The following is a 142,731-nucleotide window of genomic DNA, read 5'->3' on the forward strand; positions in this document are numbered from 1 at the left end:
CCGCCCAGACCAAGCCCAGAGCCGGAACCGATGGAGATCGGTGGAGCGCGCGCGGGGGCTTTTCAAACCCCGGCGGCGCCAAGACGCAAGGAGGGAAGGGGCGGGAATTGCTTTCTCTGCAACTCCCCCCGGCATCGCGTCAGAGACTGCCCTCATCGCAGAGAGTGGCAAGGAAAGGCGGGAACGGTTGTACCTTCCCCCACTGAAGCAGCACCACAGCAGGGAAATGAGACAGCCTGGCTGCAGGAGACAAGGGGCAGCAGCCAGGCACAGTCAGCAGACAACAGCCCTGTACCTGCCCACCAAACAGCTGAGAGGTAAGGTCCTCAAGCAGATGCACGACAACCCAACGGCGGGTCATTTTGGAAGGGACAAAACCACTCACCTAGTTATGAGACACTTCTGGTGGCCAGGGGTGCGGGAGGATGTGCGGGATTATGTAAGGGGCTGTGACACCTGCCAGCGAGCAAAGGTGGTCAGAGCGCCACCAGCAGGTTTGCTGGAGCCCTTAGCCACACCGCACAGGCCGTGGGAAGTAGTGTCCATGGACTTCATCACAGACCTGCCGTCGTCCAGGGGCAAGACCGCAGTGTTGGTGGTGGTGGACCTCATGTCCAAAATGTGCCACTTTATACCGTGTGCCAGGGCGGTCTCGGCAGAAGAGACGGCCAAACTGTTTGTTGACCACGTATTCCGACTGCATGGATTGCCTTTAAGAGTTATTTCGGATCGTGGCCGCCAATTTGTTTCCAGGTTCTGGCGGCGGCTAATGAACCTCCTGCAGGTGGAGGTCAGTTTGTCTACGGCTCGGCACCCGCAGACCAATGGACAGGCGGAGCGGGTCAACGCCATTCTGCAGCAGTACCTGAGATGTTACGTCAGCCAGAGGCAAACGGACTGGGTGGATCGCCTGCCACTGGCAGAATTTGCCTACAACAATGCGGTGCACGTCTCCACAGGGGTGTTGCCCTTTAAGGCCAACTACGGGCGCGACCTCAGATCTTTCCCGGAGGGGGAGGGGGAGGAGGAGGAAGAGGGCCCACAGGCAGAGGATTGGGCAGAGGACCTGGAGACGGTGCACCAGCAGCTCAGAGAACACTTGGAGAGGGCCAAGGAAGCGTACAAGAAGGGGGCAGATCGCCACAGGCGACCGGGAGAGGTCATCAGGGTGGGGGACAAGGTTTGGTTATCCTCGGAAGGTCTTCCCACCAGGGGGCGATGCAAGAAGTTAGCACCCAGGAGGCTGGGCCCCTTCACGGTCACGCAACAGGTCAACCCGGTAGCCTTCAGGCTAGCACTGCCTGAGGACATGAGAGTGCACCCAGTGTTTCATAGATCGCTGCTGTCGCCGTACAGAGAAAGTACTAGGTTCAGGGACAGCGACCAGCCTCCAGAGGGAGGGGGGGAGACGGGAAACGCCCGTCAGCTCAATGAGGCAACTGAGATTTTAGACTCAAGGAGAGGGGTGAGAGGGCTGGAGTACCTGATAGCATGGGAGGACACTCCGCCGTCCCACAATGAGTGGATACCAGCCACGGAAGTACCTGAGGAATTTTTAGTAGAAGAGTTCCACGCCCTGTTCCCCCACAGGCCCAAGCCCTGGCACATGGAAAGGGAGGAAGAGGGGGAGGGGCGGGAGGAAGGGATCGCAGGCAGCAGCTCTCCATGGAGATGGGAAGCGGAATTTGAAGATACGGAAGAAGAGGTGTGGGTTTCACCGAGGTCGACGACGTCAGAGGCAGGAGAGGACTGGCAGAACATTTTTACTCCCACCAGCTCTGACGCCACTGACTTCTTGGGATTCCCGTCTTCTCAGGGGGAGGGGGAAAGATCGCCGGATTGGGGGGAAATTTTTACACCCACAGGCTCGGATGCCACAGACTTCTTGGGGTTTCAATCGTCCCCAGCAAGCAGAGAGCCCCTAGGGAGGGGGGGGAGGAGCCTGGGAGGGGGGTGGATGTGAGGGACAAGGGATACAGGGAAGTCCCTCCCATCTTAAGTTCCAGCCCATCCCCAAGCGCTGGAGAGAGTAAGGAGAGCTCTGCCTCCAGCGGAGAGTCAGGAAGTGGTGTCCGAGGCTCAGGCAAGGTTGTGGAGCCCATGCCTCAGGTGGGACAGGAAGTTGGACGCACGGGGGGGAGGCCAATCCCCCCAACTCCCGAATTGCGACGCAAACGTAGGGGGAAGAGGTTGGGTCTGCCAAAGCTTTGGTGCTGGAAGAAAACGCGCCAATCGCCATTCGGAGGTTCTGACACCTCACCTTAAGGATGCATTTTTACTGCTCTGAACACTGTAAATAATCAGCACTTAATAAAAGCCTTAAAAGACCATGCTGGAGTCGTTACTCTAGAGTAGCCATATCAGGCCCTCTGACACTACCCAAAGAAGTCTCAAAGGGGCTAACATTCTCCTTTCCCCTCCTCCCCCACAACAAACACCCTGTGAGGTGAGTGAGGCTGAGAGACTTCAGAGAAGTGTGACTAGCCCAAGGTCACCCAGCAGCTGCATGTGGAGGAGCGGAGACGCGAACCCGGATCCCCAGATTACGAGTCTACCGCTCTTAACCACTACACCACACTGGCTCCCTGAAGTGGCACACTGGCAGCCCTGAAGTGACCTTCCTGGGGCGCAAGCCTGGGCAGTATGTATGGAGGTCCTGGGCTGCCCAGATGATGTGGTCCAAAGGAAAGCAGAGCAAGTCCTTGCAGTTATATTATATATGAATTTTATTTATATTTATTATTATTTAGCATTACCTGACATTTTCATAAGGTAAAATTAAAAGTCCTTGGTTTTCCAAAAGCAGTTCATATGCTTCTTCATCAAACTTACCAGGCTAAATGTTGTCATAAAAAAGCAGATTTTAATTCCTCACAGCCAAGAATGTACTATTAAGACTGCTTGCGGAAGAAATTTGCAGAAATTAAGCTTTGCCCCTTAAAATGGCATGCCCTAAACTATGTAATGTTGATTCATTCTGATTCGTTTGAGGAGAAATTAGACCAGGCATCCCCAAACTTCGGCCCTCCAGATGTTTTGGACTACAATTCCCATCTTCCCCAACCACTGGTCCTGTTAGCTAGGGATCATGGGAGTTGTAGGGCAAAACATCTGGAGGGCCGCAGTTTGGGGATGCTTGAATTAGTCAGTGTTGCCTCGCAGCGGGTGTTACCTCGCTCTTTCCGGCGCAGTCGCTTTATTGCCAAAAGTCTGATCTTCTGAGGAAGCGGGGTTTGTTTCTCCAGGGCTCCGGATTGGCAGCCTGAGTTTGGTGGTTCTGCGATGGGATCCCACCCGTCTCGGGAAGCTCTTCAGCAACTCAGAGCTCCAGGTCCCACACAGAGAGTGGGTGGCTGCCCTGGGTGCTGAGGAAAGGAAGCAGCTCCTCGTGGAAGGACACTTGGAACGTGTAGAGGTGGCTCATGCTGCTGCTGTTGTAGAAAGAGAGCTGCCCCCCTTCAAAGTCCAGGTAGACCCCCACCTTATCCATCCTCCCGCAGACCGAGAGCAGAGTTCGCGGCTCGCTCAGGGCTTGGTACTCTCCGGCCCGCAACTCGATGGCCCACACGCCTTCCTTGGGCCGGAAGTTCAGGCGCTTCTTGCGTTTCACCGACTTCTTGGCCGCCCCGATCACCCAGCCTGCGCTGTCCCCGACACGCACCTCCCAGTAGTACCGGCCCGTGGTGAAGCCTTTCCGGCCCACCACGCAAGGGCTAGAGGTGAAGCGCTCGGGTTTCCGTCGCCAGAAGCGTCGCCCCGGGCTGAACTTGACCCCGGTGGCTTCCTCCACAAGGACCAGGCTGGGGTGAGCGGAATTGCAGTCCAAAGTGATGCACGCAGGGACTGGGGGAGAAAAGGACAAGAGTGGGGAATTATTTTAATATTTTTATTTAATAATAATAATAATAATAATAATAATAATAATAATAATAATAATATATTTATACCCTGCCCATCTGGCTGGGTTTCCCCAGCCACTCTGGGCGGCTCCCAACAGAATATTAAAAACACGATAAAACATCAAACATTAAAAAGGTCCCTAAACAGGGCTGCCTTCAGATGTCTTCTATAAGTCCTTGACATCTGATGTGAGAGCATTCCACAGGGCGGGTGCTACTACCAAGAAGGCCCTCTGCCTGGTTCCCTGTAACTTGGCTTCTCGCAGTGAGGGAACCTCCAGAAGGTCCTCGGAGCTGGACCTCAGTGTCCGGGCTGAACAATGGGGGTGGAGATGCTCTTTCAGGTATACTGGGCCAAGGCCATTTAGGGTTTTAAAGGTCAGCATCAACACTTTGAATTGTGGTTGAAAACGTACTGGGAGCCAATGCAGGTCTTTCAGGACTGGTGTTATATGGTCTTGGCGGATGCTCCCAGTCACCCAGTCTCACACCTGCCACATTCTGGATTAATTGTAGTTTCCAGGTCACCTTCGAAGGTAGCCCCATGTAGAGTGCATTGCACCACTCTGGTGAGACAGTCTGTGGGCCTGTAGGATCTCAGCCTGCGTACCAGATGGAGCTGGCAGACAGCCCTGGACACGGAATTGACCTGTATACCGCCCTATACTCGTAGATCTCAGGGCAGTTGTGAAATTAAAAGAAAGGGACATATTCCACATAGTTGGCCTGTGGAACTTCTTGCCACATGCCACAGAACAATTTGGAAGTCAGTAGTTCAAATGTGCTCTGAAAAGAATTAGAAGCAGATTACAAGACTGGGCATTGCATGCCCAAACAGCAGATCGCATTCATCTGTATCTGACGATGCCACCACTTTGTCATGATATCGTAGTCTAGACTTAGATCCAAAAGAACTTGGGGTTTTTTATTTGCTGGGTGGTAGGCGCTGTGATCTTATTCTAGAGCAAAATACCAATCCTACCTGCAGTTAGCTCCACCATTATTAGGCACACAGGAAGCTGTATTATATACTGAGTCAGACCACTGGGTCCATCTAGCTCAATATAGTCTGCACAGACTAGCAGCGGCTCTTCAGGGTTTCAGACAAGGGGTATTTTCAGCCCTACCAGGAGATGCTAGAGATAGAATTGGGGAACTTCTGCATGCAAAACAGAACCACTACCAATGATTCGATTAACATTCCCTCTCCTTCGCTCTGAATTATGAAGTGTGTCCATGTATTCCAGCTTCCTGGGCTCATCAACTTTTATTTATTTTTTTATTTTTTAAAAAATTATTCGTTTTGCAAACACATACATAAAAGAAAAAAACAACATGATAGCACATTGCAGAAAAACAAAAGAAAACATCTAAAACAATAAACACAAACATTGCAAATGCATAATTTTAATCATCTATTTTTCTATCATTATTTTGTGGACTTCCTCGACTCCCCCCCCCTTCCGATTTTCAATATTAAATCATCTTTAGCAGTTTTCATATATCAAATTTTCAGCCATTGTCACTAAACCACCCATTATTTTAAATATTCATATTTCCATACTTTCCTCTTTTTTCTTTTTCCCTTTTGCCCACTCCCTCCAGCCCTCCTCCCCCATCCCCAAGCCTCCCCCTGCCACTAGAAGGTCCCAGGGTGAAAGAGTCAGTCAGAGGTGGTCCTTTTTATAGTTAGGCTTCTCCCTACCTCTCACCTCCCCCCCGAAACCTCCCACTGCCACTAAGAGGTCCTGGGCTCATCAACGTTTTGACCATCATTACACAAGGGTCTGGCTTTATTTTAGACCAAGATCAGGGGTGGGAAGCCCCACACTATCAGAATATAGTGAACCCATGTGGCAGGAATGAGAGGGGAGAGATCGCAGCGGCATCCTTCATGTCCTAAGAGCATTGGGTTGGTCACACAAACAGGCCAAATTATACATAGACTTTCCGTGACCAAGGAAGCCTGGTTGTTGTTGTTGTTGTTGTTGTTGTTGTTTGCAGGTCCCCGAATCACACATTGGGGGTTGCTCAGGGATGAGGCCTATCAAAACCTATTCCTGCTCACTGTATCCTGACTAATGAGCCAGAACTTCCAGATAACAGGAAGTCAGAGCATAATATAGCTGCCTCTTTGGGATTTTCAAATACACTTGACCTGAAAGCCCCATTTCCCAGAATGCAGCAGGAAAAACTTTACCTGGATGCACGGCGCCCAAGAGCTCTTTCCAGGCGTAGAACTGCAGAGGGCCCTTGAACTCGCCCAGGTTCAAGTCCACAGGAACCACTCCATCTTCGTCTTCTTCCTCTGCGGCCATCTCTCGCTCTCGCTCTTCCTCCTCCTCTTCTTCCTCCTCCTCTTCTTCCTCCTCCTCTTCCTCCTCCTCCTCCTCTTCCTCTTCCTCATCCGCATCTCCCTCATCTCTCGCCAGCCCCTCATCGGTCTCATTCTCACACTCGTCTGTGTCTTCACTGCTGGCTCCCAAAACGTCTTCCGCCACCTCGGCTTCGATTTCCTCTTCCTCATCAACCTGGGCTCCTTGCTCTGTGCGGACCCTGTGGGAGGTAGTAACAACAACAACAACAACAACAACAACAACAACAACAACAACAACAACAACAACAACTTTGGGAAGGCCACCAGTTCTCCAGCCTTGATCTCTATGCTGGCAAAAGCTTTGTGTGATTTCTGTAGAGGGAGTTGTTCTTTAAAGAAGGCACAAGAGTAGCCCAGGCTGCTGCTTTTGTGGTCACTTCTCTATAAATCAGCACATGCACATTTTATGGAGATTTATTATCTGTGGACCCATGCCCCATATCTTTTAAGTCCAGTGCCGGATTTACGTATGAGCTAAACAAGCTATAGCTTAGGGCCCCCACTCTCTAGGGGGCCCCCAAAAAAATTAAAGGGGAAAAACCTGGATGTACATTTCCAAAATATGAGATAAAAAAGCAAATAAAATAAAATAAAACCTAGATACAGCAACAGTGTTTTGTGTTGTGTAGGCTCCTATGATGTAGTAATGGGCCCCACCTGCTAGCCTGCTCCCTAAAATATCACTGGTTTGCTCATTTCTATATATAGAATGTCTACATTCTGCATGTGGAAATGGCTTTAGATACCTATGAGGTCCATAAATTACCATATAGCATATATTCAACACAAAAAAGCAACAATTTGTTGTTGACAAAAGACAGCTAGACATATAAAGGGCCCCATTACCTTCAGTAGCTTAGGGTCTTATCGAACCTAAATCCAGACGTGTTTAAGTTCCTAGTGATACACACACACACCCCAACCCTGCAATTGCTTATTATAAACAAGAAAGGGCATGGCATAACTCACCTCTCCAGCAACTCTTTTGCCTCCTAAGTGGGGGGGGGGGGAATAGAAAGGAATGAGGTGAAAGAAACATCTGAAAAGTGCTCTTTCCTAAGGTGGTCCCTTTTTTTACTGACAGTGACCCCTGTGGTTTTAAGGGCTACATCAACCATGTTTTTTAATAGAAAAACTCAGCACACACACCCTGTGGGATAACCAGCCTCATATAACCAACATGCTTACATCTAATTAATGCATGAAGGTGTTAAGATCATAGAGTAAGCTGTCCTGCCAGGCTTCGTTTACTTTAGGAGGGACTAGGAAATCAAGCCTTCGTTCCCCTCCAGTCAACGAGAGGAGCTCAGCATGTGAGGAGTACTGAGTTGGTTGCTGCATCTCAGACCACATGGCTCTTACAAGCCACTGTTGAATTTCTTTACCAATAATCTAGGAACTTTCACCACTGTAAGTACACCAAATTTTACTGCCCGTGCAACTTTTTCTGAATGTTGTACAGAAAAGCCCATGGATTTGAGCTTTGGAGAGTTTGTAAGCAAACCATTTTAAACTTACCAAACATGTGGTCTTTTTTATGATAGGGGAAGAGGAAAACTTTGGGCATATTGTAAAGGTCTAACAACCTATTTTTCCACACTTTGCTTTGCTGCATGTTTTGTGATTTTAAATCTCTGCTGGGATTCTCTCACCCAAGAGGACTTGCCCCAAATCTGGATCTTGACATCCAGGAATTCTCATTTACACACACACACACACACAGCCCTGCAACCCCTCCACACTAATATTATGTGAGAGTCATCTGAACCCTCTGTGGACTTTCTGAATCCTCAAGCACACCACAACTCCAGGTCCCTCTCACCTTGAGGAAACTGATTTGGTCCTTGCATTCCAGTCCCGCCTGCACCCGGCAGAGGGTCTCCGACCAAGAGGCCACCTTCCAGTTCAGTTCCTTCAGCTTGGTTTCCATCTGGGCCAAGTTCTTCTCTCGCTGATTCTCCAGGGCCTCCTTTAAACCCAACTCTCTGTCGCTCAGCAGCTGGTGCATCTTCACAAATTCCCCAGAGACATGGTCAGACAAGGATTCAGAACAGGTCTGGAAAGGAAGAGGTGTGTCACTCGCACCCGAAGGCTTCTGCTCTGCTCAAATGGAATTGGTGAATGGGATTCTGCTCTCTCCCAGTAACAGATCCTACCAATCCACACTGGAAGGACAGATCGTGAAGCTGAGGCTCCAATACTTTGGCCACCTCATGAGAAGAGAAGAATCCTTGGGAAAGACCCTGATGTTGGGAAAGATTGAGGGCACTAGGAGAAGGGGACGACAGAAGACGAGAAGGTTGGACAGTGTTCTCGAAGCTACGAACATGAGTCTGACCAAACTGCGGGAGGCAGTGGAAGACAGGAGTGCCTGGCGTGCTCTGGTCCATGGGGTCACGAAGAGTCGGACACGACTAAACGACTAAACAACAACAACCAATCCTCTAGTCTAGAACAACAGGGGTGGAGAACTTCCTCTACCCAAAGGCCACATTCCCTTCTAGGAAACTTCCAGAATATAGTAGGATAGTTTCTTCACAGAGATCCCTCTTTATCCTCCAGCCAGGTGAAGTAAGAAGCAGGAGCAGAGTTCAATAGCATATTCCAGCCAGGCAAAAACACCCATTGGGCAAAGAAGGGCTAGTGCAGGGGGTGTGGCCTGGGAAAGAGTCCTGGGGGTGAGGGTGAGGTCACCCTAACCCTCCCCCAGGCCTGAGGTTCCCCATAGCCCTGCTCTAGAATCCACTTCTCCCTTAGACCCCCAACCTATTAATCAGATCTACGCACCCTCTGTGATAAATCATTCATCCAGGCAATCGACTGTTAGCCTCATAAATCCATAATAATGGTCATGCCAGGTCAAGATGAAGGAGTTCATCCTGGTTTCCAAGACTGGACATGAAGGACATGAAAACAAGCAGCCCTTTTCCTGCTGCAAGCATAACTAACGCCCTCCCAGCAGATGTCAAGGCAATAAGTAACTATTTTACTTTTAGAAGACAACTGAAGGCGGCCCTGTTTAGGGAAGTTTTTAATGCTTGATGCTGTACTGTTTTTAATATTCAGTTGGAAGCCACCCAGCCAGATGGGCAGGGTATAAATAATAATAATAATACTTATTATTATTATTATTATTATTATTATATTTGTTTTCTGCATATAAGTTAAATAAGCAGGGAGACAATATACAACCTTGTCGTACTCCTTTCCCAATTTTGAACCACTCAGTTGTTCCATATCCAGTTCTAACTGTAGCTTCTTGTCCCACATAGAGATTTCTCAGGAGACAGATGAGGTGATCAGGCACTCCCATTTCTTTAAGAACTTGCCATAGTTTGCTGTGGTCGACACTCCCTGCTTATTTAACTTATATGCAGAATTCATCATGCGAAAGGCTGGACTAGATGAATCCCAAGCCGGAATTAAGATTGCCGGAAGAAATATCAACAACCTCAGATATGCAGATGACACAACCTTGATGGCAGAAAGCGAGGAGGAATTAAAGAACCTTTTAATGAGGGTGAAAGAGGAGAGCGCAAAATATGGTCTGAAGCTCAACATCAAAAAAACCAAGATCATGGCCACTGGTCCCATCACCTCCTGGCAAATAGAAGGGGAAGAAATGGAGGCAGTGAGAGATTTTACTTTCTTGGGCTCCTTGATCACTGCAGATGGTGACAGCAGTCACGAAATTAAAAGACGCCTGCTTCTTGGGAGAAAAGCAATGACAAACCTAGACAGCATCTTAAAAAGCAGAGACATCACCTTGCCGACAAAGGTCCGTATAGTTAAAGCTATGGTTTTCCCAGTAGTGATGTATGGAAGTGAGAGCTGGACCATAAAGAAGGCTGATCGCCAAAGAATTGATGCTTTTGAATTATGGTGTTGGAGGAGACTCTTGAGAGTCCCATGGACTGCAAGAAGATCAAACCTATCCATTCTTAAGGAAATCAGCCCTGAGTGCTCCCTGGAAGGACAGATCGTGAAGCTCAGGCTCCAATACTTTGGCCACCTCATGAGAAGAGAAGAATCCTTGGAAAAGACCCTGATGTTGGGAAAGATTGAGGGCACTAGGAGAAGGGGACGTCAGAGGACAAGATGGTTGGACAGTGTTCTCGAAGCTACGAACATGAGTTTGACCAAACTGCGGGAGGCAGTGGAAGACAGGAGTGCCTGGCGTGCTCTGGTCCATGGGGTCACGAAGAGTCGGACACGACTAAATGACTAAACAACAAACAACAACAACAATTATATTTGTTTATACCCTGCTCATCTGGCAGGGCTTCTCCAGCCACTCTGGGAGGCTTCCAACAAAATAATAATAAAAATAATAATAATAATAATAATAAAGCGATAAAGCTTCAAACATTAAAAACTTCCCTAAACAGGGCTGCCTTCAGATGTCTTCTAAAAGTCAGATAGTGTTTATTTCCTTAACCATCTGACAGGAGGGCGTTCCACAGGGCAGGCTCCACTCCTGAGAAGGCCCTCTGCCTGGTTCCCTGGTTCCCTGTAACCTCACTTCTCACAGTGAGGGAACCACCAGAAGGCCCTCGGCGCTGGACCTCAGTGTCCGGGCAGAACGATGGGGGTGGAGATGCTCCTTCAGGTATACTGGACCAAGGCTGTTTAGGGCTTTAAAGGTCAGCACCAACACTTTGAATTGTGGCCGGAAATGTAGTGGGAGCCAATGTAGGTTTTTCAGGACCGGTGTGATACGATCTTGGCGGCCACTCCCAGTCACCAGTCTAGCTGCCACATTCTGGATTAGTTGTAGTTTCCGGAACGGATTAAATTCATAAGTTGAGGCACCCCTGTATCAGGTGTCTGTTAATCGTCATCACTAGCAACTACAAAGGCAGACCAGAAGCACTGGTGTAGCGTCAAGCTACGGCACGGGGGCGGAGAGCAGGCGGGGGTGGGACTGGTGCGCATTTTGGGGGGGGTGCATTGCCCGCTGGGGCGGGGCACACGTTTGGGAGGCGAGGCGTGTCGTTTTGGAGGCGGGGCGCATCGTTTTGGGGGTGGGGGGGCAGCTGCGATGGCACCCTCGGGATCGCGCTGCCCGGGGCGGAGCACCCCCTACGCACCCCTCTCCCTACGCCCCTGACCAGAAGATGACCAGGAAACGGGTAGGTTCAGTTTGGGCATTGCGTAGCCTGGAAAGCCCAACTGCCCCATCATCAAACCCAACAATGCTGCCTGCACCTTCAATTCTATAATGTTCTCCTGTTGGCGACACTGGCTCATCTTCAACCGCCTGAGACCTTCCTGCAGAGGCTCTAGAGATGCCTTCAGCTGGTCCTGGAGCAAAAGAGAGAAAACCCCAATGCCCTTTAAGATAGCATAGCATTCTTTCAAAGGGGACAGGGCTAAGTGGAGGAAATGCCATACAGACACATCACCCCTCTGAAGGTCCCGTCCCCCCCATATGAAGATGGTTTGTAGGAAAAGAATGCGTAGCCTTAGAGATGAACTAAAGAAGTGAAACCCTTATGCATATTCACATATTTGGGAGCACCACAGTTAGCAGCCGTGATTTTCCTAAAGGCGAGCTTCAAAAAATACCTGCCATTTAGAAATAAAGATGCGAAACGTTTCACTATGTGCAATAGCATTAGGAAAAACATGTAGGGGAGGCAGCTGAGGAAAGCTGGACAACCCTAAGTCCATTTCTTGAGGACCTCTTTTAAATTTCTAAAATGACAGGAGCATCGTGATAGATAGGTACAATTATTCTGTCCAAGTTGTTTCTTATAAAGCACTTCAGGACTGTTGCTATCTTGGGGTTGGATTTAATCACACACCAGCAAATTCAGTTTGCACAATTATAGTACCTTGGAAGCTCTTGCACAACAAGCCCACCTCCCCACAAAATTGGACTTTTTGCAGTAAGGAAAGTGACAGGGAAATGCCCTGGAAAGTGTGCAATGTTCCCAATTCGTGGCCCCTCCCCTCCTGTGCCTTGGCCATGCCCCTGAACGAGCATGGCTTGCCCCCCCCCCTAGGTTTGATCCTGGGTACGCCCCTGGTATGAATGCCTATTATAATTCAGGGGGGAGGGGACATTCAGCTGCTTTGGTTCAAGGGTGACTAATAATATGTCATCTTCCAGGTGTTTCTGGAACTCCTACTCCCATCATCCCTTAGAATTTGCCAGGCTGCCTGGGGGTAATGGGAACTGGAGTCCAGCAAGACCTGGAGGACTTGCTATAGAATGAGGCTGCACAGAGTGAATCAATGCTGGGGCGGAGGAAGGGGGTGCGGTGGGGCAGGCCACCCCGGGTGTCACTACTGAGGGGGGTGACAAAATGCCAGGCGTCACTCACTGCGGGGCCTGCAGCGCACCCGAGCCACGCGTCTCTCCTGCCCCAAACAGTCCGCCCGCTGCCTCCCCTTCAGCTGTAGGGCGGCTGAGTGGGAGGAGGCAGGCAGACTCCTTGGAGGCCCGGTAGAATGTCCTGCCCCGGCTCACCCCACCCCGCGGGCGGCGGACCCTGCCCCTGCGGGCGGCTGGCCCCACCCCTGGGCACAGGGCATGCGCGCCGCCCCAGGCACCCAATCGGCTTGCTTAACCAATGACTGAATGTCCACCCTAAATGCCAATTAAATTTTATGAATGGCACCTCCGGGGAAAGTCCTCTTGTTGAAAGCCCTCTGACTTAGAAGCTCTGGAAACAGATTCCTAATATGTGTATTGTTACTTAGCCTCCGGTCCATTGCTGAATAACAAACCGCCTCTCTCACCTGATAGGCCTGGACCGCGTTTTTGATGGGCAGGAAGTCATGCCCACGATGCTGAGGCAAGTCGCGGCAGATCACACAGACGGGCCCCTCGTCCTGGCTGCAGAAGAGTTTGAGCGGCTCCTCGTGCTCCTCGCAGAAGTACCAACCTCCGGTCCCGCCGAGCTGGGGGCCTTCGTCCAGCTTGAGAAGGCGGGCCTTTTCAGCCAGGCTGCAGAGGGCTCGGTTGATGGCCATGCGTCGCAAAGCAAATGGCCGCCGGCACTCGGGGCACAGCCCACGCCTCTGGCCCTTGGGGATGCAGGGCTCCAAGCACGGGGCACAGAAGCTGTGGCCGCACTCCAGCATGTGTGGGTCTCGGAAGATGGAGAGGCAGATGGGGCACAGCAGGTCCTCAGTGAAGCTGGATACCTCTTTCACGGATGCCATGTTGAAAAGAAAGAGGCCACCACACTTCTCCTTGGTATGGCCTGGCTTGTATCTATTGGCTTGGTGGACTTTGGTGGATTTTTCTCTCCGCTGAGCCAAAACGTATTTTTTCCACCACAAGGGGATCACAAAGCTTCTTTTACTTCCAGGCTTTCAGTCAAGCTTTTTTTTTTTGTGATGTTTCTTTGAACAGAACCATCAATGACCTTTTCCTGTTTATTAATGATGATGGTGATGGTGATGATTTAAAATAAAAGAAGATGCAGAAAACTGGGTTACAATGTGTAGTCTCCCTGTAAAGGTAAAGGGACCCCTGACCATTAGGTCCAGTCGTGACCGACTCTGGGGTTGCGCGCTCATCTCGCATTATTGGCCCAGGGAGCCGGCGTATAGCTTCCAGGTCATGTGGCCAGCATGACAAAGCCGCTTCTGGCAAACCAGAGCAGCACATGGAAACACCGTTTACCTTCCCTCTGTAGCGGTTCCTATTTATCTACTTGCATTTTGACGTGCTTTTGAACTGCTAGGTTGGCAGGAGCTGGGACCAAGCAACGGGAGCTCACCCCGTCACAGGGATTCGAACCGCCGACCTTCTGATCAGCAAGCCCTAGGCTCAGTGGTTTAACCACAGCGCCACCTGGGTCCCAGTCTCCCTGTATACACCCAGATATCCCCGTCTGTTCAGCCGTTCTTTATTTAGAGGGGAAAGCTGCCTTAAAGCACTTCAGGACTGTTGCTATCTTGGGGTTGGATTTAATCACATACCGACAAATTCAGTTTGCACAATTATAGCACATTGGAAGATCTTGCGCAACAAGTCCACCTCCCCACAAAATCAGACTTTTTGCGGTAAGGAAAGTGGCAAGGAAATGCACTGGAAAGTGTGGAATAGCACATGCTGCGAAGTAACATCGTCTAATCTCCCGACAAACCAACTGTGTGAATGCCTATTAAATAGCCAACATCATCTAATCTCCCTGCAAACAAACCCAGGACGAATGCTTAATAAACAGATTGTCTGGAAATGTTTCTAGTGAGCTAGAAACTTACACAAGATTTGACTTACAGAGTTGCTGTTCTACAGTACCCCAGACCATAATAATCTCACAAGACCTAAAAAGTCACACAATCCTGTTTGACTCCCGTTCTTTAGTTCACCTGCTAGTAAGGGTTTTTAAACCCTTTTTGATTTTAGTAGTGTATATTAGAACAAACAGCCAATGATTAACAAATCATAACACACTCTTTTGCTGATTCAAGGAACACACTTTTCTTCAGAGCTTAATATAAATATGTGAAGTTTTATGTTTGGTTTTTCAAAATCCAAGAGCTCTTCCATCCCAAAATGTCATACCTGGCCAGTGGTTTTCCTCTGTGAGTGTCACCTTTCAGGCTGGGTTCAAGTTTCTTTTCGAACCTTTCCTAAAACAATCCTTAGCAGGTTTAGTCAGAGAAGCCCCACAGACTTGCTTCCCAGTGTCTTCAGGGCTGCTAAAAACACCATACTTTTAAAGCACACCCCAAGATTACTGGGAACTGTGATTTAACACACACCCTGAGCTACAATTCCCAGCACCCTCAAAAAACTACCGTTCCCAGGATCTTGGAGTGTGTGTGCTTTAAATGAATGATGTGTAGGCAGCGTAGGACTACATCGAAGTCTTCTCAGGAGCTTTCAGACTCCCCTCCTCCTCTACAAACCAGACTGCCTGCTTGCAAGGAGCACAAAACTCTCTCTTACCCTTTTAGCTGAAATGTCCTTCCCTGCTGTTTCCCAGTCTTCTCCCAGGGCTATTTGCTGCTGGATTAAGATCAGGTTAGGACCTCTCCTCCTGAATTAGCCTAGGTTTTCCTTTATCCTCTGCCTGGGCTTGCCTTTGTCCTCCTTAACCCCTTTCCCCCCTCCCCATCCTGCCTTCCCCTTTGCATCCAAGTGCAGGGATGACGCAACAATTCTGGCCTCTGCAAAACTGCCAGCACTCCAGCAAAACTGAGTCAGCACTTTCCCCTTCCAGGTTGTTGGAGGAGGAGGAGGAGGAGGAGGAGGAGGAGGAGGAGGAGGAGGAGGAGGAGGAGAAGCATACTGCACCAGTGCCCTTTATTTACACCAGTGCACAGAGAATTGGGCGGTGGGGGTATTGGGAGATGTCCCAAGCATATGAAGATGGACTGGGATGCGGGAATTGGCATGCCGCATCAGCAGTAGAGAGAAGGTCCTTTTAAATGACAAGTGACACAGGAATGGGAGCAGGATCGTTTAAGGGCTTGGCAGCAGCAGCGTGCGGTGGTAACAGAGTTAATCCTCAGTCGGAGATTTGGCTGGTGCCTTTGGGGAGAGCTGCAGAGCATCTGCTTTGCAGACTCACTCTCCAGCATTTCCAGGTAGGGCTGGAAGAGCACCTGGACTCTCTGGAAATCCTGGACATGAAATGAGATGGACCAATGGTCCGGCTCTTCGATCCACTGTGAACCTTCAGTCACTAAAATATCTTTGCCAACCTTCTTCCTGTCAATAGTCCCTTTCCGTCTTCAGTGTGCACACTGACCTTTTGCAGAAGAAGCCGGGGGGGGGGGGGTAGGTCTCTCAGTGTTTACTGTGCTTAAAATGCAAATGCAAAAACAAAAACCCAATTGTACCGCAAAACAAAACATAACGTGTCTTGAGATTCTGAAAAGCATTCTTTTGCCGACAGCGTCACCCTACGTTGCAGTAATTCTAACAGGCAGCAACATTCTGTGACATCAGAGCAATTCACCCAATCTCAGGGAGCGGGTGTGTGTGTGGTCTTCCATGTCCACAGCAGGTAACACAGAGCTGTCACTTATGATGTAATAAAGTGGGGGGCATCATATAGGTCAGAAGAGGGGCTAGACTTAGACCCTGGAAGGTGGAGAAGATCACAACATGAAAACAGGACTAAATTAAAATTGGCAGTAGGGCAGTAACATAAAGGAGGGGACTTTGTGAGAATGATTTCTTCCTCATCCTGTGCATCAGCCAATAAGTCTCTTCCAGAGACTTTAAGAACGTCCTCCTTACAGCTACCGGTATCTGACCTCAACAATATTCTTGGGACAGTTTGCTGCAGTGTGTGCTGCTGGTATCAAACTGTAGGTGGTGCTATTGCTTTAGCCAACCCAAAATACTTTACCGAATTGTTAATCATACTCAAAATACACCCACTGAAATTAATGGGCATCACCTTAGCTCAAATTCCCACTCAGCCATGGCACTCACGTAGCCTAGTGTTCCATCAAAGAGATTTCTCTCTTTCCGCATAGTATTCCACAAAACTCCACAAAGCTTTCATACATAGATTTATTGAAGATAATCAAGGCACAATTAGAAATATTGCCCACATTCCAATAGGCTGTTCTATAGCTCTGATTCTAGATGGTTAGAAGCCTTTTATGGAGCTCTCTGTGGAGCCTTTTAAGGACGAATTGACGTCACCCTTCTTGGGTTTGCCATGACTAGACTGCCACTAGATTACAAAGGAGGAAGGGAGATATTTCTCCACTCTGGCCAGAGCCAATAGAAAGTAGTAGACTGCTGCTGTGCCTACATTTCCCAGCATGCCTTGGGGTCTACAAAATGGTGACAAAATGGTGGGTGGCCTGCAGCGTGCCCGAGCCACACTGCTCCACACTGCCCAAACGGTCCACTCACCGCCTCCCATACCTGCCAAGTTGCTGTCAGAGAAATAAGGGACCGGGCCGGAAATAGCAGACCGGAAGTAGCGCTGCCGCCATTTTGGAACTGGCCGGAGCATGCTCAGAAGTGACTTTTGATGCTGCTTTGTCCAGTTCCAAAATGGCCACCGCACCAGAAGTTGCACTGCAGCCATTTTGGAACTGGGCAGAGCAGCATCAAAAGTCGCTTCTGAGCATGCTCCACCCAGTTCCAAAATGGCCGTCGTGCCAGAATAAACCGGGGGGAAACAAAAAACATCCGTTTTTTCAGCTAGGAACAGCTGGAAAAAACGGAGATTTCCCGGGGAAAACAGGAGACTGGGCAGCTATGCCGCCTCCCCCTCCTATAGGATGCTTGCCCTGCCCATAGCCACACCACCCCAGATGCCCAAGCAGCTTCCTCCGCCACTGGGGAGGAGGAGGTAACAGTACTGCGTACCCTTGACTACCTCCAGAAAAAACCCCACTGAATATAGGTCAAACATGAGACCTTTAAAACATGCTTTTAAAAATGTTGCAAGTTGCTTTGAAACCTTTTTGCAAGAAGCCACTTAACTGATGAAGTTATTATAAGAATATGTATCATAGCTGCCAAGTTTTCCCTTTTCTCGCGAGGAAGCCTATTCAGCATAAGGGAAAATCCCTTAAAATAAGGGATAAGTTGGCAGCTATGATATGTATTAATATCAATAAAGGTTAATCCCTTCCTTCTTGATCATACTTGAATAATGTATGTGTTTATGTACTTTGTACTTTGTACCAATGTGGTATGAAGGAAGGAGAACCCCGAACAAGAGAAGTCACAGGTTTTTATACTTTCTCACAGTAGGTCACTGGAGGGGCGATTATGGGGATTAAAGGCGAGTAGTTGTGAGAAGTGTTTTGGTGAAGTACAGTTGTTATGATAGGGTAGTTAGTAACACTTTGATGTTTACATGCAAAGTTCTTAACTGGTGTTGACAAAAGAGGGGAAGGCTGCCAGCGACTGTTATCGGTATTTCTCAGCCCATCCCATTTGAAACCCATCTGGAGACTTGTAGGAGAGCTCTAAGAAGTTTGGGTTGAACTCTTTCAAGGGGGGGGGGGAGAAGCAGAGGAAGGCGGACCCAGAAAGGATCCATAGAGGAGCTGTGCCAACCTTTTGGCTTTGCATAATTTTAGGGCCACATTAAGAATACAGTTTGCTTTTTCCCCCCTGCAGAGCTCCCGATGGAGTTTATGTGAAGTTTGTTGGTTCCTGAAGCCTGTACCACCATTCCTAGGTACTTATAATTTGTGACTTGTTCTAATTTATAGCCTTGAAGTTCGCAGCTTCTAACCTTTGGTTCCACCCCCCACCCCCCCGAAAGTGAGAATCTTAGTTTTTTGATAATTAATTTTGAGACATTTCACAATGTATTGCGAGCTTTCTTAATGCTCTTTTGAGTCCAATAGGTGTTCGAGATAGGATTACCTAACAGAACCGAAATATGCCGATTTGCGAGCTTCGGGGGGTGGAATTCTAAGTCATTGAGTGCGGATACTAAGTTACTTAAATAAAAATTGAATAGTAGAGGGTCCGAAAGGCACCCTTTCCTGACTCCCTTGAAGGTTTTAGTGGGGTCTGTTAGGTGTCCTAGGTGGCTACACCTGACTCTGAGAGCCGTGTTTGCGTGCAGAGCCTGAATTAAGAACAGAAGCCTTCTATCTATAGTAGTACCCTGTAGTCTGTCCTAGAGTCTGGTTCTGGAATGACTCATTGAAATAAACAATTGCATTTGTAAAATTGGTGTCATATCACTGTAGACCCTGTAGGTAGAGCTGTGGCGCTTGAGCTGTCATTGTGCAGGATCAGGGAGTTACACGCAGCTTTTGATTTGTACAGATACAGTCATACCTCGGTTTTAAGTACGCTTCGGTTTGAGTACTTTCAGTTTAAGAACTCCGCGGACCCGTCTGGAACAGATTAATCCACTTTCCATTACTTTCAATGGGAAAGTTCGCTTCAGGTTAAGTACAGACTTCAGGAACCAATTGTGTACTTAAACCGAGGTACCACTGTATATATATTTTAAAAAACGTGTGGACCCATTTACGAAAGTGTTTAAAAGACTTAAGGAGAGCTACATTCTCAGAAAAGATGCAAGTTGGTAGAAAGTACAAGTACAGTGGTACCTCTACGAATTTAATGCGTTCCGAACACACATTCGTAAGTCGAAAAAAATTGTAAGTCGAATCCCATAGGAATGCATTGGGAGAAAAAATTCGTAAGTCGAAGCAACCCTATCTAAAAATTCGTAAGTAGAAAAAATCCTATCTAAACTGCATCCAAGATGGCGGACGGAGCTCCATTCGTAAGTAGAAACATTCATAAGTAGAGTTATTCGTAAGTAGAGGTACCACTGTACATAAACACATACATTATTCCAGTGAGTATGATAAAGAAGGAAGGGATTAACCTCTATTGATATGAATACATATTTTCTTATAACAAAGTTAAGGTGCTTATTTGTTGCTTTTTACAACTGAAGTGTTTCGAAGCGACTATAATAACATTGCGGGTGGGGTCCCCCTGCATAGAGCAACAGGCATTGAAGTCGTCACATAAAGAGGAACACAAAGAAAATCTCCAGGGAAGTTCCTGTTGCCTGGAGCATTAAAAAAAAGTGTGTGTGTGTGTGTGTGTTTGCAAGCAGGCTCGGGCCCTCCCCGCCTGCTTCCTCCGGCCCCAAGTCCTGCCCCAGCCAATAAGCTGGGATACATTTCTCAGACTGACTTGAGACGGGCAGCACCTCCTTCCGATCCCAGCGCGTGACGGCTTCCCAAAGCTGCTTTTGAGGCCTGGCTACTTGGGGCAGCTGAGCAGTGAGAGAGGGGAAACCTTGGCCCGTTGGCCTAGGCGCTCCACAACTCTCGTCCTCCGAGTAGGTATGTAGTGTTGCTGCTGCTGGCTAGCCTAGACTTTGCTTTTCTTGCTCCCTTTTAGGCTTTTTGGCACTGCAAAACGCCTCCCTCCCAGCACTTGGGGCACCCTTCCCTTTACCACCTTCTCCTGGGACTTGGCTGGAGGCAGCTCGGCTTTCTTCGCCCCCCTCCCACCCCCAGCCCCACCCAGCAGATGCCCGCTTTTTAATGCTTGGGTTGTGAGCCCAATCTCATGTTCCTGTTTCCCCTTTCTGTTTCCTATCTAGTTACAGGCAGGTAGCCGTGTTGGTCTGCCGTAGTCAAAACAAAATTTAGAAAATCCTTCCAGTAGCACCTTAAAGACCCAACTAATAATAATAATAAATTTTTATTTATACCCCGCCCTCCCCAGTCAAAACCAGGCTCAGGGCGGCTAACACCAATAAAATTACAATAAGACATAAAAGAAAAGAAAACAATTAATTAAAATACAGATTAAAATACAATATTAAAATTTAAAGTGCAGCCTCATTTTAAGTAGTCCATAAATCCAAACCATGAGGGAGGAAAACACAGGGGTCAGACTGAATCCAACCCAAAGGCCAGGCGGAATAGCTCTGTCTTGCAGGCCCTGCGAAAGATGACAAATCCCGCAGGGCCCTGGTCTCCTGTGAAAGAGCGTTTCACCAAGTTGGGGCCAATACTGAAAAGGCCCTAACCCTAGTAGAGGCCAATCTAGCCACCTTATGGCTCGGGATCTCCAGAATATTGTTGTTTGTGGACCTTAAGGTCCTCTGCGGGGCATACCAGGAGAGGCGGTCCTGTAGGTACGAGGGTCCCTAAGTTTGTCATTGGTATGAGCTTTCGTGTGCATGCACACTTCTTCAGATACACTGAAACAGAAGTCACCAGACCCTTATATATAGTGAGAGGGTGGGGAGGGGTATTACTCAGAAGGGTGGTGGGAATGGGTGATTGGCCAATAGGTGTGGTAAACCTGTTGACGACTCTTAATGACTGCAATTTATCTTACAGGGAAAAGCAAGGGGTGAGATGGCTAAAGATAGCTTTATCGTGTATAATGAGATAAGAATCCAATGTCTCTATTCAGACCAGGTCTCTCCATGGTTTTAAGTTTGGTAATAAGTTGCAATTCAGCAACTTCTCTTTCCAGTCTATTTCTGGAATAATCAGTAGGAATTTCTGGGATAACCAGTAGGAGAACACTTCAATCTCCCAGGACATTCTATACAAGATCTCAAAGTACCGGTAGCTGTCTTATTACAAAAGAATTTCAGAAAGAGACTGGAAAGAGAAGTTGCTGAGTTGCAACTTATTACCAAACTTGCAGTCGTTAACAGTCGTCCACAGGTTTACCACACCTATCAGCCAATCACCCATTCCCACCACCCTTCTTTTATGTGGTAGTGCAAAGTCTTGTTGCAGCAATAAAGAACAGGCCTACTGGCTGCTATTTTGCTTCAATCTCCTGGCTGAAGTCTCTTAGTTATGACCCCCGAGCTGAACCCATGGGAGCCAAGGTTAGGCGATTGTGAGACTCCTTTTTACAAGTTCAACCTGTGATTTCCCCCCTTACGTTCCTTAAACCTCCATGTCCTCTCCCTTAGGAAGCTAATCCTTTCCTGCAAGTAGCAACCGATCCCCGGAGGAGCAGCTGCTGCCATGACCTCGGTCCGCGAAGTCTCCAGCATTGCCGAAGACCTGCTGTGCCCTGTCTGCCTCTCCATCTTCCAGGACCCCCGCATGCTGGTCTGCGGGCACAACTTCTGCTTCTCCTGCTTGGAGAGCTGCATCGTCCCCAAGGGGCAGCACCAGGGAACGTGCCCCGAGTGCCGGGATCCCTTCGACCTGAAAGATGCCGCCCGCAACAGAGTCCTGGCCAACTTGTCCGAGAAGGCCCGGCTCCTCCGGCTGGACCAGGGGCCCCCAGCGGGTGGGACCGGGAGCTCGTACTTTTGCGAGGAGCACGAAGAGCCTCTCAAGCTCTTCTGCAGCCAGGATGAGGCCCCTGTCTGCGTGATCTGCCGGGACCTGCCTCAGCACCAGGACCATAGCTTTTTGCCTATCAAGAATGCTGTCACGGGTTATCAGGTAGGAGCCTGAGGATGCTTGAGTTTCTGTGGGCTGACAGGTTGTTGGGATCCACTTTGTTCTGTCTTAAAACACCCAAGTTTCACCAGCCGGAACCAGGTACAAAAGAGGGGCTGTGTTTTCTTTTTTTCTTTTTTTCAAAATTTATTTATTTGGTTTTTCAGGTTAAAACGTTACAGTCACGTGTTCAACATAAAACATAAAAACAAGATTCCAAGGGAACTCTTGGACTTCTCCTCCTCCCCTATTGCTAACCATTTCCTCCTGCATCTTTTATAATAATCCAAATCTTCTATCTCTCCATTGTCTCCAAAATTCACCATTAAACTACAAGTGATATTCCAATCCTACTAACAATTTTAACTAATTGGTAATTAATTGGTAATTAATTAATTGGTAATTAATTAATTAATTAATTGGTAATTAATTGGTAATTAATTGGTAATTAATTGGTAATTAATTGGTATCTGAAGAAGTGTGCATGCACACGAAAGCTCATACCAAAATATAAACTTAGTTGGTCTTTAAGGTGCTACTGAAGGAATTTTTTTAATTTTAACTAGTTTACAGTGGTCTTTTAAGATAAGTTATAAATTTTCCCCATGCCTTGTTAAAATTTTGGTCTTCCTGATCGTTCTGCTCGGACACTGAGGTCCAGTACCGAGGGCCTTCTGACGGTTCCCTCGTTACGAGAAGCCAAGTTGCAGGGAACCAGGCAGAGGGCCTTCTCGGTGGTGGCGCCTGTCCTGTGGAACGCCCTCCCATCAGATGTCAAAGAGAAAAACAGCTACCAGATTTTTAGAAAACATCTGAAGGCAGCCCTGTTTAGGGAGGCTTTTAATGTTTAATTATTTTATTTCATTTTTCTGTTGTAAGCCGCCCAGAGTGGCTGGGGAAACCCAGCCAGATGGGCGGGGTATAAATAATATATTATTATTATTATTATTATTATTATTATTATTATTATTATTATTATTATTATTCCGGTCATTTTAGCCATTTCAGCATATTCCATCAACTTGATCTGCCATTCTTCCCTGGTAGGGACTTTATCTTCTTTCCGTCCGTGCTTTCTTGGTGGGTGGGCAACCTGCTCATAGAATTAGGGAACTGGATTCCTCTGAGCACATACTCAGCTTGGGGATTTGTTTTCCCTTGGGGAAGGGTCGCCGCTCAGTGGTTAGAGCAGCGTTTCGTAGCCTAGTGTCCCCAGCTGTTGTTGGACTACAACTCCCATCATCCCTGACCACTGGTCCTGCTAGCTAGGTATGATGGGAGTTGTAGTCCCACAACGACTGGGGAGCCAAGGTTGAGAAACCCTGGGTTTGCCCACAGTAGGTCCCATGTTCAATCCCCAGCATCTCTAGGTAGGGCTGGGAGAGACTCCTGCCTGAACCCCCCCCCAAGAGCTTCTGCCAGTTAGTGCCGGCAGTGCCGAGCTAGCTGGACGAATGGTGTGACTCCGGATAAGGCAGCTTCCTAACTGAACCCGTGGTCCTGTCACACACGAAACCTGCTATTCTGCAGAAGCAGCTTGCTGGGATGGGATGGGAGTCACAATAAGTGAGTCAGTGTACTATGAGGCAGCCTTGGAAGTCAGTGCAGTGCGAATGCACCAGTGGAGTCACTCTGTGCTCCAGTTTGCACTGTGCCAACTTCTCCACTGCCTCGCCTGTCCATCCTGGAAAGCAGCAGCGACCCACCTACCAGGAAGCTAGTGTAGCAGCTGAGCCCCACTTCTGCCCTTCTCGGGTATACAGACCATGCCTTGCCCCTACCTAGCCATGGGGCAAATTATATTTCAGAAGTAAGTGTGCCTGGGAACACAAATGAACCATCCTGGGAGATTCTGGTCTTCTGCTCTTTAAAACATATTCAGGACCCTCCTCTAATTTTTGTTAGGGTTTCATTTCATTTGCTTTTGGTTGTTTTTAATGACATTTTTATTCTAATCGGCCATTAGCTGCTTAGAGAAGGCAAAATATATAACATCATAGATCAAAGAGGTTGGAGTCAGACAAATCCCTACTGTAGTTAGTAGGGATTTGACCATACCTGTACAGTCGTACCTTGGATCCTGAACGCCTTGATACTCGGACGTTTTGGCTCCCGAATGCCGCATACCCAGAAGTGAGTGTTCCGGTTTGTGAACGTTCTTTGGAACCCGAATGTCCGACAGGGCTTCCGCGGGTTCCGATTGGCTGTAGGAGCTTCCTGTAGCCAACCAGAAGCCGCACTTTGGTTTCGGAACCTTTTGGAAGTTGAACAGACTTCCAGAACAGATTGCGTTCGACTTCCAAAGTACGACTGTATTAAATTGTTCTACCGGAGGTTTGTTCACGCGTTGTTGTTGTTGTTGTTGTTGTTTTGTTGTTGTTGTTGTTGTTGTTTTGTTGTTCTTGTTTAGTCGTTTAGTCGTGTCTGACTCTTGATGACCCCATGGACCAGAGCACGCCAGGCACTCCTGTCTTGCACTGCCTCCCACAGTTTGGTCAAACTCATGTTCGTAGCTTCAAGAACACTGTCCAACCATCTCGTCCTCTGGCGTCCCCTTCTCCTAGTGCCCTCAATCTTTCCCAACATCAGGGTCTTTTCCAGGGAGTATTCTCTTCTCATGAGGTGGCCAAAGTATTGGAGCCTCAGCTTCAGGATCTGTCCTTCCAGTGAGCACTCAGGGCTGATTTCCTTCAGAATGGATAGATTTTATCTTCTTGCAGTCCATGGGACTCTCAAGAGTCTCCTCCAGCACGCGTTACAGGTGTTTATGTGAGAGAGTGTACACATGGCGATTTATACAGCTGCATTTCTATGTACACAGACTGTGCACAGGTAACTGTCAACAGGTGTACAGTTCAACTATTTGTGCACACAAATTGTGCACTGATTGAATGTAACATGTGAACATTCATACTAACCTGGGCATTCTAGACCCCACTGCTTCGTATTTTGCCAAGCATATGACACCAAACTAGGCATGGGATTTCCCACAGTTGCCACCACCAGACCTAATAGATGGAGACGGGCAATTTTAACTGAGGACACAACTCGGAAGGAAAAGGTCAAAACTCCCCTCCTCTTCAGTCCCCGAAAAATCTGTGAGGTCCTGTTTCTGCCACCGCTTACTTCATGAATATCCTGATGCAATCCTGTAATTGGAACTGCCAGGGGTTGACCTTGGAACTCGTTCTGCCTGCACAGCCTATGTTCTTATCGGAGAGCTAGCTACACACCCTCCCTCTGAGATAGCCATAAGTTTTATCTCTCTGGCAACAGAATAGTGCAGGGGCGTTGGCCCAGGGGGAGAGGGGTTTGCTGGATACTGGCTGGATACTGGCTGGATTTTAAGCTGCAGATCTCTAGCGCAGCCAAGTTTTAGGTGCGGCGCAACATGCAAGCCCCGAAGTGGCTTTTCCAAACCCCTTTCTATTTGTTCATTTGTTTATTAGTTTTGCATCTATATATATAAAAAATGTAAAAATCATGAAACTGCGGGCTCCACTTTTCTCCGTAACCGCTTGATCGATCGTCCTGAAATTTTGACACAACGATCCAGGCCACTCCCCGAGTGTTGTTAGGGGGGGGGGGGAAACCCCACACATCTCACACCTCCGTAGGTAAAAACCTGTTTTTCAACAAAGTAAAACAGCGCCCTCAAGTGGATTTCCTCCCACAGTACACCCCCTCCCTTCCTGTGAAATCTACACCACACCCACAAATCAAATAATGAGATCATCAACCAAGCAACTGAAACCACCAGGGCAGCCATTATCAGACCCCTAGGCCCCTGCCAGGCTGCTAGGCCCCCACTAGGCCCGGGGGGAGAGAGGGCGAGTGCCCGGATTGCAGGTCGCAGCACGGCCTTTGTTTTATGTAGGCCCCTGCCAGGCCCCCAGGCCCCCATTAGGCCCGGGGGGAGAGGGCAAGTGCATGGATCGCAGGCCACAGCACGGCCTTTGTTTTATGTAGGCCCCTGCCAGGCCCCCAGGCCCCCACAGCAACGCACTTGAGGGCACGGCAAGGGGTTTTTACTTTAAAATTTAGCGGTCGTTGTGTCACATGCAAGGCTCCAGCGGCCATTTTAAGTAAGGGCAGTCATGCCCCTTTTAACCTACGCTTTATGCTATGACTGATTGCAAGCCTCTGCATCTTTTAAAAAAAACAACCATGCACTTTCTCTCCCCAGTTTAAGTCCTCGGATATTTGCAGTGGCCAACTCCCCCCCCCCTTTCCTGGGTTTTTTACTCGCCTTCTGTTGCTACGGGGTTGTGGGTATTCACTATTTGATTCCCCCCGCCCGGTCAGGATTATTAAAGTAGTTCTCTAGGTTCTCTGGGTTACCTACTCCAAAATTAGAAAATCCAAATAACAAAACACACACACACACACACACACACACACACCAATACACACCAATACACACAACAACACCCAAATCATACAATACCCACCAAAATAAATGATGACTCCAAAAATAAAATTAAACAATAATAACTTCTGCTTCTCATGTTCTTATTTCCAAAAAAAAATTAATCTAAATATATAAAAATGTTCAAGATGCGTGCGCAGGGGCCAATGTATGGCGATACAGGGGGGAGGGGACAACACTCCCCGGGGAAAGCAGAGGGAAGGGTGTCCTACCGAAACACAGGGATGAGCCAGGGGGTAGGAGGGAGGAGGGGTGGGATACGTCATGGATCGGGACAGGGTGGGGGAAATCACAGGGATGACCTACAGCAACGCGTGGCCGGGCCAGCTAGTTTAATAATATATGTTCACATCGATATTGTCCACTTTACATCTCTGGCCCATCGACTCCCCCCTTGTAAAATACTTGATCGTGCTGGTTTTGAATTCTTCCTGTCAGCTTCGCCAGTTCCGCAAAGTCCATCTTTTTGATCTGCCACTCTTCTTTTGTTGGTACTTCTTGTTGTTTTTGGGCTAGGAGAATTCTTGCCGCAGTTGTTGCATTCATGAATAGTCTTTTATCTTCTCTTGGTAGCTCTTCCCCCACTATACCCAATAGAAAGGCTTTTGGTTTTCTAACAAAAGTATTTTTAATCATTTTCTTTTATAATATGTGGTGGACTTGCAAAGTGGTAAAGGCTTCCTGGGAAATGATATATAATGAGTTAAAGAAAATGTTCCAAACCCCTCTCTAACTTAGGAGCAACTGAGACCCGTGCTGTGTTGAAAAACCAATAAGAATCACAATTTTATTTTTGTAACATCTTTATTGAAAGTTCAAAAAGTATATAACTATATGTACGCAACTATATGTACGCAAACAAAAAAAGAGGAACAGAACCCATGCAGAAGTGAAAACAAAGGGGGGAGGTGGAAAAACCCCAAACTGTATATTTTACAAGGTTGTTATTGTACTTCATCAGCTCTTAATCTATTACAGTATTGGTAAGAATGGATTCCAAATATCATTGAATTTGTCCATGGCAAGTCTGCGTTTATATGCAAGTTGTTCATACGTTGAGAGTTTGTATACGTCTTCAGTCCAATCATAGAAGTGAGACACATTTTTATTTTTCCAAATCATCATTATCACAGTTTGAAATGTATGTGGCCCCTATGAACACCAGGACTAAGAGCCTACTTTATACAAGCACATCATTTGATTTCATATTGGGTGATTTCCATGCACTCGATAATCTTCCAGCTGAGGTGCCCAGCTCTGAGTGACGTGGAAAATCTGCCACTGGAACTCCCATCACATTCTTCTGTTCTAGGTGACGAGAAATTTCATGAAGGCGAGTGAGTGCACTGGCAAAGGAGCAAAAGAATCTGCCTTATACAGAGTCAGATAATTAGTCCATCTAAGTATTGGCAGTGGCTGCCAGGGTTTCATAGAACTGTAGTGTTGGAAGGGACCCAAGGATCATCTAGTCCAACCCCCTTTCAGGCAGGTGTTTGCTCTCGGCCCTACCTGGAGATGCCGGGGATCGAACCTGGGACTTGCTGTGTGCAAGACAGATACCCCGCTACCGCCCTTCCCAGCCCTCTGTCCTTCCTCTGCCCCCTAGGTGGAAACCAGCTGGGCTGCCATTGGTGGGAAGCCACTTTCTCTTCACCCAACAGAGAAATGCAGGAGGAACAGAGCTCTCCCTCCTCTGCCAGCCCCCAGCAGACTGAAAAAAACTTTTTTGCAGGCTGTTGCACTTGGTGGGGTTATTTGCAAGGCTGTTTCAAAGAAGGGGAGTTGGGGTGTTGCTTACAGCATCATGGGTGGTGCAACAAAGCAATATGGGTATCCGTCTCCCCCTCTCCCTCAGAGCAGCTTGGAGGGAGGGGTGATTTTGGTTTTTGGGGGGGGGGTAGCTTCTGTGGATGGGGAAGTCAATAATTTCTCTCCAGCACCAATTACCCTGGGCATTTCCAAACAAATTGTTGATTGAGCATTCATCCAGATTTGTTTTCTGGGAGGCGAGATAATCTTGGCCGTTTAAGTATGTATTCATCCTGTTTCTTATGGCCTTCTTTAAGAAACAGGATGAATACATACTTAAACGGCCAAGATTATCTCGCCTCGACCATAAAGAAGGCTGATCGCCGAAGAATTGATGCTTTTGAATTATGGTGCTGGAGGAGACTCTTGAGAGTCCCATGGACTGCAAGAAGATCAAACCTATCCATTCTGAAGGAAATCAGCCCTGAGTGCTCACTGGAAGGACAGATCATGAAGCTGAGGCTCCAATACTTTGGCCACCTCATGAGAAGAGAAGAATCCTTGGAAAAGACCCTGATGTTGGGAAAGATTGAGGGCACTAGGAGAAGGGAACGACAGAGGATGAGATGGTTGGACAGCGTTCTCGAAGCTACGAACAGGAGTTTGACCAAACTGCGGGAGGCAGTGCAAGACAGGAGTGCCTGGCGTGCTCTGGTCCATAGGGTCACGAAGAGTCGGACACGACTAAACAACAACAACATCCTGTTTCGTTTGTGGGAAGGTTAGACTTCATTGCATCCAGCAAGTATTACCCCACACTTCTTAGGGCATCTTCCTGTCACTTCCGTTTTGCCAAAAAGTCCAGTCTCTAGGGGAAGTGGGTTTTGTTGCACTAAACTACACAGCCAGCTGCAACCGTGCAAGCTAAATTTGCCAATATATAATGGAATCCCATTCGAAAATAGCAACAGTCTGGGGGAGGGGGACCTCTCTCTCCCTCTCCCTCTCCCTCTCCCTCCCCTCCCATTTCTCTCTCACACAGCTCCCCTGCATTACAACAACAACAACAACAACAATTTATTATTTATACCCCGCCCATCTGGCTGGGTTTTCCCAGCCATTCTGGGCAGCTTCCATCAAAATATTAAAATACAATAATTCATCAAATAGTAAAAGCTTTCCTAAATAGAGCTGCCTTCAGATGTCTTCTAAAAGTCAGATAGTTGTTTATTTCTTTGACATCTGGCCACTACCGAGAAGGCCCTCTGCCTGGTTCCTTGTAACTTGGCTTCTCGCAACGAGGGAACCGCCAGAAGGCCCTCGGCGCTGGACCTCAGTGTCCGGGCAGAACGATGGGGGTAGAGATGCTCCTTCAGGTATACTGGACCGAGGCCATTTACCTGTTGTTTAACCCTGAATGTGTGTATAGACTCTAAAGATAAATATTTTCTGAGATACAATCTGTGGCATTCAGTCTGTGATGGTTCATTCATGCATGCGGTTCATGATTTGGTACTGTTGTTTCTACCAAAATAAATCCCACTGAATCCAAGGTGCTGTGTCGTAAGGTTGCTTGGAGTTGTTGTTGTTGTTTAGTCGTTTAGTCGTGTCCGACTCTTCGTGACCCCATGGACCAGAGCACGCCAGGCACTCCTGTCTTCCACTGCCTCCCGTAGTTTGGTCAAACTCATGTTCGTAGCTTCGAGAACACTGTCCAACCATCTTGTCCTCTGTCGTCCCCTTCTCCTAGTGCCCTCAATCTTTCCCAACATCAGGGTCTTTTCCAAGGATTCTTCTCTTCTCATGAGGTGGCCAAAGTATTGGAGCCTCAGCTTCACGATCTGTCCTTCCAGGGAGCACTCAGGGCTGATTTCCTTAAGAATGGATAGGTTTGATCTTCTAGCAGTCCATGGGACTCTCAAGAGTCTCCTCCAGCACCATAATTCAAAAGCATCAATTCTTCGGCGATCAGCCTTCTTTATGGTCCAGCTCTCACTTCCATACATCACTACTGGGAAAACCATAGCTTTAACTATACGGACCTTTGTCGGCAAGGTGATGTCTCTGCTTTTTAAGATGCTGTCTAGGTTTGTCATTGCTTTTCTCCCAAGAAGCAGGCGTCTTTTAATTTCGTGACTGCTGTCACCATCTGCAGTGATCAAGGAGCCCAAGAAAGTAAAATCTCTCACTGCCTCCATTTCTTCCCCTTCTATTTGCCAGGAGGTGATGGGACCAGTGGCCATGATCTTGGTTTTTTTGATGTTGAGCTTCAGACCATATTTTGCGCTCTCCTCTTTCACCCTCATTAAAAGGTTCTTTAATTCCTCCTCACTTTCTGCCATCAAGGTTGTGTCATCTGCATATCTGAGGTTGTTGATATTTCTTCCGGCAATCTTAATTCCTGCTTGGGATTCATCTAGTCCAGCCTTTCGCATGATGAATTCTGCATATAAGTTAAATAAGCAGGGAGACAATATACAACCTTGTCGTACTCCTTTCCCAATTTTGAACCAATCCGTTGTTCCATATCCAGTTCTAACTGTAGCTTCTTGTCCCACATAGAGATTTCTCAGGAGACAGATGAGGTGATCAGGCACTCCCATTTCTTTAAGAACTTGCCATAGTTTGCTGTGGTCGACACAGTCAAAGGCTTTTGCATAGTCAATGAAGCAGAAGTAGACGTTTTTCTGGAACTCTCTAGCTTTCTCCATAATCCAGCGCATGTTTGCTATTTGGTCTCTGGTTCCTCTGCCCTTTCGAAATCCAGCTTGCACTTCTGGGAGTTCTCGGTCCACATACTGCCTAAGCCTGCCTTGTAGAATTTTAAGCATAACCTTGCTAGCGTGTGAAATGAGGGCAATTGTGCGGTAGTTGGAGCATTCTTTGGCACTGCCCTTCTTTGGAATTGGGATGTAGACTGATCTTCTCCAATCCTCTGGCCATTGCTGAGTTTTCCAAACTTGCTGGCATATTGGGTGTAGCACCTTAACAGCATCATCTTTTAAAATTTTAAATAGTTCAGCTGGAATATCATCACTTCCACTGGCCTTGTTATTAGCAGTGCTTTCTAAGGCCCATTTGACTTCACTCTCCAAGATGTCTGGCTCAAGGTCAGCAACCACACTACCTGGGGTGTACGAGACCTCCATATCTTTCTGGTATAATTCCTCTGTGTATTCTTGCCACCTCTTCTTGATGTCTTCTGCTTCTGTTAGGTCCTTACCACTTTTGTCCTTGATTATGGTAATCTTTGTACGAAATGTTCCTTTCATATCTCCAATTTTCTTGAACAGATCTCTGGTTTTCCCCATTCTATTGTTTTCCTCTATTTCTTTGCATTGCTCATTTAAGAAGACCCTCTTGTCTCTCCTTGCTGTTTTTTGGAAATCTGCATTCAGTTTCCTGTATCTTTCCCTATCTCCCTTGCATTTTGCTTGCCTCCTCTCCTCCGCTATTTGTAAGGCCTCGTTGGACAGCCATTTTGCTTTCTTGCATTTCCTTTTCCTTGGGATGGTTTTCGTTGCTGCCTCCTGTATAATGTTACGAGCCTCCATCCATAGTTCTTCAGGCACTCTGTCCACCAAATCTAAATCCTTAAACCTGTTCCTCACTTCCACTGTGTATTCATAAGGGATTTGATTCAGATTGTATCTTACTGGCCCAGTGGTTTTTCCTACTTTCTTCAGTTTAAGCTGGAATTTTGCTATAAGAAGCTGATGATCTGAGTTACAGTCAGCTCCAGGTCTTGTTTTTGCTGACTGTATAGAGCTTCTCCATCTTTGGCTGCAGAGAATATAATCAATCTGATTTCGATGCTGCCCATTTGGTGATATCCATGTGTAGAGTCGTCTCTTGTGTTGTTGGAAGAGAGTGTTTGTGATGACCAGCTTGTTCTCTTGACAGAACTCTATTAGCCTTTGCCCTGCTTCATTTTGAACTCCAAGGCCAAACTTGCCAGTTGTTCCTTTTATCTCTTGATTCCCTACTTTAGCATTCCAATCCCCTGTAATGAGAAGAACATCCTTCTTTGGTGTCATTTCTAGAAGGTGTTGTAGGTCTTCATAGAATTGGTCAATTTCACTTTCTTCAGCACCGGTAGTTGGTGCATAAACTTGGATTACTGTGATGTTAAAAGGTCTGCCTTGGATTCGTATCGAGATCATTCTGTCATTTTTGAGATTGCATCCCATCACAGCTTTTGCCACTCTTTTGTTGACTATGAGGGCCACTCCATTTCTTCCACAGGATTCTTGCCCACAGTAGTAGATATGATAGTCACCCGAACTGAATTCACCCATTCCCTTCCATTTTAGTTCACTGATGCCCAGCATGTCGATATTTATTCTTGTCATCTCATTTTTGACCACATCCAGCTTACCTCTATTCATGGTTCTTACATTCCAGGTTCCTATGCAATATTTTTCTTTACAGCATCGGACTTTCCTTTCGCTTCCAGGCATATCCGCAACTGAGCGTCCTTTCGGCTTTGGCCCAGCCACTTCATCAGCTCTGAATCTACTTGTACTTGTCCTCCGCTCTTCCTCAGTAGCATGTTGGACGCCTTCCGACCTGAGGGGCTCATCTTCCAGCGTCATAACTTTTATATGCCTGTTGTCTTTGTCCATGGAGTTTTCTTGGCAGGGATACTGGAGTGGCTTGCCAGTTCCTTCTCCAGGTGGATCACGTTTAGTCAAAACTCTCCACTATGACCTGTCCATCTTGGGTGGCCCTGCATGGCATAGCTCATAGCTTCTCTGAGTTATTCAAGCCCCTTCGCCACGACAAGGCATTGATCCATGAAGGGGTGCTTGGAGTTACAACCTTTGAATACTTCCCGGAAAGAGAGAGGGGATTCCAGCAGGTTAGAACAGGGAGGTGGGAGGGGAAGAGACCAGTAACCTTTTGCTTGGGTCTATTCATTTTTCTCTCCAGATCTTTTGCATGGTTGTTTGTGTATTCCCAATTTTATTTGTGTATTTATTCAGGATAAACTGAAAGCATCTTTGGAACCCCTGGAGAATGGGGTGAAGTGGGCCATAAATAATCAGTCTCAACAACAGGAGGCCATGGAAGACCTGGAGGTAAATTTTTAAAAGGAAACAAGAATATAATGGGCTTGTGTGAGTGTGAGAGAGGAAATAGTAGAACGCTGTAGCTTGAAGAAACAGGCTCCTAGGCAGGAAGAAAGCAGACTACAGAAAAGTCTCAGGCGTTGTTTATACGTGATTTTATGGCTTAGTAAACTATGGCTTAGTGTTATGTGTGAACTCTGCCCAGCAACATAATTATGGCTTGTTTACTGCCAACAAACCACAATCTGAAGCCATGGTTCTTGGCTTATAAATCTTGGCTTGTTTTAACTATGGCTTGGTGTTACGTGTGAACCCAGCTAGCACTCTTCCTTAACTATGGTTTGTTTAACTCGGTGCTGGTGTTTAGGAATGCAGGAAACTGCCATATACTGAGTCAGACCATTGGTCCCATCTATCTTGCTAATGTCAACATTGACCGGCAGTAGCTCTCTGGGATTTTGGAAAGGGCTCTGTCTTCCTTGTCCCTGGAGATGCTGGGGCTGAGGTTAGGACCTTCTCTGTGCCACAAATTGGGCAACTGATTCAGACAGCTGAACGAAAGGCCTGTCAGCCGTAAGCGTAATTTCAGCTCTCTGTGATTCGCTGTAGAATCTCCATCAACACCTGTGTGGCTGCATCTTCATTGCGTTCGAGGAACTGCGTGAAATCCTCAACGAAAGAGAGCAGAGCATGATGGAAACGGTTAGGCAGATGAAGGAGGAGAACCAGGCAGAAATGGAGAGGAGACTGGAATATCTGAAAGCGTTCAGCTCAGCTCACACAGAGACCATATCCGGGATCGAAGCTGCCTTGGAGGAAACCAACGAATTCGCCTTCTTGAAGGTGAGTGAGTCTTGGTGCTTCCCAGTCCCTTTTCTTTTTAAGGATTGAATAACAGATGTGCAGTTGCCAGTGTCTTGCCCCTGTTCCAGATGTTTTCATTTAAGGAAACTGCTTGCATTTAGGGCTGTGGTAGGGAACTGGACCCAGCTACCTCCCCCACTCACCCCTAGGCCATTTTTGACATGGCTGCCTTTCGATATGGATTAGCTACCAAACCAGGTTCAGAGTTATCGTGTCAATTCACAAATCCCTAAAAACAGCATGGGGCTAGTATACCTTAAGGGCCACCTGGTTCCTTACGCTCCACTTTGATCACTGAGATCTCTGAGATCTTCTAATGGGGCACTCCCCTGAAATTTGGCCAGCCTTTACCCAGCACAGAAGCTTCTGTGTGGAACTCCTTGCCTATAGAAGTTCCTCAGATTCCATCCCTGCTCTCTTTGAGACGTCGTTTAAAAATGAAACTGTTCAGAAGGCCCTTTGGAACCCGAAATTTTCCGCAACCAGTTTTTTATTGACATAGGTGTATTATGTTTTTACTGTTATATTTTCTATGGAAGTGTGGTTTATAAATATTTAAGTCTATCTATATCTATCTATCTATCTATCTATCTATCTATCTATCTATCTATCTATCTATCTATCATTGTTAGGCAATTCGTCACAGAGTTACAGAGCCCAGCACCTTTAACAAACTAGTTCCCAAGATTCTTTGGGGAAAGCCATGGCTGCCAAAGTGGTTTAGGAGTGCTCTAAATGTTTGGTGCGATGTGACTCCTTGCAGTTAACTTGACATGAATGAATGAATGAATGAATGAATGAATGAATGATTTATTACGGTCAGAGACAGCTTTTAGAACACATTTGAGGGAACGCTCCCAAAGGACAAAACATACATATAAAACTTTATACAATGATAAAAAATAGTGTTTAAAAATACAGTGAACGTAAAGGTACTAAAACTTTAAAATAAACTGCCGCAGAGATCTGGCCCTGGGTCACTCGGTAACTTGACATTATTAACCTGGGGTTAGCACCTTCTGACAGTTCATTGTGCCCTAATCTTCCCTGCCACCAGATTGATGAATTCGGGATAGATAGATAGATAGATAGATAGATAGATAGATAGATAGATAGAGATCAGGGACCCCAAACTAAGGCCCGGGGGCCGGATGTGGCCCAATCACCTTTTAAATCTGGCCCGTGGACAGTCTGGGAATCCGCATGTTTTTACATGAGTAGAATGTGTCCTTTTATTTAAAATGCATCTCTGGGTTATTTGTGCAGCCTGCCTGGTGTTTTTACATGAGTAGAATGTGTCCTTTTATTTAAAATGCATCTCTGGGGCATAGGAATTCATTCATTATTATTTTTTCAAAATATAGTCCGGCCCCCCACAAGGTCTGAGGGACAGTGGACTGGCCCCCTGCTGAAAAAGTTTGCTGACCCCTGATATAGATGATACTTTATTGTCATTGTACATAGTACAACAAAATTGAATGCCATCCCATAAAAAACAAAACAAAAACACAATTACAGCCACACACACACACACACACACACACACACACACACACACACACATCACAACTCCCCAAGATCATATTATTTAAGATGGTTATAGCTCTTGGATAGAAACTGTTTTTTAATCTATTCGTTCTGGATTTAATTGTTCTGTATCTCTTGCCCGAAGGCAACAGTGCAAAAAGACTATATCCAGGATGAGATGAATCTTGTAAAATATTATTTGCTTTTTTAAGGCAACGGGAACTGTATACAGGTAGGTAGCCGTGTTGGTCTGAGTCGAAGCAAAATAAAAAAATTCCTTCAGTAGCACCTTAAAGACCAACTAAGTTTATATTTTGGTATGAGCTTTCGTGTGCATGCACACTTCTTCAGATACAAAACTGTATAGTTTTGACTGTATAGTTTTGTATACAAAACTGTATAGTTCTTCCAGAGATGGGAGAGGATGACCCATAATCTTTTGAGCTGTGGTTATGACCTCCTGGAGCACTTTCCTATCCATGACTGTGCAGCTGGAAAACCAAGCACAGATGCCGTATGTGAGAATGCTCTCTATGGAGCCTCGGTAGAAGGACACCAGCAATCTCTCACTCAGCTTGTTGTTGTTTTTAAAAAAGACTGAGGAAATATTTGCGCTCCAGGTCATACCCTGCTCAATGGTAACACCCAAGAACTTAAATACAGCCACCCTGACTGTTCTGTACAGAGGGTTTGAAGGTCGGCTGAAGCTGTGCAAACTTGCTTTGGCAGGCAGTTCCAACCTTCTTTGTTTCTTTTTCCCTCCAGGGAGTCAAGGAATTGACAGGAAGGTGAGTATTAGCATTGCTCTGTATATAGACATTGGCTCTGATCCCACTGCCTCCAAGTTTTATGGATTCCAGTGGGACTCCACCAACAGCTATGTAGGCTGGTCAGACTCTGACAATTTTAACAATTGTTCCTGTTGATCAGCAGTCCCATGCCCCGCCCCCAACTCTTTCTTCCGCAGTGTTTTTAGCAGAGTAAAGATAAAGTAGGCCGTGCTCATGACAAATACCATTCCACTTTGAAATTTGCTGCTTTGGGGCATAATCCAGAGACAGTTACATATAGCCTTATAACCTGTTGATTGTGCCACTAAACCCATCGATTTCTTTGGTTCATCTGCATGCCTGGCTTTCTTGGGAATCTACCCTGAACAACGGTGTAGAGATTCCGTGTATGGTACTTGTATCATATTTGTCTCTGTGTTAAATGAGGAAACATTTAGTCAAAATTAAGCTCTCTTTTAAAACCCTTTGCAGTCAGTGGGAAAGAGTAGCAGACGAACCCTATGAATGTGTGTGAGGGCTGATTAATATTCTACAGCCTTGTAAATAGGTTTGTGGGAGGGGGTTATTGTTTATTGTCATTTCTGTTTATTTGTGCTTTTATCTTGTGAACGCAGGTGGCGCTGTGGGTTAAACCACAGAGCCTAGAGCTTGCCGATCAGAAGGTCGGCAGTTTGAATCCCTGTGACGGGGTGAGCTCCCGTTGCTTGGTCCCAGCTCTTGCCAACCTAGCAGTTCGAAAGCACGTCAAAGTGCAAGTAGATAAATAGGGACCTCTGCGACGGGAAGGTAAATGGCGTTTCCGTGTGCTGCTCTGGTTTGCCAGAAAGCGGCTTTGTCATGCTGGCCACATGACCTGGAAGCTATACGCTGGCTCCCTCGGCCAATAATGCGAGATGAGCGCCGCAACCCCAGAGTCGGTCACGACTGGACCTAATGGTCAGGGGTCCCTTTACCTTTACCTTTTATCTTGTGAACCGCCCTGAGATCTGCTGATGAAGAGCAGTATATAAACCTAATAAACAAAATAAATAAAATAAAAATCTGCATATGCTTTTGAATGCAGATTACATTCTGCATTTGTAGGCCGTATAATTGGAAGGGACCTTGGGCATCATCTGGTCCAGCCACCCATGCTCAGTGCAGGATCTGCAATGCAGGATACAACCAAGGTATCCCTGACAAGTGGCTTGTCCAGCCTCTCCTCAATACCTCCAATAAAGGAGAGTTCATTCCCTCCCAAGGTGACAGGGCTGCACAATTTATTCCATCTATTTAGCCAATTAGGAATACAGTCGCACCTTGGAAGTCAAAAAGAATCCATTCCGGAAGTCAATTCAACTTCCAAGACGTTTGGAAACCAAGGCGCAGCTTCTGATTGGCTGCAGGAAGCTCCCGCAGCCAATCGGAAGCCCCGTCAGACGTTCGGCTTCCAACAGAACATTCGAAAACTGGAACACTCACTTCCCGGTTTGCAGCGTTTGGGAGCCGATTTGTTCGGGAGCCAAGGCGTTCAAGATCAGTAATCACACAGTTCAAAGATGGAGTTAATTCTTTATTAGCAAAAGCACAACCTCCACAGACTTGGTTGAGTTTCAGACCTAACAAGAAGAGCAGCTCCCTTCTGATGGTCTGTCACTGAGTGGTCATTCTCACCTCTGTCCTTCTCGTTCCTCCAAGTGAATTAACTTGGCTCCCTGTGTTCCTAATGACTGCTGAATTGGGTTGGTCCTCTGCAAAAAAAAAAAAAATCCTCCTCCATCTTCACCTGTTTTTGTCTGTGCACTTGGGAACTGCAGAGCAGCAGTTGGGCACCTTGCCATTCCCACATGCCTCATGTTATAGATCTGATCCCTGTAGGAAGGTGTAGGAAAAGGCCTTGTGGCTCTTCTCTTCAACCAGTGGCTCAGGTGGTGGCAGAATCTCAGAGGTTGTTTCCTGACCTGCTCCGCTAAGCCTTTTTTAGTTGAACTTTCTGGGGAGCTGAAACCTCAGCTTTTTGTACGTTTCCGAGCACAATTCAAGTGTTGGTGCTAAATGGCCTCGGCCAGTATACCTGAAGGAGTGTCTCCACCCCCATCGTTCAGCTCCTAGGGCCTTCTGGCGGTTCCCTCCCTGTGAGAAGTGAAGGTACAGGGAACCAGGCAGAGGGCCTTCCCAGTAGTGGCACCCGCCCTGTGGAACGCCCTCCCATCAGATGTCAAGGAGATAAACAACTATCTAACTTTTAGAAGACATCTGAAGGCAGCCCTGTTTAGGGAAGCTTTTAAGGTTTGATGTTTTATTCTGTTTTTAATATTATGTTGGGAGCTGCCCAGTGTGGCTGGGGAAACCCAGCCAGATGGGCGGGGTAGAAATAATATTTATTTATGACATGCAGATACATGGAACTGTGGTCTCTTCTGTCTGCAGAGTCCAGGAACGACTTAAAGAACAGGTTGACGAAATAGCCAAAGAAGCCTGCAAGGGTGGAGAAGGGGAAGAGGAAATCAAGGAGGGAGGCAACCAAGATGAGGATGCTGGTGAAAATCTGGGCGAAGGCAAGGCCGGTGGAGATGTCATTGATGAAGAAACAACTTACGAAGGAGCCGAAGCCCAGGGAGCAGAAGGAGAAGACGAGGAGGGGGCCATTGTGCCTGTAGATCCAGCTCTTGAAGAGCTGGAAGTGTTGCTGAATTTTGATTCCTGGAAGGAGATGCTGAGAAGCATCGGTATCGGGGAGACCTTTGCCCCAGACTCGCCTTGCCGCTCTCCAACTCCAGAGAAAGACATGCCCCAGCTGGAAGACAGTGATTCCTTACCCAAAGAAGCACCTTGGCGAAGCACTGGCCCCCCCACTGAGGCTCCCATCGTGGCTGAAGCCCCGTGCCAACCACCGCGCAGCTCGTACTTTCGCAGCTTCCAACAGATGCCCCTTTTCGGGTCTTTTCCGTCCTTTCCTTTCGGAGGGCAGTTTGGGCCTGCACACGGGTGGACATCTCATCCCAGGCTGGGCCGCGGCACGTTTCAAGGCAGGAAAGGGCCACGTAGCCAGCCTTTTGGCCCTTGGAGGGGACAAGGCAGAGGATATTATCCGAACACACAGGCATCCCAAGCCGGCGAAGGCAGCGCTTTGCCTCAGATTCGCTGGATGTCCCTGAGGATCGAGCCCCCCAAGCCCAGAGGAGCCCAAGTCCTGGGGCAGGGAGGGCAGTGCAAGCCGGAACAAGCGGGTGGCAGGTCCTCAATGACAGAGCCTCCCAAACCAAGGGAGGCTCACGGTTTGGGGCGAAGAGGAAGAGGAGGTTGGTCCAATAATCAGAAGACGCAATCCAGTGCAGATCAAAGCGGAGGTGGATCTGCAAAGAACGAGGCTCGTGCCTCAGGGCAGGCAGGGTCAGGGCAAGGGCAAGGATCTGCAAAGAGGCCCCCAACCCCCAGCAAAGGGGGCGAAGCCTCAGGAAACAAGGGCTCTCAGAATAAGCATCACGGAGGGCGAGGGCGTGGTAGGGGCCGGGGTTCAGCCAAGGGCCCCCAGAACAAATAGTTCTTTCCATCAGAGGTGGCTGCCATTGGACGCCGAAAGGAGGCTGTATTCAGAGAAGTGACCTTGTTTGGGGGTTTCATTCATTGCCCTTCTCTCAGAGTCGGTCCATACCTCGGAGAGGCTGGAGTTCATGTGCAGGAGAGTGCTCTTGCAAAAGCCGCTGTGGGAAGGAGGACACGGGACTTGAGGGAGGCCTTCGCTCTGGTCCAGTGGCCTGCTCTGGTGCGCCCAAGCAGCATAGGTTTAGCTGGTCGGTGTAGGTGAGACAATTTCAAAACCTTTGGACTTTAGAATGTGCCTCTGATTAATTGGGCAGTCACTTTCATTTGTTTGTTTTGAATGCAATTGTGTGCATTTCAAATACTAGGCAACAACGAAAGCCTGGCAGTTTCGTTACTTTCCAGAAGATGCATTTTCCCTGCTCTCTCTATTCATGGAAATAAATGCTTCTCCTAAAAATAGGAATCTTTTTTTTTCCAGCTCAGGGGCCGCAGCGTCTTTTGGGTGCAGCCTTCTGGGGGCCAGAGGCAGAAAAGTGGGCAGATCAATGGGTGCAACTCCACCACCCCCCTCTCTACAGCAGGCTACATTCCAGCCTTGCGAAACTCAGGTTTTTCCCCTCTGCGCTCCATTCCATCTCTCCATCCTCCCATCAGGCCAGCAAGATGTCTTATCACAGTTCAAGGAGGCATTCAAAGCTGACAAAACCAGAATGGGCATGGAGCAAGGCAGGAGTGTGGCCTCAGAAAAGTCATAGAATCATATCATTGAAGAGTTGGAAGGGACCCCCGATGGTCATCTAGCCCAACCCCCTGCAATGCAGGGATCTCAGCTAAAGCATCCATGACAGATGGCCATCCAACCTCTGCTTAAAAACCTCCAAGGAAAGAGAGTCCACAGCCCCCAGAGGTTGTCTGTTCCACTGCCGAACAGCTCTTAACTGTCAGAAAGTTCTTCATGATATTTAGTCACAATCTCCTTTCTTGTAATCTGAAGCCATTGGTTTGAGTCCTACCCTCCAGAGCAGGAGAAAACAAGCTGGCCCCCTCTCCTAGGTGACAGCCCTTGAGATATTCGAAGATGGCTATATCTCCTCTCAGTCTCCTCTTTTCCAGGCTAAACATACCTTCAACCAGCTCCTTCAACCATTCCTAAACAGCTCCTTCAACCATCCCTCATAAGTCCAACAGGCAAGATTCATGTTCTGGATTCCAGCCCCAGCGTGAAGTCCAAAAAACCCTGTAGCATCCCAGGTTTGCAAAAAGACGGTTTGTATGTGACAAACTTGAGTTGGGAGAGTGTCTGGCTCATTGGGAATGCTGTGTGTCTTCCATTTTTCCCCTTAAAAGGAAAGAAAGAAAAAAGAGAAAGAAAGAAAGAAAGAAAGAAAGAAAGAAAGAAAGAAAGAAAGAAAGAAAGAAAGAAAGAAAGAAAGAAAGAAAGAAAGAAAGAAAGAAAGAAAGAAAGAAAGAAAGAAGAGTTTGGATTTGATATCCCGCTTTATCACTACCCTAAGGAATCTCAAAGCGGCTAACATTCTCCTTTCCCTTCCTCCCCCACTACAAACACTCTGTGAGGTGAGTGGGGCTGAGAGACTTCAAAGAAGTGTGACTAGCACAAGGTCACCCAGCAGCTGCTTGTGGAGGAGCGGAGATGCGAACCCAGTTCCCCAGATTACAAATCTACCGCTCTTAACCACTACACCACACTGGCTCTCGCCAGTGAAAGTGATGATTATCAGCCTGAGTACCTAAGGCAGATTATACAGTAGAGTTAACATGCTTCCCCCTGCAAAATACTATATTCTTGTATTGGAATATCAAGCTTTAGAACTCACTTTCAGTACACCATGCTGGGAAAAGTGTAGCTGTGCAGAGTTGGTCCCCAATTCAGACTTCTAGTAACCAGCACAAAGGTGCCTTGAGTTTGCAGCTCCACGCCTGAAATTATATAGCTAAATTCAAATGGATGTTAATGGCTCTTGTCTTCTGTGTTGGAATGTATTCCCCCCCCTCCCCCACCACTTAAATAAATGCTTTCCTTCTTTAAAAAAGAAAAACATTCCTGAGACTTTCCTTGTGAAGCTGAAAGTGAATGGTTCGGACTACCAGCATGTTCATAAAAGAACACGGAAATATACCGGTATAGCTCAGGGCTGTTGATTAAGCATTTATGCTTCTTTGCTGCACAAAGCTATTATAGTCTTTATTGAGCATTTCTTCTGATACATTTATGTGGAGGCTGTTCAACAATGAGCACTCATCCCGATTTGCTTGTGGGGCATTTTTAAGTTTTCCCAGTAATCATTTCCCGCTTTTCAATGCCTCCCCTCCCATCACTCTCTTAATGGCAAAAAAAAACCTTTACCATTTGTGCTAGGAAGAAAGAGCTCTTAAAGGTAAAGGGACCCCTGACCATTAGGTCCAGTCGCTGACAGCTCTGGGCTTGCGGCGCTCATCTCGCTTTATTGGCCGAGGGAGCCGGCGTATAGCTTCCAGGTCATGTGGCCAGCATGACTAAGCTGCTTCTGGAGAACCAGAGCAGTGCATGGAAACACCGTTTACCTTCCCGCCAGAGCGGGACCTATTTATCTGCTTGCACTTTGATGTGCTTTCGAACTGCTAGGTTGGCAGGAGCTGGGACCAAGCAACGGGAGCTCACCCCGTCACAGGGATTCGAACCGCCGACCTTCTGATCAGCAAGTCCTAGGCTCAGTGGTTTAACCACAGCGCCACCTGGGTCCCAAAGAGCTCTTAAATACCCTTAAATTGGGCCAAGTTCCTGGTATCCCTCCCACAAAACAATGACCATCTGGAGGAACTCTTGAGAGTGTATTTGTAACCCAAGCTAGAAAATAACCCCTTCCTCTGTTGTGCACCCATTTACTCAGCTGCTGCACAAAGGAAGACCGCTGCTTCTCCCCCTTCTTGGCACTTGAAATGCGGCCTTCGCGGCATTGAAGGCTCCAGGGAGGCCAGAAAACATGGTCTTTCCAGGGCACATTTCTTCGCATCCACGCTACATGGAACATTGCTGTAGCAATGTCTCAAAAGAGTCCTGGATGGAGGAGGTGTAGCTGCTCCCTTCTCTGGCAAACCAGCACCAGAAACCATTGGCACCAGCACAGCAGCCATTTAAAAATATTGGGGGCTGGGGTCATGATTGCAAGGGAGATGGATTCCTATCCCATCGGGCTCCTGGTGCCACGGGGAATGTGTCAAGGCTCCGGTTGTATTTAGAATCCAGAGAGAGCTTTCTCCAGATTAAGAAATACCAGTTAACCTCCAAGCCCAATAAGGCTGATTTAGAGAAACTGTTCATTCATCTTTTAAGAGGACCATCTTCAATCAAGCACAGGCACCGCTGAAGCTTAAATGATGAGGATGGGATGTTCTGGGTTCGAAATAAAAGGAAAGGAGGGCCTAACCTTCACCTCCCTCCTGTGAGTTAACTAGGTATCTTCCTACTTAGATCTAGCCACATGGTAAAGTAATGGCTAATAAGTGTTGACGTGGTTGGTCTACCAGATACTGCATTTCAATTCATTCACCACTTCGTCCTTCACCCCGCCTTGCTCCTGTGACACTGGACATAATAATGGTGCCTTTGAGATGGCACTAGGAAGCTGCCTTCCTTGGCACTGACTAGCAGCTCTCCAGAGGTTCAGATAGCAGCCCTTCCCAGCTTTCCCTGGAACTGCTAAGAATTGAACCATGCAAGGTGGATATTCTGCTACTGAGCGATGGCCCATCATAAGTGAGAGGGCACAGTGGCCAAAGTACTGCCACTCTTCACTGCCTCATGATGAGCCATGCTTGCGCCATTCTTCCCAATTCGACCACATTCCCCTCCCTCAGCCCCACCCTGATTCAAAGACAAACTCTGACAAAAGGACTGTACAAAATGCAAAGCGCTTTATTCACCACATAAATGGAAAGGACTAAAAAAAAAACAACCACCCCCAAACATCTATATATTAGTGTAAAAATTCTGTCTTTTTCTCCTGCTTTTCAAATATATACACATCCTGATGCACAGTACAAACAAGACGCAAACAGCTACAAGTATTCCCCAGGGAAACGCACACAAAAAAGGCATTCGACAAGATTGCGTAGAGGCAACAAATCAGAGAAGTAACGCTGGGCATAACGTGCCCCTGAAATTTCTTGAAAGAGAAATATACATCTAGTTATGATGAGTCATTTCACACCATTGAAAATATGTAATTAAAAAAATTAGTTTGCCCTTGTTAAGCAGAAGCAAATCGTGACTAAGGCTACAATCCTATGTGCACTCACTTGAAAGAAAACCCCCTTCAACTTACTGGGACTTCCTTCCTGATTGAACATTATAGGATTGTGGTGTATATCCCATTGAAAACAATGGGATGGGGCTCATGCTACAAACCCCCTGCAAATGGACCTGGGTGCTTGCCCCAGTGAACTAAGTGGAACGTTGAGTGAACAGGCATTGGCTTGCACTGCCCCGGCATCGTTTCTGAAGGACGGTGCTTGGTAGATTTAATTGCCATCTTTGTATTCTCTTGGTTACTGCTCTAATAATCTCCCACCCCCTAACTTAAATGCTCTCTGCAACTATCTATTCCAAAACGAGCTTTAAATTTTGAAAAATGCTTGATGAAACGGAACCACTCCTAGTCGACGGAAAATGCTACTTTTAACTTTAATTAGGAAACCCAACAACACTTGGGAGGAAGAAAAACCATTATTTCCCTCTCCCTCCCACTAAATGGGGCATTGGCATCGGCAAAGCTTATTGCATGGGTTACCTGTTAAGAGGAACTTCCTGTGTAGAGACACCCCCTGATCTAGCACAGATCGAAGCACAGGCTTCTATGCGGACAGATCCGTTGAGCACGACCGTGGTGATGATTTTCAGGCTACGTTCTCAGGGGAGTCTCCACAATGGAATCGCAGAGAGAAGGGGGGTAAATCGATCGGTTCCCCCAGCACCTCTGCTTGCTTTGAAAAAGTGCATCCCTTCGCCACTGCTTCGTGCAGTACAGTATCTACAATCATGTCACCTCAAGTCTCCAGGAAAGAAAGGGGAAATGAATTCATGAGAGAGGAGAGCCGGGCATGGCACTGATATGTGGCTAAGGGAGAACAGAAAACCAGCCCTTTTGGAAACCCTGGGTCAATTCCCTTTTTTGAGGTCAGGCCATGACTGCACCCAGCCCAAAGCCTCACCAGATCTTGCCAGCCTGGTCTCCTGCCTCTTTTGCTCAACGAAGTGGGCAAGACCAAGAGGTATTCCCCCCTCCCACCCCACTTACCCCTACAGAGCAGCTAGTAGTGGGTTCTCCCAGCTACAATGGATTAGTCAAGTACCCTCGAATTCATTTCTTCCAGCATTGCCAAACATCCAGTGCTCAGTTAATCCCAGTGTGCTCAGAACAAAGGGTCCTTATTGGTTCAGCCAGTGTCAGTCCAGTTGTGAATGAAACTCAAAGGCAGAAATGTAGTCCCCCCAAGTGTGGAGTCACCCAGCCCCAACTTTCTGAGGAAGAGATGGCAGGTAAGAGAGTCACACTCCCTGGGGAAAGAGTATGAATGGGGGGCGGGGAAGAGAACAGAGACAAAGTTCTCAAAGGGTAAAATACTGAGCCACCATAAAGCAAGGTTGTGGTGATGGGGAAAACTTTTTGTTTCCCCTCCAGGCTCCCCCTAACTAGCACTGACCATTTGCTCCCAAGATAGCTGGAATATGCAGTTAGCAGAGCATGAGACTCTCTTAATCTCAGGGTCGTGGGTTTGAGCCCCAAGCTCAAAGATTCCCGCATTGCAGCGGAAAAGATGACCCCCCCCTTCCAACTCATAATTCCATGATTCTAAGAGACCCTTGCATGTGGTTATCTGTCTGCTGCTATGTGCAAATGTCTGAGGATGGAAGCACAATGAAGCTTCTGCATGAAAAACGGGATTTTGGACAGGGCTTCTCCAGCCCCTCCTGAAATAACACACATACAGACACACAGAGGAGAACGTATTAGAATCGTAAACTTCACTCTGTGACCTTGGACAGCGGGATCCTGGTGTTTCGTGGTCCTCAGGGGAAGAGGTGCTGCTCCACCGAAAATCCGCCATAATCACAGCACTGTCACATTGGCCCAACAGAATGAAGTTCAGAATGGAATTCATTCTTAGTTTTTGGGGCTGTTCAGAAGTGTCCTACATAGCTTTATTTCGATAATCGTTACAGGAACCCTGTAAAGTAGGCCTCCGAGGGGCCATAGCTGAGGGAACAGGGTTAATTAAGGCCACCTAGTGAATATATGGCTGCGGTAAGATCTGAATCCAGGTCTTTGAAGTTCATACACTTAGCCATCTGTCGTAGCTGTGGGGACACTGTGCCTAGCATGGAACTGCCCAGATGGAAGTGAGTGGATGAGCATTCTGTCTCCTTGGCCAATCAGAAGACTTCTTGTGACCTGGCGTGGCGTTGATAAAATGAGGTTAGGGAGGGCCATCTAGCAGACCCCAGCAACAACAACAGCCCCTGCTGCCTTAGTGGGAGGTTCAACTCACACCTTGAAAACATGGATATACAGGGGAATAACAGAAAAGGTCTGCAGATGAAACGAATGCAGTGGAAACACAGTCACGTGTGGGTACTGGTGAAGTTTGTTCAGATTAAGGCAGATCGATTGAATCAAAGTAGAATTGCACTGACAGAAAGAGAGACCAGGACGAGAAGAGAATTGGGTACGTATGTGAATAGGTGGGCCAGAAAACAGAGAAGGGGGAATGTGTTGGAAATGTATGGCAGTGCTGAATCATGGGACGTCCGAGAGACGGTTAAAAATTAGCAGAAGAGACTGATGGAGCGGGGGGGAGGGGGGGAGGGAGGGAGGGAGAATGTCATGTTGAGGAGTGGATGGAGAGCAATGGGTGGGCCAACCAGGGCTGAGTCAAGGATGGGCAGACAAGATGCCCCCCCCCGCAGGCACCCCAGAGCGTGACGCCCTCTTGAGCTACATCCTGCCTCCTCCCTCAGCAGTCTCTGTGGCGCAACCCGAGTCCTTAAACATAATCTCCGCTGGCCGGCACCAATCCCGTTCACACCATATTGAGGGCATCTTCAGCCAGGAAGCGGTGCAGATGTTGGAAAGAGGGGCGGTCCTTGGCCTCTCGCGCCCAGCACCTCAGCATCATCTCATAGACAGCCAGCGGGCAGGCGGGAGGACGAGAGAGATAGACCTGTGGGGGGGAGGGCAAAAGGGAGGATTACAAGGCAAGTCATGTGACCAGGAGGAATGGGAGGAGCTCGGAGAATTGGAGGGGCAGGTTGGGGGGTGAGAAATTGGGCCCATGGGAGGAGTCCAATTCGGGGGAGGGTCCCAGTGGATTGAGAGGAGCTCTGGATTAAAGGGAAGGGCTAGTGCCTGGGGGGGGGGAGGTTTACAGCATTAAGGGACAGGAGCTTCTAAGCACATACTCAGGAGCATGTAAATAAACAGGACCTGAGCTGGGCATGTGACTAACATGAAGAAATCCCCACATCCTGTCACACACAAAAGGAATTTCAGAAAGCTTTTGCTGGTGTCGTTGTGGTTGCTATGGCTAAACAACCGGGAGTCAGAAGTCCTTGGTGACCCACTGCAGGAGAAACCCAAACCCTTTGGAAATCTAATAAACCACTGTGGCAAAAGAAAATAACCCGTTTTACTGAAAGAAAACTGGCAATGCTCAGATTGCACTCTCTCTCTCTCTCAAAAATAAAGTAACACAAAAGAATACAGGGAACCCAAAAGTGGTCACGTAACCTCCCAATCAAACAATGAAAACACCCAAACCCATCAAGTTAAAAAAATAATAATAGTGGAGGGGCAGGTGCCAAGGGTTGTGTGTCCGAGAGTGCTATTGTGCTCATAAGTGCCGTGTTGAGGGACCCAGTTCTTATTGCACATCACCCAGAAATCTTCTCACAGCTCCTGATCTGCCTTCCACCCACCCCAGCGGCACAGATTCCTGGAGAAGTCATTGCCTCTGCCCATGCTCCCCGGCTGTTGTTACCTGCTTGCCCTGGTGCCGGAAGAACTCTCCGGCGTTCTCAATGACGGCTTCGTCGGTGAGCTGGCTGTAGGGCTGCTCCTGGCACAGCATAAGCACTTCCCAAAGCGTGACACCAAACGCCCAGACGTCGCTGGCTGTGGTGAACTTGCCCTGAGGGAAACAGAGCAGGAGGGTGAATAGCAGAGGCCACATATACTCCTTGGTGGTCCTGGCACTCCCCACCCTGTTCATCCCTCACTTTCTGCCTTCGTCATCAAGCACTTGGAAGACACAGTCACAGCAGTGTCACGCCACTTTAAAAACAGTGGCGGCTCCCTGCAAAGGATCCTGGGAACTGTAGTTTGTTAAAGGTGCTGAGGGGTTGTTTCCCTTGCAGAGTTACAGTTCCCAGAGTTCCCTGGGAAGGGGCACTGGCTGTTAAACCACTGTTATGTTGGATTGCAGGGGAATGGTGGGAGGAACCAGCTGGGGAACCCCCAAGGAAAGAAGACTCAGAGCCCGGGAATTGGTGGTGGGAGGACGATAAGCGGCCAGAGGGAGGAGGAGTTTGTGGAAGTTGAAGAGGTAACAGGGAATAGTGAGCTGGGAGGACTCAAAAGTCCCTTTTGTTGGGCATAATTCAGAGGGAAATTCCCAGGCGTCAAAAAAGACTATTTATGTATGCCACTACTGCGGCCTGTGTTTTGTTAGCCCAATGGAAAACGAGCGAGGTCCCAACCAAAGAATAGTGGCAACTTAAAACTGATGGAATATGCGCAGCTTGCAGATTTAACATACGGTATAAGACAGGCACCCCCAAACTCGGCCCTCCAGATGTTTTGGGACTACAACTCCCATCATTCCTAGCTAACCAGTGGTCAGGGATGATGGGAACTGTAGTCCCAAAACACCTGGAGGGCCGAGTTTGGGGGTGCCTGGTATAAGAGAACAAGAAGAATGTACATTTAAAGAAGACTGGAAAATGTTTATTGGATATATATGGGTGAAAACTGTGTTCATTTAAAAACGCTGGCAGCATCAGGATAAATTCAACAGTGTAAATAAGTTTTGATGGATGTAACAATGGATTACTGAATGGTTTGGTGCATGTAAAATATGCAGGGATGTATGGTATGCAAAATGAACCATGGAAAGAGAAGAAGGGAAGTCACTTGATTTAATGTTGTTTAAATGAATATTTTGAAATGTAAATTAGAAAACTTAATAAAAATTATACAAATAAACAAATAAACAGTGAGCTGGGAGATTCATTGGCAGAATCACAGAGGCAGAAGCTGGAGCAGGAGGGTGGGAAGAGTAGGGGGAAGAGGAGTCAGGCTTCCAACAGAATTAAGTGTTAACTCCAACTTGTGCAGTATGGTATACTACAGGCTCACTCCTGACAACCACTCTGAGATCTGAAGTTATTTGAGAGAAATAGGAGCCCCACCACAACTCTCAGCACCCTTAACAAACAGCACTTTGACGAACAGGGTACTTTGAGAGAAGCTGTGCCTTTTTAAAAAGGGGTGTGGTATCGCTTCAAATGCACAGTGCAGTCTTTAACATATCAAACTCTCGGTTGTTTTTGCTGGCCACCAAAAGCGACTCCCTTTTGAATGGGGAAACGGCACCTAACAGAGGCGAGGCAAACGAGAAGGGAGGAGGCAAAGCCTACAAGACGACCCTCGAAGCAGGCATGGGGAAAACCTTTGGCTCTCTCCGGATCTTGTTGGGGTAGCCCAGCAACATCCAGCAGGCCACAGGCTCCCTTTCCCTCACTTTATAAAGTGGTGCTCTCACCATGAGGATGCACTCCCAAGCCATCCAGCGGATTGGCAGCACTGCACGGCCCTGGATGCGGTAATAGTCCCCGGCGTAGAGGTTCCGGCTCATGCCGAAGTCGGCAATCTTGATGGTGAAGCCTTCGCCCACCAAGCAGTTCCGCGTCGCCAGATCCCGGTGCACGAAGTTGAGGGAGGCAAGGAACGCCATTCCTGAGGCAATCTGGGCCCCCACATGGACCAGAGTAGGATAGCTAAGTAGCAGAGAGAGAGAGAGAGAGAGAGGCACATCAGGAACACTCCCCTAAGACCGAAGAGATGCAAGTGATATTCCCATCAGGCACTGGGGTAGCTCAGTAAAGTGCTGGCCTCCAGGGAAGGCAACTAATCAAGTTGGGATGCAATTGAATGGGGTGGATTTTTTTCCCTTCAGGATTTTAGTGAATTATGAATCCAGAGTAACACCACAAGCTCACTCTTTGCTGGCTGGCCCAGGACTTTGTACTTTGGTAGGTCTTGGCCCGGGAGCAGTTGGGAGAACAAGATGCCACATGAATTTTGAAGCATGTACAGGAAGTTCGAAATTGAAATTCAACCTTTGAAATTAAGACTCGGGAGCTGCTTTTAAAATGCTCGACAACAAAGCCTTGTTCATGGATCCTCAAGCTACACAATACTTTTCTGCCACTTAAAAACAGTAACGGCCCTCTTAAATGCAGAAGCAAGTGCTGGAAAAAAATTCTGAAAGGGTAGTCTCTGTTAATCTCTTGCCTCGGAAACATCCAAAAAATAGCTGCTGCACCTGAAATGCACACCTGATGACCAACGCCATCAGGGCAGGACTTCCAAGGCAAAACGGGCTGGATTCTGCTGCCATGGAATCACAGAGTTGGAAGGGACCACGAGGGTCATCTAGTCCAACCCCCTGCAATGCAGGAATCTTTTTTGCCCAACGTGGGGCTCGAACCCACAACCCTGAGATTGTGCATCTCATGCTCTACTGACTAAGCTATCCCAGCTTGGAGTCGGTACCCGATTGTCGGCTTCCCGCTGGGGCTCCCGCCCAGCTTGTCCTCCATCTCATGTCCGCTGAGGAACTGGTTGAGGTCTCCGTTCTCCATGTACTCCGTGATCATGCACAGGGGGTCGTCTCTCACGCAAACGCCCAGGAGCCGGACGATGTTGAGGTCCTTCAGGCGAGACATGATCTTCACCTCCTTCAGGAAATCGTTCCTTGACAGGCAAGAAGAAGAGGTTGTAAGGGATAAGCAAATCAAAGGGGTCTGCATCGATCTGCAGATCGAAAGATGGAAGGTGCCAAACAAAAAAAGGATGGTTGACGAAACCTGACATTTGACAATCATGAAGCCTAAATTCTGCAAACTGGTACAAATTAGGCAACTGACAAAATCCAGAAACGTTTGGGAAGTGCTGCCTCAGTGCTGCCACTTGTGACAAGCACTCATAGCATCTTCCAGGCTGGTTTCAAGCAGAGGAGGTGAGATAATGGCGATCACATGAATGGGGCTGACTAGCTGTTAGGTCCCTGCCTAACTCAGGGCTTGCAGCCCAGCCAGGGACAATCACATCCCTTAAATCACATCAGCCCCTCCTCAAAGGCAGGTCAGAACAAAACTGGAAGCAGGAGAATAAAGATATAGAGAATAGAGGGGAATACTCAAGTGATAGGACCCAGGACTGCAGAGATTCCATTAGTAGATGTTTTGAACGTGAAGTTAGATAAATCTCTTCCAGAAGAGAGACTGCCATTCAGTTAAACCAGGCATAGGCAAACTTAACCCTCCAGATGTTTTGGGACTACAATTCCCATCATCCCCAACCACTGGTCCTGTTAGCTAGGGATCATGGAAGTTGTTGTCCCAAAACATCTGGAGGGCCAAGTTTGCCTATTATGCCTGAGTGGAACTCAACCCCACAGGAGGCAGGTGGTGGCCACCAACTTGGATGGTTTTATTGTCACATTTTTGAATTGCATTAGATTGTTATAAGATGTACTGTACATTTTTTGTTCCTTCAGCTTGTAAACCGCCTTGAGTATTGTAAGATGGAGAGAAGGTATACAACTAAAAAATGATGATGATGATGATGAGGCCTGTGCAAATTTTATGGAGGATCAGGCTACCAAACTACACACACACACACACACACACACACACACACACACACACACACACACACGAAGCAGAGAGGTTTGTACACTTACCTGGCATTCTTAGTGGCGTCAGAGCGTAGAATCTTCACAGCCACCAGCAGAGGGCGCCCCTTGCGCACATTGAAGGGGAACTCCAGGCTTGGAAGGTCCTGAGGGTTTTCCACTTCACACAAGTGGACCTTTTTAAGGAAAAAAACAAACCTGGTGACTCTGGGGGGGAGGAAGAGAACAAGAAACCAGCCTCATCTCCCCTTACCTCCCCTTTCTCCATCACTTGGTCGCTCCATCACAAAGCAAGGAGGGTCGGTTGTGACATTCCCACGCTTCACGTGAAAATGCACTTGCCAACTGTTGGGCGTTTTACCTGCCCATTCGGTATTTTAGCTCAGGTTCAGTAATCAGGTAAGTTTGTGAAAACTGCACATGTTTGTGAGGGGTTCCCCCCCCCTCCATTGACCCCATTCCCTTCATCAGTTAAGCTCCACCCCCTTGTGGCCTAAACTCACCAAGCTCCACACCTGACTCCAAAATGGGTACTGATGGCCCCACCTACTGACCTGTGGCTCCACCTAAACTAAAGGTAAAGGGACCCCTAGCCATTAGGTCCAGTCGTGACCAACTCTGGGGTTGCGGCGCTCATCTCGCATTATTAGCCGAGGGAGCCGGCGTACAGCTTCCAGGTCATGTGGCCAGCGTGACAAAGCTGCTTCTGGTGAACCAGAGCAGCACAGGGAAACACTGATTACCTTCCCACTGGAGCGGTACCTATTTATCTACTTGCACTTTAATGTGCTTTCGAACTGCTAGGTTGGCAGGAGGTGAGACTGAGCAACGGGAGCTCACCCCACTGCGGGGATTCAAACCACCGACCTTCTGATCGGCAAGCCCTAGGCTCTGTGGTTTAACCCACAGCGCCACCCGCGTCCAGATATTTTTACCTTACTGACCAGATATTTTGTATCTTAAGCAAAAACAAAAACAAAACCCACTCTGGGCTTCACAGCACCCACCATCCTTTCCAAATAAAAAATAACAAAAAGGGGTCAGAATCCAAAGACTTCTGGAAATCTGCCACAAGTGTAGGGAACTTGTGGCTCTCAAGATCAGCCCCAGTCAGCATCACCAATGCTCAGGTATGATGGGGTTTGTAATCCAGCCACACCTGGAGAGCACACCTGGAGAGCACAGGCCCTCTTGGAAGGCCCAGTTTCCCAGGCTCTCAACTGTGATGTCTTTCCTGGCCTTGTTTTTCCCTAGGCCCTCAGCTTATTATTTACTCTTGCTTCAGCACGTGGCGCAAGTTATAAACAGAGGAGCTTTGCGAAACAGATTTGTCCTGAGCAGATGGGAAGTCTTCCAAGTGCAAAACCTCAGCATCACTTAGCATGTTCTCGTCTGACAAGTCCTATGAAAGTACGTGTAAACTAAGAAGCAGAGTTACAGGTAGGTAGCCGTGTTGGGCTGCCGTAGTTGGAACAAAATAAAAAAAATCCTTCCAGTAGCACCTTAAAAGGTAAAGGTAAAGGGACCCCTGACCATTAGGTCCAGTCGTGACCGACTCTGGGGTTGCACGCTCATCTCGCATTATTGGCCGAGGGAGCCGGCGTACAGCTTCCAGGTCATGTGGCCAGCATGACAATGCTGCTTCTGGCAAACCAGAGCAGCACATGGAAACGCCGTTTACCTTCCCGCTATAGCAGTTCCTATTTATCTACTTGCACTTTGATGTGCTTTCGAACTGCTGGGTTGGCAGGAGCTGGGACCAAGCAACGGGAGCTCACCCCGTCACAGGGATTCGAACTGCCGACCTTCTGATCAGCAAGCCCTAGGCTCAGTGGTTTAGCCCACAGCGCTACCTGGGTCATAGACCAACTAAGTTTGTCATTGGCATTGGTATGAGCTTTCGTGTACATGCACACTTCTTTGGATACACTGAAACAATCTAATCTACTGTTTTGTTTCTTCAAACGTCAATCCCGCCTTCCCTCCGAAACAATCCTCCACAGCAGCCTTCATCATCTTAAAAAAAACAACCTTCTACACCTACAGATAGACTCACCTCTCCAAACTGCCCTTCGCCCAGTTTCTCCTTGAAGACAAGCCTCTCCCGGGGGAACTCGCCCAGCGTCATGTCCTTGCCGGCGAGGGCGTCCACTGCAATAGCCGGGACTGCGTAGGTGTTCCCGCCGGTCACCCCTTGCAAGTTGATGATGTCAGCTTCGGCGTAATGCGGCACGTTGTTCTGGAAGCCCGGCTGACTTCCTGCGGTTTCCGGTTCCATGTAGTCAGCGCCACACGCTGTGGGAAGGAAAGACAGGGGTAAGGAAACACGGAGCCAGTCCACTTTGGCCAGCTAACGCGGTGAGATTATTTGCCTCGCCCTGAGGATGGCTGCTTTTTGCAGGGACGCGGCAGCCGTGTCAAACTCAAGAGCCAGTTGGATCTCGGCTCTGGGCAGAAGGAACCCTGCACAAATCCTTGCCCCCCCCCTCCAGCCACCCCAGAAGCTGCTGCGTCGCAGAACCTGCAAAGCGGAAAGTTGCAACGTTGTCTGAGCCAGAGAGAGAGAGAGGGAGGTTAGCCATGCACAGGATAGACAAGAAGGAAATGAACTGGGGACAGACATGGTGTGTGGGGACGGGGTGGGTGGGAAGAGAGATGGAGACAGACAGCGCCCCCTGGCAGGAGAGGGGGAGAAACGGCAGTAGGCAGAAGGTTCTCAGCTTGGAATGTGGCCACCCAGGTTTTCCCCCTTCGCGCCACACGAGGCTTGGCCGCCCTCCTTACCATTGGTGTTGATTGGCTTAACCCGGTTGGGTGGCGGGAAAGCAGGCCTTCCCATTGGCTGGGCATAAGTGGCCAGGAAGAGGTGGTAAGCCGGGTTGCTGAGCAGCAGAGCTGTCGGGAGAACGGGGAGGGCGGGCGGAGAAAACAAACGGGACGGATGAGGAACGGACAGACGGATGGAAAGACGCACACAGAAGGGAAGGCGTGACACAGAGAAGAGGCAGCGCTTTAGGGATCCCTGTCCCTTACCTGGGCGCTCTCGTCCCAAACACAACAGCCAGAGACACAGACACCAAATGACGTGTAATATAATAATGGGGACGCGCCATCATTAGCGCTTCGGAGGGAAGGAAGGAAGAGTCTTGTCCAGCCCTCCTGCACTAACTCACTCTGTGTGTTCAACACATACACACTCCACCCTGCAGAGGATCCCCACATTTCTGCCAACTACCCAGAGATTAGTTATGGTTGCAGCCCGAGGTCTAGTTTACAGAAACAAGAGCCAAGTGGGCGAAGCTCTTCTTGGACTACACCACTTCAGATTGCCGGAGGGGAGGGGAGGATCACTTGGCGAAAGTGCTCTCCCGGAGTGTGACATAAAACCCCTGACCCTGAAGGATGGTTAGTCCAGAACCCTTCTCCTTGACATTTGGTTTCTTCCACCTCTCATATCAGACGGGGGATATTTCCCAGCCCAACCGGGAGATGACAGGATTAGAACCTGGGACCTTCTGTATGGAAAGCAGATGTTCTGCCGCTGAGTTTAAAGCCCTCTGGTTCATGATTCAAAAAACAGGAACCAGGAAACTCCTGGCTTCCTTGCAAGGACTTAAGAGTGAAGGGGATGGGGGCACAGAACAAAATGCAGTAATGGTAGAACAAAATGCAGTAATGGTGGGAAGGGGCGGCCACGGTTGCAAATGAATGGAGAACAGGCAGGATCCTCATTCTAACCTCCCTCTTCACATTTTTCATTTGTTTAAATGTTCCTTTTGCTTCCTTTCCCAGTTAAACGGGAAAGCACTGAGCAAAGCTAAACGCCCGTCAAAATGACGTAGCCCTTCCTAGACTGCGCCATTCATAACCACAGGCAATGCCACGTTATCAAATGCTCATTCATGCAAAAGGTTCTTCCTTGCAGGTAGACAACGAGCACCTAAGGAGAGAAACCTAGCCTTCTTCTTAGTGTGCTAGTTCTCTACTTGCAAGGGGCTCCTTTTATGCTATGAAGCGTTATAAAAGCTAGCGCCCACCGTTCTGCTATAGCCCAGGAAGGCCCTTGTGATGTTTTTGCTGGACATATAGATTGGCCCATTGATTCCTAGCTCCTTTTAAAACCACTCTGCTACCTTCTTTCCTTCCTTGAATGTCATCCAGACATTCACAGCTTGCTATCAGTTCACAGCAAACACCCAGCAATATATACAGTATTGTATTGACACATGCAAGCGAATCACACACACCTCAAAAAAAAAACCCATAAAAGTTTGTGGTGACGTTGGGCTCGTCTACTTAGCCCTTCCCACATCCCTCTCTCCCTCTGTCCAGCCTTCCAGACATCCTAAGAAACCCCATACAATTATAAGAGTTAATCACAGGGGCTGCACAATCTGAGCCAATGCCCGCCAGAATTGCTGAACTGAACTCCAAGAGACCCTTTCGTAAGATTAGCAGTGTGTTCCACTAGTAAAAGAGGTGTCTAAATACATTACAGAATTATAGTGGCTGGCAGTAATGAGGATATTTCACAATAAAGCTGCACACTTCAGTTGGGAAACTGAAAGCTCTCATTTAATGATGTGGTGAAATTTAATCCATGTTTAAAAGGCCTGCTTTGTCGTTGCTTATTAAATGCATTTTGTCTCTGGTTTGTTATTCTAATGGGAAATAAAAATAAAATATTAATGGCCCCCTTTCCTTTTAACCACAAAGTGGTAGTTTTGGCTTGTTCCCAACATAAATCTCTCTTCACAGTATTATAAAGTGCCTCCATCTTTATTAACTTTCAGGAGGAATTTGAAAACATTCCTGTTTCCCCAAGTGATGGCTGAAGATTACTGTTACTGAAATGCCCTGAAACTGCTGGGTGGAAGAACCCTGCAAGTGGTTTCAAAGGGTTTTTAACGGTAACTGCTTTTCAATGTTTTTAACTGTAATTGTTTTAAGACTGTTTTAGAATGTTTTCGTTTTTCAAATTGTGTAACTGTTTGCAATCCTGGGTAAGATATAAATTCAATAAATCAAGATATGAGCACCTAAAATGATAACTCGGAAAAACAGAAATACATTACAACCCTCCTAGATTGTTTTTTTAAAAAAACCGTTTGGGTCACAAGTACTGTGAGGACTCACTTTTCCCAGGTGAGCTTATGTGTACATTAAGAGATGCCTCGAAGGCCCTTCCCTGGGGTCCCACCACCCATCAGACTAGCAAAGAAAGAGAGAGCCTTTTTGGTGGTGACACCCATGCTGTGGAATTTAATACCTTCTAGGTGCCAAGTAAAAAACACTATTAATTTTTTTCAGGCCCTTTTATTGAGTACTCTACATTGTTAAATAAGTAGTTTCACTGAGCTAGGTCAGTTCAAATCAGGCATCCCCAAACTGTGTCCCTCCAGATGTTTTGGCCTACAACTCCCATGATCCCTAGCTAAGAGGACCAGTGGTCAGGGATGATGGGAATTGTAGTCCAAAACATCTGGAGGGCCGAAGTTTGGGGATTCCTGGTTTAAATCCACCTTCATTTTTCTCTCATTCCTTCCACTTGGAGGCTAATTGCACACACACACACACCCAAAAAATGCTGCTTTAACAACACTCTTTGCACAGAAGGAGCAAGCAGGTAGGCAGGGCTGAAACATCACAGAATAATCAACCTCTTTACTGAGAAAAGAGGCAGAAATTGAGGGGGGGGGAGTTTTAGTTTTTGTTGTTGTTTTTACCCTCCTCTGCGATTGGTTATGACCCCCCACGAGTGGAAAGGATCGAAGCCAACCACTCTACTAATTAAACGGTTATTCGTCAATATGAATTCTTTCACCTGGTTTGCATGTTTTCCCAAGGTGTTCGTAGGAGCCAGATTTACACCGGTTATATATGACTCAGTATTGTCTAAGCCAGGGGTACCCAAACTAAGGCCCCGGGGCCGGATGCGGCCCAATCGCCTTCTAAATCCAGCCCGCGGATGGTCCGGGAATCAGCATGTTTTTACATGAGTAGAATATGTCATTTTATTTAAAATACATCTCTGGGTTATTTGTGGGGCCTGCCGGGTGTTTTTACATGAGTAGAATGTGTCCTTTTATTTAAAATGCATCTCTGGGTTATTTGTGGGGCATAGGAATTCGTTCATATTTTTTTTCAAAATATAGTCTGGCCCACCACATGGTCTGAGGGACAGTGGACCGGCCCCCTGCTGAAAAAGTTTGCTGACCCCTGGTCTAAGCTGATGGGAAACAGCCCCCCCCCAAGGTTTCAGACATGGGGTCTCTCACCGCCCTATCTGGAGACGCCAGAGACCTTCTAAACTGTGGGGCACGCACTCTGCCCCTCAGGTGTGGCCCTTCCCCTTCTTACTGAGACTTTGGTGCTTTGACAGAAGCTCCAAGATTCTCCCTAAGCAACCGTGGTCCCTTTCAGCACTAAGCGAGGCGAGCAGTCCCCCAAACCTCCCAACGGCTGGGTCAAGTCTGCTCTGAGCTTTCCGCAAACATGCCGCAGAAGTGTGGAATTTGGTGCTGGACTGAGGATTCAACATCCCGAGAACAAGAATGTTCACTTAAACAAGCGGAAAGAAAAGAGGCAGGGAAGAAACGCCTTATGATCTGGGCACAGGGCCACAGCTCAGTGGCAGGACACCTGCACTGCATGCAGAAGGTCGCTTCTGCTCAATCCCTGGGAGAGAAACGTTATCAGAAACCCCAGGCAACCACTTCCAGTCAAGGTAGACAATGCTGGTCTAGGCAGGCTAAGATCCTGTGGAAGATCTTAGATTTTCTATGTGCTCCCTAGTTACCCAGGTGTCCATGAGACATTTGGGTTGTTCTGACCTTCCCGTCTACCGCCACCCCTACAAAAGCCTCTCCCAATGGTTCAACCATCCGCTCCCTGCTCCCCTCAACAGCTCCGGCCTTCTCTTCCGCCAAACCACCACGTCCCCCTGTTTTAGTTCAGCTCCGCCCTCCCCAGAATCCCACAAAAGGCCCCTCACCGGAGTTCTCGGCGCTGTGGGGCAGATCTGGCAGTTTCATGCGGGCCCTGTTGGGCTCCTGGTACTCCGTCTCCCCCGAGTGGATGCGCTCGTAGCGGTTCGAGTGCCGGTGGGAGCCCATCGTGTTGTTGTTGATGACGATGGTGTCGCTTGGCGCCGAGAGGTGGACAGTGAGGTCGTCGTCTGAGATGCGGCGCTGCGCCTATGGGGCAAGGGAGCGTCAGTCGCTCGAGAGGCCGTGATGGACAGCGAGCCTCACATTTGCTCAGGCCCTCAAGGCATTCATTCGCCCAGTTCTACTTCTCCTTCAAGAAACTGAGGGGAGTCTTGGCCCACAGCTTTTTATTTATACCTTGGCTTCCTGTCATGGCGTTGTCCAGGTGACCGCTCAACAGGCACTGACCCAAACCCAACTTGTTTGGCTTCCGCAAGGTGCTGGCTTTCAGTGTCTTCGGACCCTACGGTGGGACTTTAACCCCACAGATTCTCCTGCCACCCCCCACCCCCCGCCCCGACCTCAGATCATTCCAGAACTATTGGCGCTCTCTCGTTCTCTCTAGTGCTGGATCCCAAGCTGGGTCCCTCAGAAATTTATCAGGTTACTTTATGAGGAGATTGTTAATGGCAGACAAGCTGCCCCAAAAGACATATCCCCCCCCACAGTCATACATTCAATAAATAATGACAATCATGTTCATTTGGTCAGTCCTAAGTGCCCTCCATGGTCAACGTTCATTTGCTCTCCGTAACCAATCTTCCTCTGCACGTTGTAGGGGAGTTGCTGGCCACATTCTGAAGCTGTTTCCCATACAGGTAGGCTGTTAGCTGGGCCCAAGAGGCCTAGTGCCCCTTGTAGCCTTTTAAGGGTGCCCTACAAGTGCACCCCAGAATCCCAGCAGACCTAAGAAAGCCAGTGTCATTCCGGACAAGGGTCCGGCATACAAAGCCCCATGGCCATGAAGCCCTCCCAGCAGATGTCAAGGCAACAAGCAACTATTTTACTGTTAAAAGACAACTGAAGGCCTCAGGCAGAGAAAATTCTAGCTGATATCTTTTTAACTGGAGGTGCCCTACTGCATCCAAAGCCACCTTTTCCCACCGAGTGAGAGGCCCTACCCTGATCAGTGAGTCATGCAGAGACGCAGCGGGTGGGCTCCCTTAATTCTACATGCTTTAAAAACAAACCTTTACAGCAGTAGATCTAAAAGTAAGATTCTATTTCCAATCAATGCAATGGGATGTGTCTTAGCCAGCAGAAGTTGGGCTGAGTTAACAAAGTCTTAAATGCACTTAAGTAGATGCAGATTTTTAAGCTGCCCACTCCGAAGCGGTAAGACCACCTTCATTTGGGGCCATCGAAACCATGGCCACCCATTGCATCATCCTTCCCATGATGCAGCCCAACTTACCTTCCCCAAGATCTTCTGCCAATATTGCCGCCAGAGGATGAGGAAGATGACAACCAATAGGAGAAGGATGATGGCCACCAGGCACCCAATCAAGATGGAGGTGTTGCTGTTGTCGTCCTTTGCAATGGGCTGCCCTGATTTCGGTTCCCCTTGACTTTCCAGATCTTAAAAAAAAACAGAGAAAAATAATAACAAAGTTCATTTGTGGCCTCCAAGCGCCGCCATTTTGAAACAGGTGGAATTTTGCGCTCAGGGTGGGCTCAGAGGCAGCTTTGTTCTCTGGTTTGAGTGCTACTCACCTTGGAGCGTGAGGTTTGAGCCAATGTTGGCTTTCTCGCTCTGCGCAGAACCCAGAGCTGGGGAGATGGGAGCGTCGTGGCCCGAGGGGTGAGGCAGAGCGATCACTGGGGGTGGGCGGCTTGAGGCAGAGAAGGAGGGGTCGTCCACAACTTCTGGAAGGAAAAGGAAATGCAAAGGATAACTGTCGCGGTCACTCTGACCTGCACATCACCCCCGGACGTTTTACGGTCTATTGATGATGTGCCAACGACAAAATAAAATATCGGCTGTTACTTAAAATCACTTCAGACCAGGATAAGGTTAAAGAAAAACGAAGTTGCTTTATTGTGCGTTCATAAGCTTAATGGTTGCAGTACAAATCTTAGATTGTTCCAAATTACAGATGTTCCTATACCGGCCTATTACCTCTAATTACAAATTACCGGCCTATTACCGCTAAAGTCAACTAAATAAATATTTGTAAATAAGCTCAGTATCCCGTCTGACTAAAATCCACCATCTATTCTCCACCTCAATATTTTAAACCAGCTCTCTCTGCAAATAACCAACCAACTACCTCACAAGCTCCCACTAACTGACCAACCTCAACTAACCAACTTCCACCACCAACTTCAACTGCCTCATTGACTCCAGGGATGGGGTTTTTATACTCAGCCAGAGCCCTCCCCCTTGGGTTCTAACAGTTCTATTTTATTTAACCCTTAGTAACCTGGCTTAACTTTAGGCTGATCGCCACAATAACCAAGTGACGAAAGGAGTGGATACGAGAAGTAACTGGGACAACAATTGTGGCGTAGCAATTAGAGCGCTGGGCCAGGACCTGGGAGACCAGGGTTCAAACCCTGTCTCAGCCTCTTCTGCTCTCCACCTGCATGGCTCTGCGCCCAGCCAACCAACCCCAACCCCAACTCACCAGAGAGAAAGCCAACTTCGCTGAAAAGCATCCACTCGCCGGCAAAGTGGAAGTGGCACTGGACGAACTTGCCGAGCCGCCCTCCCAGGTCCACCGTGAGGGACCGGGCGCTGGGATCCCTCACGTCCACGGCGAGTTGCTGCGAGACAGGGGTGGGCTCCCAGGCCGTGGCCAGGCTGCGCTTGAAGAGGCAGTCCACCTGCCGGAAGACGCTCACCCCGTGCGTGTGCATGTTGTTGCAGTGGACCTGGAGTTGAGCAGGGAGGTTAGATTGGGGCAGCGAGAGGAAAAGAAGAGGGTTAGAGGCGCGGTGACAAATAAGAGGCCATTTTGAAGCCAGCTTATTCCCCTGCCACCCCCATCATCATCTATAGGTTGGTCGCAAGTGAACGCTCATGAGATCACAAGTTTACACGGACCGCGAATAAATAAATAGAAAGGGAGACCCTTAACCTATCAGGCTTTGGGGGCTCTTGAGAGATTTTGTGGGGCGTTCCACAGGGTTTTCCCTGCACAAAAAAAACCCACTTCTAAGCCTTTTGCCTTGCTTACAGGGTTCTGGGTCATGCAAGGCCGCTAGGAGGCTCCCATGAGATCTCACAGGGCCATGAGTCTCAGAGGCCTTCCACAACCCTCCACAAACCCTGTGAGCAGGTGGACCAACTCTATGGGGCTGAGGCCTCTACAGCCACACACCCATGTCTGTTAGGATGGAGCTCAGCCACCACAAGGGGGCAGAGGAAGCATGGCAGGAAGCTGCCCCGGGCCATGCAGTGTGGGAAGATGCCGTGCAGACCAGCGCGTGAATGTCGCATCAGAAAGAGGCCTGGTTGGCCTCTCCTGATGTGAAAGTCATCACGCAAGCAGCGCACAATGCCCATGATGTCACGCACACTACGCGCGTGACATCAGCGCCCCCGCAATGTTGGGCACAACTCAGCGCCTGTGCCTGTAAGGAAGGAGCAGAGCTTCAAAACTGCTTCTGTTACAAGTTTTCCTTATTTGTCACAAGAGGAAAGTGTTTTTTTCGATTACACAGTTCTCAAGCGTTGAAGTCCAGGTTGGAAAGTGCATCTATCGGAAAACTACAGGAGCAGGACAGTGGGATGATGGTGAGTGGTTAGAGGGAGAAGAGGGAGCAGACTGGAAGGAGGAGGTGTCAGCAGCAGGAGAGGCGACAGGGTTTAGTGAACAGGAAGAGGCTGCAGCAGAGAGCAGTTCAGACTCCAACTCTGAGGTCTAAGCAGAGGCTGGAGGAGGGGAGAGTAGCCAGGAGGCAGAGTGGAGACAGGTTGCTGAAGAATATAGGGTGTCTCCCCCTACTGCTGCAACCAGCTCCCCTCTCCTTCAGTCCTGGCAACTGCTTCACTGAGGCAAGACCTCCTGGAAAGAGTTGCTGAGACCACTAGGCCTGAGCTGAGTTTTGCTTCCTCAAATCAAGAATTAACTGCACTGGTCTCAGGTGACTTAATGTTTTTGTTGCTGACCCGCGCCTGACTCCAACTGTGCCACTCGCTTACCTTCATGTAAGTGAAGGCTCTGAGCTGGTCAAACTCAAACTCCATCTCGACGAAGCCCTTGGGGAAAGAGCTGTTCCTCCAGCCTACGTAGTCGTACCCTGGCCAGACGCGCAGCTCTTTGTTGTGGGTGAAATCGTCCAGGCCAACCACCCCATCGGTCAGCTGGCCAAGGCCCCCAAAATGCAAGCTGTGGTTAGAATGGAACAGAATAGAGTTGCAAGGGAGTCACTAAGGAAAAAAAGAAAACACTGGGCACTTGGGTCGAACCAAGGCACCCCTTAAACGTCGCACTAGTGTGAAGGAGAATGCATTTCTATGTGTCCGTTCTAAATATTGACACAGAATTTAAAGACCTGCAACTGTATGGCCAATGCCGTGATCAGCAACACAGGGATCCAGCAGGTGGAGAAATAATATACAAACAAGATTCAGCCTGTTTCCTGGGTGCAGGGAAGGAGCTGTCAGTGCTTAATTATCTGGAGCCCACCTGGCTGGCCGGAAGACACAGCAGCGCTTCCACCATCCTCTGATCAGAGAACGAGTGCCCTGGGTGCCTCCAGCTTCCCAGCCTTGCAGAAGTCAAAGACTGCAAAATAAGCAAGGGCTCTTTAACCGCCCAGTTGGTTCCTCCAGAGCTGAATGTGCTCCAAGTCTTGGCAGCCTACATGAGGCTTTGGTTGGCTCTAGCTCCCTGGGACACGGGTGGCGCTGTGGGTTAAACCACAGAGCCTAGGGCTTGCCGATCAAAAGGTTGCCGGTTCGAATCCCGAATGACGAGGTGAGCTCCCGTTGCTCGGTCCCAGCTCCTGCCCAACTAGCAGTTCGAAAGCACATCAAAGTGCAAGTAGATAAATAGGTACCGCTCCAGCGGGAAGGTAAACGCCGTTTCCGTGTGCTGCTCTGGTTCACCAGAAGCTGCTTTCTCATGCTGGCCACATGACCCGGAAGCTGTACGCCGGCTCCCTTGGCCAATAATGCGAGATGAGCGCCGCAACCCCAGAGTCGGTCACGACTGGACCTAATGGTCAGGGGTCCCTTTACCTTTACCTTTTGCTCCCTGCTGAGACAACATCTTCTGTGGCAGCTTGAGGCTCACAGGGAAAGCAGGTGGTGTCCAACGAAGGCAAGTCAAAAGATAAAGCAGATGAGAACAGTACCTTGGACAGCTCCAAGGGGGACCCTGCTGGCCAAAGTATAATCCTAAAGCAGATACCAAGAGGAGGATGCTTCAGCCAGAAGGGTTTACCCAGAGCTGCCCAAGGTCCTTATCTATGTTCTCACTCTCCTCTGATGTGTTTTTGACTTGTTGCCTGCTTTCCCTGTGAGACTCAAGCTCCTCCAGAAGCGGACAGGTGAGGCTGGCTGTGCAGGACAGAAAAGGCCCCATGCCATGGGGAAGACCCACACAGTTGTGCCTTCCTCGTGGCTGCAGGTCTTTCAATGCTACAGCTACACTACAGGATCAAGAACACAGAAAACTTGGCTGCCACAGCACGGCTATAGTGTTTAGAAGGTTCCTCAATATTTTCAGAAGTTGGCTGGTGTGGCAAAAGGTGTAATAAGGCAGGTGGCCAATATGAAGCTAATAATTTTTAGACACCGTTATTTAGTTTTCTTCTCTCACTCAGCCCCAATCTTCTCTTCTTTCCTTCTTCTCATGCAGTTATCTATCACTATGGGTTACCCACCTAACGCTGGGCCCTCCTTCTGTTAATGTTCTTGTTGCTCATGTCTGCATTTTTTTTCCAGCACAAATCCTGTCATAGTCCTATCTCACTTCCGTTTTGTAAAAAAGGCAACCCAGGCTGAGAAAGTGATTTGCCCCAGATGACACCCTGAGCTTCCGGCTATTTGAACTCCACAACTATTACACAATGAGAAACTCTCTTTGGGTGGAGTCACACAATCGGCTTGCATCCCCATTCACAAGCTGAGCAAACAGAAGTTACCTTCCTGTTTTCTCAGGAGATGAACAAAACGTCTGAACACATTTTGAACTGCAAGTCCATAATCCCTGGCCATTGGCCACACTAGTAAGGGCTGATGGGAGTTGTATTCATAAACATCTGAAGACCACCAGGTTGAGGGAAGGCTGGTTGATCTAACATAACCCAGTGAATTGAAAGGTGATGAAATCTTCAAATAACCAGACGCACCATCATGTGGTGTCTGCAGCTGTCATGTGACTAACCTGTTCATCTGAACCCACCCTTCGAAGCTGAAGTTTCAGGTTGGGATTACCGTGCTTTTAGGGCCACCCAAGCACAGAATTCAACAACAGGGGGGCAGGGATGTTCACTCACTCACTTGCTGACGCTGTGCCCATCGTAAGTGGAGTCATTCAGGTAGACTGGTTCTGGAACTAGAGGCATGACCTGGCCGAGAGGAGCCGTGTACGACTGAAGGCCATCTGTGGAAGGAAACAAACATATTCAGAAGAAGACCTCAAGCTAATGAAAGGCCTCAGGACGATCAAGCTTCATGTGCAGCAAAGGCTTTTGGGTATGTGGAGCAAACCCCAAGGGCATGCGTACAGAGAAGGGGGTGAGGAAAACAAGAACATACGAAGGAGCCTTCTGTTGAGTCAGATGGTTGGTCTACTAAATACCTGATGCCGGCCAGGTATTTCCCTTGAACTACAACTCCCATCAGCCTCAGCAAGCCTGGCCAAAGGGGTGGGATGATGGGAGTTGTAGTCTGAAAACATCTAGGGGACTCAAGGTTGGGGAAGGCTGCTCTAAGCACCACATTGCACCGGCTCTGCATATGCATGTGAGTGCAGGAAAAGAGCTGGACTGTGTTGTTGCATCAAGGACAAAAAAAACAAACAGCCAGCTCACCTTTCCAGATGCAGCCATAGAGCTCCACGCGCAGGCAGACACTCATGACTCGGTCCGCACGTGGGTAGAAGCGGACGTAACGGGCAATAACCGGGGGGCCCAAGTCCTTCAGCACCACATCTTCTGTATTTTCATTCCCCGAAATCACCTAAGGGGCAGGAAGTTACTTTTCGGTCATTGCTCGGGAACCTGCACAGGCAATGGCAATTCTGAGTTTTGCCATTTGAGTAAAGACATTGGTGGAGTTTTTAAAGCCAGAGATGGGCAGCCTGTGGCCTTCCGGGTGCTGCTGAATTCAGGCTTCCATCAGTGCAATCCATCAGGGATGACAAAAGCTATAGTCTAGAAACAACTGGAGGGAGTCACACTAGCCGTCTCTGGTTTAGGCAGCGTATGGTGCATTGTCAGGACTATACCTGGGAAGTAGCGCATAAGCAAAGAGATCGGCCTGCCATGCTAGCAAAGGTCCTCTCTATTTGTTAGACACAGAGCCAGTCCTCAAAGAGATGCAAACCTTTTTCAGGGCTCTCCCACACCAGAGAGCAAAAAAACACCATCCAAACAGAAAACTACAGGTCATCAGGAAGGGTTCTAGCCCAGCCTTCTCCCTGACATACTGTTTCCCCATGTGCAGGATTCCCTTTTTGTGGAGAGGCTGGCTGCGAAACCGGTTTCTGGTCCTGTCCCCCTTCAGAATGCAGGCGGAGAGGGGGTTCCCATTATGAAACATGCCTTTCTCAGTAGCGGGCAGCGTAGGTGAAACATTGCTGCTCAACTGACCAGTTGCATCACTTCTCCTTACCAGGAGGCAGAGGAATAGGGGCAAGGCAGAGGTGAGGTTGGTGCAGTGCGAACTTACCAGCAGGAGTGCCAGATTGGCTCTGCAGGTGTGTTTGCACAGTGATGACTGTGCACCACTGTCTCACCTCACCCCCTCAACTTCCAGAGATGCAACTGGGGGGGGGGGTCAAGTAAGCAGCAACACCACACCCATGCCATCTGCTACTGAGAAAAGGCACATTCCACCTGCAGCCTGAAGCAGGGCAGAACAGAAACAGGTTCTCCACCTGAGTAAGAACAAGACTTTGTTGGTGCTACAGATTTCCGGTGGGCTCTGTAAGCCTCGGAAGCAAGCCCTTTGACACACCAAGCACCTAGAACCTCCCTTCCCATGGCAACTACTTTAAGTGCTTCTCTAAATGCTTCTCTAAATGTTTCAGCCTCTGCCCTAAAACAACGTTAAGGTTGCCTGGCAATTAAGATTATTTTATGAAAATCCATCTAATTTCAATCATTTTTTTATTACATCATAATAAAGCCTCTGCAATTCACCAAACTTACGGCATCATACAAATTTACCCCATATATGCGATTCCACATTTTGTAGCCGAGGGCAGATATTTCTTTAAGCAATGACATCGCAACTTAGCCTAACATTTGATCTCACGAGCGGCACTGCTGTGGAATCTGTGGGTGCCACACATTCCGCTAGCCCCACCTCCCTGCCTCCCATTGGCTGCCTTCACCTGCGCTCACTTCAGCTCCGCCCCTCGCTTACCTCGTTGCCCCACCGGTCACGCCAAGGCATCCAGCGGTGCCCGTCCCGGCTGTAGTGTAGCCGGTACGAGCGGGCAAACTCTTTGCCGTGACCGCTAGCATGGCGGCCCTGCGTGCCCACCAAGGTTAAGAAGTGCAGCCGCCGCAGGTCTATCTCCAGGTACTCCGCGTCGTTAGGGTAGACGGGTCCTGCAGGGCACCAGGCTCCATCCCCCTCGCTCAACGCCAACCTGGAGAGCAAGAAAAGGGAGAGGACAGATTGGTGGGTATATTAACGAACCTGTATTTGGGCAGGGGCAGATTTTACAAATCACATTTAAGTCCCCTTAGCACCTCTTGCATGCTATCTTTCTCGCACACCAGGTTGAGCAGGACCCCCCCCCCAATCCCTCCTTGGGTGGATGTCCACAACGTTGAGCTGAAGGAATAAGAGGGGAACAGGAAGACTACGCCAAAGAGAGTTGGGGTAAGAACACAGCCCTATTTCACACTGCTCTTTATAGGGAAGGCGTCCAAGAATGATGTTCGTACTAGATGGTGCCGGGCATGTTCTCGTGGAAGGACACAATCATTTTGTGGAGCTTGGGGCAGGCATCCTATCTTATTGAACAGTCATTTCCAGTCCTTCCCAGCCAGTGTGGTGTAGTGGTTAAGACCGGTAGACTTGTAATCTGGGGAACCGGGTTTGCGTCTCCGCTCCGCCACATGCAGCTGCTGGGTGACCTTGGGCTAGTCACATTTCTCTGAAGTCTCTCGACCCCACTCACCTCACAGAGTGTTTGTTGTGGGGGAGGAAGGGAAAGGAGATTGTAAGCCGCTTTGAGACACTTTCGGGTAGTGATAAAGCGGATATCAAATCCAAACTCTTCTTCTTCTTTCCAGCTGACCAGGTCAAAAGGCCTTCGTCTGTGTGCAACTGTGCAACTGTGATGTATTATACAACTGCAGGGGGAGGGGACAAGTTACAACTTTACATTTCAAAGGCCATCATCACCTGCTGTGTTTGGCGGCTGTCGATTCGGACCATGAGCTGGAGGCTGAGAGGGCCTCATCCGGGATGGTGCGGTCCTGCATGCCCAATGCATAGCGACACTTAGCTGCAAAGGGGGAAGGAAGCGAGAGAATGAAGAGCAAAGATAACCCCTTTGCATTCCCCAGTTATACACACCCCTCTGCAAAAACTATGAGCTATTAATAACTGCCCTGATCCGCATAACATCAATTATAGTATGTCACATTGAAACCAATGGGTTGCAAGTTAACCTAGGATGGAATGCTTTTAATGAGACGTGAGAACGTAAGAACTCTGCCAGATCAGGACAAAGGGACCCATCTATACCAGAATCCTTCCCACCCCCCACCCACCGGGCAACCAGATGACTATGAAGTGAACGATCAGCACCAACGCAGCAGAGCCTCCAAGCTGGTGCCCATCGCTGCTTCTTGTGGGAGTGAATTCCATAGCTTAACCCTGTTCTATGTGGTGTGAAGAAACACTTCCTTGAAACTTCCAACATTCAGCTCATTGTATAGCCCCAAGCGCTAGTATTATGAGACAAGAGAGAGGAAAACAACCTCTTCCTATCCACTTTCCCTACACCATGCACAATCATATTCCCTTTTTAACATGTCCCCTCTTATAACCAGGCTTGACACCACCCAAAGGCAGGCTTGGGTAGATACTGATGCACAACACTGAAGAACGTAGGCCTTGGGACTGCGTTTCGAAAATTGTAAGAAAAATGTTGTATCTCGGGGGGGGGGGAGGGAAAAGATGGCCGCCACCATAAAAAACATAGCAGCCACATGGTTCTAGCTAGCACCATCCTGTGTTGAATTAAGCTGTTCTCTCCATCTATATTCTCAGTTTATCCTGTGTATCCTGGGAATATGCCCCACTGAAAAAAGGCAAGACTTACATCTGAGTCAACTTTCACAGGGTTGAGCCCTGTATATCGAAACTCATTTTGTCTATCTGTTTGCTACCAGGCCTGTTTCAAGGTGCTTGTGTTAATCCACAAAGCCCTAAACAACTTGGGCTTAAAGTACCTTAAGGACTGCCTGTTTCCATATGCTCCATCTCAGTCACTGAGATCCTCTGAGGTGTCAAGCCTCCTGAGGTTCAGTTGGCCTTCGCTAGGGATCAAGCCTTTAGTGTGGCAGGCCCTGCACTGTGCAATTCCTTTTTCAAGAATCAGATTAACATAAGGCTACTGTCCTACCTGGGACACAGGTGGCGCTGTGGTCTAAACCACTGAGCCTCTTGGGCTTGCCGATCAGAAGGTCGGCGGTTTGAATCCCCGCAATGGAGTGAGCTCCCGTTGCTCGGTCCCAGCTCCTGCCAACATAGCAGTTCGAAAGCACACCAGTGCAAGTAGATAAATAGGTACTGCTGTGGCAGGAAGGTAAACAGCGTTTCCGTGCGCCCTGCTTTCTGTCACGGTGTCCCGTTGCGCTAGAAGCTGTTTAGTCCTGCTGGCCACATGACCTGGAAAGCTGTCTATGGAAAAACACCGGCTCCCTCGGCCTGAAAGCGAGATGAGCGCCGCAACCCCACAGTCGCCTTTGACTGGACTTAAGCATCCAGTGGTCCTTTACCTTTTTTACTGTCCTACCTACAAAAAGCAGAACACTTAGTACTGGATGTCAACGACTTCCACCAGAGGGTGCTCTAATTTCACACACAAGAGACGGACGCTTAAAAAAACACCCAAGGATGTCCTTTTCCAGAGACACACTAAGATTTAACATTCTGTTAATGTTCTGCAAGCTTTCAGCTCAATGTTCTGTTGTCTGGAACACTCTGTGATACTCTGGAATATAGCCAAAAGTGCAAATTCCATGCTAGGGGTGATTAGGGAAGACAGAGAGGATAAAACTCCCAGCATCATAATGCTGCCCTTCATATATTGTGTATGATGTAGTCCCTTTTTGGAATCCTATATGCTGTGCTGACGCTCCATTTCAAAGGGGAAATCACAGGGTTGGTGAAAGGGGCAGAAAAGGGTAAGCTAACCAAAATAATAAGGCTGGACTGAAGTACAATCCCTTTGAGGAAAGGGCTAAAAGAACTTGGGATTTTTTACAAAATAAAAAAATTCCTTCAGTAGCACCTTAAAGACCAACTAAGTTTTTATTTTGGTATGAGCTTTCGTGTGCATGCACACTTCTTCAGATACACTGAAACAGAAGTAACCAGACCCTTATGTATATTCAGAGGGTGGGGGGTGGGAGTGATGGGAATGGGTGATGGGCTGATAGGAGTGGTAAACCTGTTGATGACTGTTAACGACTGTTAATGACTGCAATTTGTCTTGCGGGGAAAAAGCAAGGGCTGAGGTGCTAAGGGAAGCTTGATCATGTATAAGACATAAGAATCCTATGTCTCTGTTCATACCAGGTGTCTCCATGGTTTTAAGCTTGCTAATGAGTTGCAATTCAGCAACTTCTCTTTCCAGTCTGTTTCTGAAATTTTTCTGTAATAAAACAGCTGCTTTGAGATCTTGTATAGAATGTCCTGGGAGATTGAAATGTTCTCCTACTGGTTTCTCTGTCTTGTGATTCCTGATGTCAGATTTATGTCCATTTATCCTTTGGCGTAGGGTTTGGCTTGTTTGTCCAATATAGAGAGCTGAAGGGCACTGTTGGCATTTGATGGCATACACAATGTTAGAAGATGAGCAATTAAATAGTCCTGAGATGGGATGTTGGATGTTGTTGGGGCCAGTAATGGTGTTGTCCGGGTGTATGTGGCAGCAAAGTTGGCATCTGGGTTTATTGCAGGCTCTGGTACCAGTGTCCATGTTAAGTCTGGTGGTTGTATTATTGTGGGTAAAGGGGTTTTTAGTTTACCAAAAAAATAATAAAATAAAATATGATATGTTAGAAGTTGATAATATTATGAATGGTGTGGAGAAAATGGCTAGAGATTTTTTTCTTAAATCTCCTCTGATGATGCTAGAATTTTGGGGTACAAAAGGAAACAGCTAATTCAGCCAGACAACAACAGCAAGGAGGACTTCCTTACACAATGTAGAATCCACTGCTGCAAGATGTGAAGATGAAGCTTATTTCCAGGCTTTTAGAGGACATCTGAAGGCAGCCCTGTTTAGGGAAGTTTTTAATGTTTAATAGATTATTGTATTTTAATACTTCTGTTTGAAGCTGCCCCGAGTGGCTGGGGAAACTCGGCCAGATGGGCGGGGTATAAATTATTATTATTATTATTATTATTATTATTATTATTATTATTATTATTTGGAGGGCCACAGGTTCCTTACTCCTGACCTGCAGGAAACAGATAGATGATAGATAGATAGATAGATAGATAGATAGATAGATAGATAGATAGATAGATAGATAGAAGAGAGAGAGAGATTATCCTTACGAGTGGAACCTGCAACAAAATGTTGCAGTGTTCCTATTCACTGTTCCATTCGGTCAGCCGTGCCCTTCTCTGAGATACTCCATTTTGTCTCCCACAAACACACATTCCATGGCCACAGAGGGTGCTCATTCCCCATTAGGCTGCTTCCAGAGCTTTCTCCTCCCTCTTGTGTGCAAAGATGGCACCATTTTGGTTTCATGAGCAACCAACGGCTCTCACGTTTGTGCTTCGGAAATAAGATAGAAGCATCGGACAAAACTATGTTGGGGGTTAACCAACATAGAAGAAAGGACCACCAGATGACAGTTTGGCAGCAGCCCCCTAAAAACCTTGCCCTAAGTTCCTTTTTCTTTGCTTCGCTCTCCACCTTATACTTGGCCTTGCCCTCTCGCCCGTCCTTCGTATCTCCATCACTTCTGCCCAATAAAATCCCGTAAGCTCGGTGCTCCTTCCGCACCACATTTCAGCTCCTCACCAAGGAACCCTCCAGTTTCCCGCTCCTCAACCAACAGGTCACAGCCTTTCTCACCTGGATCCAACTCACCTGGATCAAAGTGCTCTTCCAACTCCGAGGTGCCGAGAGACGCCGAGAGCAGCAAGCAAAGCGCTGCGAGTCCCACCATGCTCTCTGGGCTCTGCGATTATTACACCGACAGCTGAGTCTTCATGCCCTGTTTGTAAAAAAAGTAGATAACAGCAGTTAACCACATGCGGGTCTCGTACAGATAGCAGAGTACAACAGCAAGATGACTCAACATGAATGGGCAACCCGCCTCTTCCTAGGGTCAGACACTTTCTCTGTGCTAGTGAATAGCACACATTCCATGCTCAGGAGTCACCAGCATCCTGCCATTGTCCTGGCTTCCCTATTCGGGCCAGAAGGGACAGGCACTGACACACTGACAGCAGCAAAACACGTGATTATCGCAGGCAGAAAGGCCAGATGCCAAATTTGTGGTTGAGCGAACTCGGTGCATTTGGGAGACCCCAAGGCTGATTTACAGGAATGAGTGTTTAACCAGACTAAAAAAAAAATACTGTAACTCATTTGGTGACTAGGTCAGCTATTGAGGAGATATGTTCCAGTGGGGTTGAACAATGCCACTATTTATTAGAACTGGGGCTGCTGGCTGTTCACTGGGAATGAGCTGTATGCGATCGCTCCTGTTTCACTCTGCAAGAGAAACAAACCGAGAAGCCACAATTAAGCTTGGCTTTGTGTGATGTCCGAATCCAGACTCATCGGGTGGCATTCAACTGAGTTTCCCTTAGAAGAGACCCACTGAAATCAATGAACCTAACTTGGCTGTAACCATTAATTTCAATGAGCCTGCTCTAAGTAAAGGTAAAGGACCTCTGGATGGTTAAGTCCAGTCAAAGGCAACTATGGGGTTGCGGCGCTCATCTCGCTTTCAGGCCGAGGGAGCCGGTGTTTGTCCATAGACAGCTTTCCAGGTCATGTGGCCAGCATGAATAAACCGCTTTTGGTGCAACGAGACACCATGACGGAAACCAGAGCGCACGAAAATGCTGTTTACCTTCCTGCCACAGCAGTACCTATTTATCTACTTGCACTGGCATGCTTTCAAACTGCTAGGTTGGCATGAGCTGGGACAGAGCAACAGGAGCTCACCCCGTCACAGTGATTCAAACCGCCGATCTTCTGATCAGCAAGCCCAAGAGACTCAGTGAGTTAGACCACAGCGCCGCCCGCGTAAAACTTAGCTGAATGTACCTAGCAAGCCATGATTTGTAAGCCAATGACAAACCATGGTTTAAGGCAGCGGTGGCTGGCGCCCGTTGGGACAGGTAAGGTGGTTAGAGGACAATCAGGAGCCAATTAATTCTAGATGTGTCCCACCCTCGGCCCTGTTGAGTTGGACAAATTCAACACTGAGACTACAGAGGAGGAAGCTGGCAGCTAGCACCACCCCCTGCAGGGATTGTAAGTAAAAAGGCAAGCAAGCAGGGGACTGGCTGAGGTCAGTGTGATATCAGTTACAGTGGTGCCTCGCTAGACGAAATTAATTCGTTCCACGGGTCTTTTCTTATAGCGAAAAATTTGTCTAGCAAATCCCATAGGAATGCATTGAATTTTTTTTAAAAAAAAATTGCCCATAGGAACGCATTAATTGAATTTCAATGCATTCCTATGGGAAACCACAATTCGCTAAAAACGTATTCGTCTAGCGAGGCAAGCTCCGCTCGAAAAATCCTTTCGTTAAGCGGAAATTTCGTTAAGCAGGGCATTCGTTAAGTGAGGCACCACTGTATTATCCTTGGAGCTTCCAGGTCAGACCAAGGAGGCACATTTTGCAAAAAATGTATAATTACAGAAATGAAACGTGCAAAATAGCAGCTATAAAATGGCAAAGGGCCAAAGCAGGTATTCCATGCAAACCAATACTTTCAAGTCCCAATTGTTGCTTTGATTGTGAAAAGCAATTCTGGGGAGCAGTTTTTTTTTTTTTTAGAAAAAAGCCTTTATTGTATATTAAAATTTCAAAAGAAAATACACAAAGAAAAATACATATAACAAACAACAGGTATACGCTTTACACTAATTCAAAGAAAAGATTATGGCATCAATAAATTTCGAAATCTAGGTACTCAGACCTTAGATATAATAAGAATCAAAAAAGGAAACGGAAAAGGAAAAGAAAAGGGGAAGAAAGAGGAAGGAAATGGACAAACAAAGAAGATCTCTAAGGTAAGTCATTACGAGGTGGGAAATAAGGGGAGGGGGTGGGATAGGGTGGGAGGGGAGGGGGAAGGGAAAGGGAAAGGAAAGGAAAAAATGAAGTAGATAAATAATAAAGAGGGTTAAAAGGTACAGTTGTAATAGACAGAATAAAATTTCGACTTCCCAACACTTATAATCGGTTACATTTCATAATTAAGTTCTACTAGGCTTCTCCTTATCTTATAACATAAACCATTTTCCTCACTCTCCCGTTTCATTATTTCTTATCATCTCGTGCTTCTTAATCTAAACATATCACCATCTTTGTGCTTATCTTTTGTTTACAGAAGTACTCTTCCACATATTTCCACTCTTTCTTCACCTTTTGTTTGGGTATCTTTCTAATCAGGGCGGTTAATTTCGCTAGGGTCATATATTCGGCTAATTTTATATACCACTCCTGTATAGTTGGAATCCTATCTCCTTTCCAGTTTTGGGCGATCAGCGCTCTAGCTGCCGCGCAGGCGTAGAGGAGTATATTTTTCCTATCCAATGGTATATCCTCAGGGATCATGCTTAATAGCATGATCTCTGGCTTTTTTTCGAATGTAAATCTAAGCATTTTTTTCAGCTCATCATATATTTCTGACCAGTACTTGTTAATCCTATCACACCTCCACCAGCAATGATAAAAATCCCCCAAAATCTCCTTACATTTCCAGCATTTATTTTGGTCGTTTCTATAAATTTTAGCCAATTTAGCTGGGGTCAGATGCCATCTGTGTGCCATCTTCCATATATTTTCTCTTATCGCCATACAGGCTGAGAAATCTATGTCCTCCCTCCATAGCTTTTCCCATTGCTCAACATAAATTGACCTCCCAATATCTTGGGCCCATTTTATCATTGCGTGTTTGACTAACTCATCTTTCATTTCCCATTCAAGTAAAAATTTGTACAATTTCGCTAATGATTTCCCCTGATTTTCCAATAGATATTCCTGCAACTTCGATCTCTTATCATCAAATCCTATCGCCTTGTGTTCCTTAAATATCGACTGCAGTTGGAGGTAGTGTAACCAACTTTGACAGTATTGCTTGATCTGGTTATATGGTTTGAGCTCGTACTGATTATTACTTTTCCTAATCAAATCTTTATATGTTGGCCAATTACCCCCTTTCGGGAGGGGAGCAGTTTAGAATGGGTGGGGAGAAAACAGCACTTAGCTCTGTCCCCACCTGCCATTTCCCCCACTCCGCATTTGCAAGGGTACGTATATACCTGGAACCCAAGATTAGAGGAAGTGTTTTGTGAAGAAATTGGGGGGGGGGAGGTAATTGCATTTATAGACTGCCAATTTCTCCCATTGCCCAAGTCAGCCTTGCGCTCCCAGCCAACACTCCCTCCCCAGACCACAAATCCCACTGTCTCCCTACTCTCCATGCTCAACTCTGCTCTAAACGGGTCCTTCCCCCACCCAGACCACAAACCCCACTGTCTCCCCACTCTCCATGCTCATCTCTGCTCTAAACGGGTCCTTCCAACCCAACCACCACCAGCAACAAAGCACTGGTATTCAGAAACACACATTTTTGCTAGTAACATCTAGTTTTGTGCTAATAGTGCAGAGTAAGAGGAACCTGCAGGAAACTGGGGAGGAAAGAGCCCACCTCCACCCCAGCAAGTGCTGTCAGATGCAATTAAGCAATGAAATCAAAATGCTGGAGCAGAATCTACCCAACGGCAGCCTCAGATTATTTGATAATAGTTGACTGTGGTCATTAAAAGAGAATCAATTGACAACATTTGATTCATCAACTGGTGGGCACCCCAACCCTATTGATTTACGTCATGAGCCGTTTAAAGGCTCTTGAGTAACACAACTGGACCTTTGCCAGAGGCCCTGATCAAGCCGTTTCAACGTCAAAGTGATGACAAGCAAAACAAAATGAGGCAATGCGGGGCACTCCAGTTCAGGGTACCAGTCAGTCAGCTATGCCCTATTCCAGGATACTTCATTCCATTCCCATTCTACTGGGTTATTCATCTTTTTTTTCTTCTTTGCAATGACTTTCTGTGGACACTTAGCATGCTCAATCTTCAATCGTCTTTCTTCTGAGGGTCCCATCCTGAGGTAGCTTCTTTTTCCCTAAATATTTCTTGTACTTCTTGGGGTCTGTTTCTACACCTCCCCACCCCATGTTTGCCTATGTGGTGCTGTTTTTGGCTATAGAAGTCACTGCACTGTATAATCTATCTATCTATCTATCTATCTATCTATCTATCTATCTATCTATCTATCATCTATCTATCTATCTATCTATCTATCTATCTATCATCTGTCTATCTATCTATCTATATCTATCTATCTATCTATCTATCTATCTATCTATCTATCTATCTATCTATCTATCTATCTATCATCTACAATCTATCTATCTATCTATCTGAATCAAAATTCAAATATATCTGAGTAGGCATTTCTGGGCTCCGTGCACCCCAACCCCCAGATGGCAGTTCAAAACACTTGCTTCAGAACCAATATTTCTACACAATTTGTATGACGTGTTCATCTGACTATCCTAGTCATGCAGTTGGGTGCAGGCCAGGTAACTCCCGCAAAATTAGGAACTTTCCTCCTCAGGAAAAGAATCACCTCTGCAGGGAGAAGGATCCAGATTGTGAAAGCTTTGCTGCAAAGAATCAACACACACACACACACACACACACACACACACACACACACACACACATGGATTTTACCACTGCTGGTCATTATAGTGGTAGCTCGCAAGACGAATGCCTCGCGCAACGAAAAACTCGCAAGACAGAATGCTTTGCAAGATGAATTTTTTTGCGGGGTTTTTTTTTTTTGCCACGGCAAACCGTGCTTCGCAAGACGAAATTATCGCAAGACGAAGCAACTCGTGGAACGAATTAATTTCATCTTGTGAGGCACCACTGCATTTTTAAAAGTTATCAGCCCCTCAATTTTAAGTCCTCAGTGCTGTGGCATCCAGACAGGCCTGAGGCTGTCATTGTTTTGAATTACAGACAGCAGATTCAGGTTGTGCAATTATGGCTGACTGGGAGGTCTCACGCAACAAACCCACCCACCCAAAATTCAGACTTTTCGCAAAAAGGGGAAGGGGAAAGGCAGTGAGACACCCGGCCCGTTGACATTTGCTTTGATGCAACATCATCTAACCTCCCCACACAGAAAAAAAAATCAGAATGAATGTTCGTTAAATAGCGAACGGTCGTCTAATCTCTTCCTGCAAATGAATCAGGATGAACGCTCAATAAACAAACCACCGTGAAGCACCTCCAGTGCTGTTTTCTGGAAATGCATTATTCCCAAACATGTGGGCAACTGGCTCAAAGGCAGAGGCCAAAACATTTCCAGTGAACGAGTGACTTAAACTGCTTAATAATCAGAGTATGCACTAGACCGTACAAGATATGGGACATTTCTTGTCCTCCCAGTGAGAGAGGGAGGGCAGGATCCATACTGGGGCCAGAACTTAAAGGGGGGGGGATTGAGATAGGGCTGGAAAGTGGAAATATAACTGGATGGCTTTGTCCTACAGCAGGGGTGGCCAACTCCCAAGAGACTGCGATCTATTCACAGAGTTAAAAACTGGCAGTGATCTACACCCTTTCTGGGAGTTCAGGTCAAAGTTGTTGAGCTTCTTTTAGGGAGGAGGAAAGCCACCTTTTTGGGGGGTGCAGGGCAAAAATGTTGAGCTTTTTTTAAGGGAGACAAAGTTGTTGAGCTTCTTTGGGGGGAGCCAGTGATCTACCACAGACGTCCAGTGATCTACCGGTAGATCACGATCTACCTGTTCGACGTGCCTGTACTACAGTATTTAGAGAATTGGGGAGGCAGCAGGGGATGATCAGGGAAGAATGGGGCGTAGGCTGGGACAGGGTGGGAGTGGGGTGAGGGGTAATAATGGATGTAAATTTTTGATTGATTTAGATGGCCCGAAACTGGAATGACTTACGGAACTCACTGAAGTATCTGGGAGACCCTGAGTCCAGGGGAAGGGGGGTTGAATTAGTTTAAAGTGTTTAAATGTTAGCATGATAGAAGAATTAATATTTAAATTTATGGAAAATTCTTCATAATAAATTTTAGGCTAAGGGGAGAAATAGAAGATAGAAGGACGGGAAAATAAATTTTGACTTGGATAAATTGATTAATTGATGACAAATAGATGATGCTTTTAAAATAGCATACTTGAGTGATAATGATAAAATGTGTTAGAATGATTTAAGATATAAAATGGAAATTGCTTAATTGGAAATTTTAAATGGACCCAGTGAGGGGGGAATTGAGGAAGTCAACAATGTTAAGTAAAAAAATTGATGTGTGTTTTTTGGTTTAATGTTTTGTTTTTGCTTTTTGTTTTTGTGATTTTGTAATATTGGAAAATGAATAAAAATTATTTGAAAAGGGGGGGGGGAGAGATATGGGACATTTCAAAGAATGTTCCCCCATAAGACGTTCTCCTATGTTCCAAATAAACACTCCACTAACTCGGTGCAACATCCCTAAGAAACAGTCGCAGGAATCCAAATCTGTTTCCTAGGAACGCAGGCCGCGCTCCCCCCCCCGCTGTTTGTTTCTTGACCAGTAAGTTGGGGGTGGTGGGTGAAGTGGGGGTGGGTGGAGGTGAAAGGGCTGTAGGCCAGCTGCTCCCACAATCCTTTGCTGGAATGTCCCAACAGCTGCCTTGATCTAAGGCTAGTAAACAGCAGCTGACAGGCTGTGGGGCGAAGGGGTGCCAAAGGGAAAGGGAAAAGGGGGGTGAATCAAGGCATTGATCGGGGACACCCCCCTTCGGATTCAATGGGGAGGAAGAATCCCATATCTAGCAGAAGAGTCAGAGAAACTGCCACACTCCAGGGCCGGGGAATTTTCAGACCTTCAACAACGACCGCCCCCTCTAAAAGATGGACCTATTATAGCACACAGAAGGGCAGATGTTTGCGGGCAGAAGGTCTCAGACCTGGGGGGAAAGATCCTGCCTCAAACCCTGGAGAGCAAATACCAGTCAATATAGACAAATCTGGGTTAGTAAGGCAAATAGTTTGAACTGGATGGGACCAGGTGAGCCTCAGGGATCCTTCCAGCTCTACAACTTTACGATTCTATGCAACGTCTCCCATGGGTACGGATCAGGAGGGGGTTGAGGGGATATGGGAAACTTCTGGGTGCCACCCCAGCCAAGAAGCCACCCACACCTTCTGTTTCCCTCGGGTTAAACTGACACCTGCCATTCTTGTTTTTAATGCAGACCTGTGTTTTTTTCAGTTGGACGCCACCTTGTGGTGTTTTATATGGAATTGTGGTTTATAAACAAAATAAAAAAAATCCTTCCAGTAGCACCTTAGAGACCAACTAAGTTTGTCATTGGTATGAGCTTTCGTGTGTATGCACATTTCTTCAGATACTACTTGTTGGTATCTGAAGAAGTGTGCATGCACACAAAAGCTCATACCAATGACAGACTTACGGTAGTTGGTCTCTAAGGTGCTACTGGAAGGAATTTTTTTTTATTTTGTTTCGACTACGGCAGACCAACATGGGGTTCCCATATTTCAAACAGTGAAAATCCGGACACAAAAGTTGTTGAGCTTTATTTCTTTTTGCCCATAGTTGTTAAGCTTCTCATTTTTAATTTTAATTTTGCAAAAATTTAAAAATAATAAAGTTTTTGAGCTATTTTAAAGGAACTTCGGCAAAATCTAGACTTCTGACATGGGTTGCCTTATGTCCAGATTTCCCCCAGACATTTCAGCAATTTCCGCTTGGACACTGCTTCCGACTGCCGTACTCCAACTATGCCCAGGAAATTCTGGGCATATGGCAACCCCAATAAGCATGCAAACAAATAACAAACGATCCTGGGTATGCAATGGTATCAAGAAGTGAGGGAGATGCACTCATCCCATGCACAAAAAATGCTTTCCTTTAGTGTTGTTTCACTAGGCCCTAGGGCTGGAATGGAATGGGTCTGTTTAAAGCAGGGGTGTATTGCTGGATTTCAACTTCCATTGTCCTTTACTATGTTGGCTGGAGCTGATGGGAGTTGGAAGTAAACATCTGGGAGCCACAGGTTCTCCATTCCAGATTTCAGAGGAAGCAGGAGGCAGAACACTGTCCTTAATGTGATTCTTCTCTTGAGAACCTATAACACTGAAAACTGGAAGGCAGCAACCTCAACAAACACCCAACAAAAATCCTGAGTCATCTCTGAAGTTCATTGCTTGAAGTTTGGGCTAGCAGCTATCACTGTGCCCAACCTAACCTACGACTGTTAATAATACAGTCGTACCTTGATTTTCAAATTTAATCCGTTCCAGTACTCCGTTCGACTCCCGGAACAGCTCAAAAACCAAGGCACGGCTTCTGATTGGTTGAAGGAGCGTCCTGCAGCCAATTGGAAGCCGCGGCGGACGTTCGGCTTCCAAAAATTGTTCGGAAACCCGAACAATTACTTCCAGGTTTCAATTGCTTGGGAGCCGAAACATTCGAGTTCAAAGGCGTTTGGCTTCTGAGGTTCCACTGCAGTAATAATAATAATGTTATTAAAACAGTGTAAAAGCTGTGAATATGTCCAAGAGCAGGTTGGAGGAGAGGTAGAATGTTGTTGTTGATCGTGATGATGATGATGATGATTCTATTATATCACCATCATTATTATTACTGATAAGGAGGGGGAAATTGAACCATGCAGAGAAACCACAAATATATGCCCAAGAGCAGGCCACTGAACTTTGCTATGAGTCTCCCACCAACCCACCACTGAAATCTACTTAAACCTGAAATGGTGGCCTTGGGCTGAACTCTAAACATTAAAAACATGTTAGGGGGCTAAACTCTGGCTCACATTAAGCCTCGGCGGGATTAAAGGGGATCCCCTGCAGGGACATCCGTCAGATAACAAATTGGGGTGCTGCTGCTGCTGCTGCCCCTTGCCCACCCCCAGCTCCTGCCACCAGATGAGGGTATCCTCATCGCCCAGCTGGTTTTTAACCCCCTGCAACCCAGAGATCTCCCAGGGCCTCCTGGAGAAAGAAAGAAAAAAACCCGCAAAATGCGCCGAAGGGGTAAGGAAGGCAAGGAATCCCAACTATGTAGGCAAGAATGCCTGGCAGCTGGGATCCCAGTGCCAGCCCAGCTTAACTGGCCTGCTGTGGAAAGCTGCAAAGCTCTGTGGATGCCCTACAGTCCTGACTCCCTGCCGGCAGAGAATTAACCATTATATTAAACAGGCTACGGGACCCAGGTGGCGCTGTGGGTTAAACCACAGAGTCTAGGGCTCGCTGATCAGAAGGTCGGCGGTTCGAATCCCTGCGACGGTGTGAGTCTGTAACCCGAAGAGTTTGTAACCCGAGGGGTTGTAACCCAAGGTACCACTGTGCTTTAAAGTTGGCACTTCCCTGAATTACCCTGAATTATTATTATTATTCTTTTATTTATACCCCGCCCATCTGGCTGCGTTGCCCCACCAAGTACAGTCTCCAGCTGCATTAACATGTAGAAAAATGCATATACTGTACTATTTGTTTGTTTGTTCACTCGTTTTCAGAAGGCCTTTAAAGAAAGAATTTCGCAAAAACCGGTGTGGAATTTTCACAAGGCCTTAAAAAAATATATTGCAAACCGATGTGGAAGTGCGGTAAGCTAAACATTGGAAAGATGAGAAGCTGAGAAGAACCAAAATTGACAGAATCACCCATCCCTCCTCCTCCTCCTCCTTCCTCCAGAGGACCAACTTTCCAAATCGTCTCAGAGTCACAGGTGCTCTGGGTGAGGGTGAGCGAAACTGGCTCCAGACCCCAGCTTGGGCAGAATATGACTTGCATTCCAAGGAAGTTTTAAATGCAGACCAACTGAATGGCCCATTAGGCAAGCCCTTATTGTTCCAAATCCACAGCCAGGCTATTAAAAAGTGTGGTTGGGGAGTGGGGGCATCCTTTCACTTTGAACAACGGAGTGGTCAGCTGTATCAACAGGAGGGGGGTAATCAGCTTTCCCTACCATTTTTCCAGTCTGGGCTGATTACAGCGGTAATCTTGGGTTCTCAAACTTAATCCGTTCCGGAAGTCCGTTCCGAAACCAAAGCGTTCCAAAACCAAGGCACGCTTTCCCATAGAAAGTAATGCAAAATGGATTAATCCGTTCCAGACTTTTAAAAACAACCCTTAAAACAGCAATTTAACATGCATTTTACTATCTAACGAGACCATTGATCCATAAAATGAAAGCAATAAACAGTGTACTGCAGTCACACAATCAATCAATCAGTAGCTGAACTGGGTTCCATGCAGCCATCAAAACAAAACAAAAAGGAGCCACAAAAGCAAAAACGCAAAATAAATAGCAAAATCAGACAGACCTCAGCATAACACTCAAAACGGAAGTGTGGCACTCAAAATGGAGCACATTCGGCTTCTGAAAATAGTTCGCAAACTAGAACACTTCCGAGTTTGCAGTGTTTGGGTTCCAAGTTGTCTGAGAACCAAGGTGTTTGAGAACCAAGGTACCACTGTATGTCCATTTTGGAGACTGCTGGTCCAAGAAAAAAGGCTGTTTCACACTCTTCCAAACCCAACTCTTTGCATTTATTTTATTTTTGCCAAGTTCTTAGATATGCTGAACTTGCTGAGAGAATGAAAATGCTTGTCCCCTCTCCAATATTCACACACAAAAACCTCCACTTAACATAACTAACCACTCCCTTTCTAGACTTTTGCCCTTCAGCTTTCACACATACAGAGAGAAGCCAATCTCTAGCAACAGGCTTAACTGCATAAGCAAACAACATTCCCCAGAAGGAAAACAAGGATGGATGAAAGAATTAAGCAAGGCTACGAAAATATCCCTTATACTGTATAGCAAAAAGGTCAGATCATTTTCTAGCTAAAATGAACCAGGAAAGGGTGCATTCAGAAGGACAGAGGCAAGCCACACATTTCAGAAGCTCGCAACTGTTGGAATGTCAAGTCATGCACAATTCCCAGCTGCAAAACTTCAGATTCCATTGTGGGATTCCGCATTTCACCATGAAACACAAAGTCAGGTATTGTGAACAGCTCAGATTTCCGTTCCTAAAACCACAGATTTGCACCCAGAAACTTGAAGCACACAGGACTCACGGCAATTCACCTACACTTCAATTTTTAATTCACCCATTTATTTGAAGGCGGGAAAAGCTGTTCCTTTCAAATTTCAAAATCTGCTAGCTTTGATATCATCAGCAAATGCAACCAGCTTATGGCTCGCAGGTAACAAATGTGATGCTCTGCAGATGTTTCCAGACTCCAGCTATCATCTCAAACAACATAGCTAATGTTCAGAAATTATGAGAGTTGTAGTCCACACCAGCAAAGGATACCGTGTCTCTTATCCCCAACCTCCACCATTTATGAACATACAAAAAAGCATTAGTTCCAATAAAGATACTCTGGGGACACCCTCCCCTCATCATTCTATTGTGAAACTGGTAAGAATGATAAATAATAATAATATACAGGTTAGTGTTAAAGTCACAGGAGACGGGCCTGTAAGAAAGCTGCCGATTTTAACTGCTATATGTACCTCAAGGCCATCGCTATCTTCCAGTGAGAGTCAGCCACATCCTGGCAAATTCAGATTGCAAAATTATAATTGATGGGAAGGTCTCACACAACAAACCCGCTTCCCCAAAAGACTGGACTTTTTGCAATAACGAAAGTGGCAGTGGAAAGTGGCAGTGGAAAGTGTGAGATAACACCTGCTTTGATGCAACATCATCTAACCTCCCTGCAAGCAAATCAAAATAAATGTTCATTCAGGTAATCTGGAAGTGCTCTTCGATGCTAACCCCGCAAGCCTGTCCCAGGACACTTTTTGGTGGTCTCCTTCTGTTCCTTCTAGTGTAGCAAGGTCAACCAGGATTCAGCCAGTGAATACTTTAAAAAAAAACAGAGCTGGAAGTGAATTGGAAATTATGACATGGTATCTCATGATCCGGCCTCATGAAAGCATCCGCCAATCAGCATTTAGATGCTCATATGTATCATCTGTTTAATTAGATCGTCCTTTCCATCCAATTCTTTCATCTTCTCTTCATTTGGTTTGATAAATGCTCCTAAGATCTTGGCTCGCGACGCAAATTGTAAAACCCAGAGGAGAGGCAATCCATTTCATTCCAATATATGGGGTCTGAGCCAGCTACACTTGAGCAGTACAAATTATACTGCAGTGCAGTAAGTCCCATTTGCTGTTTGAAATGTTCTTGACGTAAAAATGTACTTGTGTTGGTGGCTCTTTCTGCTTTATTAGTAGGGACGCAGGTGGCACTGTGGTCTAAATCACTGAGCCTCTTGGGCTTGCCGATCGGAAGGTTGGCGGTTCGATTCCCCACAACGGAGTGAGCTCCCATGGCTCTGTCCCAGCTCCTGCCCACCTAGCAGTTCAAAAGCATGCCAGGGCAAGTAGATAAATAGGTACCACTGTGGAGGGAAGGTAAACAGTGTTTCTGTGCGCTCTGGCTTCCGTCACGGTGTCTCGTTGTGCCAGAAGCGGTTTAGTCATGCTGGCCACATGACCCGGAAAGCTGTCTGCAGACAAACGCCGGGCTCGACCTGAAAGTAAGATGAGTGCCGCAACCCCATAGCCGCCTTTGACTGGACTTAACCGCCCTGGGGCCCTTCATCCTTTTTTTAATCTTTATCTTTATTAGTCGCCCTCCAGTGCTTGCCCAGTGCTACCACACTATTGCTGTCCAGAGAAGCTACATCACAATAAAAGCAGGACAACTAAAATGAAACCCATAGCATTTGTGGTAAAAATAGTGGCAGGATTTCAGCAGGAAGCTACGCCTGCTTCTTGGGAGAAAAGCATTGAGAAACCTAGACAGCATCTTAAAAAGCAGAGACATCACCTTGCTGACAAAAGACCGTACAGTGGTGCCTCGACTTACAAATTTAATCCGTTCTGAAGGCACCTTCATAGGTCGAAAAATTCGCAAGTCGAAAAGCGCCAATGGGAACGTGATTTCCCATAGGAATGCATTGGAAATGGAAAAATTAGTAAGTCAAAACAACCCCATCTAAAAATTCGTAAGTCGAAAAACCCTATCAAAAACCGCCGTGGTTTCCGTTCGGATGTCAATAAATTCGTAAGCGTGCGGCCATTTGCCCCATTCGTAAGTCGAAAAATTCGGTTGTAGAGTCGTTCGTAAGTAAGGGTACCACTGTATAGTTAAAGCTATGGTTTTCCCGGTAGTGATGTATGGAAGTGAGAGCTGGACCATAAAGAAGGCTGATCGCCGAATAATTGATGCTTTTGAATTATGGTGCTGGAGGAGACTCTTGAGAGTCCCATGGACTGCAAGAAGATCAAACCTATCCATTCTGAAGGAAATCTGCCCTGAGTGCTCACTGGAAGGACAGAGCCTGAAGCTGAGGCTCCAATACTTTGGCCACCTCATGAGAAGAGAGGACCCCTTGGAAAAGACCCTGATGTTGGGAAAGATGGAGGGCACAAGGAGAAGGGGACGGCAGAGGACAAGATGGTTGGACAGTGTTCTCGAAGTTACCAACATGAGTCTGACCAAACTGTGGAAGGCAGTGGAAGACAGGAATGCCTGGCGTGCTCTGGTCCATGGGATTACGAAGAGTCGTACACAACTTTTCTATTCCATCGGTCTTATACAGGCAATTAAGAACACATCCACCGTAGCTACAGTATGTGATTTATCTGATTTTAACTTACTGATATGGTTTTGTATTGTATGGTTTCATGTACAGTCGTTGTGAACCGCTTTGACAGCTTCTTTGTGAATTAGCGGTGTGAAAATGTTTTTTTTTAAGAATAAAAAACAAAACGTTTGCAGGCGCAAATAATACTGAAAGAGGGATCATGTATAACCACCCCGAAAGCATCAAGTGCAGAGATCATAATAAAAAGGAGGAGCTCAAATCTAGAATTACTGAGTTAAATGGGCCAATAATCTAACTCTGTATCAGATAGTTCCCCTGTGGTCAGTTTCCATTCTCGATCATATGCCTTTGTTATTAACAGTAGCACATCATGCATATAAGCAGGGAGGACTGACTGCTAAGGATCTGAAGGGCCCTGCCCTTGCCTCTTTCCGCCTGGCCTGCAGCTGCTTTTAAATTGTTTTTACATTTTTCTCTGTCGTTTTAAATGAGACCATCTTGGCTGTGAGCCCTGTAAGACCTGCACCCTGCCTTGCTGGCCCTTTCCTATCTGGCCTGGGACAGTGGAGTGCTGACTGACTCCAGCTACAAAAGCTGAAGCTGTTGAACAGATTCTCGGGCTGGAGTATTGTTTACGGGGGTTGAGAGAGGTTGTTGCTGTTATTGATATTATAGTCCAAAGGCTATACATCAGGAAATAAGGATTTAGGTTTTCATGTGTGCTAAAACTCAGTCTATGGTTTTGTTTTGTTTTAAGTTTAACCACCTCACTTAACAAACATGGATACATATGCTATGTTATTGCTTTAGTTAAATCAATTGTTATTAAGGAAATGATTATTTTTCTCCTTCCAATAAAGTACAGCAGAAAAGTTGTCGAAATGTTGTTGTTGTTTAGTCGTTTAGTTGTGTCCGACTCTTCGTGACCCCATGGACCATAGCACGCCAGGCACTCCTGTCTTGCACTGCCTCCCTCAGTTTGGTCAAACTCATGTTCGTAGCTTCGAGAACACTGTCCAACCATCTCGTCCTCTGTCGTCCCCTTCTCCTAGTGCCCTCAATCTTTCCCAACATCAGGGTCTTTTCCAAGGATTCTTCTCTTCTCATGAGGTGGCCAAAGTATTGGAGCCTCAGCTTCACGATCTGTCCTTCCAGTGAGCACTCAGGGCTGATTTCCTTAAGAATGGATAGGTTTGATCTTCTTGCAGTCCATGGGACTCTCAAGAGTCTCCTCCAGCACCATAATTCAAAAGCATCAATTCTTCGGCGATCAGCCTTCTTTATGGTCCAGCTCTCACTTCCATACATCACTACTGGGAAAACCATAGCTTTAACTATACGGACCTTTGTAGGCAAGGTGATGCCTCTGCTTTTTAAGATGCTGTCTAGGTTTGTCATTGTCAAAATATAAACAGTTAACTTATTAAACCTCACAATAATTTCATAATTATCTGTCTATGTATTTCTAATGGTATCACCAGATCAGTAATTTTTGATATAACTGTAAAAACTACGGTACTCTGAAAAATTATTATTCTAAAAATGAAACTTCCATCTGGTTGTACATATTAAGTTTATACCAGCAAGAATGAGTCTTTCTGTTAAAAAAAGTAAGAAGGATTTAAATCAAGTCTTACTGACTAGTGATTTAAATCGTGATTTTAATTGATTTGAATCAAATCCACCCTGGTTAGACCCACTGCAATTAATGGGCCTACGTTTGTTGTGTTCCTTACTTTCAACAGGTCTACTCTTGAGTATGACTAACACCACTGCTGTTCCCTGGAGATCAGTTTTAGAAAAGAAAAGCAATTCGGAATAAGGGGATCCATGTGGGATTACGTGACTTCTGCGTCTCCGCCAAGCAATGCTCCCTTCTAATTATAGGGTGGCCTTTGCTGCCCTATAGCGAAGGTAGCCCCAGCATCCTGTTTATTAGTAACTCCATTTTTGGACTGTCCAGAATTTCACACTGTGACGCTGTCTAGCTTCAGAGATAAAGCCCACAGGAAACAATTCTCTCCCCCCCCCCTCCACAATGGATCTCTCCACCTGTTCGCCTTGACGCTCATATCCCTGTCGAGAATTTGAAACGTAATTCATGCAACGACAGAAAGCAAAAGGCCCCCACTAGCCCTGGACAAAATACCCACATTTTGCAGCTGAATGTTAATAGCGAGTGAGGATAATAGTACAATTATTTAGGATTGCTCAAAGCACTTCACATATCTCAGGGCTAGGCTAGACACAATGGCGGGAACCATATTTGCTGGCTCACTTGACAGCCCTGCTCATGTTTTCAAAGCAGGTGGGGGTTATCTAATTTTAGCATCCATAAGGGCACGCAAGAGAGAGGAACTAAACCCTCCCTGCCTCGCTTTACCTCACCAAAATCTGCCAGTCTGCCTCTCGTACTGGAAGTGAGCTGCAAAGGGAAGTTAAGGCTGCGGGAGGGAAGTTTAGCACCCCCTTTACCCGTTCATCCCTTTCAATGCTAAAATCCGACCCTCGCAACTCTGCCTTTTACGTATGAATGGAGCAGGCAAGCAAATGGAAACTGCCATCCTGTCCGGTGGCCTTCCCTAAGCCCTGCAACAGCCACTGTGGGGTAGTGGTTAAAGCAGGGGTCAGCAAACTTTTTCAGCAGGGGGCTGGTCCATTGTCCCTCAGACCTTGTGGGGGGCCAGACTATATTTTGAAAAGAAAAAAAAATGAATGAACTCATATGCCCCATAAACACAGAGGTGAATCTATATACATAAAAATGTAAAAATCGTGAAAGTGCGGGATCCACTTTTCTCTGTAACCGCTTGACCGATCGTCCTGAATTTTTGACACAATGATCCAGGCCACTCCCCGAGTGTTGTTAGAAAAAAAATCACACCTGGGCAGGTAGAAACCTGTTTTTCCACAAAGTAAAACAGCGCCCTCAAGTGGATTTCCTCCCACAGTACACCCCCTCCCTTCCTGTGAAATCTACACCACACCCACAAACCCCGCCTCCACCACGAGATCCACCACTCACATCCATCCATCCGGCAGAGGTGTTGAAGACCAAACCAACTGAAAACAGGCCTTTTCCAGCAACAAGGCCCAACATTGCCAAGTGGAGGTAGGGACCTGCCGGGGGGTGGGGGGCCGAATAGGAGGCAGGGATACGTAATGGGTCAGAACAGGGTGGGGGGAGACACAGGGATGAAACCTGCCCTCTCCACAGTATCTCGCCTCGACTCAGGGGGACTCTGAGGCTCAGGGGGATCTGAAGGGGGGCTATTACCCTCATTTCACAGACTAACACACAGCAACGCGTGCAGAGCCAGCTAGTTTTAAATAAAAGCACACATTCTACTCATGAAAAACACGCTGATTCCCGGACCGTCCGCGAGCCAGATTTAGAAGGCAATTGGGCCAGATCCGGCCCCCAGGCCTTAGTTTGCCTACCCATGGGTTAGAGTGTTGGACTAGGGCCTGGGTTCAAATCTCCCACCCAGTCATGAAGCTCACTGGGCGGGACCAGTCCCCATCTCTCAGCCTAACCTACCTCATAAGACAAAGACTCTTGTACACCAACTTCAGCTGTTTGGGGGAAAGATACGTGTAAATAAATGCTACTACGGTGGTACCTCGGAAGTAAAACGGAATCCGTTCCGGAAGTCCGTTCGACTTCCAAAACTTTCAGAAACCAAGGCACCGTTTCTGATTGGCTGCAGGAAGCTCCTGTCAGACACTCGGGTTCCAAAAAAACTTTCGCAAACCAGAACACTCACTTCCGGGTTTGCGCCGTTCGGGAGCCAAAACTTTCCACTCGCAAGGTACGGGATCCAAGGTACTGTACGACTATACTACTACTGCAAATGTTTTTACTGCAGCAGCAACAACAACGGTAAGAGTTTTTACTCCCATGTAGCATTATGCAGTGTAGCAGCTGCGGCAGCACTTTGCCTAAAACCACCCAGTGAGTTTGGAAGGGATACATTTACCGGTAACACAGAAGGAAATTCTCTGGAATGCACATAAGGCAGGGATGTTTGGTGTGCATACCTACAAGCGGAAGTCACGAGAATCATGGATTTCCCAATCATTTGCTCCTCTCCGAAGTGCAAAATTGAAAGTAGGGGTGATGGGGCAGAGCGGGGGGGGGGGTTCCTCTGCACTGGTAATCATGTGTCAGATAATGTTTGTTGCTCACCTGAAAAGAATCAATCCCTTAGTATGGCAGAAGCATCCCTGGAACTCCCTGCCCATTGATATCAGGCCTTTGCTGTTCGGCCGGCACCTATTCAAAAATTTTTTGTTTAAGCAAGCCTACGCAGTCATGTGATTTTATTACATATGTTAGCTTCAAAAGCTCCCGATTTATCTAAATTTTGGTAGATTTTACGTCTATTTGATTTCAAAGTCTGATTTTATATTTTTCTCACGTGTATTTCATACTGTTTTTTGTAAACCACTTTAAGGTATTTTTGTCCATGCAAAATCTGCTTATACAAGGTTTATACAAATCTTGTTAAATTAAATGAACTTTAAAAGTAGTCTTGTTCATTTATAAAAATAATAATTTGCGTACCGTGATTTCATTTAAAAAAACAACAACAACCAAAGCGGTTAACAACAATTGTAACACAGTAAAAGCCACATGAAAATTAAAACAGATTACTGGCTGATTATTACACAACACCCAGATCACAGTCTAGCAGTTTGGGTGGGGGTGGGGGTGGGGAGTGCTTTCCAAGGAAAATGGAAGGGAGTAGAGGAAGGGTTAAGCACCCATATACTCCCCTTCTCCCTTGCAAATGTCAACACAGGATTCGGGCAGCTAATAAAGAGAAAATTTTAAAACTGCAGACGTTTACATGGAATACGAATCCTCAATATTGCAAACACATACTTCGGGAGGGGGAGTTACTGCATTGTGCTGATCCATACAAATTCTTGATGTTATTGCCATATACATACTGGCTGCTTTCAGATGCAATATTAAATCATATGTCAACATTATGTGCAGAGGCAGCCATAAACCCTGGGTTTATGCAGTACTTCCTTGCCTTCCTTCATCTGTACGGGGAAATCAGAAGCTTCTACGGTCGTACCTTGGTTCTCGCATGGAATACGTTCCAGAAGTCCGTCTGACTTCCAAAAACATTTGAAAACCAAGGCGCAGTTTCCTATTGGCTGCAGGAGCTTCCTGCAGCCAATTGGAAGCCACGGAACCTGCGTCTGACGTTCAGGTTCCAAAGAACGTTCTCAAACCGGAACACTCACTTCTGGCTTTGCGACGTTTGGGAGCCAAAACGTTCGGGTCACAAGGAGTTTGAGCACCAAGGTACGACTGTAGTTGCATTCGACCGCGAGTCAGAGCTCGCCATTGTGCCTGAACTGTGATTTACACTCAAACAGCAAACTAATCTCAATTGGAAGCTTCTAATTTTCTCCCCCCATGTGTGAAGGAAGGAGAGGAGGGAGAGTAAAGACTCTTGGCGGCTCATCCCCATGACAATAAACTCTGGTTTAGCATTGTTTCCGAATGCAGTCACAGTGTTCGAACAGGTCAGTACTGCTGTGCAACAGGTGGTGGCGGTTGTTTCTCATCAGAGACAAGTGTTTGCATTTCGAGATATTTGGTAGTGCACATTAAAATGTCAACTTTGCTTTTCTATTTTCTGCAAAACGTCGCAATGCGCAGGGTAGAGTCTGCGATATAAATGGGCCTTATGCTAATTCTTGCACGGTTATATTTAGGCAATTGTCAATTACATCACCCTTTCTTTTTTAGTGTTTTTGGTGTTCGCATATTCTCCACTGCACCTTTTTGGCGAGCATCCAGCTCTCTTGCTAGGACAAGGCCCCTCGTGCCAAGACCCGAACTCAAGCCCTCCCTCGGCTCCAGCCAGTGCGTCTACATTATTCATAAATTTGGAAAGCGGCCGGAGGGATTATCTGCACCAGCCTCCTCTGAAAACCGGATTCCCTAAACTTAAACCACAACCACTTAGAGATCGCCCTCCAAACATGCTTTTTATTAACTCTTTTCCTTTTAATGGCTTTAATGCTCTCTTTCTCGTGCACTAGGCATTGGTTAGATTCCTGGGTTTTGTGTGTGTGTTTTTTTAAAGGATGCACATGCTGCCCCTTCAGTGGGACTTCCAAGGCAGTTTACAAGCACCAAAATAAAATACATAGAATCATAGAATTGGAAGGGTCCCGAGGGTCATCTAGTCCAACCCTCTGCAATGCAGGAATCACAACCAAAGTATCCCTGAAAAAATGGCTATCCAACCTCTACTTAAAAACATCCAATGAATAAGAGCCTGCCACCTCCTGAGGGAGGCTGTTCCACTGACAAATTGCTTTTAATGTCAGAAAGTCCTTCCTAATGTTGAGTCAGAATCTCCTTCCTTGTAATTTGAATGGTTTGGGTCCTACCCTAAGGTTACCAGATTTTTTCCAAAGAATTTGGGGACATGTTGTTCTTTTGAAAAGAGAAAAAAAGTTGTTGTTTTCAAATGGTATTTTAAAAATTTAAGAATTAATATCTTCCCTTCTGTGGTCTCCTCTGTCGTGCGATCTTCCTCTGCGCCCCGGCCTGCTCTCTTGGAGCGCTAGCAGCCGTGGAGTAGGCTCAGGTTGGGCCTGGGCTCGGCCACATGTCCTTGCCCTCCCGGTGCTCTCCTACCTCTCTTCCTCTTTTTTCTCCTTCCTCTTTCTCTCTCTTCCTTCTTCTTCTCCTCTCCTCCTCCTCCTCCTCCCTACATTGGCTCCGGGGTTTTCCTGGCCCCGGAGCACCACTGAGCAGCCAGCCAGGTGGCCGGGCGCAGATTGGATGGGGGGAAGCAAACCCTGAAGACTTTGTTTCCTTGACTATACAGTAACTGGAAGTTTTGGGACCAGGCACGCTAAACAAATCAACTACAGTACTATACTTTCCGGTCCCTTTCTAAATTTTACTCCCACCACATAAGATTGTGAGACAAGACACAAGGCGAATAAGGTGGCCTTTTTCTGCAGGCGTCAAGCCAACATTCAACAGGTGCAGTAGTTCCTCACACGAGCATGCAGCAATGGGGGAAGCTGCACCTGAATTTCTGCCCATTGCACAGTCCTTAAGGGCACAGGATCCCGGCCAAAGAGTGGAGAGAGAGAAAAAGATGGTGTATCCCCATGACGTTGCCTCCAACTACTCAGGGAAGACTCACTAAAACTAAGGAAGATGTTTTAGGCATGTCTAGCAACTTCAGTAGGTCTACTCTGAGTAGGACTGGCATGGAATACCACCCTTTATGCCAAAATAAATGTCCTCTGATAATAAAAATGAGATGGGGTGGGTGGGAGAAGAGAAAATTCTGGGGCCTTTCACTGAAAATCAAGCATTGCTTGGAGAGAGGGTGAGATTCATCAAGCCCTTTTCTGTTACAAAGTCTCCTTTGGCATATTCAGAGGTAGACTGCCTCTGAAAGTGGAGGTTCTATCTAGCCATCAGTCTTTCTTTGCCCAGATCCAAACGCAGTCTACCTCTCCGAATATGCCAAAGGAGACAAACGGCAGAACTGGGTGCAACCCGTAATTTCCCAAGACGCCAAACAAGTCCCATCTCTTTCTTAAAAATGGACACACACACACAAAACAACCCAGCAATATCCCTTGCAGATCAAACCCACAGCATGTGACGAAACCCAACCCACGCACAGCACAACAGCTGTAGTAATGAAAAGAATGCCACATGGCGTGAGGAGATGCAAAGGAGGGCACAGCAGCCCCATGGTATTTAATTACATTTCAGAAGAAAGAATCTCAGCAAGAGAAGGTGGTCATGCAGGGGTTATAAGGAGAGAAAAGCTGCATTTACTCTTCCACATAACTCTTCAGGGTATGGCAACCCACCCAGCTGATAACTTGGTACCACAGCTGGCCAGGGGTGATGGGAGTCGTGGTTGCCAGCAACACCCGGAGGGCTGCAAATCCCCCAGCCCAGCACAGAACTATGAACTGTCTTAGCAAATGTAAGAAAAGACCGATAGCAGGCCAGCACACCGGTCAAAGCAGCAATGCTATCCAGGAAGCTACTTTAGCCTGGCACCGTCCGCTCTGACTGGCAGCAGCTCTCCAAGGGTCTCTGGCAGAGAAAGGTCTTTCCCATCGCCTGCTAGCCCATGATGCCAGGCTTTGCGCCTAGGACTTTCCATATGTAAAAGCATAAGAACACTGGAAAGTGGCTTACACTGAGCCAGACCACTGGCTCGCCTAGTGTTCTCTACAGTTGGCAGTGGCTCTCCAGCCTTTCATGAAGAGATCTCTCCCAGCCATACCTGGAAATGATGGGGATTGAAACTGGACCTTCTGCAAGCAAAGCAGATGCTCTCCCACTCAGCTAATGTCCTCCTGCCCCAGTGCGCACCGTAGAGCTGTGATTCGTCTGAACACCCCTTGGCAATGCCTAGCCAGAATATACCAAACAAGAAAGAAACTAAAGTGATGTGAGAAATAAATTTTAAAAATTCAGATCCCTGCCTCAGGAAGCATGTTTTTCTCATACGGGTACCAACTTTAAGAAGTGTCTATGAGCTGGCTTCCCGCCGTAATCGTAACATCCAGTCTCTGCATGATTTCTCCGCCTGGTACAAAGAGGTTCTGTGATGACAGCGCTACCTGTTGCTTTTTAGTGGTCAATGCTGTGTGGAAAGTATCCAGACAGGACAGAAGAAAAAAACCACAGAGCGCAATGTCCATACAGAGGCTGTTTTAAGTGGTTTATCTAGTGGTGTCCAAACGTTTTCCAAAGAGGGCCAGATTTGATGAAATGAAGGGCCGTGGGGGCCGATCAAGGGGCCAACCAGAGTTGTTGACCTTTTTTTAGGACTGAAGTTGTTGAGCTTTTTTAAGGATTTTACCCCAGGAAATAAACTGCCACAGGGGCCAGATTAAACCAACCGGAAGGCTTACACAGCCCCCGAAACAGACTTTGGACATCCCTGGTTTATACACAAACTTAAGACAAAGGCTGCCCCTCCAGACATCCTCCTCCTTGTGCAATCGTGATTATTTGTGCTCATCATGATATCAGGGTAGTTGTTCGTGTTTCCTGGTTTTGTGCATGCAAAGGTTTTGAACAGCTTTCGATACTGTTTTGAACGTGCAACGGTTTTGAGGCATACATACTGCTTCATTTCCAAACAGGGCATGTCCCCTAACTTCCAGCTGAAATTCTGATCGTACCGCAAATCATAGAATCATAGAGTTGGAAGAGACCACAAGGGCCATCCAGTCCAACCCCCTGCCAAGCAGGAAACACCATCAAAGCATTCTTGACATATGCCTGTCAAGCCTCTGCTTAAAGACCTCCAAAGAAGGAGACTCCACCACACTTCTTGGCAGCAAATTCCACTGTCGAACAGCTCTTACTGTCAGGAAGTTCTTCCTGATGTTTAGTTCTGAGTGCAAATGTTCTGAGTGTGTGGGTTTTGCTTGTTTTTTTGCTTTGGTCATGCACTGAAGCGCAAAAGTGCCCTCCCAGATGGCAACAGTGTGGCAAAACTGAGGAAGCAATGTAGCACAACTAAAAGTGGGGGGGGGGAGGGTTCATGGATGGTCCAGTATAAACCCACCCACTGGCATCCTGCTATTGCATCAGTGACATATTGTGAAATAGGTCTGCAAAAACCAGCAAGTTTGGAGGGGTCCGCTAGTCAGCATTTTGCAGGAGAAATTCACACACATACCTGAATTAGAGAGGGTTAAAACATGACCTAATGCAGCGTTTCTCAACCACTGTTCCGTGGCACACTAGTGTGCCGCGAGACGCTGGGTGGTGTGCCGCGACGTGCGGCGACGAGAAGGGCGATTTGCATTGTCACGTGCCTGGCGGCCGCCAATATTCAACACTGACCCACCGGAAAGCAATATTTCTCCTCCTCTTTCCCAAAGCTCAGTGCAAACGAGCCTGGCGGCCGCCAATATACATCACTCACCCGCCAGAAAGCAATATTTGCCAAGTGTTTCTTACAGTCATAATTATAATATAGGGTGGCACAGAGTTAAATTTTTTAACTTTTTTAATGGTGGTGTGCCTCGTGATTTTTTTCACGGAACAAGTGTGCCGTGGCCCAAAAAAGGTTGAGAAACACTGACCTAATGGTCAGGGGTCCCTTTACCTTCTTAAAGCATGGGTAGGCAAACTAAGGCCCGGGGGCCAGATCTGGCCCAATCGCCTTCTAAATCCGGCCCGCGGACGGTCCAGGAATCAGCGTGTTTTTACATGAGTAGAATGCGTGCTTTTATTTAAAATGCATCTCTGGGTTATTTGTGGGGCACAGGAATTCGTTTTTTTTCTTCCAGAATATAGTCCGGCCCCCCACAAGGTCTGAGGGACAATGGACCTGCCCCCTGCTGAAAAAGTTTGCTGACCCCTGGATTAAAGCATTCTGCCACCTTTGCACAACAAATCCACTTTTTAAAATGGACTTTTTGCAGTTAAAGGTAAAGATAAAGAGACCCCTGACCACCCACGTCCCTTTTTGCAGTTAGGTAAATGGAAAGAAAGAAAGAAAGAAAGAAAGAAAGAAAGAAAGAAAGAAAGAAAGAAAGAAAGAAAGAAAGAAACCTTGGCCTGAGCTTTATTTGGGGGGGGGTGTGGCTGTGTTCAGCTGATGATTGTGTCCAGGGTAATATAATAACCAGCATGCTGTCCTCACAGGCCAAAGCCCTCTCAAATTACACTGAGCCTCAGTTTCCTCCCCAGAACATGAGGATTGTCATGCTAGGTCAACCCAAGAGTCCACTAATCTCGAATGTTTTATCAGCTGACAGTGGCCAGCCAGATGGGAAGGTCACACGCAGGGCGCCATGAGGATATCCTTCCCATTCCTTAAAAAAATAAAAAAAATCCTTAACATCTGGTGGCCAGAGGTAGACCATCTCTGAACATGGAGAATGGATTTTTGTGATTCTTCACAGGTGCATTTTTTTAAAGCTATTTAGACTGCAACCCTATTCTCACTTAGCTCAGAGTAATTCCCACTGAACTCAAATAGTTCAGAGAGTGGCAACCCGAAAATGGGCATTTTCCACTATCACCCTTTGGCCATGTGCGAAGCAACATCCATCAGTTGTTTCCAAACATCATGTACAGACATGTTGTTCTGCCCAGCCTTTCGCTGACTATTACTGAATGAATGTTTTTTTTAAAAAATAATCTCTTTTCAGGATGCTGCCTTGCTCCTTTTACATTTGTTATCTCTTGTTTTTATTATATTGATTTATTGGGTGGTTTCCAAGTAGCACTTCCATTAGCACAAGGACTTTAGCCTTTGCAACAGAGCTCCCCACCCTTCTCCCCAAATCTGTTCTGGGGATCACCCACCCTCCGGAGCAGATTGGGGGGGGGGCACGGGATGTGCACGGGGAGAAGAGTGGGGGGGGAGGTTCCATTACACAAGTGAAAATCCTTGTGTTGGTGGGAAGGCAACTAGTTAGCTCGATGCCACCCATTGCATTTATGCTCGGTTTCTCTGTGCAGCTTAGAGATCTTTTTAAATACTAAGTGGTTTAGAAATGCTAATAACCAAACGAATACTGTACAGTCGTACCTTGGAAGTTGAACGGAATCTGTTCCGGAAGTCCGTTCGACTTCCCAAACATTTGAAAACCGAAGTGTGGCTTCCGATTGGCTGCAGGAAGCTCCTACAGCCAATCGGAAGCTGTGGAAGCCCTGTAGGAGGTTCCGCTTCCAAAAGAACATTTGAAAACTGAAACAGTCACTTCCGGGTTTCGATCGTTTGGGAGCCAAAACCTTCGAGAACTAGGCTGTTCGATTTCCAAGGTATACGACTGTAGTTCTGCATCGAGATGTATAGGACTCCAGAGTTAATGTGGCAGTTGCCACCATTTGTGGGAAGTGACTATAGGGGCATTCTGGTCTCCGTTCATTTTTAAAGGCTTGCTCCTTGCTCTTTTATATTGCGAAGATTCTTGATTAGGCCAACCTACGCTCACTTATCTAGAAATATAAATTGAGCACAAAAACACAGGATCAAGTTTCTTATTTTGCTCTTCCAGATCATGGAGAGCCGCATACCGAAGCCTGCCTTCCCTCTGGGCCCCACTCCCAAGCCTGTCTTCTTAACCATGTTAAGGACTAGAAACTTGCATTGCAAGCCACTTAGAGAGTCTCACATCTGCAGCAGAAAACCTGCAGCAGCACGGAACTGCTTGTTTTCAAACCTGAATCTTTCCTGAAGCAACCACACCCCAACAGGGGATAGGCTTGCGTTAAGGGTCCATTGATGTGCCCCAATGGACATGAGAATATTGGGTTGTCAGAGAATGTTATTAATGTCCCTTTGCTGTGCTCATCATTTTACACTGCCCCAGACAACTTCACCTCAGCTCCCTAAAGGTTTCCATCTAAGAGACTGCTGATTCAGCCACCGCATCCCGCAAGGAGTGATTATTGGCAGAGGCGCCTAAACGTGTGGAGTGCTCCATCAATGATATGTTGCCCTTATTAACATGTCAGCTGAGTTAACTATTGCATATTACAGTTACAGACAGAGATACACCATAACGGTGCAGCAGGGAGCAAACCGCCTAGGAATGCTGGAAATCTTGTTGCCTTGTCCTCTACCTTTCTCCTTGGGCAATTTCCTCCTCCTTTCGTGTTCCCAATCTCCCCATGGTCCAGACGCAGATTGTAAACTCCTTGGGGCAGGGGTCTTTTCACTTTGATTAAATAACAAACAATAACAATACTGATGGTGAATCAAAAAGGAACAAAGGCTGCAGCAAAAGGAGATACGGAAAGCAGCGGCTGTTCCATCGGTTCTGCTGAGAGACAAGCACAAACATCTCCTACACTCCAGCAGATCAATTATAATTAGTAGTTTAATTGGTGCTTGTGTTTGCTTGTTTTTCTTTTCCCTCCCCATCCCCGTTTCCTTTTGTGTCGTGCCTTTTCGATTCCGAGAGCAGAGACTGCCTTCTTTGTTACTCTGGGAGCCTTTTTTGACTGAAGAGTGGGGAAAAAAAAATGCTTAAAAGAAAGAAATAGGAACTCAGAGTCCCTTCAGGCACTGGCATTTTAAAGATGTGCTCATAAAATGTTTTATGTCTACATATGAGAATGTAAAGTGTGGGTAGACAAAAAAAAATTGTTTGCAAACGAGTATTCACAGGTGCAATTGTCAGGGAACTGGAATCAGCCGCATCTTTCTAATAAGTGTACATGTGAGAGTCAGGAGGTCAGAGAGCATTGCTAATGCCATTCCGCCTTGTTCATTTACACATGTAGCGTGCGGCCTTTGACAAATTGCAGCCTCAGCTACTTATCTGCAAAATCTCCCTAAACAGAAACCAGAACTGAAGGCTCCACCGCTGGTGTGATCACGAAACAAGAGCCGGGAGGATTATCGCTAATAGCGAGCTCACTCTCCAATAGCGAGCTCACTCTCCAAGCGCTGGTCCTCATGTAGCCAAAAACAGCTCTATCCTAGGCACAAAAGAAAGATATCCACAAGCTTGCAGAAGTCCCTAGATTTGCAAAGTACACAGAAATCTACAGGAAGTGGGGAGGGAGGGGGAATACAGTGGTACCTCTGGTTAAGAACTTAATTCGTTCTGGAGGTCTGTTCTTAACCTGAAACTGTTCTTAACCTGAGGTATTACTTTAGCTAATGGGGCCTTTCGCTCCCGCTGCACTGCCGCCAAGCGATTTCTGTTCTCATCCTGAGGTACTATTTCTGGGTTAGCGGAGTCTGTAACCTGAAGCGTCTGTAACCTGAAGTGTCTGTAACCCGAGGTACCACTGTAAAAGGCAAGGAGCCCCCCCAAAAAAACTGATCATGCTCAGTGGGCACAGAATCCTGAGTGGCTGCTGGACGAGGTACAGGAAATGGAGATAAATGGAGTGTCCTGGAAATGGGCACTTGCGGTTAGCTGGAACCCTGAACAGGAGCACACAACAAGTGCAACATATTCTTCCACGTCCCGCTTCTTTATTCCTAGCATCCTCAAACCCAGAGTTATCTGGGACTTCTAATAAACAAAACAAAAAAAGACCAGTGTTCGGAAAGCTTCCATCCGCCATCTTGATGGTGGCCAACCGTATCCAAGCACAGAAGCAAACCCGCTCCTTGTTCTCAGGAGCCATCATGCAAAAGGTGGTTAAGATATTTTTAAAGGAGGCTCCCTACGAATAGTGAACAAGCAACTTTCCAAAATATATAGCAGGTAGGAATATTATTATATTCTGCCTTTCTTGGAAGGAGTTCAGGGCAAAACGCAAGGTGCTTTGCTCCAACCACTTTTATCCTCCCAATAAGCCTGTGGGGTAGGCTATCTAGAGACAGACAGACTGACTCATGGCCTCTCAGTGAACCTCCTAGCTTAGTGGGAATTTGAGCCTAAGGCTTTGTCTGTGGAATGATCTCCAAACTGAAGGGTATCTTGCCCTAACTTTAGATTCTACTATTTATTTACTTATTTTATTTGTTTGTCACTCTTCTTAGAAGGCAACTCAAAGCAACTTGCACCAAAATAAGTTAAAAAGCAACAATGAAACCTAAAAACATGACAATTGGTACCTCGGTTTAAGTACACAATTGGTTCCGGAAATCTGTACTTAACCTGAAGCGAACTTTCCCATTGAAAGTAATGGAAAGTGGATTAATCTGTTCCAGACGATCCGTGGAGTACTTAAACTGAAGCGTACTTAACCTGAAGCGAACTTTCCCATTGAAAGTAATGGAAAGTGGATTAATCTGTTCCAGACGATCCGTGGAGTACTTAAACTGAAGCGTACTTAACCTGAAGCGAACTTTCCCATTGAAAGTAATGAAAAGTGGATTAATCTGTTCCAGATGGGTCCGCGGAGTACTCAACCTGAAGCGTACTTAACCCGAGGTATGAGTGTAATTGGTTCTGGAAGTCTGTACTTAACCTGAAGCGTACTTAACCTGAAGCGAACTTAACCATTGAAAGTAATGGAAAGTGGATTAATCCGTTCCAGACGGGTCGAGGAGTACTTAAATTGAAAGTACTCAAACCAAAGCGTACTTAAACCAAGGTATGACTGTAAAAGACTGAAAACACAGCTCAACAACAACAACAACAACAACAACAGAAAGCCAGGACTACAAATCCCATCCCATGAATAGAAGCTAGAGTGCTACTCTCCAAATTAAGGGCCAAAAGCTCAGAGGAAAAAGAAAATACACCAAGTTAAAAACACACAATCTCACAAACACACACTCCTTTTCCACTGGTTTTTTTAAGAAGCTGATGGGTTAAAGTCATTTCTGGGATGTTGTTAACTATGTACCTCATGAGAATTATTTTAAGCTTTCTGTTTTATGATATACAGTGGTACCTCGGGTTACAAACTTAATTCGTTCTGGAGGTCTGTTCTTAACCTGAAACCGTTCTTAACCTGAGGAACCACTTTAGCTAATGGGGGCTCCCACTGCCGCCGCCGCGCAATTTCTGTTCTCATCCTGAGGTAAAGTTCTTAACCCGAGGTACTACTTCCGAGTTAGCGGAGTGTGTAACCTGAAGTGTTTGTAACCGAAGATGATTGTAACCCGAGGTACCACTGTATTCCCCATCCAGAGTGGCTGGGGAAACCCAGCCAAATGGGCAGAGTATAAATAATAACATTATATTTTCATTTTCATTTTCATTTTTACTGTGGGCTGCCTGGTAGCCACCTCTGGGGAAGGGCAGTCCAGAAATCAATCAATCAATCAATCTAAATAAAGAAATAAGGAAAACCACCACAAAACAATCAGCAGCATTGCATTTAGTATGCATTCGGTTGTTTCCACCCCCTTCCCACACACACACACTTTAGAATCCCACCCCTCAAAATAAAGATTTATTGTACTTCTACAAACCTCAGGGTTCCCCCAGGTCTCCTACTGACACCCCCTTGCACTTGGGGTGGTGTCGTTTTTGGCTGTGTAAAAGCAACGGACCTCACTGGCTGGTTGTCATTCAGACAGGTAAGGTGGGATTCTGGGAGCCCACACAGGACGTGCAGCTGCTGCAGCCAATGGCAGGCCGAGCCAAGGAATCCTGGCTTTGCCCCAATCCTCCTCCCTGCTGAGGTCCAGAGGGAGGAAGAAGCTGGCAGGCAGTTTCATTCACCCCCTTGGATGTAGGGTCAAAAGGCCGCCAGGTGGACGCGGACTTAAAGAGGACTTGAGGTTGGTGGGAGAGGGACCCGTTTGCCCTCTTGGAAAAGCCTCCACCAGCCTGAACACTGGATGCAGGTGGCCGGAGGGAACTTGAGCACGCAGAAAAGGCACTGCAACAAATTTCAGTTGCTGGGAAGCAAGACTTGTGGCAGTGCTGCTGCCTCCGTGCCCAATAATAATAATAATAATAATAATAATAATTTATTTATACCCGGCCCATCTGGATGGGTCTCCCCAGCCACTCTGGGCGGCTTCCAACAGAAAAATAAAATAATCGATTAAACATTAAAAGCCTCCCTAAACAGGGCTGCCTTCAGATGCCTTCTAAAAATCTGGTAGTGGTACCTCTACTTACGAATTTAATGCGTTCCGAACACACATTTGTAAGTAGAAAAAAAAATTGTAAGTCGAATCCCATAGGAATGCATTGGGAGAAAAAATTCCCAAGTCGAAGCAACCCTATCTAAAAATTCGTAAGTAGAAAAAAATCCTATCTAAACCGCATCCAAGATGGCGGACGGAGCTCCATTCGTAAGTAGAAACATTCGTAAGTAGAGTTATTCGTAAGTAGAGGTACCACTGTAGCTGTTTTCCTCTTTGACATCTGGTGGGAGGGCGTTCCACAGGGCGGGCGCCACCACCGAGAAGGCCCTCTGCCTGGTTCCCTGCAACTTGGCTTCTTCTCGCAATGAGGGAACCGCCAGAAGGCCCTCAGTACTGGACCTCAGTGTCGGGCAGAACAATGGGGGTGGAGACGCTCCTATGTTGCAGCCTTTCCCAAAGGCATCCAACGGTCCACTACGAGAACAATTGGGGGACAGGGCCTGTTACAGCAAGGAATACACAAAGCTTCTATTGAGTCTGACCGGCTCAGTGTCGTCTACTCTGACTGGCAGCAGAAGCTCCCCAGGATCTCCCCAGCACTGCCGGAAGTGTTGGGAATTGAACCCGCAACCTAGAGCCAAGAAAGTGCTCTGCCATGGATCCCCAACCCTTCTCTGAGATCCCTGTCCTTTGGCTAATTAAATACTGTTAGCAACACACACATGTCCCCTTCTGCACACACAGACCCAACTAAGTTTTACCCAGAAGAGACACCTCTGAAATGAAATACACCCAAAGTTGCTCTTCACTATTCATGTTAATGGGTCTTCAGATTTATGCTAATCGCCAAATGGCATACAGTACCTTAAACCATCATCTTCTTTCGGAATGATTTTTTTCAGTATTAGCATTCATTTTATTTCTATACCACTTCATGTTTTAAAAACAAAATCTCAAAGCCATTTACAACACATTAAAAACATCAAATGGAACCAACCAGAATAAAACAAATTCAAGCTTCAAAGGGAATATTTCAGATCCTTCTTCAAGTGACATTTGCTTTCCCCATATTTATTTACCTGCTTAATTTATATAGCTGCCCATAGTGGAAGTACTCTAGGAAGCAATTGTCGTGTAGTGGTTAGAGTGTTGAACTAGAACCTGGGAGGGTGACCTCAGACAGGAGAACTAATACCAGTATACTGGAAGAAGCAAAGATCACCAGTGTTGAAGCAATGATTCTTCAACATCAACTTCGTTGGACTGGTCATGATGATCGTCTTCCAAAGCAACTACTCCAACTACTCTATTCCGAACTTAAAAATGGAAAGCATAATGCTGGTGGCCAACAAAAGAGGTTTAAAGACAAGGCAATTTTTAAAAAATGTAGTATAAACACCAACAACTGGGAAACACTTGCCCGAGAGCACTCCTTTATCAATGGTGTCATGGGCTCTGAAGAAACTCAAACTCAGGACACAAGGGAGAAAAGTGCTAAGAGGAAGGCACGCTTGGCAAATCCACACTGTGATCAACTCCCGCCCAGAAACCAATGTCCCCACTGTGGAAGGGCATGTGGATCCAGAGTTGGCTTCCACAGTCACTTATGGACTCATTGTTAAAACCGTGTTAATGGAAGACAATCTTACTCGGCTACGAGTGATCGCCAAAGAAAGAAGGAGAGAGTGTCAAACTAGGACCTGGAATGGTGACCTCAGTGGGTGACCTTGGTCCAGTCACAGTCTCTTAAACCTACCTCAAGGGGGTCGTTATAGGGATTAACCAAGATGGGGGGGGGGGCGCGCGGGTGAATCATGTACTCCTTGGAGAAAAAGGTGGAATATAAGCACAATAAATAAGCTACTCTGCTTACCTGCTTAAGAAAACTGGAGGGACCAGCCAGATGGAGATGCCCATCGCCAACCTGGCCTTCACAGATCTCCATGCAGTTGCAATTGGACCTGTGCCAGTTGCAAAAACGTGCCTGGCGAATTTCGAACACTGAGTATGACAAACGTTGGATACAAGCCAATATCCCCACTGGCGGTTTAAACCCCCTTTTCAACCATGTGGGGCTTCTGGCTACTGCTGCTGCTCATTAAACATGGTGATTACAGGACAAGGTGGTTTAAAAACATCAGAAATCTGCCTTGTTGCGATAAACCCCAACCCTGTTAATAAATAATAATAATAATACTTGACTGTATGCACAGTGCTCTTCCTAAGCGCCCAAGTGTGCTCTCCCTGAAAAAATCACCATAATAAATCTCACAACAATGCTAGCATTGCAACCCTGATGCATTACAGTAATAGTCCTAATTTCTAAACTCAAGTCCACGGTTGCTGTATTAAAACGCCAATGAATTATTTGTCGCTGTTAGAATGTTGGGCATTTCTCGGATGCCCAAACCGAAAGAGAGCCACTTCTTTTTCCCTGCTTGGAACCAGAGAGAAAGGTTAAGAGCTGCTCTCTCTGTGTGCATCCATCTTCAAGCAGCAGGAAAGCTCAAAACCCACCTGCCTTTCGAAAAGCAGCTGGCGCAAAGGCTGAAAAATGGGAAATGAAGAGCAACTTTGCACATGCTGGAGTTTCAGGCCCCTGGCCATAAAGCCCCTTAGTCAGAAAAGCCAGATGAAAGGGGTGGGGAAGAGGGAAATCAATCAATCAAAGGGTGGAATTTGATCTCGGTTTTTACAAGATGCACATTGTGGGAAACACAGATCAGAAATGACACCAAGTCTCAGATAAAAGGTACTGGGCAGGGGGTATAGTATTTGGAAACCTGTTTTTCCCTAATCCCAAAAAGCCGGAGGGGGGTGCAGGGGGAACAGAACCTAGCTGGGGTTGCCTTGGGATGTTTCACAGGTAATAATAATAATAATAATAATAAACCCTTCCATACAGAAAGCACTCACATCCACAAACTAGTGTGCAATCTTTGAATCATCTGTGGTTAGATGTAAATATATATCTGTACACTAATGCTAGCAGCGATTTCAGTATGTATTACAGTACTACATTTCTCTCCCACCTTTCCTTCAAGGCTGCGTATCTGGTTCTCCTCTCTCCATGTCATCCTTACAACAACCCTGTGAGGTAGGTGGACTCAAACCCTGGTTCCCCAAGTCCTGGACCAGCACTCTAACCACTCCAATACACCAGCTCTCTTTGTGAAAATCCCCCACCGACATGAACAGGTGCAGCCCAGAGCCTAGTCCCACACTCTAACCACTACGCCACACTGCCGACTCTAAGAAGAGCAGTGTACAATCGAGAGCAGGGGAAATTTAAGCAAATAAATAAATAAAAGGACCTCGAAAACGAACACACATTATACATGTGCGAGTCACTGCGCAGTCAGTGGCGCACACAATCGTGGGTAGGGGGAGTTGGGTTGCATGCTAATTGCCACACAAAAGCGCAGCCCATTCGCGATGTCTGCCGCAGCCCTTCACGGTGAGAGAAAGGCACTCTGTCCATGATCAGCGGCACTCTTCTTCGCACGTTCCAAAGGTTAAACCTGACGCCGAGGAGCTTCTGTTGCTAAGCGCTGGGGAGCCCCAACGCAGCCTAAGCTCAAGACTCCAGAGGACACCCCGCTACGCCCCAAATCCACTTCTCTTGACACGTATGTATACAAAGCAAGCAGGCAGCAGGTGAGTCTGGCTTGAAGCCAAGCCCAGACCCGGAACTGGGAAGAAGCCCCAGTTTGTTTTCATTGCTTTATAGACTCCTCCTGCCTCGCTCGGAGTTCGTCTCACTTTCAACACTGGCTCAAGGTTACAAAAGGAAGGAAAGGAAAAGGCGCACGGGAGTGGAGATTGGGGGGGGGGGATTACCTTTTCTGGATTCTCCTCTTCAAACTCAAACAGCGCTTAAATCCACCCGGGTAAAATGCAGCGTAAATAAAAGAGATAATTAACTCCGCCAAGACAGAAAGATAGAAATTCCAGCCCGGGGCTCACTAAGAGGAATAATCCAACCGGGAACCAGGGCGCAGAAAGAAAGCGCGTCTGCCGTGCGCAACTGGCGAGGGAAAAGAGTCCTGCTCCGAAGTTGCAAAGCCAGTTGCTCCCGGCTGATCTCATCCAGCTCGATTTGCATAGCGCTCTCTCTCTCTTCCCCTCCCCGCCTTGGCCGTCCTTGGTGGGGCGGGACTCGGCTGCTTCCAGCGGCCGGCTGGCGCAGGAGGCGTTGCAACGCGCGCGCTTCCCTCCCTCCCTCCTTCCCTCCCTCTTTCCTTTCTTACACCCGGCCCCCTCTCGCTTCGCATCGCCACCGCGCCAGCCTCTCTGAAATTAACTCACGCCTTTTTTGCTCAGCTGTTGGTCAGTTTTTTTCTCTCTCTCTATCCCAAGAGAGGCCCCCCTCGCCTAGTTTGGTGACGCTTGGATTACGCCTGCAAGAGAGGAGAGGGAGAGAGGTGGTGGGTGGAGGCAGCAGCAGCGGCTCCTCCTGGGCTGCTGTACCCCAAGGCGAATCTGAGCTCCGAAAGTCGTCGGGCAAAGGTCTCTCCTCCCTCTGCTTTTTGTCTGAACAGAAAAGGGCAACCTGGGAAGGAGCTCTCTGTGATTTCTTTATGAGAAAGATAAGATAAAGCCAAGTGTTCTTAAAGCGCCACTTCTCCAGCCTGCTCAGGAGCGAGGGGAAAATTTCTCTGCAGCAATCAGCGTTCCAGATCTTTTTCTTTTATTGTAGCTGTTTGCTATGCCATGGCATGCGTGGCGCTGTAAAAAAAAAAAATACAAGAGGCCGGAGGTGCTTTTATAGAATCAGAGAATTGTAAAGTCGGAAGGGATCCCCCAGGGTCCTCTAGCCCAACCTCCTGCTATGCGGGAATAAATTTAGAATTTGAGACGGTGGGAAACGGAGGAAGAAAATGAAAACACAGGCACAGATATGTATGTGGTTGTTTGAACTACATGTAATTTGTTGTGGGAGTATTATTTATTAATATGTAATGAACTTTGTATAATAGAATGATAATTATTTCCTTTGAATAAACAACACTGTCCTTCCTCCAATGAGCTCAGGCTCCCCCTGTCCCCAATTTTATCATCGCAACAATCTTTTGAGGCAGGCTAGGCTAAGGACGCGGGTGGTGCTGTGGGTTAAACCACAGAGCCTAGGGCTTGCTGATCAGAAGGTCGGCGGTTCAAATCCCCTCAAGTTGTTCGGTCCCTACTCCCGCCAACCTAGCAGTTCGAAAGCACATCAAAGTGCAAGTAGATAAATAGGTACCGCTCCAGCGGGAAGGTAAATGGCGTTTCCGTGCGCTGCTCTGGTTCACCAGAAGCAGCTTAGTCATGCTGGCCACCTGTACGCTGGCTCCCTCGGCCAATAATGTGAGATGAGTGCCAGAACCCCAGAGTCGGTCATGACTGGACCTAATGGTCAGGGGTCTCTTTACCTTTACCTATCTATGGATGAACCACAAGAGAAGCTGCTCCATGTTCTGCAACCTCCTGAGTTTGTGGACAAAGATGGGCACTGGGCTTTCTGCCTTCCTAGGGCTTGCTAATCGGAAGGCTGGCAGTTCGAATCCCACCTAGCAGTTCGAAAGCACGTCAAAAGTGCAAATAGCAGGAAGGTAAATGGCATTTCAATAGTACGAAGTGCAAGTAGATAAATAGGTACCACTCCGGTGGGAAGGTAAACGGCATTTCCGTGCACTGCTCTGGTTCGCCAGAAGCGGCTTAGTCATGCTGGCCACATGACCCGGAAGCTGTACGCCGGCTCCCTCGGCCAGTAAAGCGAGATGAGCACCGCAACCCGAGAGTCGGTCACGACTGGACCTAATGGTCAGGGGTCCCTTGACCTTTAGGATAAGGGAGAGTGGTAGCTCAAGGTCCTTCTTCGAGATCCTGAAGAACTGTGACACCACAGCGCCTCTCGCTTTCTAACATGGCACAACAGTGTACAGAGGTGGCACTTACTAGCCCCCCCCCTCCAAAAAAAGTTGGCAACCCTGACAGTGTGGGGTAAGTTTAAAGGGGGAGGGGGCACAGCGGGTATCAGCAGTGAAGCTTGCTGGTGGGTCAGGAGGAGAACCCACAAGTGCCCACAGGTGCTGCATCCTTGCAACCTGATCTAAGGTATGTTGCAATAGCAACATTAAAGGTAAAGGGGACCCCTGACCGTTAGGACCAGTTGTGGACGACTCTGGAGTTGCGGCACTCATCTTACTCTATAGGCCGAGGGAGCCGGTGTTTGTCCAAAGACAGCTTCTGGGTCATGTGGCCAGCATGACTAAGCTGCTTCTGGTGAACCAGAGCAGCGCACGGAAACGCCGTTTACCTTCCCGCCTGAACGGTACCTATTTATCTACTTGCACTTTGACATGCTTTCGAACTGCTAGGTGATATTTGAACTGCCAACCTTCTGATCAGCAAGCCCTAGACTCAGTGGTTTAGACCACAGCACCACCATTGTCCTATAGCAACATTATCAATATACGGAGGAGGAGGAGGAGGAGGAGGAGGAGGAGGAGGAGGAGGAGGAGGAGGGGAAGAAGAAGGTCCCCAAATGGATCCCAGTAGCTTGGATATGAAAGGGTGAAGATTACTGAGCAGGGAAGAGTGAGAAGAGTTCTAAATATCACAACACCGGGATTTGTTTTGAGAGAGCTATGTGACACTAGAGGCCATCCAAGGTATTTGATGGTGTCCGCAACTTTCCTGGACATTGCAGCGGGGAGGGGGGGTGAATCATGCCATTATCAAAACCAGGATTTCCTGGCTTCAGGAATGACTTAGATCCTGCTTCTGTGCTGCCTGTGGGCTTTCCACAATGCACCTCCTCTCTCCGGACTGGAAATTACAGAATTGCTGAGAGTGAAAGCTAAGCTGGCACAAGAGCAGAGCGTGACAATAGAAAACCATTTCCCAGGAGCAAAGGTTTCCCCTTTGATTATGGATGAGCCAGAATGAGAGACTGATTAATACACGTGGACGGGACTTATTTCATTTTATATATGGGGGAGGGAGGGACATTTTGCAGAACGTGGGGAGTCGGTCAGGTTTTCCAAGGGAAATCTGGGGAGGAGACCTAAATGCCAGGGCATGGAAGGTTCCTGCCGCTCTTCACCTCCATATTCTCACAGCTGCTCTTATTACAACCAGAAGGGTAGCCACGTTGGTCTTGTACAACAAAACACACACACACACACACAAACACACGAGAGGATAGAGAGGGAGAAAGGGCTGTGGCATCTAAAAAACTAACAGATTTATTGTGACATATGCTTTCACACATCAGATGAAGTGGGATCTAGTCTACAAACGTTTATGCCCTAATAAATCTGTAAGTCTATAAGGTGCCACAAAACTTTCTCCTGTGTGTAAGGTTGCAATTAAATCACATCTTTTAGAGCTGTGCCCTAGCACTGAGAGAGGTTCTACAGATGTGTCCCAAGAAGCCCTGGTTCAAATTAGGGAAGAGGGGTTTGTTTTTGCTTGTTCTTTTTTTTAAAAAAAAAATCTCTTTATAGGTGCTTATTGAACATTCCTCCTGATTAGCTGGCAGAGAAATTTGGCTGAAGCAGGCAATGCATTCCTTCCAGCAGCACCTTAAAGATCGACTAAGTTTTTATTTTGGTATGAGCTTTCGTGTACATGCACACTTCTTCAGACAAAAGCCCATACCAAAATAAAAACTTAGTTGATCTTTAAGGTGCTGCTGGAAGGAATTTGTTTTTATTTTGTTTCGACTACGTCAGACCAACATGGCTACCTACCTGTAATGCATTCCTTGGCATTTATTGGAGGATGGATCTGTTGCCCCTGCAGATGCTGCTGTCCGAGACAGTCGCCTGACCTTGCCTCACGGGTGGGCTGCATTGGGGGTGGAGAACCCTTTGGCTCATGAGTCAAATTTATGACCCACCAGGGGGCCTACTTTGGCCCCAGGAGCGCTGCTAAGGCTTTTTGCGCCCTAGACAAAAACACCTTCTGGCACCCCCCGGGCGCATGTGTCATGAGCTTTTCTTTTGGCTCGCGCTCCTCCCGCCTGTGGAGGGGACGCTGGGGGCTCCTCGGCGAGCGGACGGGTAGGCGGCGGCGGCGGCAGCGCCCATAGCTGAAGGCTTTGGCTGTGGGCGCTTGCCGCCACTACCGCCGCCGCTCGCTCACTTGCTCGCTCGCTCGCAGCAGCAGCCGCTGCCACTGGGGAGCTCTCGGCGTCCCCTCCATAGGCGGGAAGAGCGCAAGCGCGCGCCTTGGGAGAGCGGCGGTGGCACGGGGGTTTTGCGGGGCAGGCTCGGCAGCGCCCCCTCCATTTCTGCGCCCTAGGCAATGGCCTAGTCCGCCTAAATGGACTCACCAACCCTGTTTGGCCCCCAAGGTTGTCTCCATCCCTGCCACATCATATCATGTCAAATGAGGCACTTGATGTCATACGATGTCGGGTTGGGTGGACTTGATTTGGATAGCCATAATAGGAGAGGGAGAACCTCATAATGCAGCAGAAGGGGAGAGGCGCCCAAAATGCCTCTGACTGCACCATTGCTTTCTGACCTTGACTTAAGAACATGAGAAGAGCCTTCTGAATCGGGCCAGAGACCCATCTAGTCCAGCATCCTGTGAGAAGCCAGCAAGCTGGGCCCGAGCACAAGAGCCATTTTCCCCTCTGGCATTCAGAAACTAGGGCTGCCATATGTCCAGATTTTCCCGGACGTTACTGGAAATTGACACCCGGGGTGATTTCTGAAAGGCGGTGCTTTGTCTTGGATCTTAGAGGCAAGTCCATCGATAAATCGCGGTGTTATTTTGGCGTTTTTGTAAAAAGAAAAGAAAGCTCATGGGGCATCGTGGTTTTTACTTTTTGAAATATGGCGATCCTACAGAAGCTCACTGCCTCTAAATGTGGAGGCACAACCGAGCCATCATGGCAGTTAGTCATCGATAGCCTTTGCCTCCATCATGTTGCCTAATCTTCTATTAAGAACTTTTGAAGAGCCTGACATACAGATGATCTCAGTAAGAGCGACTAACAGAATGACTTACTATGGCACATGGACTCCCTAATGGGAATTGAGGTAGTCTTATTTTGCTCGCTGGATGCTTTTACTGCTTTTTTTTTTTACCACTGACTATTGCATTTCATGACGACTTGAGATGTATGATCTATTGATTATTTTTACGATCCGGTTTGCATGGTTTTATGCTGCGAGTTGCTTTGAGAGCTCTTAAGGGGCGGAAAGGGAGATTTCTGCCAGGGCGCTCCAAGAATTTCTAGTAGGGAATGCTAGTACCACATAAAGGAAGGAAGCGGTTTGTGTCTGCGAATAACTGTTTGCTGTCCACTTCAAAGCCTGCCCCAATGTGCGCAGGGTTCAGAGCACTCAGGGCACTTCCAAATAACCAGTTTCTCTGAGGATTCACCATGATCTCTTTGCACAAAGTCTGCAGGAGGCTGGATGGCACTGGTTATTTACTGCATATTTACCGTAACAGTTGTGCAGGGAGGTTATAGGATGTTGTGTCGAGCAATTGCCTTCCCATGCTTTCTAGTAATAATAATAATCATAGAATCATGGGATTGTAGAGCTGGAAAGGAGTCCTGGGGGTCGTCTAGTCGAGCTGCCTGCAATGCAGGAATATGCAGCGACATGTCCCATACGGGGATCGAACCTGCAACCTTGGCTTTTATCAGCATCAATTCTAACTAACTGAGCTATCCAGCCCATCTGATTGGGTTGCCCCAGCCACTCTGCGCAGCTTCCAATAGAATTTACAAAAACACACCAGAACATCAAATATTAAAAAAAGCTCTGGTGCATTTTGCCATTACTTTCTCTATTGCAAAAAGTTCAGTTTGGGGGGCAGAACGGGTTTGTTGTGCAAGGCAGAGCACCCAAAATCCACTTTAATTTCACTGCCTGAAGTTGCATCTGGTTGGCTACTGTGAGAACAGGATGCTGGACTAGAAGAGGCCTGATCCAGCGGGCTCTCCTTATGTGCTTTTGCTGGTATGCCTGGGTAAATTCCCCAAGTTTTGGGTAAGACGAAGGGAGCAGTTAGCATTTCAGCAAGGTATGTGCTTTTCTCTGCTGCTCAGCTACTTTCAAATTAAAGAGCAGGCGGGAGAGAGGTCCTGTCTGTACAGATCTCCTGTGTCATGTCTAATTTGGCCCTTAAAAAACCGGAAAAGATTCGGAGGAGAACAGCATAGATGATTGCTGGTTTGGAATGCATGATTAACGCCGGAGGAAAAGCTGAAGGCACGGGACAGGTGTAGCCTCGCGTGAAGGAGGATTAAGGAGAACATGGGCAGTGATTTTCCAAGAATCAGAAAGACTGTTGTAAACAAGAAGAAGACCGAGACCTTGAGGGATGGGTCAAGAAGCAAGGCAAGGGTTTTCTGTGCAGAGGGGCGGGTTCAGGTTGGGCAACATCAAGAATCACAAGGACACAGAAAAAGGGCCCTTCCAGACTAGGGGTTCTCTTCGCGGCTGCATTCTGCCGTATTTCATCATCATCATTAATTTTTTTATACCCTGTCCATCTGGCTGTGTTTCCCCAGCCACTCAGGGCGGCTCCCAACAGGATATTAAAAACATGATAAAAGATCAAACATTAAAAACCTCCCTAAACAGGGCTGCCTTCAGATGTCTTCTAAAAGATAGTTGTTTTTTTCCCTTGACATCTGATGGGAGGGCGTTCCACAAGGCGGGCGCCACTACCGAGAAGGCCCTCTGCCTGGTTCCCTGTAACCTCGCTTCTCGCAATGAGGGGAGCTGGGCCTCAGTGATGCAATAACAGTGCATAAGAAGTGGAGTTAGGCTGAAGCATATATGCTTCGTTCTGTTTTGTTCTGCAGTTCCTCCCCAGTGTTACCACATTATTGCGCAAAGGGGCGGGGGACATTTTCACATATTGTATGTAATCTCAACTTTCCCATTTAGCTCAGTGCCATGCTGTAAGCTGCCCAGAGTGGCTGGGGAAACCCAATCAGATTGGTGGGGTGTTGTTGTTGTTGTTGTTGTTGTTGTTGTTGTTGTTATACCAGATGGTGCTGAGCCCTCCTGCTAGTGTTCTGCAGTCTTCCTCCGCCACCAAACAGCATTTAGGTGCTGGCAGCTCACCAGGGAAGGCTCCATGGGCTGAATGAGGTCCACAGATCACCAATACGGCCCTTACCTCCTAGTGGTAGCAGCAAGAAAACAACTAGAATGTTTGCAAAGCTAAGCAGAGTCCAGTATGGTTCCAAATTGGATGGGAGACTGCATGTTGAAATTCCTGCATAGCAATTGGTTGGACTACACCAGGGGTCCCCAAACTAAGGCCCGGGGGCCGGGTGCGGCCCAATCGCCTTCTCAATCCGGCCCGCGGACGGTTCGGGAATCAGCATGTTTTTACATGAGTAGAATGTGTTCTTTTATTTAAAATGCATCTCTGGGGTATTTGTGGGGCATAGGAATTAATTCATATATTTTTTCAAAATATAGTCCGGCCCCCCCACAAGGTCTGAGGGACAGTGGACCAGCCCCCTACTGAAAACGTTTGCTGACCCCTGGACTACACCATACCCTCCAACTCCCGGATTGAAAAATCCGGGATCAGCGGCGGCGCGGAACTGGAAGTCGCTTGTACGCGACAGCGCGGTACCGGAAGTCACTTCTACACATGTCTGGACATGCGTAGAAGCGACTTCCGATGCCAGGCTGCCCGTGTCTGCATGTCTGGGCACCAGAAATCGCTTCTGCGCATGTCCAGACATGCGCAGACAGCCGGGAGCTGGGACATGGCCACCGGCAGGAGCTTTACGGGATATTTACGGGATATAAACAATTCGGGATAACAGCGGGAAATGGTAACAAAATACAGGGGTTTCCCGCAAAAAAAATGGGAGACTTGGCAGCTATGCTACACTGGACTAGATGAACACCCATGGCTTCCCCCAAAGCATAATGGGAACTGTACTTTGTTAAAGGGGCGGAGGAAGGGGGTGCGGGGTGTGTGGTTCACCCCAGGTGTCACCACTGAGGGGGGTCACAAAATGCCGGGTGGCGCTCACTGCAGGGCCTGCAGCACGCCCAAGCCACACGTCTCTCCGCGCTGCCCAAATGGTCCACCCGCTGCCTCCCCCCCCCCCAGTTGTAGGGTGGCTGAGTGGGAGGAGGCAGGCAGACTCTGGAGGCCCCACAGTGCGCCCCACCCTCACGCCGCCCCTGGGCACACCACCCCAGGCGCCCGAGCGGCTTCCTCCTCCACTGTTGTTAAGGGTACTGAGAGTTGCTTGGAGACACCTATTCCTCTCACAGAGCTACAATTACCAGAGTGTTTTATGGAATCCTAGAATTGTAGAGTTGGAAGGGACCACAAGAGTTCATCTCGTCCAAACCCCTGCAGTGCAGGAATCTTTTGCCCGACATGGGGATCGAACCCACAACCCTGAGATCAAAAGCCTCATGCTCTACTGACTGAGCTATCAATCCCTCTTCCCAGGGAACTCTGGGAACTGTAGATCTCCCAACAATTCTCTGTGCCCTTAACAAACTATAGCTCCCAGGAGGCCATGACTTTAAAGTGGTATCAAACTGCTTTAAATGTATAGTGCAGATGGAGCCAAAGTCTCATATGCAGTGCCATCTGCAGCTAAGACCCGTTTTGTGTTTGTGTGTGTCATAATTTAAATTTGGAGAAAAGAGCTGGCGCAAAGGGTTAACTGAATTCTTCTTCCACATTACAGCCCTGATCCAGCCTGCCCTCCCCACTGGGATGCTTTTAAACAAAGGCAAACCCTGTCCCGGTGATGGAATCCTGGATCTGCCATGTGACACATCTAGGTATGGCCTTCGAATAATAGGCTCACAGGGAGAGATTTTGAGCTCCTCCAGGTCCTTTTCAGATTGCCTGCCTGCCTGCCACCCAGGCATTGGCTGCTGCAGGCCCGGGCAGGTAAAACATCAGCCCCTAAACAACTTGCTTAATAGCGGCAACGGCTGGAGCAGGGCAGGTCTAGACGTCTCCTGCTGGATTAGCTTGAAATGACTCAGAGAGCAGCTGGAAGGGGAGAGGGAGACACACGGAAGCTGGAATTTCATGTGGAGGGTTACGCAGCGGGTTGGGAAGGGGGGAGGCAGGGAGACGGACCCCCCTCGGGGTTCCCAAGGGTGGAATCCAGCAAGTGGGAGAAGCCCAGGGTGACACTCTTTCTGGGCCTGAATATTAAAGGAAGAGTGTGGGGTTAGCCGTGGAAGGTAGCTGAGGGATTTTCTGAGAGGGGAGTTGGAGCCCAGCTGGGGCAACAGAGCCCCTTGGGGCTGGGGAGAGGAAATAGAGCTGTCTGCCTGTCTACGCACTTAGTTCAGGAAGGCAGCATGGGGTTCTGGAAGCAGGGCTCTCCCGTTCTCTGGGAGGAGGCGGCAAACGGAATGTGCTGGCCCTGTCACGAGGCAAGCGGAGGTGGCTGCCTCAAGGCACGTTTCTTAGGAAGGGCCGTAGCTCAGTGGCAGGGCGCTCACTTTGCAGGCAGGGGGTTTAAAGTTCAGTTCCTGGCACCTCCAGGTCGGGCTGGGAGAGACACGTACCCCTGAAATCCTGGAGAGCCTAAGAGCTACATGGACCAGCACTGAATTGGCATAAGGCAGCTTCCTGTGTGCCGAAGCGTTTCTCTGTGCCATGCTAGTTTAAGGGAAGGGCTGTAGTTCGGTGGCAAAGTGGGAATCTGGAGAGGTAATAAATCACATGGCACCAGTGAACTCTTTCTTCCAGGGAAGAAGGCCAACTCAGGAGGCCAGGCCTAGTGGGCACAGCAACTCATCCTGGTAGAACTTGTCCCTATGAGGCAATTGCAGGGACTGAAGGTCTCTGCCCTCCCACAACTGCCTGAGGCTCCTCCTGTCCTGGGGCAAGCAATCTGAGACTATGTCGGTGTGTCTATCTTTGCTCCAGCCTGTTTCATACCTCTACTGGTTCTGGGAGGCCACTGTGGAGGGGAGCTGGTCACAGCAGGAGGGGGGGAACCACCTGGCTTCTTCAGCAGCCTGACTCATCTCTGTCTCTTTGCCCCTCTCCTCTCCAGCTGCCACTTCTGGACTGCTCTCCGCCGCCACCTCTTCCTGCTCACTAAGCCTCTGCCAGCTTCTGACACCTGCTCCTCCCAGTCTTCTCCTTCTCCCTCTGATCACTCGTCGTCCCCACCCCCTATCTCCTGGCTCTGAGTCTTCTTCCCTTGGGGTTTCCCCAACTGGTGCCTCCCATTGCTCCTCTGCCCCCAGCCAGTCCATGACAAGAGGGTTTCCTGTCCGAAACCCTGGATACCTGCTGCCAGTCAGCATAGAGAGAACACTGGGGTTTATGGTCCAGTGGCAGCTTCCTATGTCAAATGCCATTAAGGACAGCAGAGTGTATTTCAAGTATAGCTCTGGGCCACACAGAGCACAGGTTGTCCTCTTCACAGCAAGACACCCTGGAAAGGGCAGGAGCTGCGCAAGAGCACATGGTGTGGGTGGCACTTTGTGAGTAGGAGGAGTACAATTTGGGTTTCCTGCCCCAGGCCTTGATTAAAATACCCGTGCAGAAGTTCAGAAATGTTTCGCAGGTTGAGAAACATTAAGGCATGCCCTGAGGTCAGATCCAAGTTGCCACCAAGTCCAGCCTCTGGTTTCTGAGAGCGACATTTGTGGCAAGCACGTGTAACCAGACCGCATGGAGGGAGGTGGATCCAAGTGCAGATTGTTGCTGGTTCAAAGCAGATTTGCAGGACCCAGCCTCTTCCAAGTGAACTGAGAAGCAGCCCTATCTGATTATCCAACAACAGTAAGTCTAATCCCCTTTGGGGAGAGACCATTGCTCGGGAGCTCAGTAGTTTTGTACATGCCTGAGGTTCATATCCTGGCATCTCTTGTTAAAAGGTTTCAGGTAGCAATTGATGGGAAATATCTCTGAGATATTGCAAGAATACACAGAGGAATTATACCAGAAAGATATGGAGGTCTCGTACACCCCAGGTAGTGTGGTTGCTGACCTTGAGCCAGACATCTTGGAGAGTGAAGTCAAATGGGCCTTAGAAAGCACTGCTAATAACAAGCCCAGTGGAAGTGATGATATTCCAGCTGAACTATTTAAAATTTTAAAAGATGATGCTGTTAAGGTGCTACACCCAATATGCCAGCAAGTTTGGAAAACTCAGCAATGGCCAGAGGATTGGAGAAGATCAGTCTACATCCCAATTCCAAAGAAGGGCAGTGCCAAAGAATGCTCCAACTACCGCACAATTGCGCTCATTTCACACGCTAGCAAGGTTATGCTTAAAATTCTACAAGGCAGGCTTAGGCAGTATGTGGACCGAGAACTCCTAGAAGTGCAAGCTGGATTTCAAAAGGGCAGAGGAACCAGAGACCAAATAGCAAACATGCGCTGGATTATGGAGAAAGCTAGAGAGTTCCAGAAAAACGTCTACTTCTGCTTCATTGACTATGCAAAAGCCTTTGACTGTGTCGACCACAGCAAACTATGGCAAGTTCTTAAAGAAATGGGAGTGCCTGATCACCTCATCTGTCTCCTGAGAAATCTCTATGTGGGACATGAAGCTACAGTTAGAACTGGATATGGAACAACTGAGTGGTTCAAAATTGGGAAAGGAGTACGACAAGGTTGTATATTGTCTCCCTGCTTATTTAACTTATATGCAGAATTCATCATGCGAAAGGCTGGACTAGATGAATCCCAAGCCGGAATTAAGATTGCCGGAAGAAATATCAACAACCTCAGATATGCAGATGACACAACCTTGATGGCAGAAAGCGGGGAGGAATTAAAGAACCTTTTAATGAGGGTGAAAGAGGAGAGCGCAAAATATGGTCTGAAGCTCAACATCAAAAAAACCAAGATCATGGCCACTGGTCCCATCACCTCCTGGCAAATAGAAGGGGAAGAAATGGAGGCAGTGAGAGATTTTACCTTCTTGGGCTCCTTGATCACTGCAGATGGTGACAGCAGTCACGAAATTAAAAGACGCCTGCTTCTTGGGAGAAAAGCAATGACAAACCTAGACAGCATCTTAAAAAGCAGAGACATCACCTTGCCGACAAAGGTCCGTATAGTTAAAGCTATGGTTTTCCCAGTAGTGATGTATGGAAGTGAGAGCTGGACCATAAAGAAGGCTGATCGCCGAAGAATTGATGCTTTTGAATTATGGTGCTGGAGGAGACTCTTGAGAGTCCCATGGACTGCAAGAAGATCAAACCTATCCATTCTTAAGGAAATCAGCCCTGAGTGCTCCCTGGAAGGACAGATCGTGAAGCTGAGGCTCCAATACTTTGGCCACCTCATGAGAAGAGAAGAATCCTTGGAAAAGACCCTGATGTTGGGAAAGATTGAGGGCACTAGGAGAAGGGGACGTCAGAGGACAAGATGGTTGGACAGTGTTCTCGAAGCTACGAACATGAGTTTGACCAAACTGCGGGAGGCAGTGCAAGACAGGAGTGCCTGGCGTGCTATGGTCCATGGGGTCACGAAGAGTCGGACACGACTAAACGACTAAACAACAACAACAATCTCTGAGATGCTGGAGAGACAACGCAGCATTAGACAAAAAAGCAGTCTGATAATGAAAGGTTCCCAAAGTCAGGAATCATATGGATTAAGCCCTGGATGGAGAAACTGTGGCCTTCTAGATGTTGTTGCACTGTCCAGCTGCCATCATTCCTGACCACTGAGCATGCTGGCTGGGTCTGATGAGCAGGGCCGTCTTTACCCAGGGGTGCAAGGGGTGCAGGGCACCCAGGCACCAAATTCTGGGGGACGCCACTGAAGCCGCCTAAGCTCTTAACTATCTACCTGTTATGAAATAGTAAATAATTTTGATCAAGCTAGAAAAACAAAATGCATATATACCTAAGGTAAAGGTAAAGGGACCCCTGACCATTAGGTCCAGTCGTGACCGACTCTGGGGTTGCGCGCTCATCTCGCATTATTGGCTGAGAGAGCCAGCGTATAGCTTCCAGGTCATGTGGCCAGCATGACAAAGCCGCTTCTGGCAAACCAGAGCAGCACACGGAAACGCCGTTTACCTTCCCGCTGTAGCGGTTCCTATTTATCTACTTGCACTTTGATGTGCTTTCGAACTGCTAGGTTGGCAGGAGCTGGGACCAAGCAACGGGAGCTCACCCCGTCACAAGGATTCGAACCTGGCTTGAGAGCAGTACATGTGAAAAGGATCTAGGAGTCTTGGTAGACCACAGACTTGACATGAGTCAGCAGTGTGATGCAGCAGCTAAAAAAGCCAATGCAATTCTGGGCTGCATCAATAGGAGTATAGCATCTAGATCTAGGGAAGTAATAGTACCACTGTATTCTGCTCTGGTCAGACCTCACCTGGAGTACTTTGTCCAGTTCTGGGCACCACAGTTCAAGAAGGATACTGACAAGCTGGAACGTGTCCAGAAGAGGGCAACCAAAATGGTCAAAGGCCTGGAAACGATGCCTTATGAGGAACGGCTTAGGGAGCTGGGTATGTTTAGCCTGGAGAAGAGAAGGTTAAGGGGTGATATGATAGCCATGTTCAAATATATGAAAGGATGTCATGTGGAGGAGGGAGAATGATTGTTTTCTGCTGCTCCAGAGAAGCGGACACGGAGCAATGGATTCAAACTTCAAGAAAGAAGATTCCACCTAAACATTAGGAAGAACGTCCTGACAGTAAGAGCTGTTCGACAGTGGAATTTGCTACCAAGGAGTGTGGTGGAGTCACCTTCTTTGGAGGTCTTTAAGCAGAGGCTTGACAGCCATATGTCAAGAATGCTTTGATGGTGTTTCCTGCTTGGCAGGGGGTTGGACTGGATGGTCCTTGTGGTCTCTTCCAACTCTATGATTCTATGAACCGCCGACCTTCTGATCAGCAAGCCCTAGGCTCAGTGGTTTAACCCACAGCGCCACCTGGGTCCCTACATATATACCTAGGCATTACCAAACTGTATACCTACTGTTTCACTAAAAGACTTTCAGCTTTGTGCGCTCATTTACCAAAGACGCATCGCGGGGCAGCCTCCATGGGGCCGGCGCCCCTCTCCTCATCCCCCTCCTGGTCCTGCTCCAGGCGGCACTCCAGGGTGCCCAGACCTGCAAAGGTGAGAAGCTCCTCAAGGCGCCCCCCTTCTGGCCTCGGACCCTCCTTCTCTCGCTCTCCTGACACCGCACTCCAACGAGCCGGCTTAAGCGCCAACGGAGAGCCGCGCCGGGGAAGGGGAAACGCCCACGGCTGCCTGCCTTTCCTGGACCCCAAAATGGAGCGGGACAGGCTGCCTCTTGGCCGGCTTCAGGACTGGCGGGCTGAGGGTCGCTTCTGCTCACCGGCGTGGCAAAAAAAAAAGGGGGGTTCCGCTTTGGCAGACTTCTCTGCCCCTGGCCCTGCCCTAAGGCGTCTGACATAAGCATAATAAAAGTTAATTTGGGGGCTAAACTAAATTTAGGGGCGCTGGACAGATCTCTGCACCCCGGCAGTGCATATGCTAAAGACGGCCCTGCTGATGAGAGTTGGGAGTCCAGCAGCACATGGAGGGCCATAGATGATTCCCTATCCCTGGACTACGGTCTGGGTTAAAATTAGGTGGCGGTGGTTGTGAGGAATGGTAGCTGTCCCAGCGCCCTGGTATTTCTGACTCACCCTTCCAAATGAACAAAACATTCTGAGCCTGCCTGGTTCAAGAGAGATTGCAGGAGAAAGGCGAGAGCAATGATTTGCCTTATAAAATCCCCGACTGGACTTCTGGTCTCTCTAGTTAAAGGCTCTTGGGCGATTGTGCTCTTTCTGAAAACATATTTGTCTGTGGTTTCAAGAGAGATGCTGCCTGTAAGTGGAGTCAAAAGATCAGCTGTCGTACAATGTAAAGAACAGCAACAAACTTCAGGAGGTTATGTACAGATAGGAATGGACAGAACAGCCAGGCTTAGTTCTCTCAGTTTCTCCTTTAATTCGGTTCTAAGTGTCTCTGCAGCAATTTGCTATTTTTTTAAAAAAAAATCTTGGAAAGTCTCCAGCATTTTCGTGCAAATTTCTCCTAATGAGCACATGTTGGTATGTTCCATTTCTCATAGTACAATGCATTTCCGTAAGGTATGCTATTTTAGTTTTTTTGCACTTACTTTCCTCAATATATGCATTTTTTTTTTTGTAAACTTTGGTTGGAGAACTGCATTGAAAAAAATAATCCAGAGAAGTACAACTTTTGAAGGCTAGCTGCGTTTCGGTTTGCACACCGGTTCGAAAGTGTGAATTGGGGAGTTTCTCGTTAAAATGCAAACAAAATCAAAGTCCTCCCCCTTCCCTTTCGTAAAGGCTGATCAGTCAGCACGTTTCCATCTATGGCAGGACTTTCTCTGAGGGATATAAAGTTCAAAACTAGGAAGCTTCTGTTTAGGAAAATCTGGTTAGCTGAATCAGTCCGGAGGCCAATGCGAGAATACCACTCAAGCTAAGGGTAGGGTTGCCAGACTCAATAGAGGACAGGACTTCTGTGCCTTTAATTGCCCTGCTCTCTTTTGAGTCTCTTACCTTCCAAGTCCCGGGCTGCAGAATCCGGGACCGGCAGCCGTGTGACACCAGAAGTTGCATTGACGTAACTTCCGGTGTCGCTTTGCCCTTCTATGGGCACAAAAAATGGCCGCCGCTGACTTCAAAAGTAGCTTGTACGCATGACCGGAAGTGCGTTGACGCAACTTCCGGTGTCGCTCTGCCCATCTATGGGCACCAAAAATGGCCGCCGCCGACACTGGAAGTCGCGTCTACACACTTCCGGTCATGCGTAGATGCGATTTTTGAAGCCGGCGGCGGCCATTTTTTTGTGCCCATAGAAGGGCAAATCAGTAAGAAGAAAAAAAGGCCGCCGGCAGGAGAAAATAACGGAGAAAAACGGGAGACGAAGTGATACGGGGGACCACCGGGAAAAGGTAAGTAAAAACAGGGGTTTCCCGGGAAAAACGGGGTACTTGGCAGCTATGTTGAGTCTGGAAACCTTAAAGAGAAACCAGCAGACCCTTTGTTTAATTTCCAAGCAAAGGGTCTGCTGGTTTCTCTTTAAGGTTTCCAGACTCAAAAGAGAGCAGGGCAATTAAAGGCACAGAAGTCCTGTCCTCTATTGAGTCTGGCAACCCTAGCCAAGGGGGAAACACCTAAGAAACGTTGGCTAGGAAGAAAACAAATGACAAAGGGATAAGAGAAGGAGGGGGGAGGAACTGTATCAACCTGCCTTGCTCCTCCTTCCCTGGCTCTTGGGTTGCGTGTGTTGCCTTTCTCTCTTTCCTCCTTTTCCATTTGTCCTGGGGTGAACTGGAAAGGTTCCTTGTGGTTTGGGATTATAGCTATGGAACTTTCCACACCCAACTGCTCTCTAGCTGTTGTGTATACCTTTAACAAACTACAGTTCCCAGAATTCTTTGGGGTGCTCTAAAACATGGTGGGTGGGTGGGTTTATGTGTGCACAGCCTTAGTTTTCTGCTTTGAAGGTGACCCGGAAACTACAACTAATCCAGAATGCGGTAGCTAGACTGGTGAGTGGGAGCGGCCGCCGAGACCACATAACACTGGTCTTGAAAGATCTACGTTGGCTCCCAGTACGTTTCCGAGCACAACTCAAAGTGTTGGTGCTGACCTTTGAAGCCCTAAACAGCCTCGGCTCAGTATACCTGAAGGAGTGTCTCCACCCCCATCATTCAGGCCGGGTTCTGTCTTGGGCCCAGTCTTATTCAACATCTTTATCAATGACTTGGATGATGGGCTTGAGGGCATCCTGAGCAAGTTTGCAGACGAGACCAAATTGGGAGCGGTGGCTAATACCCCATAGGACAGGATCACACTTCAAAGTGACCTTAACAGATTAGACAACTGGGCCAAAGCAAACAAGATGAATTTTAACAAGGAGAAATATAAGGTACTACACTTGGGCAAAAAAAAATGAAAGGCACAAATAGAGGATGGGTGACACCTGGCTTGAGAGCAGTACATGTGGAAAGGGTCTAGGAGTCTTGGTAGACCACAAACTTGACATGAGTCAACAGTGTGATGCAGCAGCTAAAAAAGCCAATGCAATTCTGGGCTGCATCAATAGGAGTAATAGCATCTAGATCTAGGGAAGTAATAGTACCACTGTATTCTGCTCTGGTCAGACCTCACCTGGAGTACTGTGTCCAGTTCTGGGCACCACAGTTCAAGAAGGATACTGACAAGCTGGAACGTGTCCAGAAGAGGGCAACCAAAATGGTCAAAGGCCTGGAAACAATGCCTTATGAGGAACGGCTTAGGGAGCTGGGTATGTTTAGCCTGGAGAAGAGAAGGTTAAGGGGGGATATGATAGCCATGTTCAAATATATGAAAGGATGTCATATGGAGGAGGGAGAAAGATTGTTTTCTGCTGCTCCAGAGAAGCGGACACGGAGCAATGGATTCAAACTTCAAGAAAGAAGATTCCACCTAAACATTAGGAAGAACTTCCTGACAGTAAGAGCTGTTCGGCAGTGGAATTTGCTACCAAGGGGTGTGGTGGAGTCTCCTTCTTTGGAGGTCTTTAAGCAGAGGCTTGACAGGCATATGTCAAGAATGCTTTGATGGTGTTTCCTGCTTGGCAGGGGGTTGGACTGGATGGCCCTTGTGGTCTCTTCCAACTCTATGATTCTATGATTTTATGACTCTGAGGTCCCGCTCCAAGGGCCTTCTGGCGGTTCCCTCCCTGTGAGAAGTGAGGTTACGGAGAACCAGGCAGAGGGCCTTCTTGGTAGTGGCGCCTGCCCTGTGGAACACCCTCCCACCAGATGTCAAGGAAATAAACAACTATCTGGCTTTTAGAAACAGGTAGGTAGGACGCGGGTGGCGCTGTGGGTTAAACCACTGAGCCTCTTGGGCTTGCCGATCAGAAAGTCGGCAGTTTGAATCCCCGTAACAGGGTGACCTCCCGTTGCTCCGTCCTAGCTCCTGCCAACCTAGCAGTTTGATAGTACGAAGTGCAAGTAGATAAATAGGTACCGCTCCGGTGGGAAGGTAAACGGCATTTCCGTGCACTGCTCTGGTTCGCCAGAAGCTGCTTAGTCATGCTGGCCACATAACCTGGAAGCTATACACCGGCTCCCTTGGCCAGTAAAGTGAGATGAGCGCCGCAACACCAGAGTCGTCCGCGACTGGACCTAACGGTCAGGGATCCCTTTACCTTTACCTTTAGATAGCTGTGTTGGTCTGCCGTAGTCGAAACAAAATAATAATAAAAAATCCTTCCAGTAGCACCTTAGAGACCAACTAACTTTGTCATTGGTATGAGCCTTCGTGTGCATGCACACTTCTTCAGAACTTTTAGAAGACATATTTTAGAAGACATCTGAATGCAGCCCTGTTTAGGGAAGTTTTTAATGTTTGATCTTTTATTGTGTTTTTAATATCCTGTTGGAAGCCGCCCAGAGTGGCTGGGGAAGCCCAGCCAGATGGGCGGGATATAAGTAATAAATTGTTGTTGTTGTTGTTGTTGTCGTTATTCTCCTCCTCTCACTTCCACTTCTCCTAAAGGGAAAAGGAATGGATTTTGACTCCCCCTGTCCATGCACACAGCACAGATGAGCTAGCCTTAGGAATCAATAGATTCCCATGGATAGTGCTTTAGATTGAATACCTAATCTGGGGGTGGGTGGGACTAGCCTGCCTGGAAGAATTAGTCTGCCAGCAAGAACACTATGAAAAGCTGGGGGTGGGGGAATGAGAGTGCAGAGGGGGGCAGCTTGAGGGTCAGGATGTGCCCCCTTTGTGTTGAGACTTCAATGAGTCGAATCAAGCAACCACGGTCCAGTGCCTCTGACAGGCAGCCGGCTCCCAGCAGGGCCCTCACCTTCCTGTAGAGTCTCCAGAATAATGGCCATGAGAGGCATTAATTTGTGGAAGGAGCAGGAAGACAGACATTGGATGGACTATATGGGCATTATATTTTAATGTATTTTGGTATTTGTCGGAAGCCGCCCAGAGTGGCGGGGGAAACCCCGCCAGATGGGCAGGGTATAAATAATAATTAATAATAATAATAATAATAATCTACACCGCAAATGTGAACTGGTTTAATAGCCATTGTTAGGAAGCAGACATATACAATTGAAACAAAATAAAAAAAAACCCTTCAGTAGCACCTTAAAGACCAACTAAGTTTTAATTTTGGTATGAGCTTTCGTGTGCATGCACCCTTCATCAGATACCATCAGATACGTATCTGATGAAGGGTGCATGCACATGAAAGCTCATACCAAAATTAAAACTTAGTTGGTCTTTAAGGTGCTACTGAATGATTTTTTTATTTTGTTTCGACTCAGACCAACACGGCTACCTACCTGTATATACAATTGAAGTACAGAGTGTTTGAGGACCAGGACATTCGAAAGGGAAACCAAGATGCTTGCTTAAAAAGCTATTGTACTACCAACCTTACTGCATGCTTGTGAAACATGGACCGCTTTTAACGCCATCTCCAACTCCTCGAAAGATTCCATCAACGGCATCTCCGAAAATTTTTACACATCACTTGGGAAGAGAGGCGAACTAATGCCAGTGTACTGGAAGAAGCAAAGATCACCAGTGTCAAAGCAATGATTCTTCAACATCAACTTTGTTGGACTGGTTATGTTGTTCGGATGCCTGATCATCGTCTTCCAAAGCAACTACTCTATTCCGGAGTTAAAAATGGAAAGCGTAATGCCAGTGGTCAACAGAAGAGGTTTAAATACTCTCTCGAGGCAAATCTAAAAAAAATGTATAAACACCCACAACTGGGAAACTCTGGCCTGAGAGCGCTCCAATTGGAGAACAGCCTTTACCAAAGGTGTAATGGGCTTTGAACATACCTGAACTCAGGACGAAATGGAGAAACACGCTAAGAGGAAGGCACGCTTGGCAAACCCTCACCATGATCAACTCCCGCCCGGAAACCTAGGTCCCCACTGTGGAAGGACGGGTGGATCCAGAACTGGCCTCCACAGTCACTTACGGACTCATTGTTAAGACAGTGTTTATGGAAGACAATATTACTCGGCTACAAGTGATCGCCAAAGAAGAAGAAGACTGCTCTCAGTGGCATCTGGTTGGCTACTGTGGGAACAGGATGCTGAACTAGATGGGCCATTGGCCTGATCCAGCAGGCTCTTCTTATGTCTCTATGATCCTAGTGATCAAGGATCTAACACATTCACTGCTATGGAATCCTTTTTTCTTTTTAAATGGAGGTGCAGGGCACTGAACCAGGCAGCTTTGGGACGCTGGGGATTGAATCGGGGGATGTTACAGTCAGCATTTCGCGGGAGTGATTCAAGCACATGCCAGAACTTCAGGTTTGCACATTTAAAGTGGGTTTAGAGGGCTCCTTCACCCTTGCACAACAAATACGCCTTTTAAAAAACATACTTCTCTTGATCTGGAAAGCGACTGAGAAATGCATGGATAGGTGTGGGATGGACGCATGACTTAACTTGCAAATGCCCCACAGGAAATCAGGGCAAATAGTTAGATCAGTGGTTCTCAAACTTTTTTTTCCTCCGGACCACACTTTCAAGTTAAAAATTTGCTCGCGGCACACCAAATTTCTTATTGATAAGAAATAAATTGGAAAACAAAAAGAAACAACTCCCAGCAGTGCTTGATTTATAGCACAGAACACAGCTCCTTTATAATATGATCATTGGACATCCAGAAAATGCAGCTACGTAAGAACATGAATTATTCCCGAAATATATTATTGATTGTCCTTGAATCTTGCCATCCTCTCCTGCCACACCAGCCTTTGAGAACCATGTGGTTAGATGCATTCGCATTTTGCAAAACCTTAAATAGGCTCCACAGCAAGCAGCTGTTGCTAATGATTTTCTCCTAAACAATGAGGACTAGAAACTTTTTAAAGCTGCGGTTCACAGGATTCTTCTGCCACCCGTCCGGGGCAAAGAACCAACTGGACATTTTAATGTGAAATGATTTAAACTTTGAAACTGTAGCTAGACAGGTTACACACACACACTCTCTCTCTCTCCTTTTCATTTTGCAATTAGCGGTGCTTGCCTGTTGTGTATTTTCTCCCATGGGCTCGGATAGGCAAGTATAAAAGGGCAAAGGCGAATTGAGTGGCTGTTATTGATTGGAACTCAGCTGCATAGCAGCGCAACACCTGCACTCCCCCTGCTCTTATCTTCAGACAGGCTCCTCCTCCTCTTCAAATCCCAGACACCAAAGATAAGAGCTGCCGGTTCCAGTTGGCTTGTTGCAAGCTGCGATGTCATTAATCAAAAAGGAACACCAATGTCTCACAACAAATGTAACTGCTCTGTAGAAAACACAACCTGAAGAAAGAGGCAATGCATGTGATTTTGTAAACGAGGAAAATCTTTAATAAATATTATTTTTAGGGGGGGGGACCCGTTCTCTCCTGAAAGGGAACTGTGTGCCAGCTTGAAACCTCCTCAGAAAAAAAGGCAAGACTCCTGGCGATGGGCATAACTTATCTCTCATGCCCTCTTGCCCCAAGCCACCCACGCTCAGAACTAAGAACTGGTGGCAACAATGGCTTTTGTCTCAACCACCTGTAGAAGATGTGAAGCTCAATACAGGGAAAGTGTTTCAGACCATGTGCAGAGTGCTTTTCCTTCCTGAACATCCCTCAGATTTATCAGGTGCTGCACAAGCCTGCCATTACAGTGGTACCTTGGTTTACGAACTTGATCCGTTCCGGAAGCCCGTTATTAAACCAAAGCGTTCCTAAATCACGGCATGCTTTCCCATAGCAGCGGGGGACTCAATTTACAAAGGGAACACACTCAGCAGGAAGCGGAACATGTTCTGCTTCCAAGGCAAAGTTCACAAACCAAAACACCTACTTCCGGGTTTGCAGCGTTCTGTTTCCAAGTTGTTCATAAACTAAGCTAAACCAAGGTACCACTGTACAAGGAAAGGCTTGTGGATGTTATGTCACATGCTATGTGACAGGGACTAGCCCAAGGCCACCCAGTGAGCATCATTGCAGGCTGCGTGAGGATTTGAACCCTTGTCTCCCGGCTCCTAGCCCAGCAGTTCTAACCACTACACATCACTGGCTCGGCCGCTGAAAGTCACCTTTTCTTCATTGGAATTGTCTAGTCCTCTTTTAAAGCCATCCAAGTATGTGGCCCTCGCTATCTCCGACATCTCCGACTGCAACCATTTCCCAGAGTCTCAAGCAGAGATCTTAGATCTCAGAATTGTAGAGTTTAAGGGGACCATGGGGGTCATCTAGTCCAGCCCCATGCAGTGCAGGAATCTTTTGAATCAAAACCATGACCCTGAAATTAAGAGTCTCATGCTCTACAGCCAGCTATCTCTGCTTACCTGGATCTTTGTTAATGGGGATTTTCCACGGAGCAAATCCAGGGTTTTTGTTGTTTTTTGGTTGTTATTTTTTGCATGCAGAGCATATGCTTTTCCACAGTCATGGCCCCTCCTTGAAGGACATGCCCTGGGTCAGAGTTGGTGCCCTACTAGTGATGGGGGTGGGATCTGGTTCCGTTTCCATTTAAAGGCAAACCTACATGAATCACACTTTCCAAAACAAAGGAACGCCAGCTTCAAAAATCCACACTTATCCAAATCTTGTGATGCAATTCTCCAACCAACCAGCATTTGCATAGGAAGAAATGTGCAGGGGGGAAAAGCATCTATTCATGAAAATAACATACAAAAAAAAATTGCATTGCATTAGGAGGAATTGTTTGTGAAAACACTATGCATTAGTCAAAACTGCATGCAAACGTAGGTTTATTGGGAGAAAACTGCATTTGTAGGACACAGAGATTCCTGCTGAAATGTGGAGAACCTGGATTTAAGATTGGGGGAAAATGAGAAATGGAGAGGCACAAAATGGACAGATACAGCCACCCCCTTCCCCTTACATGTTCTCCAGCACGCAGAGTGTTAACTTGAATGGCAATTGCCCCATTTGCCTTAGGCCTGTACCAGCCACTCCCTGACTGGCATTCCTTTGCCTGGCAAAAGCCAGAGAAGGAGAGGGCAAAGCGCCAAGCTTCTGAGCCTGGCACGCCCCCTCCCTTACCCGCACCGTTTGGCACGTAGAGAACCAAGGTGGGGGAGGATCTTGCAGAGGGCACTGCCAAGGGATGGCTGTGGGAGAAGTCTGCAAGAGGGAAGGGGAGGAGGGTGGAAGTGACAATGGGGGCCATTGTTGGCTTGGGTTTGGCTTGGGTGCGTGTGACTAATTCTAGGTTTGGGAAGGCAGACGGAGAGGGCAGCACGGCAATGGCACACAAAGGACACTGTTCCAAGAGCAATGGATCAAAAGTCAGGGCTGGCCCAAGATGTCTTGCTGCCTAAAGCAATGGACAAGATTGCTCTCTTTCACACACACACACACACACACACACACACACACACACACACCAATTCTGTGTACAGAAGCTGCCCAGAATGGCAGCTGCATCTTAGGAAAGCGCTTATGCTGAGTCAGACCATTTGTCCCTCTTGCTCAGTATTGTCTACACTGACTGGCAGCAACTGTCCAGGTACCCCGCCCATCTGGTGGGAGGACCAGCTTGGGAACCCCCAAGGGAAGAAGGCTCAGAGCTCCTTCCTTCTCTCCTTCCTTGGAGGTGTTTAAGCAGAAGTTGGATGGTCACCTGTCTTGTATGCTTTAGCATTACAGAGGGTTGGACTAGATGACCCTTAGGGTCCCTTCCAACTCTATGATCCTATGAGTAGTGGTGGTGGGGTGGCGATGAGTGGTCAGAGGGAGAAGACTGGGAGGAGGTGCTGGAAGCTGAAGCTGAAGGGGTAACAGGGCTTAGTGAGCGGGGGGAGTTTGTGGCAGAGAGCAGTCCAGAATCAGAGCTGGAAGCCGCAGCAGAAGAATAGGATGAGGGAGGCCAAGAGGCAGGGATGAGTCAGGCTGGTGAAGAGTCACGGGTGACTCCCCTCCTTGTGTGACAAGCTCTCCTTCCCACTGGTCTCCCAGATCCCGGAGAAGCATGAAGCGGAAGAAGCAAAGACAAGCAAAGTCTCCATGCCCATCATTCAGCCCAGACACTGAGGTGCAGCTCCGAGGGCCTTCTGGCGGTTCCCTCACTGCGAGAAGTGAGGTTACAGGGAACCAGGCAGAGGGCCTTCTCCGTAGTGGCGCCCGCCTTGTGGAACACCCTCCAATCAGATGTCAAGGAAATAAACAACTATCTGACTTGTAGAAGACATCTGAAGGCAGCCCTTTTTAGGGAAGTTTTTAATGTTTGATGTTTTAATGTGTTTTTAATATTCTGTTGGGAGCCACCCAGTGTGGCTGGGGAAACCCAGCCAGATGGGTGGGGTATAAATTAGGGTTACCAGATGTCCCCGGTTTATGGGGACAGTCCCCGGATTTGCAAATCTGTCCCCAGACAAATTCTGTGCCCGTAATGTCCCCAGATTTGCAAATCTGTCCCCGGGAAACGTGGCTTTATTACTACCCAAAGGAATCTCAAAGTGGCTAACATTCTCCTTTCCCTCCCCCTCCCCCCACAGCAAACACTCTGTGAGGTGAGTGGGGCTGAGAGACTTCAAAGAATTGTGACTAGCCCAAGGTCACCCAGCAGCTACATGTGGAGGAGCAGAGATGCGAACCCGGTTCCCCAGATTACGAGTCTACCACTCTTAACCACTACACCACACTGGAAGGAGAATTGCCGTGCTCATTAGGCCTGGCACTTCTATGCAGATCCTGGTTTTTTCCCCTAATAGTTAACCCCACTTACTCTGATTTAGGGCTGGTTTTCTCCTGAAATATGGCTGAGAATCCCTTGTGGGGAGAGTGTTGTTGCGCTTGGTTCCCACAGTCATCTGGCTGGCCACTGTGAGAACAGGATGCTGGACCAGATGGGCCTTTGGCCTGCGCTCAGCAGATGCTCCTTATGTTCTTGGGACTGTGTGCGAAACAACAGCGCAGGATCGGGGAAAGTGGCAGGCAGCAACACCAAAATGAGAGCAAGGCAGTAACTGGCCATGAAGGAGAACTGCCTGAAAATGATTCACAGGTGGTAATAAAATGTGCTGGAAATGTAATGAGAAGGAGGGAGAGTTTTATCATATGTGGTGGAAGTGCAAAAAAGTTAAAAGATTTTGGGAAATGATATATAATGAACTGAAAAAGATTCTTAAGTATACCTTTCCCAAAAAACCTGAGGCATTTTTATTAGGACTCATTGGACAAGTGATTGCAAAGGAGGACTATATAATATTTTTGTATGCGACAACCGCGGCTAGGACTTTGTTAGCCCAAAAATTGAAAACTCAGGATTTACCGACGATTGAAGAGTGGCAGACAAAAATGATAGACTATGCGGAATTAGCAAGACTGCCTAGCAGGATCCGAAACCAGGGTGAGACAAGGTTCCAAAAAGATTGGAGCAAATTTGTGGACTATATGGAAAAGAACTGTAGAAGTTTAAAGACACTTGCAGGACTGAAATAAATCCTACAAAATGACTTTAAATAGGAATAGTTGGAAAGAAGTTGGAAAGAAAACCAAATGAGGGGAGGGAGGGAGGGAAGTCAAGCTCGGCAGAGCATTGGGAATGAGAGATATGGAAATAATTGTTAAAAAGAGAAAAATTGTGTGTGTTGTTTTTTGAATGTTTTGTTTTGTGTAATGTGTTTAATGTGTTTATTTGGAAAATTTAATAAATTGTTCTTTAAAACAAATGATTCAGAGGTGGTATTTAACTCCAAGTATGTATAAGACTGAACCAGATAAGTGCCGGAGATGCAAAGAGGTGGAGGGAATGTTCTTTCATATACTGTATGGTGGGCTTGCAAAAGGGTAAAAGAGTATTGGGAAATGATCCATAATGAATTGAAAGAAATGTTTCAAAGTACTTCCCCCCCCCCAAAACCCAGAGTCCTTTCTGTTGGGGATAACTCAGACTAAAATTCCCAGGTCAAAAAAGGTTATGTATGTATGCTACTACTGTGGCCCAGGTTTAATTAGCGAAAAGGAGCGAGGTCCCAACTAAAGAAGAATGGCAACTTAAGTTGACAGAACATGCACAAGTCGCAGACTTAACATATAGAACAATAAGAACATAGGTCTAAAGAAGATTGAAAAATGTTTATTGAATATATAAGAAATAATTGTGTACAGCTGAAAGCGCTGGCAGCATGAAGATAAATTCAACAGTGTAAACAAGTTTTGATGGGTGCAATAATGGAATAGTTTTTGTAAAATATGCAGGGATTTCATGATGTGTAAAATGAACCATGGAAAGAGAAGGAGGGAAGTCATTGATATCTTAAGGGTGTCAAATGAGTATTTTAAATTGTAAAACAGAAAACTTAATAAAATTATATACAAAAAAAGAGAGAGACAGTAACTGGCCAGACTTGCAACTTGTGCTGCTCCCAGCAAATCTACCCAGTGCAGGAGTTGACTAAAACTGCCTGATATTTGGGGCGCAAGTAGTTGCAAGCATCGTCATGGCACAGAGCATCAGAAGAACTTGATACTGTGGGCCTTGGGGAAGAGGGCAGAACACTCACACCTCCGAACCGCAGTGACAGCCGTGCTTCGGAGCCCATTAGTTTCCCTGCTGGCGTCTCTGCCCGTCTCTCTAAGTGCATAAATGTGACAACGCGTGACCCGGCCCCTCCCAAACCGTCTGGGCTCTGGGTTGCCAGTCAGGAGAGTTTTTTCTGGCTGGAGAAGGAGATTCTGATTTCCCAGGGAGATTATCTCCTGAGAGAGGAGAGAGAGAAAGCACCCCAGGCAGAAGAGGCACTGCTGCTTCTACCACCCTCCTACAGTTCTGCTGGAAGCCTTGGCCCCCTCCTCAGGCCCAGCCCACCCACTCACTCCCCCTGCTTTGTTCTGCCCCAGCCACTTAGATGTCACTAACTGAACCTCTTGTTCAAGGTTTGGCAGGGATCAAAGCCCAGGCGCCTCTGGGAGAAGGACAGGCTTTGTCTACTGTGATTCCAGGAGGCTTCATGTGGTTAAATATAGTTGCAGAGAGAGGGGGCGAGAGGGGAGGAAGAAGCGCAATCAGACAAGCAAAGAAAACGGCAGAATAGAGGGAGGCAGATGGGACAACAATCCGATGGCTCTTGTATTTACACTGCATGCTAAGGTAGTTCAAATTCTGTGTGAAGAAGAAAAGCTGGATCAAAATAGCCAGATGAAGAATATCTGCATATTTTCTATTTTGAATAGAAGGTCGGCGGTTCGAATACCTGCAACGGGGTGAGCTCCCGTTGCTCGGTCCCAGCTCCTGCCTACCTAGCAGTTCGAAAGCACACCAAAAATGCAAGTAGATAAATAGGGACCGCTCCGGCGGGAAGGTAAACGGTGTTTCCGTGCGCGGCTCTGGTTCGCCAAAAGCAGGTTTGTCAAGCTGGCCACATGACCCGGAAGCTGTCTGCGGACAAATGCCGGCTCCCTCAGCCTATAGAGCGAAATGAGCGCCGCAACCCCAGAGTCGGACACAACTGGACCTGGTGGTCAGGGGCCCCTTTACCTTTACCTTATACACAGTGGTGCCTTGCAAGACGAAAGTAATTCGTTCCGCAAGTCATTTAATCTTGTGGTAATTTCGTCTTGTGAAGCACGGTTTGCCGCAGCAAAACAAACAAACAAAAAACCGCTGAAAATCGTCTTGCGAGGCCCCAAAAACATTGCAAAACGCTTTCGTCTTGTGAGTTTTTCGTTGCGCAAGGCATTCGTCTTGCAAGGTACCACTGTATATATATACAGTATGTTTAGGGGTACTCTCATTTTGACTCAATAAAATCACCATTTTATAGTTCTAATCGGGGAAAATAATTACAGTAAATGGACAAAGGTTCACAAAATGTTTAGGTGTGTGCGTACCCCCCCTGCGTGCCCCCAGGAAAAAGAACTGGCTAAACCAATGGAATTTTCCGGACATTGCCGGGATTCGGCCATCAAATTTCCTTAAAAACAGCTCAACAACTTTGGGCAAAACTTTAGAAAGAAAGCTCAAATACTTTGCCAAAGGAAAAGCTCAACAACTTTTGTGTCCCTTCTGTCAACCACTAGAAATGTGTGCCCTCTTGTTACACTAGAAATCACGCTTAGCCAGTCGCTTGGCTTATGATATGTCAGCACGCACTCCCCCCCCCAAAAAAACAGCTATCACTCCTGTCAAATACTAGCTGCTATTGCATGCCTCCTCTCAAGTTTCAAACCCCTATTGTCAGGTGTCAAATATGCAATTCAGGCAGAACTGGGCGTCAAAGACATGCAAACCTAGCGCAAGAGTTGATCGTTCAGAGTATGAGAATCAGCAACATTTGCAAATTAGAATTTTGAGGAGCAGATTAATTTCTCCTCCATTAGGCTGTTATCCAGCCCAATTGAAATCAGCGGAATTTCACATTTTCGTTTGCAAAAAGAATTGAAACCTTTCAACCTTGAGATAGAGCACTTTTCCTTGGAAGGAAATTTTACTGGTTTCCATGAAACTGGCTCCCATCCTTGCGATTGCATTGAAGATGTTGGTCCTATTAGGCTGCAGTTGCTCCACCTACCTGGGAGTAAACCCCCATTCAATTCAGTGGGGCTTAGTCCTAATTTAGTGGGTCTTCTGAGTAGATACATTGATAGCACACCCTGTCAAAGAATCCCGCGAACTGTAGTTTGCTGAGGGTGCTGAGAATTGTAGCTCTCTGTGAAGGAGGGCGATGTGCTTTAAAAGGGACTTGAATGTGTGATGTGTATGCGGCCTGAGTTCTTAAAGCATTTCAAAACACTTAGTTGTTTCCCTTCTGTCTCTGGTTTTATTCCATTTCATCTGAGTCTCATGTTTCTTGTTTGTCCAGTTTTTCTGCTTGGGTATAGCTGAATGATGGAGCTATTGCAGGCCCCAACAAACCCCCATGAATCATACACATTCAGCTTCTTGAGAAACGCAGACAAGTCAGGTACATGTAATGGTTTTCCAACAGACGGGAACAAAATTGCATGGTCTGTGCTGCTCAAAACACTCCAGCAGTGTGTGTGTGTTGTTTTGATTTTGATTACCGTATTTCTTTGCTCCATAGGACGCACCTGACCATAGGACACACCTAGTTTTTAGAGGAGGAAAACAAGAAAAAAATATTTTGCTTTCTTGAATTGTCCTAGGCCTAGCAGCCAACTCCTAGAGGCCTAGGTGCCTTTGCCCCCCACTCCCTGTTAAATATTTGAGGAAGCTTCTTTTGCAAAGGAGGGAAACTCCATTTTTTAGGATCAGCTCAAAGTTGCTGAGTTTCCTTGCAAAGGGGAAAATCCTGTTTTTATGGGGTTCAACTCACAATTCTGCAGCTTCTCTAGGAAAGGAAAGGGACCCATTTCTACAGTTTCCAGACAGATAATCTAATCAGCCAGTCACATGTCTCCCTCTGCAGACAACAATTGAGGCCTAGGCAAGAGGCCAGGAGGGGCTGGGAAGGGAGCTACTGTAGCTCCCTTATCTCCCTCCCCGATCTCTTGCAATCAGCTGCTGAGCGGGTTCATTTCAATGCGCTCATTCCCTCTTGTTAGCCTTTAGCGCTCTCTTTAAAAAAAAAAAAAGCACAAACCACGCATTCGCTCCATAAGACGCACAGACATTTCCTCTTACTTTTTAGGAGGGAAAAAGTGCGTCTGGAACGAAAAATGCAGTGTATATTTGTGGTTTTATATTCTGATTCTGTTCTGTTCACCACCCTGAGACCTCTGGATATACGGCGGTATATAAATTCAATAAATAATAATACAGTGGTACATTGGTTGTCTAACGGTTTGGGTCCTGAACAAACATAGAAGAGAAGCAAAATAAAAAAATTCCTTCAGTAGCACCTTAAAGACCAACTAAGTTTATATTTTGGTATGAGCTTTCGTGTGCATGCACACTTCTGAAGAAGTGTGCATGCACACGAAAGCTCATACCAAAATATAAACTTAGTTGGTCTTTAAGGTGCTACTGAAGGATTTTTTTTATTTTGCTTCGACTCAGACCAACACGGCTACCTACCTGTAAATAGAAGAGAAGAGAAAGAAAGAGAAAGAATGTAGACTGGATTGTAAGCTTACCACCATGCTCCTAAGCGAAATTCAAAGTGCTGATTTAATAATACTAATACTAATGATAATACTAATATTTATTTATACCCTGCCTATCTGGCTGGGTTGCCCCAGCCACTCTGGGCAGCTTCCAACACATGTGAAAACATAATAAAAAATCAATCTGATCCAATATAATATGTCACAATAACTTTAAAATAAACAACTTATATCAAACAAAGCAACATTCAACAATCCATCAGAATCAGTGAGCAGTAAAACTACACATCAGCAAATAATAATTAAACAGTTCCCACTTATCAACCACAATAAAGAATTACCTTACTTTTCTGTGTATAAGACGAGGGTTGTTTTTTTTACGTAAAAGTAATGTTTAAAAATTGGGGTCATCTTACACAGGGGTAGTGCTGAGGGGGAACAGGTGATTGGTTGCTGCCGCAAGCCAGAGATTGTCAGTGGTGGTAGTGCGTGTGATTGGTGGCTGCAGAAATGGCTTTTTTTGATTTGCTGTTGCAGCGGCAATTGGGCGGGCGATAGGCGGCTGATGGAGGCAAGCGGTCAGACGTTTAGTGGCTTTTGCAATGCGTGTGATAGGAAGCGTTGTTCATGCGGGTGAGTGATTCTCGGCAACCCCCCCCCCCCAAAAAAAGAAGCTCAACAACTCTGCACAATCTCCCCCACCCCCCACCCCCCACATTATCTTAATTTTGAGTCCCCAAAATTAGGGGGCGTCTTATACACGGGGGCGTGTTATACACGGAAAAATGCTGTACCAATATATAGTCAATTAAAAACAACAGCAAATCACAATGCATAAAATGCATGCAAAGCCATGTAAAAGGATCAAACTGAGAAAAAAGGACGCACAACTTATAAAACTATTTTAAAATAAGTAAATCCCTGAACTCTTCTCCTCCTAGCTGCTGCTGTTGTCAAAGTCATGGTCTGGGAAAGGTTCCCAGGGCTGGAGGGAGGGGCAAGGCAGCTGGGAAGCCTGAGGAGGACCAGAAAGTCTCTCCCCCCCTTTCAAGCTCTAAGTGGCTTGCGATGTGTTGCACCTTCTTGCACATGTACAGACAAATTTGGATTACAAAGAGCACTCTGTTGGATCAGATCAAAGGCCCTGTTTTCAATGTGGCCGGGGGGGGGGACTCACAAGCAGGACATGAGCACAAGAGTATTCTCCCACTCGTGACCTCCACCAGCTGAGATTCCATTTAAGCGGGGGGGGGGGGCGACGACGATGGAGCTCTCGCGCAAGAGAGAGCAGCCCCGAAAGATGCGTGGCCCAGTTTTCCTCTGAGCCATGTTGGCAAGTATGGTTCCCCCTCGGCCCCGTCTGTCGCACACACATGCACACACAGAGCTGTGTGTTCTTCAACAGCAGAAGCAGGGCCTTCGTAGTGGTTGCACCTGTGTTCTGGAACCCCCTCCCAAAGGAGGTTTGCCAGGTCCATCCCATGGACATCAGAGATTAGTAGAAGCATACCTGTTCTGACAGGCCTTTTGAGAGTTAAAAGGGGGAAACTGAATGTGGAGGGTTTTTAATAATAATAATAATAATAATAGGAGGAGGAGGAGAATTGTTAATGCTTCATGATGTTTCTAACTGGTTTTGTTTTGTGTGTGTATACAGTATAAATATAAGAAAAGTCACATAACTTTGTCCGAAATCTAAAGCTCAAAGGCCCAGTCCACATACTAAACTACAATAACAGAACTCGGACCTTAAAACTTAATAGCTCGGGAGTGAAAACCTGGGAGGTCAGGTGAGGGGTTGGCACTGGAAGCTGTAAGTTGGGGGGGGGCAGATCTAGTATCAAAAATCATTGATCTACACATGGTGACACTTAGATGACATTAAATGGTATGGGGCCAGGCCCAGGATACCTGAAGGATCACGTTCAGCACCTGCCTGCACTTTGAGATCAGCCTTGGAGGCCCTGCCATGTGAGGGAAATTAGGTGGGTGGGAACAAGGGGCAGGGCCTTCTCTGCCTTGGCCCCATGTTTGTGAAATTATATCCTCCTCGATTCCCTTGGGAAGGGCTTTGAAGATTTATATGTTCTGGCCACTCTAGTTTGTTAAGGGCATCTGAGAATTGTAACTCTGCAAGGGATGGACTACAATGTCCAGAATTCTTTAAGGGTAAGAATGTGCTTTAAAGGTACAGTCTCTGCATAGCCTTAGTCCAGCCATCCCCAAATTGCGGCCCTCCAGATGTTTTGGCCTACAGCTCCCATGATCCCTAGCTAGCAGGACTAGTGGTCGGGGAAGATGGGAACTGTAGTCCAAAACATCTGGAGGGCCAAAGTTTGGGGGTGCCTGCCTTAGTCCATGGGTAGGCAAACTAAGGCCCAGGGGCCAGATCTGGCCCAATTGCCTTCTAAATCTGGCCTGCGGACTGTCCAGGAATCAGCGTGTCTTTACATGAGTAGAATGTGTCCTTTTATTTAAAATGCATCTCTGGGTTATTTGTGGGGCATAGGAATTTGTTCATTCCCCCCACCCCACCCCAAAATATAATCTGGCCCCCCACAAGGTCTGAGAGACAGTGGACCGGCCCCCTGCCTTAGTCAGACACAACCCTCTGAGAGGATCGTACTTTGACTCTTTTTGTTTGGGAACGAGCATTTCTCAGCTGTAGCTGATTCTGGGTGAAGCAAGTCTTGATTTCGTTCCCAGCCTTAGGCAGAGAGAAGGGTGCTGCGTGCAGGATTTGCGCAAGGGGGAAAGAAGGAGCGGGCCTTGCTTTTCCTCATTATTCCCCCTGATTCAGAGGCCTCATCTGCCTTTGTCTCCTGCTCTCCTCCCAAGGGGCCGATGGCGTCCTCATTATCAGGGGCTTATTCATTCATTATTCATCACCGGAGTTGCAAAACCCTCTTGGCCCATCTGGCACGACTGTAGCACAGCTCGGTGTCCGGGGAAAGAACCTGCTATTGAATTATTCAGAGATTGCTCAGGTGCCCCCTGCCATATCAATACGCAGAGGGGGGCGGCCAGGAGACACCAATGTATCACTGTCATGATCCCACTTTCTAATCCTATACAATCTGCACACACACCCCACCGCCCACCGCCCCCAGGTCTTATCAGGCTGCGTCACTCTGGGCCTTATCAGGCTTCAAACGCAGAATCCAGGAATCTTGCCTCCTTTCCTTCCCTTCTCAAGGAACACAGAAATTAGGGTTGCGACACAGCCTGGAATTCCTGGACATGTCCTCTTTTGGGAGTCCTACATGCCCATCTTGGGGGGGGGGGAGTTTACATTTGAAAGCAGATGTCCTGGATTTTGGGTTTAAATTTTGTGGGGGGGGGGGGACAACAGCACAGCACGAAAGAGTGCAAGAGCATGGTACCCAAAATGGCTACCACAACCTCAAGCAAAAAAACCACACAGGGTGTCCCCTTTTTTTCCAGGGCAGTTTCACAGTTATGAAACAGTCCTAATCAGCCATGGATCTCTCAGCTCCTGGAGAGCCCTGGTGTCCTGCAAGGCCCTCAAAAACAGGATGAAAACTGCCATGCCCCTTGGGAGGAGGGGTTGGGGAGAGCATCTGCAAAGAACGACTCTGAAATATTTCACCCCCAGGTGTGAAATGTTGCAGTATCTCTCTCTTGCCCAAAACATGTAGCCGCTAATCGAATCGCAGAGTTTTGCAGATGGGCCTGTGGCCAGAAGCGACTAAGGAAGGTGATGGGAGAAAGCCTTTGCATGCTGGGTAATGATGGGCAGGCACAAAGTGGTATTGTTTTTCCGCTCCCTCAGGAAGAAGTGTGGTGTCCAGCTGGTAAAAAAAGTGCTGGGGCTATGAGCTGTGGTTAATCTGAAAACCTTCCTTGCTATTTTTCTTTTTTTAAAAAAATGTTTAGGGGTACTCTCCTTTTGACTCAAGAAAATCACCATTTTATAGTTCAAATCGGGGAAAATAAATACAGGTAAATGGACAAAAGTACAAAGATTCACAAAATGTGAAGAAGAAGAAGAAGAAGAAGAAGAAGAAGAAGAAGAAGAAGAAGAAGAAGAAGAAGAAGAAGAAGAAGAAGAAGAAGAAGAAGAAGAAGAAGAAGAAGAAGAAGAAGAGTTTGGATTTGATACCCCGCTTTATCACTACCCTAAGGAGTCTCAAAGCGGCTAACATTCTCCTTTCCCTTCCTCCCCCACAACAAACACTCTGTGAGGTGAGTGGGGCTGAGTGTGTGTGACTAGCCCAAGGTCACCCAGCAGCTGCATGTGGAGGTATGTGTACCCCTGCATCCCCCAGGAAAAAAAAGCACTGGTCATCTGTAAACCATAGACTGGGAGCGGTCAACAAACCATTTCCTCTCTCTGAAGAACCTGCAGCCCTTTCATGGATTATCAGCAGCCTCGCCACACTAGAATTCCCATAATTCTTTAGGAGAAGCCATGACAGTTAAACTAGCAATAGTTTGTTGATGCTGTTACCTCCACATCAGAATCTCACCTCAACATCTGCTGGAAGGAGGACCGAAACCACCGCCCAGAATGGCAAGTTTCAGCACATCTTAAATTAGTTGACAATACTCAACAAGGAAGGGTTGGGTGGTAAATCTGAGGCACCCCTTGGTCAATATTCCTGGTCCGCAATATCCCTAATTTCCATAGCTGCCAAGTTTTCCCTTTTCTCACGAGGAATCCTATTCAGTATAAGGGAATTTCCCTTTAAAAAAAGGGAGAACTTGACAGCTATGCTAATTTCCCCACAGGCCAACTGTGACAGGTGAGTGGGACCACCCACCTGCCAATAACCTTACATTATAATGATGTTTGGTCGTTCACATCTGCTGATATCTAAAGGAACTTACTCTTAACTGTCAATCAGCTGATTGGCGGTTAAAGGGAGCCTCTTTGGAGTCCATCTGGAGGAAGCAGTTTAGATTCAAACCGCTCCCTCCAAGAGGAGCATTTTGCCCTCCTCATATGTCACAGTCCTTTAACATTGATTCGGGGAAAGCAGATAACGAATGAATCAAACTGGCACACAGAACTCAAAAAACTAACAAATTATTCAGTTTTTCATCACACGCAGATCAAGTGGACTCTAATCCACAAAAGCTGAGGTCCGGCTCCGAGGGCCTTTTGGCAGTTCCCTCCCTGCGAGAAGCGTGGCTACAGGGAAGCAGGCAGAGGGCCTTCTCGGTAGTGGCACCCGCTCTGTGGAACGCCCTCCCATCAGAGGAAGGAAATAAACAACTATGTAGCTTTTAAAAGACATCTGAAGGCAGCCCTGTTTAGTTTTTAATATTTGATGGGTTTTATCGTTTTTTTAATATTCTGTGGGGAGCCGTCCAGAGTGGCTGGGGAAACCCAGCTAGATGGGCGAATAATAATAATAATAATAATAATAATAATAATAATAATAATAATAATACAGTCATATCTCGGGTTGCGTCCGCTGCAGGTTGCGTACTGTCAGTGTTTACTTCTGGGTTCCGCCGCGCAGGCATGTGCAGAAGCGTTCTGCGTGCTTCGCACGTGTGCAGAAGCGTTCTATTGGTGCTTCGCACCTGTGCGGAAGCGCCGCTCTGGATACGTACTTTCCGGGGTGAGAACGGCACCCCGGAACGGATCAAATACGTATCCAGTGGTACCACTGCAATAAATTATTATTAATGTGTTGTTTTTTAAAGTGTTGCGAGACTCTTTACTGCAAGATGTCCTTACTGCAACAGACGTTACTAACATGGGTACATGGAAGTGAAATAACGAATATTGCATCTCCATGCATGAGAGAAAAATACGCTGGCCGATCCAGATCGTCACTCATTCTCTTCTTTGGTTTCTTTCTCCCTTC

The 142,731-nt window shown here is 47.3% G+C and overlaps 3 protein-coding genes across 9 annotated transcripts; 1 reads left to right on the forward strand and 2 right to left on the reverse strand.

The window, feature by feature from the left end:
* Window positions 1–2,708: 2,708 nt before the first annotated feature.
* Window positions 2,709–15,388, reverse strand: LOC118081253 (zinc-binding protein A33-like). The gene is made up of 7 exons (XM_035107646.3): window positions 15,191–15,388; window positions 13,024–13,661; window positions 11,485–11,580; window positions 8,099–8,332; window positions 7,246–7,268; window positions 6,100–6,455; window positions 2,709–3,843 (listed from the first exon to the last, which is right to left on the reverse strand). Exons 2-7 carry the CDS (start codon window positions 13,447–13,449, stop codon window positions 3,320–3,322), a joined length of 1,659 nt encoding a protein of 552 aa, XP_034963537.3. The 5' UTR covers window positions 13,450–13,661; window positions 15,191–15,388; the 3' UTR covers window positions 2,709–3,319.
* A 2,540-nt stretch (window positions 15,389–17,928) lies between these two features.
* On the forward strand, window positions 17,929–42,148 carry LOC118081211 (uncharacterized). Of its 4 annotated transcripts, none has more exons than XM_035107534.3 (6): window positions 17,929–17,967; window positions 21,654–22,137; window positions 33,298–33,393; window positions 33,994–34,227; window positions 36,541–36,563; window positions 38,976–42,148. In XM_035107534.3, the coding sequence occupies exons 2-6, from the start codon at window positions 21,709–21,711 to the stop codon at window positions 40,087–40,089; spliced, it is 1,896 nt and encodes a 631-aa protein (XP_034963425.1). In that variant the 5' UTR covers window positions 17,929–17,967; window positions 21,654–21,708; the 3' UTR covers window positions 40,090–42,148. The 4 variants fall into 4 exon arrangements, with proteins under 4 accessions (XP_034963425.1, XP_034963427.1, XP_088519563.1 ...); XM_035107536.3 differs by lacking the exon at window positions 17,929–17,967 and adding an exon at window positions 18,327–18,404; XM_088663437.1 differs by lacking the exon at window positions 17,929–17,967 and adding an exon at window positions 19,873–20,049.
* Window positions 42,149–43,981: 1,833 nt separating this feature from the next.
* Window positions 43,982–107,328, reverse strand: DDR1 (discoidin domain receptor tyrosine kinase 1). 4 transcript variants are annotated; one of them, XM_035107357.3, is made up of 18 exons: window positions 107,202–107,328; window positions 72,529–72,655; window positions 68,592–68,694; window positions 67,599–67,827; window positions 66,041–66,188; window positions 65,508–65,610; window positions 63,201–63,387; window positions 61,681–61,927; window positions 60,767–60,919; window positions 60,468–60,631; window positions 59,059–59,260; window positions 54,849–54,959; window positions 54,121–54,359; window positions 52,113–52,240; window positions 50,921–51,121; window positions 49,908–50,142; window positions 48,126–48,275; window positions 43,982–47,309 (listed from the first exon to the last, which is right to left on the reverse strand). In XM_035107357.3, exons 2-18 carry the CDS (start codon window positions 72,605–72,607, stop codon window positions 47,169–47,171), a joined length of 2,820 nt encoding a protein of 939 aa, XP_034963248.3. In that variant the 5' UTR covers window positions 72,608–72,655; window positions 107,202–107,328; the 3' UTR covers window positions 43,982–47,168. The 4 variants fall into 4 exon arrangements, with proteins under 4 accessions (XP_034963248.3, XP_034963250.3, XP_034963247.3 ...); XM_035107359.3 differs by lacking the exon at window positions 107,202–107,328 and adding an exon at window positions 106,734–106,989 and having other exon boundaries at window positions 60,767–60,916; XM_035107356.3 differs by lacking the exon at window positions 107,202–107,328 and adding an exon at window positions 106,734–106,989.
* Window positions 107,329–142,731: the final 35,403 nt, after the last annotated feature.

This window comes from Zootoca vivipara, chromosome 2, assembly GCF_965207765.1.
Source record: "Zootoca vivipara chromosome 2, rZooViv2.hap1.1, whole genome shotgun sequence".
Classification (NCBI taxonomy): domain Eukaryota; kingdom Metazoa; phylum Chordata; class Lepidosauria; order Squamata; family Lacertidae; genus Zootoca; species Zootoca vivipara.

Bases quoted from the DNA above. Each gene is read 5' to 3' on its own strand.
- LOC118081253 (XM_035107646.3), bottom strand. From the start codon at position 13,449: ATGGCATCCGTGAAAGAGGTATCCAGCTTCACTGAGGACCTGCTGTGC. The intron at 8,333-11,484 runs GTGCAGGCAGCA...CTTCCTTTCCAG, and splicing joins AGAACATTATAGAATTGAAG to ACCTGTTCTGAATCCTTGTC. The intron at 7,269-8,098 runs GTGAGAGGGACC...CCCCCCACTTAG, and splicing joins ACCAAATCAGTTTCCTCAAG to GAGGCAAAAGAGTTGCTGGA.
- LOC118081211 (XM_035107534.3), top strand. From the start codon at position 21,709: ATGACCTCGGTCCGCGAAGTCTCCAGCATTGCCGAAGACCTGCTGTGC. The intron at 22,138-33,297 runs GTAGGAGCCTGA...GTATTTATTCAG, and splicing joins ATGCTGTCACGGGTTATCAG to GATAAACTGAAAGCATCTTT. The intron at 33,394-33,993 runs GTAAATTTTTAA...GATTCGCTGTAG, and splicing joins AGGCCATGGAAGACCTGGAG to AATCTCCATCAACACCTGTG.
- DDR1 (XM_035107357.3), bottom strand. From the start codon at position 72,607: ATGGTGGGACTCGCAGCGCTTTGCTTGCTGCTCTCGGCGTCTCTCGGC. The intron at 67,828-68,591 runs GTGATGATGGCC...CTTGCTCTCCAG, and splicing joins ACAGCCGCCAAACACAGCAG to GTTGGCGTTGAGCGAGGGGG. The intron at 61,928-63,200 runs GTAAGCGAGTGG...GCTCAACTCCAG, and splicing joins GAGCCTTCACTTACATGAAG to GTCCACTGCAACAACATGCA.